The 144,179-nt window shown below is 46.4% G+C and overlaps 2 protein-coding genes and 2 long non-coding RNA genes across 9 annotated transcripts; all 4 read right to left on the bottom strand.

Moving 5' to 3' along the window:
* Nucleotides 1-26,585: 26,585 nt before the first annotated feature.
* ENTREP3 (endosomal transmembrane epsin interactor 3) lies at nt 26,586-68,956 on the bottom strand. Of its 6 annotated transcripts, none has more exons than XM_073552335.1 (12): nt 67,363-68,956; nt 34,447-34,503; nt 32,026-32,136; nt 31,817-31,942; nt 31,588-31,695; nt 31,343-31,503; nt 31,172-31,298; nt 30,261-30,345; nt 28,792-29,340; nt 27,867-27,935; nt 27,354-27,595; nt 26,586-27,102 (listed from the first exon to the last, which is right to left on the bottom strand). In XM_073552335.1, the coding sequence occupies exons 1-12, from the start codon at nt 67,579-67,581 to the stop codon at nt 26,929-26,931; spliced, it is 2,028 nt and encodes a 675-aa protein (XP_073408436.1). In that variant the 5' UTR covers nt 67,582-68,956; the 3' UTR covers nt 26,586-26,928. The 6 variants fall into 6 exon arrangements, with proteins under 6 accessions (XP_073408436.1, XP_073408437.1, XP_073408439.1 ...); XM_073552336.1 differs by having other exon boundaries at nt 31,172-31,271; nt 67,363-68,950; XM_073552338.1 differs by having other exon boundaries at nt 68,395-68,949.
* On the bottom strand, nt 48,744-67,356 carry LOC141055670 (uncharacterized). Its single transcript, XR_012221511.1, has 3 exons — nt 65,708-67,356; nt 55,379-65,278; nt 48,744-55,010 (listed from the first exon to the last, which is right to left on the bottom strand). It is a non-coding gene; the product is annotated as an uncharacterized lncRNA (long non-coding RNA).
* Nucleotides 68,957-69,724: 768 nt separating the features above from the next.
* SCAMP3 (secretory carrier membrane protein 3) lies at nt 69,725-111,262 on the bottom strand. The gene is made up of 9 exons (XM_073552348.1): nt 111,106-111,262; nt 85,116-85,193; nt 74,968-75,105; nt 74,729-74,849; nt 74,224-74,352; nt 73,983-74,142; nt 70,708-70,809; nt 70,500-70,620; nt 69,725-70,333 (listed from the first exon to the last, which is right to left on the bottom strand). Exons 1-9 carry the CDS (start codon nt 111,142-111,144, stop codon nt 70,190-70,192), a joined length of 1,032 nt encoding a protein of 343 aa, XP_073408449.1. The 5' UTR covers nt 111,145-111,262; the 3' UTR covers nt 69,725-70,189.
* Nucleotides 93,352-98,521, bottom strand: LOC141055662 (uncharacterized). Its single transcript, XR_012221510.1, has 2 exons — nt 95,389-98,521; nt 93,352-95,173 (listed from the first exon to the last, which is right to left on the bottom strand). It is a non-coding gene; the product is annotated as an uncharacterized lncRNA (long non-coding RNA).
* Nucleotides 111,263-144,179: the final 32,917 nt, after the last annotated feature.

Below are 144,179 nucleotides of genomic sequence, written 5' to 3'. Positions count from 1 at the left end.
CTTGTCTGTTACTTTAAATGTGCCATTCCAATTATTGTCATATGAATCGGAAATTGTGTTTTTCACTTTCTGTGTATGCTCTTTATGTTGTAATTTTTGCTGTTCTGCTTTCCATATGGTACAGTCTTTCTTTAAATGACCTTTTTTCTTACATCTAAAACATTCACTTGTCTCTTTATTATAGGGTTTTTTAAATTCTGTAGCTTTAAGAGCATTTCCACTGTCCTTTTCAGTAGAAGACTCATTTGCTTGTTCTTTTCTTCTCTGATATTCATCTATTAGTCTTGTTTTCACAAAATCTAATGTGATGTCTTTTCAGGTCTTGTCTCTAGGGCATTTATCAAGGCTGTATACGAATCTGGTAAACTGCACAATAATATTGCTGCTACATGACTTTCTTTAATGTCTTCACCAATAGACATTAGTTGTGAGATTACTTCCATCATTGAGAATATGTGCTTCTGCATGTCATCATTTGCACTCAATCTCATACTGTAAAGCTTTCTTAATAGAAATAACTTGAGATTTAAGCTAGATCTTTCATATAGCTTTTTCAATGCCTCCCACATTCCTTTCACTGTTTCTTCATTTCTTATGTGTATTAATTGAGCATCATCCACTAATAAGCTAATGATGGCTCTTGCTTTTCTATTTTTCTTATCCCCTGTCTGATTATCTTCATCAGGTCTATCTGTAATGATTACTTCTCATAAATTGTCCTTAGATAACAACATCTCTACTTTGAATTTCCATAAGTGATAATTTTCACTGTTCAGCTTAGCTACTGAGTTTCAGCTCAGTGCTGCACATCATTTTTGTATAATCTTACTTGCTTTATAGAGTTGTAGTGAAGATATTTTTTCTTCTTAAGAGTTTCTGTATATCCTGTGTGTGGTGATTCTCTGTAATTGTCTCCAGTGTGCGGTCCTCCAGTTCCTGGGATCATAAATTCCTTTGTCCATCTGTATCTGGATTTTTTTTTCAGCCTCCGTTCACTGGGTTTTATCTCCTTCTGTTTACAGAGATGATCTGCTTCTCCTGGTATCTGAGGTTATTGCTTGTAATTATCTTCTGGGATTCTGTGTTCTGGGCTATTGCCTGGGACTATTCTCTGGGTGTCTGAGCTATCTCCTGGGATCATCCTCTGGGTGTCTGGGCCCATAACCTGTAGCAGAGTGCATCTTCTTGAGAATCACCACCAGTACATAAGTGAACTTCACTGAGCAAGTTATCTTGAGGAAACAGTATTTACTTCACATGGGTAAACATGAGATAAAAGAATTTAGTAGCACACAGTCCATGCTTCTGGCATAATACACTCAAAAGCGAACGTAAAAGTAACAACAATAGAGAGCTTCCCTCCTCACAATGCAGCAAACATGTAACTTCACACTATTGCCATCTGCTGTCAGGCTAGTGTAAAGTCCTTTACATAAACAATAAGTCCATTTCTGTTGCATATGCGAACAACACAGTGATGGGAGGAGGGTGTTAAAAGATAGAAAAATAGGGGTGGCAGAGAGTGCAAAAGAGGGGTTGCATAGAGTGCAAAATAAGGGTGGCAGAGTGCACAAGAAGGGTGGCAGCATGTGCAAAAGAGGGGTTGCATAGAGTGCAAAAGAAGGGTTAGCAAAGTGTGCAAAAGAGGGGTGGCAGAGTGCAAAAGAGGGGTTGCATAGAGTGCAAAAGAAGGGTTGACAGAGTGTGCAAAAGAGGGGTGGTGGATTAGTCATTTTATTTCAGTGCTGTTTGCTTTTTCAAAATATGCTATTGCTGATCACCCCTCTTTTTTTTTTGCTTGAGAATCATCCCTGCATTTGGGATTCCAGGCGTGAGAGCTATCACGACCGTGACATGAAAGAGCGGGCCTGCGAGGATGTGGCTCAATCCCTCATCCCAAACCACTGGCAGCGTGTAGATTTCAAGGAGCAAGATTTTATATATAAGTACTCAGCACATGACATGATATGCTTGTTGTTTACAATTTAAAAAGTGCAAAATTGAGTCATCTTTTTCCTTCCACTACAGTGAAATCTATTAAGAACAAGTGGGGATCTGCAAAGGACCAATTAAAACGAGACTTAAAGGCCAAAGCTGATAGAGAGAGGTCTGGAGAGGCTGGTTTAAAATAAAAGAAGCCCTACAGATTCACTAAACAGCTTCAATTTCTGCTTCCTGTCCTTGGCATGGGTGAGTAAGCAGCGTCGGACTGGAGTACCTTGGGCCCACCAGAGAAAAATCATTCTTGGGGCCTACCATCATACCTCCCAACTCTTGAAGAAGGGAAAGAGGAACAAAGGTTACAGCGTTCTGCGGCCACGCTCCCGACCACACCCATTTCACAACTAGTCACACCCATGTCCACTCCCCAACCGCACCCACTTAGCACTGCTGATCACACTGACTGGTACTGAGGGAACAGTAGCTGGCATTATAGGAACAGTGCCTGGTACTGAGGAAAAGAATGAACAGAGAGAGAGAAAAAACAGAGAGAAAGAAAGAACAGAGAGAGGGAAAGAGGGGAAAGAAGAGCAGAGAGAGAAAGAAAGAACAGAGAGAGAAAGAGGGGAAAGAAAGAACTGAGAAAGAGGGGAAAGAAAAAACAGAGAGAGAAAGAAAGAAAAAAAAAGAAAGAACGGAGTGAAAGAGGAGAAATAAAGAACAGAGAGAAAGAAAGAACAGAGAAAGAAAGAACAAAAAGAAAGAAAGAACAGAGAGAGAAAGAAAGAACAGAGAGAAAGAAAGGGGAAAGAAAGAACAGAAGAAAGGGGAAAGAAAGAACAGAGAAAAAGAAAGGGGAATGAAAGAACAAAGAGAGAGGAAGAACAGAGAAAGAATGAGGGGGAATGAAAGAAACAACAGAGAAAGAACAGAGAGAAAGAAAGAGTGGAAAGAAAACAGAGAGGGAAAGAAAGAACAGAGAGAGAAAGAAATAAAGATTAGAGATGGAAAGAAAGAACAGAGAAAGAAAGAGCAGAGAGAGGAAGAAAGAAAGAACAGAGAAAGAAAGAGGGGAAAGAAAGAAAGAACAGTGAAAGAGCGAACAGAGAGCTAAAGAGAGAGGGGAAAGAAAGAACAGAGAAAGAAAGAGGGGAAAGAAAGAAAAGAGAGAGAAAGACCAGAGAGAGGGAAAGAAAGAACAAAGAAAGAACGAAGAGAGAGAAAGAAAGATTAGAGAGGGAAAGAAAGAACAGAGAGAGAGAAAGATTAGAAAGGGAAAGAAAGATTAGACAGGGAAAGAAAGAACAGAGAGAGAAAGAAAGATTAGAGAGGGAAAGAAAGAACAAAGAAAGAAAGAAAGATTCTATAAAGATACTATAGCAGCCCGGTTCCCAATGTAATGCCTACCTGAGCCTCCCGATGCAGGACATATAATGATCCACTCACATGGCCAGCATCCCCGATTCCATGGCAATCCTGCTGTTGGAGGAGGACACGGTGATGGATCTGAAGCATTCCCTGAAGTGCCTCCATGGTTGCGTCACAATCTCCTCCCGAAATTACCTCATTTCCAGTCAGCTTCCAGCACGTCACTTCCGGTGGAACGTCATGTGCGAGTTTTAACCCCTTTTCTACATTAGACGTACTATTGCGGCCATGTGACCTGGGACCCAAGTCCCAAGGACAGAATAGTACGTCATAGCGATCAGCGGTGCCCCCCCGTGGGGAGCGCCGCTGATCGCGGCCGGGTGTCAGCTGATTATCACAGCTGACACCAGGCACTGTGTGTCAGGGGCGGCCACGGACCGCCCCGACACATTAACCCCTGTTACACTGCGATCAAAACTGATTGCAGTGCACCGGAGGATCAGGGAAGCATCGGCAGGGAGGGGGCTCCCTCCGTGCTTCCCTGAGACCCCCGCAGCAGCGTGATGTGCAGCGCTGCTGCGGTGGCCTCCTTCCCTGCATGTCCCCGGATCCAATATGGCGGCGGGGACCTTCGGGGCCTGCAGGGATCTGGCTTCCTCACCGCCTGCAGAGCGCAGGCATGAGAAAGCCTCCAGCAGTGCCTGCAGATCGCCGATCTGACACACTGCTGTACAAGGTGTCAGATCAGCGATCTGACATATTACAATAATGTCCCCCCTGGGACAATGTAATAAAGTAAAAAAAAAAAGTGTAAAAATAATTTATAAAAAAAAAATCGCTAAATAAATTAAAAGAAAAATATTCCCTAATAAATTCATTTTTTGAAAATAATTTTTTAAAAAACACAATAAAAGTACACATATTTTGTATCACTGCATCCATAACGACCCACCCTATAACACTATCCCACTAGTTAACCCCTTTATTGAACCCCTTAAAAAATAAAAATAAAAAACGAAGCAAAAAATAATGCTTTGTCATCATACCGCCGAACAAAAAGTGCAATAACGCGCGATCAAAAAGGCGGATATAAATAACCATGGTACCGCTGAAAACGTCATCTTGTCCCGCAAAAAACGAGCTGCCAAACAGCATCATCAGTGAAAAAATAAAAAAGTTATAGCTCACAGAATAAAGCGATGCAAAAATAATTATTTTATATAAAATTGTTTTCATTGCATAAAAGCGCCAAAACATTAAAAAAATGACATAAATGAGGTATCCCTGTTGCCGTACTGACCCAAAGAATAAACCCGCCTTATCAATTTTACCACACGCGGAACGGTGTAAACGCACCCCCCAAAAGAAATTCATGAAATGCTGGTTATTGTTCATTCTGCGTCCCAAAAATTGGCATAAAAAACGATCAAAAAATGTCACGTGCCCGTAAATGGTACCAATAAAAATGTCAACTTGTCCCGCAAAAAATAAGACCTCATATGACTTGGTGGGTCAAAACATGGAAAAATTATAGCTCTCAAAATGTGGTGATGCAAAAACTATTTTTACAATAAAAAGCGTCTTTTAGCGTGCGATAGCTGCCAAACATAAAAACCACCATAAATAATAAATCAAACCCCCCGTTATCACCTCCTTAATTAGGGAAAAATAACAAAATTAAAAGAAAATGTATTTATTTCCATTTTCCCATTAGGGCTAGGGTTAGGGTTAGGCCTAGGGTTAGGGCTGAGATTAGGGTTAGGGGTGTGTTGTGGTTAGGGTTGGAGTTAGAATTGGGTGATTTCCACTGTTTTGGCACATCAGGGGCTTTTCAAACGCAACATGGCGTCCGATCTCAATTCCAGCCAAAAAAGTCAAATGGCGCTGCTTCCCTTCCGACCTTTGCCAGGCGCCTAAATAGTGGTTTACCCCCACATATGGGGTATCAGCGTACTCAGGACAAAGTGCACAATAACTTTCCTGTTACCCTTGGGAAAATAAAAATTGGGGGTGAAAAGATCATTTTTATGGAAAAAATATGATTTTTTAATTGTACGGCTGTATGTTATAAACTTCTGTGAAGCCCTTGGGGGTTCAAAGTGCTCACACACATATCTATATAAGTTCCTTTGGGGGTCTAGTTTCCAAAATGGGGTTACTTGTGGGGGGTTTCCACTGTTTAGGCACATCAGGAGCTCTCCAAACGTGACATGGCATCCGATCTGAATTCCAGTCAATTTTGCAGTGAAAAAGTCAAACGGCGCTCCTTCCCTTCTAAGCTCTGCCGTGCGCCGAAACGGTGGTTCCCCCCACATATCAGGTATCAGCGTACTCAGGACAAATTGCACAATAACTTTTGCAGTCAAATTTCTCCTGTTACCCTTGGTAAAATAGAAAAATTGAACCTGAAGTAATTTTTTTGGTGAAAAAAAGTTAAATGTTTTTTGTTTTTTTTTAAACATTCAAAAAATTCCTGTGAAGCATCTGAAGGGTTAATAAACTTCTCGAATCTGGTTTTTAGCACCTTGAGGGGTGCAGTTTTTAGAATGGTGTCACTTTTGGGTATTTTCTATCATATAGACCCCTCAAAGTGACTTCAAATGTGATGTGGTCCCTAAAAATAAAATGGTGTTGTAAAAATGAGAAATCGCTGGTCAACTTTTAACCCTTATAACTTCCTAACAAAAAAAAATTTTGGTTCCCAAATTGTGCTGGTGTAAAGTAAACATGTGGGAAATGTTACTTATTAAGTTTTTTGAGTGCCGTAGCTCTGTGATTTAATAGGATAAAAATTCAAAGTTGGAAAATCGCTAAATTTTCACCAAATTTCCATTTTTTCCACAAATAAACGCTTATATGAATGAAATGTTACAACTAACATGAAGTACAATATGTCACGAGAAAACAATGTCAGAATCACCGGGATCCATGGAAGCGTTCCAGAGTTATTACCTCATAAAGGGACAGTGGTCAGAATTGTAAAAATTGGCCCGGGCATTAACATGCAAACCACCCTTGGGAGTAAAGGGGTTAAAGTGCTCCTCGGGGCTCCGCCGTGTACTCCTGTGTCCACAGGAATAGTAAGCTCCCGGCCGTGACAGTGGGGCAGACTCTCAAAATCGGGACAGTCCCGCTGGAACCGGGACGGTTGGGATGCTCCCCACACATGGCTCCGCACACCTCATACACACACGGTTCCGCTTTGTATGCCTCGTACAAACATGGCTCCGCTCCATACACCTCGCACACACACATCTCCACTCAGTACACACATGGCTCCACTCCGCACACACCATACACACGTGGCTCCGCTCCATACACACACGGCTCCGCTCTGTATACTTCGTACACGGCTCCGCTCCATACACCTCGCACACACGTGGCTCCGTTCCATACACCCCATACACACGTGGCTCTGCTCCGTACACCTGGTACACACACCGCTCTGCTACATCCACCCTGTAAACCCCTCCTGACCCCACACAAACTCTCCTTCATCCAGCACCATGACAACCAGCACAGCAGAGTCCTGCTGTTATGGTCCTGCAGCACAGGACTAGGGTAGGAGGGGGGAAAACCCTGCACTGCGACTAAGCTGATAGCCTATGATGGAGTGGGCGACCCATTCCTTGTGAATAGACCCACCGACGATCCTAGGTTAATCTCAAGCAAAGATCTATCGATAGGGGGTCCCTGAAAGATCTAAGGACTGGTTACAAAAACGGGTCACCTCCTAATAGAAAACAAAGAGAAGGCTGCAGAAACAAACTGAAAACAGTAACTAAGACTAGCAGAACCAGAGGTCCCAGAACTGCACTAATTAAACACACAGAAGGCAAAGCAAGGCTCCAAGACAGACTTCAAGCGGATTAACACTGTTGTCCAGCAAGGAATGGGAGACAGGTGCAGGTTATTAAAGGGTTATAAAATCACCTGACCCAAGACAAACCCAGCACCACGGGAAAAAGACCAGCAGTCAGAAAACTACAAGAAAATGGCAGATAGTCACAAACTGAACAGATTCTAACATCTGCATACACTGAGGCCCCTGATCATGTGACTGTCACGCGGGGCTTAGTTCAACTAAGGCTGAAATACCCGGGGCACCTGTGATGTCCCTCTAACTAGGGGAAACCCTGTCTGACCCTCAACCCAGGGTTTTTGCTGATGGTGCAAATGCCTGAGCCTCCAACCTTTCCTTATCTCCTGCTCAGCCCTGCACTTAACCCTCCACCCAGTGAGGAGACACACCACCAAAGCCCCCACACAAATTATGACAGACAGGGAGAACTTAAACTGCACTGCGCCGCACGCACACAGGAATATACAGTAATGTGAACAGGGCACAACTAAACACAAATATGGGAAGGAGAAAGGATAACAACGGAACATACGCCACCAGATACGAATCTCTCTCTCTTCAACGCCTCCACTCCAGACCGGAACCACTTGGTATGAAAACACAAGCTATAATCGGTGACGCCCACAGGCCAGCATGACTATTTAAAGACCGTGGGCGTGACTAAACATCCAACCTGGTCTCCAGCAAGATTAATCCCCGAGAGCCTGAAGATCAAGCCGGCGCCACTGAGACTATAGTGGACGGAGGTGGAACTACCTCTGTCTGCCGGACGCTGTGGTGTGAACAGCGTCCGACATGACATTACCCAGTCTTCTACGAGGGACCCCCGGACCCTCAAGACTCATAGGACCCGGCTTGTCCGGATGACGATGGTGAAAGGAACTGACCAGCCGATTCGCATGTATGTCTGAGGCTGGGACCCAAGACCTCTCCTCCGGACCATACCCCCGCCAGTGCACCAAATACTGAAGAGTACGGCGTACTACTCGAGAGTCCACTACCTTGGCGACCTCAAACTCTAAGTCGCCATCCACCATGACTGGAGGCGGCATCGGCGTCGTGTCCACAGAGCCTACCACCTTTTTCAATAAAGCCCTGTGAAACACGTTGTGTATCTTGTACACCGCAGGAAGTTCCAACCGATAAGCCACTGGGTTAATGATGGCAGAAATCCTAAAAGGCCCAATAAACCTTGGACCCAGTTTTAAAGATGGAATTTTGAGTTTTATGTTCTTCGTAGATAACCACACCCATTCACCCACACACAGGTCCGGACCTGGCACACGTCTACTGTCAGCCACCCGTTTGTACCTAGCACTCATGCTCAACAAACGCTGTTTCACCCTCCTCCAGACCGATGAGAATTGGGCTCCTAGCTGATCCTCCTCCGGGACACCCCCCGAGTCACCCTGACGTAAGGTACAAAACTGAGGATGTTGACCGTACACACAAAAGAATGGAGACTCTCCCGATGACTCTTGGCGGTGATTATTTAACGCGAATTCGGCCAGAGGAAGGAAAGTAGACCACTCCTCCTGGTTGTCGGACACAAAGCATCGTAAATACTGTTCTAGATTTTGGTTCATGCGCTCAGTTTGTCCATTAGACTGTGGATGAAATGCCGATGAATGTGACAACTTGATCCCCAAACGTGAGCAAAACGCTTTCCAAAACCTCGCCACAAATTGCCTACCCCTATCAGATATTATGTCCGACGGAACTCCGTGGAGTCTGACCACCTCCTGTACAAATACCTGAGCCAACGTCTTTGCATTGGGCAATGAAGACAACGCCACAAAATGCGCCATCTTTGAAAAACGGTCAACCACCACCAGGATGACCGTGTTCCCCGCCGAGGCTGGCAAGTCAGTGATGAAATCCATGGAGATTTCTGTCCATGGCCTATTGGGTACCCCCAGAGGCTGTAGCGTGCCAGCAGGACGGGTTCGGGGTGACTTAGCCCTAGCGCACGTGATGCAAGCTGCCACGTATGAGACCACGTCCTGCCGGATTTTGGGCCACCAGAAACGACGCGATACCAGCTCTAAGGTGCCCTTCACCCCTGGATGACCAGCCAGTACCGAGTCGTGGTGTTCCTTCCGAAGATGCAGGGGTACAAATGATTTGTTGGCGGGAAGTCCTGGCGGTACCTCCTCTTGGGCCTCGGCAATCTCCGCCTCTACCTCAGTCGTGAGAGCCGAGACCACTACCCCTTCCTGGAGGATGGGTACCGGCTCTTCCCGAGGTTCTCCCCCCGGAAAACACCTAGACAAAGCATCCGCCTTGGTGTTTTTAGCCCCGGGACGGTAAGTCACAAGAAAATTGAAACAAGTAAAAAACAATGCCCAGCGGGCCTGCCTAGGAGACAGACGCTTGGCCGACTCCAGATAAAGCAGATTCTTATGGTCGGTGATGACTGTGACCTGGTGAGCCGCCCCCTCCAAGAAGTGTCGCCATTCCTCAAAAGCCAATTTGATGGCCAACAACTCCCTGTTGCCGATATCATAATTCCGTTCGGCCGGCGACAGCTTCTTGGAGAAGTAGGCGCATGGATGCATCTCGCTCAAGGACGAGCCTTGAGACAGTACTGCCCCCACTCCCACCTCCGACGCATCAACCTCCACCACAAAAGGTTTAGACACGTCTGGTTGCACCAGAATGGGGGCTGAAGCAAAACTATTCTTCAGACGCTCAAATGCACGTATAGCCACCTCAGGCCAGCTCGCCAGATCGGCACCTCTTTTTGTCATGTCCGTGAGCGGTTTGGCGATAGTCGAAAAGTGTTTAATAAATTTTCTAGAATAATTCGCAAACCCAAGGAACCGCTGGAGTGCTTTCAGACTCTCCGGCCTCTCCCATTGCAGCACCGCTTGCACCTTAGCGGTGTCCATTTTAAACCCGGCTGCGGACACAATATATCCCAAAAAGGGCAACTCCTGGACAAAAAATAAACATTTTTCCAGCTTAGCATAGAGCTGGTTCTCCCGGAGCAACTGTAACACCTGTCTGACATGCTCCAAATGAGTGTCCCGATCGCTAGAATAAATGAGGATATCATCCAGGTACACAATCACAAATCTCCCCAGGACATGAGCAAATACATCATTAATAAAATGTTGGAAAACGGCAGGCGCGGTGGTCAACCCAAACGGCATAACCAGACTCTCAAAATGACCCTCAGGAGTGTTAAACGCCGTCTTCCACTCATCCCCCTGACGGACCCTTATGAGATTATACGCCCCCCTGAGGTCCAGCTTGGAAAACCATTTCGCCCCCGCTACCTGGTTGAACAAATCCGGGATCAACAGCATTGGGTAGGGATCACGGATAGTAATCTGGTTTAACTCTCGGAAATCCAGACACGGCCGTAACCCCCCATCTTTCTTCTTAATGAAGAAAAACCCCGCGGCTACAGGCGAGGACGAAGGCCGGATGTGTCCTTTGCTCAGACTCTCCGCGATGTAGTCTTTCAGAGCTTGTCTCTCAGGAACAGAAATATTAAACATCCTGGCCTTAGGTAATTTGGCCCCTGGTTTTAACCTAATCGCACAGTCATAGGCTCTATGTGGAGGCAGTTCTGAGCAACCCTTCTCAGAGAAAACAACCGCGAAATCCTGCAAAGCCTCCGGCAGGCTGGGCGTCACGGCGGACACACATGTGGCCAAGCAATTGTCTTGGCAGAAACCACTCCATTGTACTATGTCCTGAGTTTTCCAATCAATTACCGGGTTGTGCCTGGACAACCATGGAAAACCCAGGACCATTTGTGCTGGGAGATTACGGAGAACCCTACATGTAACCGACTCAGAATGTAGGACCCCAATGTGGAGTTTCACCTCTGCCACAAACTCCGTAATCTCCCCTTGAGGGAGGGGAACAGCATTAATGGTAACCACCTGTATGGGGTGAGGAAGTCTTTCGATCTTAAACCCGGCGGTGTGTGCAAACTCCTCATCTATGAGATTGGTGGCGGAACCGCTATCCACAAACACTGATATTGGTATCTCTCTGCCCACGATAATAACCTTGGCAGGGAGCATACATTGAGATACCATCATGGAGGATATGCATACGCTCAGTTGGGTCTCCTCCATACCCTCTGAGCTTAACAGTTTTCCACCGGTGTGACCCTCTTAGGTAGTACCGGGCAAACGTTAACATAATGACCTCTTTTACCACAGTAGAAACATGCTCCGGGCTTCCGGAATCCCGGAGCGCGACGCTTAACCTGTGCCACGTCAGCAATCTGCATAGGTTCAGGGGACTCATCTACTTCAACCACACTTGCACCTCTGCTTTCCCCCAGAGGTAGCGTTTCCTGTGCCCCCTGACGAAAACGGCGATCAATACGTATCACCAAACTCATGGCAGACTCCAACGATGCCGGAGTCTCATACATCAGGAGGGCTTGTTTAACCTTCCCTGATACCCCATGAATAAACTGGCTCCGCAGTGCTGGGTCATTCCACTGTGTGTCTACGGCCCAACGGCGAAATTCCGAACAATAGTCCTCTGCCAAGCGCTCCCCCTGGCGGAGGGCGCGGATTTTAGATTCCGCTAGAGCCAGTCGGTCAGGATCATCGTAAATGAGCCCGAGGGCAGAAAAAACATTATCGACAGAATGAAATGTAGCAGAGTCAGCTGGTAAGGAAAATGCCCATGCTTGGGGGTCACCACTCAGTAATGACAACACCAGCCCTACCCGCTGAGCCTCATTACCTGAGGAGATAGGGCGCATGCGGAAGTATAACTTGCAGGTCTCCCGAAATACGACAAATTTGCTGCGATCCCCTGAAAATCGTTCTGGCAGCGGAAACTTCGGCTCTGCACCGATACCTGCAGATGCCGTTTGCACCTTCGCTACTACCAGGCCCTGCTGCTGAACTGCCCCTTTCAACTCGGAGACCTGTAAGGACAGCGCCGCCAACTGGCGGGTTATGGAATCTAATGGATCCATGGACTCCTGAAAAATGTGGGCCGATTATAATGTCACGCGGGGCTTAGTTCAACTAAGGCTGAAATACCCGGGGCCCCTGTGATGTCCCTCTAACTAGGGGAAGCCCTGTCTGACCCTCAACCCAGGGTTTTTGCTGATGGTGCAAATGCCTGAGCCTCCAACCTTTCCTTATCTCCTGCTCAGCCCTGCACTTAACCCTCCACCCTCCACCCAGTGAGGAGACACACCACCAAAGCCCCCACACAAATTATGACAGACAGGGAGAACTTAAACTGCACTGCGCCGCACGCAAACAGGAATATACAGTAATGTGAACAGGGCACAACTAAACACAAATATGGGAAGGAGAAAGGATAACAACGGAACATACGCCACCAGATACGAATCTCTCTCTCTTCAACGCCTCCACTCCAGACCGGAACCACTTGGTATGAAAACACAAGCTATAATCGGCGACGCCCATAGGCCAGCATGACTATTTAAAGACCGTGGGCGTGACTAAACATCCAACCTGGTCTCCAGCAAGATTAACCCCCGAGAGCCTGAAGATCAAGCCGGCGCCACTGAGACTATAGTGGACGAAGGTGGAACTACCTCTGCCTGCCGGACGCTGTGGTGTGAACAGCGTCCGACATGACAGTGACTCCTGACTCCTCCCCTCCTGTGACCTCATCACAGGTCCTGTGCGCACAAAGCAGCCCAGCGATGTCATTGCTGGGATTTATAGAATGATGTGGAAATGGCTGCCACAGTGCTCTCAGCTGAATGAGGGGAGTTTGCACCTAGTCTAGGAGCTGTGCCCAGCCGCCGATGCGCCTGACATCTGCACACAGTATGGCCGGTCAGTTGTAGGCACTATTGACATGCAGGGCAGGGACTAATGAAGGAGGCAGGAGCTGGGGCTGGGCGCACCGGAGGATCCTCCAGTGTCCCAGTGCCTCAGTCCGACCCTGGTGAGAAGGCAATGATGGAGGTGGTGATGAGGACAATGATGGAGGTGGAGGGGGGATGGGTTATACTTTGAGGGGCTACATTATATTCTGTGTGGCGGCTACATTATTCTCTCAGGGGGCTACGTTATATTCTGGGGGCTACATCATACTATATGAGGGGGGCTGCATTATGCCCTGAGAGGTATACAGTATATTCTATTGTGAGCTGCATTATACCTTATGAGGGGGTTGCATTATACTCTGAGGAGGATATATTATATTCTGTGGATGGGCTGCATTATACCCTATGAGGGTTCTACATTTTATTCTATGGGGGGCTGCATTATACCTTATAAGGGGGTTGCTGTATTATACCCTATAAGGGAGGCTACATTATATTCTATGAGGGGGCTACCACAAACCCTGCTACATAATTAAGATGTGTACTACCTTATATTATACCCTGATATTAGTGTGTTTTACCACACAATTGGTGTTCTTGTATTTATTTCTATGTAGCTACATACAGTAGTGGGCCCCAAGAATGATTTTCTCTGGTGGGCCCAATGTGCTCCAGTCTGACGCTGCTTCTCACCCACCACCCCTATCATTGCCTTTCCACCACTCCCATCATTGCCCATTCCACCAGCTCCTTCATTGCCTCCTCCCCCACCACCATTGTCCTTTCCACCTCTACCATCATTTTCCTTTTTCACCACCTCCATCATTGCTTTCTTCCCCACCAAACCATCGTTGCCCATTCCACCACCTCCATCATTGCCTCCTCCCCCACAACCATTGTGCTTTCCCCCACAGCCATCATTGCCTTCTTCCCCACCACTCCATCATTGCCCATTCCAACACCTCAATCTTTGCCTCCTCCCCCACCACCCCCATCATCCTTTCCACCACCACCATCAACATTGCCTTCTCCCCCACCACCCCCATCACTGCTCTCTCCATCACTCACATCATTGCCAATCTCCAATACACACATCTCCAATACATACACAGCACCACACACACAGCACCACTCACATCTCCGCACGTTCCCCTCAGCCACAGCACATCCCAGCAGCGTCTTCGTCGGCAGCTTTCTCTGCGCTGTGTCAGACAGGAAGCCCTGGGCAGGAAGCAGGACAGCATCGGATCCCTGCAGCTCCGCTCCACTGCCAAGCTGCAGGGATCGCTCCCTGTCTGCCGATTGCCCTCAGGGTTAGTCACCCTGCAGGGGCCCACCTCCAGGGCCCCAATGCCCAGCTTTACATGCAGGCAGTGTTAGCCTCAGCCTGCGGCTAACACTGCCCGCTATTAAAGTGAAATGAATACTCACTCCTCTCCACGCCCGTGGGGAAGCGTGAATATTAATTTATCTTTAGCAGCAGGGACAGGCTCCTGTCTCCAGCTGCTGCTTCGCTTGCACCGGGCGGGCCCCCCTGACTCAGGGGCCCCATAGCTGCTGGATGTGCCGCTATTAGCGACACGCCACTGGCTGGGGACACCTGGAGCAGTGGAGACCCTAGGCAGCTGCTGGCCAATATGCCAGCAGGTGTCAGTGCCTGGGCCCACCACAGAATCCTCCGGTTCTCCGGTGGGCCAGTCCGAGCCTGAACATCAGTAAAGGTTTTAATGAGTTTTAAGGGAAGCAGTATTGACAGTGCAGTCAACCAATGACTGCTTCTCGGAAAGTCACATGTTATGGGGAGGAGCTAACTGTCATGAGACGGTAAGATTCGAGCCAGCCAGAAAAGGATGGTGATGGCAGCAAGGACTAGTATGTGAGACTGACAGGAGACAGGCCTCTACAGGCATCTGAGCCCTGCCAAAGGAAGATAGAAGCGATCGAAGCGGACAGCCACCATTGGGAGAGGATTTTCACTGCATTTCTGGGAGGGCAAGTCACCTCAGTGGGAAGAAAACAGCTCAGCTACTGAGGTGTAACTGAGTGAAGGTCTCCACAGAGAGAGAATCTGAAAGCAGCCAATATCACACTGAGAAACTGCCTGTCTGAAAATGTTCATCTGTAAGGAATAGGCTGACCATTTACCTTACAAATGTACAGCTCTGGCAAAAATTAAGAGACCACTGCACAGTTTTATAAAAATCAGCTTCTCTACATATCTGACAGCCATTCCATTCCAGTGTCAGTTGAATTCCAACCAGAGTACACCTCATTCTACTTAATGCGCTTCTGATTAGGTGATCACCTGAACCAAATCTTATTTAATGAAGGAAAGTATGAAAAACTCTGCTGTGGTGTTCACAATCCTCTTGCAATAGGACAAGCTGGATGGCAAAACAAGTGCTAGTAATATCCCAAAAGTAATTGGAATGAAAAAATAACTTTTAACCATGCCAAAGAAGTTGAAAAGAAAAGTTTTGATTGAGGAAAAGAAGGGCTCAATTCTGGCTTTACTAGCAGAGGGATACAGTGAACGTCATGTTGCCTCCATCCTTAAAATTTCTAAGACGGCAGTTCATTGCAGCAAGGTCAAGCAGCAGACATTGGGGACAAAAAAGCTACAGACCGGCAATGAGACTCAGCAACCGCAGGATGACATCAAATGACCTACAAAAGGAATGGCAAATGGCAGCTGGGGTGAAGTGCACACAATAACAGTTCATAACAGGCTCCTAGAGGCAGGGCTCAAGACATATAAAGCTAGAAAAAGACTTTCATCAATGAGAAGCAAAGGAGAGCCAGGCTGAAGTTTGCCAAAGACCATAAGGATTGGACCATAAAGGACTGGAGTAAGGTAATCTTCTCTGATGAGTCTAATTTTCAGCTTTGCCCAACATCACGGAGAAGCGTTCAAGGCACAGTATCTTGCACCCACTGTGAAATTTTGTGGAAGATCGGTGATGATCTGGGGATGTTTCAGCAATGCTAGAATTGGGCAGGTTTGCGATGGATGTATGAATCAAGCTACATACAAGGTTATCCTGGAAAAACAGTTGATTCCTTCTACTCAGACAATGTTGCCCAACTATGAGGACTGGGTTTTCCAGCAGGACAATGCGCCATGCCACACACTTACTGTAGGTCAATCAATGTGTGGATGAAGGGCCAACACATCAAATCACTGTCATGGCCAGCCCAATCTCCAGTCCTGAACCCCATTGAAAACCTCTGGAATGTAATCAAGAGTAAGATGGATAGTCACAAGCCATCAAACAAAGAAGAACTGCTTAAATGTTTGTGCCCAGGAGTGGCATAAGGTCACCCAAAAGCAGTTTGAAAGACTGGTGGAAAGCATGCCAAGACACATGAAAGCTGTGATTAGAAATCATGGTTATTCCACAAAATATTGATTTCTGAACTCTTCCTGAATTAAAACATTAGTATTGTTGTTTCTAAATGATTATAAACTTGTTTTCTTAGCATTATTTGAGGTCTGGAAGCACTGCATTTTTTTGTTATTTTGACCATTTCTCATTTTCTGAAAATAAATACAAAATTTAGTGCTTGGAAATTCGAAGACATGTTGTCAGTAGTTTATAGATAAAAGGAGCAATTTACATTTTACTCAAAAATACAACTATCAAGAGAAAAATTAGACAAACTGAAAATTTTGCAGTGGTCTCTTAACTGTATACAGCTCTGGCAAAAATTATCTACCAGATTACCTCCAGTAAAATCAGTTCTAAATACAAGCTGTCTCTCATCTCTGGGGAAATCTAATATATAAAGCTGAATGTGTGTGTGTGTGTGTGTGTGTATGTATGTATGTATGTATGTATGTATGTATGTATGTCTGGGATTGGCATCTGCACCGTTGCAGCTACAGCCTCAAAATTTTGCACAGTCACACGTCTGGACCCAGAGAGCGTCATAGGCTATGTTGTGAGGTGAAATTTTAACCCCGTGCGTTCCAATTCACCAAACAATTTTGCCCCTATGTACATAGTGGGGAAAAAGTCTATGCATGTATGTATGTCCGGGATTGGCATCTGCACCGTCGCAGCTACAGCCTCAAAATATTGCACAGTCACACGTCTGGACCCCGAGAGCGTCATAGACTATGTTGTGAGGTGAAATGTTAACCCCGCATGTTCCAATTCACCAAACAATTTTGCCTATTATTCTTATTTCTATGGTGTTATCGTCCTTCTGTAAAGCTGGAAATAACACAATTTATTACCGTGACAGACCACCCTCTGACACAGACTACAGGGGGAGCCCAGTATCACACAGGATAAGATTAGATACATGGCTCAGCAGTCAGTATCACACAGGATAGGATTTGATACACAGCTCAGCAGTCAGTATCACACAGGATAGGAATAGATACACGGCTCATCAGACAGTATCACACAGGATAGGATTAGATACACAGCTCAGCACACAGTATCACACAGAATAGGATTAGATACACGGCTCAGCAGACAGTATCACAGAATAGGATTAGATACACAGCTCTGCAGTCAGTATCACACAGGATAGGATTAGATACATGGCTCAGCAGTCAGTATCACACAGGATAGGATTAGGTACACGGCTCAGCAGACGGTATCACACAGGATAGGATTACATACACGGCTCAGCAGTCAGTATCACAGGATAAAAGTCAGTCATAAGCGGTCATAGAGGAGCGCTTAGGAAGCAACCCAGGGGCAGACAAAAATGTCAGGTCTCCACCGCAGCTCCAGCCGAAAACCTCCAATGGAGGATAGGAGCAATGAGAATAACTTCCACCTGATGAAGACGGATCCTTCGTCGAAACGCGTTGTGGTTTATCCCCATCTCTTGTCTGAGTCTCTTTCCTGCGCTCCTAAGACCATTTCCATTTTCTCATAGTATCACAGGATAGGATTAGATACACGGCTGAGCAGTCAGTAAGGCCTCTTTCACACATCAGTATTTTTGATCAGTATTTCATCAGTATTTGTATGCCAAAACCAGGAATGTCTCCAAAATAAAGAACAGGAGTCAGTCTTTCAATTATATTTTTTTCTCGGTAAGTTCCATTCCTGGCTTTGGCATACAAACACTGATGCAAAATACTGATCAAATACTGACGTGTGAATGAGCCTTAACACATGATAAGATTAGATACACAGCTCAGCAGAAAGTATCACACAGGAGAGGATTAGGTACACAGCTCTGTAACAGATACACATGTTGTTTATCAAAAGGCTCTTGAGTGAGTTGAAAATAAAATACTATCAACACTTGGGTAATCATTTAATTTGTGTTGCAAATCTGTAGTGTTGAATATATGATGTGAAATGTTTTTATGTGCAATATAATCATTATAATTTGTTATAACTAACCACAGTTGGTTACTAGGCCCAGGCAACGCCGGGCTCTTCAGCTAGTATCTACATATAGTCGGTCAGCTCATCGCATTTTTTTTTTTAAATTTGTCACCACCACTAAACTGAACTTACCCTACTGTTTGATCTGATTTAAAAGGAGAAAAATGCCCCGACAGTGTATTAATCGTCCAAACAGATTCTGCTGTGTGTGGTTCTTTTACAATAAAAGGCCAAGTAAGTTCAATCAATCATGATATTAAAAAGATGTACCAGATGTACTTTAAGTGTCCACTTGGTGATCAAGACAAAAGCTGGGCCCCTCATGTAATATGCGCAAGTTGTTCAAATGGTCTTTGTGACTGGTTGAATATGAGGAAAGTGGCTATGCCATTTGCTGTTCCCATGATTTGGAGAGAACCCAAAAATCATAGTGACAACTGCTACTTTTGTTTTGTCAAACTGAAGGGATATTCTACAAAAACACAAACATAAGAATAATTACCCTGAACTTGAATCTGCAATTAGGCTAGTTCCACATCATGGTACTTTGCCAGTTCCTGTACCACCGTAGTCTGGATTGGAAGAAAATGAAGTAGAATATGAAGACTATGGAGCTGAAGACATGAAGACCTCAAGTCAAGATGAGTATGTACCTGATGGAGCAGCTGAGCAGCCAGAAAGCTTTAGGGTGCGTGCACACGCTGCGGATTCTGCCGCGGATCCGCAGCAGTTTCTGCTGCGTTGTACAATACCATGATATCCTATGGGAAATGGAAACCACAGTGTGGATTTGCTGCGGTTTCTAATCCGCAGAAATTGACATGTCAATTCTTTCTGCGGATTCCGCAGCGGTTTACCATCTCCTCCACTGTAGAGGTGATAAACCGCAGGGCAAAACCGCAGGCTAATCCGCAGATAAACTGCAGGTCTTTTGACCTGTGGATTTAACTGCGGATTTTGCAAAATCTACACGGATCAATCCACAGCAGAATCCGCAGCGTGTGCACACACCCTTACTCAACATGAATTAAATGATCTAATCAGAGACCTTTCATTGTCAAAAGATAAAGCTGAACTTCTTGCATCTAGGGTGAAACAGAAGAAACTTCTTCATGATGATGTCAAAGTGTGCTATTACCAAAACAGAAGTAACACTTTAACACAATTTTTCATAGTTGATGGACCAATGGTGTTCTGTAACAATGTGAATGGCCTCTTTGAAGAACTGAATCAAGAGTATTTTGTTGCAAATTAGCGATTATTTATTGACTCATCCCAGAGAAGTTTGAAAGCAGTGTTGCTTCACAATGGAAATATGAAATCATCAATCCCTATTGCTCACTCATGTCATCTAAAGGAAAGTTATGGAAAATCTGTCAGTTGTTTTGGATGCTATACAATATAAGCATCATTATTGGAATATCTGTGGAGACTTGAAAGTGATTGGTCTGCTAATGGGAATGCAAAGCGGTTTCACAAAATATTGTTGCTTTTTGTGTTTATGGGACAGTAGAAATACAGTAGAGCATAATGTTCGGCGTGATTGGGGACAGAGAAACATCTATGCTCAAGGTAGAGACAATGTTCAGCATAATCCTTTAGTTGCTCCAACAAAAATCTTTCTTCCTCCACATATAAAGTTGGGATTGATTAAAAACTTTGTGAAAGCCATGGCAAAGACAAATTCTCAAGGGTTCTAGTATATTTCACAGAAATTCTCCAGCATTTCACCAGCAAAACTGAAGGAAGGAGTGTTTGCTGGACCTCAGATCAGAGAGCTTATGATGTGTTTGAAGGAACTCTAAATAAGGAATTGAGTTCTTGGAAAAGCTTCAAGTGGATCTGTGAAAACTTCTTAGGAAAAAAAAATCTCCAGAATATGTTGAAGGTGTTGAGGAGCTGCTAAATGCATGCCAGTGTCTTTAGATTTCTTCCCTCAAAATCTTGGGGATTTAAGCAATGAACAAGGCGAGCAGTTTCACCAGGACATTAAAGTAATGGAACACCGCTACCAGGGTTTTAGAATGACTCAATGATGGCAGATTACTATTGGATGTTATATAGGGACAACCATTAAAAATCATATCAACGACAGTCTAATGTCAAGCACTTTTAATTTCTGCTCATCTTAGTATCTATTTTGCATGTGAAATTATTTTGTTCCAATAAGCTGGATTACTTAACGGTAATGCCCTTTTAATGAGTCCACAACAGCACCCACTGGAGGTAGAGGGATCCAACCCATAGGAACAGGAAACCTACAGAAAAATAAAAGTGGCGGTCCGCCTCTCCTCCTCAGTTGTATTTCAGAGTACCAGGAGGACTGCCAAGTGTTAGGCAAAGTTCTACCATTTTATGTTTAACTTATTTACTTCTCTATTTAAGGGATACACTTTATTAATACGTGGTGTATTTATTCTTATTATTTTCATAGGGAGGGAAGTGAGCGGGTGCTGTCGTGGACTCATTAAAAGGGCATTACCGGTAAGTAATCTGGCTTTTTACCCTTTGCCACGACAGCACCCACTGTAGAGATTCCAGAGACCATCACCTGGGTGGGACCACCGTGCCAAGGACAGTCCTGCCAAAGCTTAGGTCAGAAGTTGACGAGAGGTCAAGTCTATAGTGATTATAGAAGGTAGAAGGGGTTGACCAAATTGCCGCCTTACATATGGCTTCGATTGGAATGTCTCCCCTCTCAGCCCAGGAGGATGCCATTGCTCTAGTAGGGTGTGCTCTGATGCTCTCTGGAGGATTTTCATTTCTCGCGGAGTAAGCTAATCAGATGGCATCTCGGATCCATCGGGATAAGGTGCTCTTCGTGACTTCATACCCTTTTTTACAGCCCTGAAAAGATATGAACAGAGCCATACACTGCCTCCAGCTCCTGGATCTTTCGATGTATTTTACTACAGTTCTCCTAACGTCTAGCGTGTGAAATTTCTGTTCTTCAGGAGTGGAGGGGTCCCTGAAGAAAGTGGGGAGAAGTATCTCTTGTGACCTATGGAATTTTCCTGATACCTTAGAAAGGTATGAGGGGTCTGGTTTTAAAACCAACCTATCCTGAAATATCTGTAAAAAGGGGGGATCTATGTATAGGGCTTGAATGTTGCTAACTCTCCTAGCTGATGTTAGTGCTACTAAGAGGGCCGTTTTGAGTGAAAAGTATTTTGAAGATACAGTGTCTATTGGTTCAAAAGGGGCTCCCGTTAGGGTGCCTAGAACCAAGTTTAAGTCCCAAGAAGGGATTCTAGGTATGTGAACATGGGCCATTCATTCACAAGCTGTAATAAATCGGGACACCCATTTGTTCCCTGCTATATTATGGCCATAGAGGACTCCTAATGCAGACACATGGACCTTCAATGTATTTAATGACAGACCCAGTTCTTTTCCTTTTTGTAGAAATTCCAAGATAGGAACTATCGGAATTTCTGTGGGATAAGAGTTTGTATGTAACTGCAGGAATTTTCTCCATATTTTGGTGTAAACTTGGGTGGTAGACTGCTTCCTGCTCTATAGGAGCATACCAATTAGTGCTTCGGAAAACCCTCTTGACATTAGAAGCTGCCTCTCAAATTCCACGCTGTCAAGTGTAGGCTGTCCACCTGGGGGTGAAAAAAAAGGGCCTTGGGAGAGTAGGTTGGGGATCAAAGGGAGGACCCAAGGATCTGATATTGACATGGTTTGTAGCCATGAGAACCACGGTCTCTTGGGCCAGAACTTTGCTCTTAAAATTGTCCTCGCCTTGTCCTCTCTGATCTTCCAAATGACCTGGGGTAGTAGGATTATCGGAGGGAAGGCATATGCTAGGTCGAATTTCCATGGGGCCTGAAGGGCGTCTAGAATGTCTGGGTGATCCGTCAAGGACAGGGAGGTAAATTTTTCTACTTGTCTGTTCTTTCTAGTGGCAAAGAGGTCTACTTGAGGCTGCCCCATAGAGCTATTATGTCCTTGAAGACGCGGTGGTTTAGGCGCCACTCCCCCTGCCGAAGTGTATTTCGGCTTAAGAAGGCCGCTTCTTGGTTGTGCTTTCACCTGATGTGGAGGGCAGAAAGGGACAACAATATTTTTCGGCTAAGCTTAAGACTTTTGCTGCGGAAGACATCAGAGTCTCTGATCGAGTACCTCCCTGTCTGTTTAAATATGCCACTGTGGTAGTGTTGTCCGATAAAATCCTGACATGCTTCTGCTGGAGCTGTGGAAGAAAATGATGTAATGCATAATCTACTGCCGTCAGCTCTTTTAAGTTAGACGAATATTGTAGTTCCTCCTTACTCCACCTTCCCTGACAGAAGCTATTCTCCATATGGGCTCCCCAGCCGTAGGGGCTAGCGTCGTTGGTTAAAGTATGGGATGGTGATATTACCCATGGAACCCCCTCCGGTCAAATGGTTACTATCTAACCACCATACTAGAGAAGTCAAGACTTCCTTAGATAGGGTTATCTTGTTCTCGAGGTGACCGCCAAGCCATCTGTCCTCTTGGAGAATGTAATGGTGCCAGGGTACAAGAGGTGAGTGACCGCAATAGCGACATTGCTTCTCTCAGAGATATGCGTGGTCTGTCCATTGCTGCTCTAACCTTATCTTTAATGAGCACAAATTTTACCTGAGGAAGTAAACCTTTGGGTCGTAGAGTCTAACTGGAACCCTAAAAATGTCTGGAGGGAGAGTGGAATAAGTCTGGACTCCTGGAAGTTGATGATCCAATCTAGATCCTGCAAAGATGAGACCGTATCAGCCACACGTCTAGCACACTGGGTGGAGTTCCCAATAACTAGGAAGTCATCAAGGTAAGGCACGATCAAGGTGTCTTTTTGACAAAGATAGGCCATCACCTCCAACATCACTTTGGTGAAGATCCTCGGTGCTGTAGAGAGACCGAATGGCATGGCCGTATACTGAAAGTGACAGATTTCGCCTTCGAATGCTACTGCGACCTTTAGGTACCTTTGGTATCTGTCATGGATAGGAAGGTGATAGTAAGCAACTTTTAGGTCAATGCCCGCCATCATGCAGTTTGGAAAAAGAAGTCTAATGGTGGACCTGATCGATTCCATTTTAAATTTACAGTTTTTGATAAACGTATTTAGTATTTTTAGATTTATGATTGTTCTAAACTAACCATCGGGCTTGGGAACTAAAAATAAAGGAGAGTAGAAACCTCTACCGTCTTGCCCCTCTGGGACTTTCATTAAGACCCCCTTTGATAATAGACTCCGAATTTCCATTTCGAGGGCTTTTTGTTGTATTGGTGAGCTAAAGGATGTTATAATAAGTAAGTCGTGGGGAATACAAAGGAATTCTAATTTTATTCCTTCTTTGATTATATTTAAAATCCACGAGCTAGATGTTGTTTCCCATTTCAGAAAAAAAAGTTTCAGTCTACCCCCTACTGGGGGGACTGGTTGTTCAGTATTTATTTTCTTTCCGGAATCCTGAACCTCTAAACATGGTACCCTTTTGCTTCTCTTCTTTTGTGGGCCATCTCGTTGATCTGTCCGTTTGTCTACTCTTCCCAAACGGCCACCTTTTAAAGGCTCTCCTGTAGAAAGGAATAGAAGAGTCAGGGAAAGCCTTCTTCCTTTCTTTAGCTTTGGGGAGTATGTCGTCTAGGGCTTTTCCAAAGAGAAACTCACCCTCACACAGGATAGCGCAGAACTTAGATTTCGACTGCGTGTCCTCCTTCCAACTTTTCATCCATAATGCCCGTCTGGCACTGTTCACAAGACCCGCAGACCTTACTGCTAGACATAGAGTGTCCGCAGATGCATCGGCCATGAAGGCTGCTGCCCATCTAATTAATGGAATAGCGGCACGCAGCTTTTCCCTAGACACTTTCTGCTCAATCTGTTGGTCCAATTGGCCTAACCATACGAGCATTGATCTGGCGGTGCATGTGCTGGATACTGCTGGTTTAAAAATGCCCGTAGTTGCCTCCCATGACCTTTTTAATGATGACTCTGCTTTATGGTCTAGTGGGTCAGAAAGCAGGCCCGCATCTTCTACCGGAAGAGTGGACTGTTTAGATCTGGAGGCAACAGCAGCGTCCACCTTAGGAATCTTTGTCCATTTTAGTAGCTCTTCATCACTAAATGGGTATTTCATTTTTGAGGCCGATGGGAGGAAACTTCTCTGATCTGGTTTCTCCCATTCTCTCTTTATCAGGGCCTTAATTGCCAGTATTACCGGGAAGGCTCTCCTTTTCCTCTCCGCCAAACCCGAAAACATTTTATCTTGCGTGGTTTGAGCGCCCTTTGTCTCCTCACATAGTGTTTCTTACAGATTTAACCAAGTTATCTACACTATCCAGGGGAAAACATGATCGTCCCACAATTTATGATGATGATGATGACGTGAGTGAGGAGTCTGAGGCTCTCTCTTGCTCCTCCTCAGATTCTGAGCCGAGAGTCACTTGTTTTTTGCTCCTACCTTCTGAGGGAGTACTAGCATGGGCGATAGCCTGTAGCTCTTCTCTAATGATGGTCCGTATGTCTTTAGACGACATTGCGGCTCCCTGTCTGGTCTCCCTAATGCATTGCTTGCAGAGTTTTTTGGGGTAGGAGTCAGGGAGATACTGAGCACAAAGCACATTCTTTGTGTTTTGATTTTTCCTTTTTCTTGGCCTGAAAGGGGGGAGACATGGCGAGAAAAAAGGGGTGTCAGCCTGATAGGCAGAGTATTTTTGCGCCCTCACCCAGTGAAGTTTACGGTACCGGATCAGATGGCTGAGGTACATTTCTGGACCTTGATTCTGCTGCGTCACTTCTGCGAGCTGTATCTGTGGACCCTCTGCCGCAGCGGTCTTGGGAGGTGCCGCCACCCGCAGAATCCCCTGCCGGCGGATGCGCATCTCCTGGGGATGACATATTTCACCGCCGACTGTCCCGTGGCGGTTCGTTTAAATAGGTTACTTTTTTTTTCCCTTCAGCCGACCTGGAAGTTCCTGTTGTTCCGGGTCAGGCTTCACACCTGCGCAGTAGTGCTTGCGCCGCTGTACCTCTGCCATTATGCCCCGGAAGTTCACTCTTTACTGGCGCATCCACCCGGCCGGCGCATGCGCGGGCCCAGCTTCGTGCATCGGGCCGCGTCCCCCAGGCCCCGGAAAGCTGCCGGCAGCTGCGCTTTTCCCGCGCCACTGGCGCACTCACCGATATCACTGCGGCGGCTCCTCCAGGCTCCAAGAGCTGCCGCTGAGCTTGGTGCCGCTGTCCCAGAGCTCCATACGACCCCCCGGTGTGCTCCTGAGTGAGACCGGGTGGCCCTTCCCGGACCCGGTCATCCCTCCAGCCGTAGATCAGATGAGGGGGGGAGCCGTCTAACAGAAACTCCCCCGACGCTGCTTCTGGACCGCAGCCCCTGCCGTTCTGCAGATACTGCACAGGTTGCGTGCATTGGCCCAGGTATGTCATCTGTAGGATTCTTCCTGAGGTTCCCCTAGGAACAGGAAACCAAAACTGAGGAGGGGGGGCGGACCGCCCCCTTTTATTTTTCTGTAGGTTTCCTGTTCCTATGGGGCGGATCCCTCTACCTCCAGTGGATGCTGTCGTGGCGAAGGGTAAAAAAAACTGTTTTTGAAAGGTGAAGCATTTTTTTTTTCTGATCTGTAGATTGTTTTCTTAATGTCACCAGTATATTTCCTATGCCTTATAATAATGATGCTACTCCATGAAAACTATATGTGCTACAGAAAAACTATATACATTTTTGAAATCAGGAGAAAAAGATGATTCGGAAAAGTACAAAGTCACCTGCGATGATTACAAAAAATATTTTTTTTGTTGACCTGTGTTACCAGACCGGCCTCTCCTGTAGCAGTGCTTCTGACTTCTGAGCTCAATATGTCTAGACAGCAGCTTCATATGGTACAGCTCATCTAGGTGAACATGATATGGTCCACCCAGCTCCTGCTCCAGGTCATAACTCTGCAGATCCCTCACTGTGGCCCAGTAAAGAGGCCTGTCTGCTTACTCCACGAGGAGGACAAGGTTTGACTTTATCCTCTGACCAGGTAGGTGATGTACTGTTTTCATTAATGACTCTGCTACATTGAGGGGAAGATTTGATATCACTGGCTCAGCATCTGGAGACCTCCGATAACCTCCCATCAACCCAAAGTAACATGCAAAAATCACCTTCAAGCACAAGGGGGCGATCCTCTTCCAGAGGGTTCCACTTCCACTCACACATTGCAAGCCCTATTGTTGGAGATGGAAATCCTAGAAATCTTATTCAAATTCTTATCACAAAAAACGGACACGGGATAAAGATTTGATCATCAGAGGAATTTAGTGAAAATGAGAACTTAGCACAAAATATTCCCTTCATCGGAAGCAATCAGACCGGGCACAACAATACTGAACGGCTGGGCACCGGACTGCTGGGTGTTAGCCCTTACACTGCATGAAGCTTGTTTGCGAGAAATCAACATGCAAGAAAACCGAGGAGAACTTGCCCCAATGTCCAAGCATAAAGTATGGCTGCTTGTGCTGTAAGGTCACTTCTGCTTTTATCTGATTTGTGGTGGTCTGCGGGACATACGGTGTGCACCACCTATATGTCACCCTCTCCACCATAGATGATTGAGTCTTTAGGTGAGCAGTCTCTTTACTCAGGGCTCTCCTTATGTGCTCCATTCATGCTGTGAGGTCGCTGGTTTCCTCTCCGTCTAGTCGACAGAAGACGGCGCAGGGAAGAAGTAGAACTGAGGTCTCCACAACTCTGCATGGGAGTCCCAACCTGACGTCTATCATGATCCAAGGACAGGGGACTTTTCGGAGGCTGTGAAGTGACAAAATGATGTTACTTGTTACAGCAAGGAATGACAGGAGCACACCGAGCAACACAATAGGTCACAGAACACAAGCAGGAGAAGAAAAGTGGTAAAGACAAAAATACTAATCAGACACAGCGAATCGTTCAGAGGTAGCTGTATGTCTCTCACTTGTATTCCACTGTCTCCTCTGCTACCTGTTAACATAAGTGAACACAATCACCAGATCATGCCCCAAGCGTGGACATGATTACATTACCGGTTTGGAATGGTCTCCTCCATCTTTCAGACTACGTCGAGATCTATTCAGAAATCTGGCCACAAGTACTCGGGAATTAAGCCCTCCTTTCAGGTCACCCAAAGACAGAGCTCCACTTCTGGAAAGTCGCTGAGCAGTTTTGTGAGTGAAATGTATTCTCTTTTTACCATCTGAATTAGTGCGTAGAAGTTTTGGTGATCCAGGTGGATGGTGTCTGTGTAACATGGCTCCTTCACATAATCCTGCAGCATAAGAGGCAGTAGTCACAATGAGCCACGCCAACCACCTGCTCCCACCATCATAACAGAGTTCTCCACACATAAGATATTAGTAACTAGTGGTGAGTAGAGAAGTAACATGGAATATAGAATATAGTGGCCTTTACAGCAATAACGGCTTTCTGAACAGTGGAATGACACGAGTAGAATTCATCATGTGTCACATTCAGTGCGCTAAGCTTTCACACCAGTATTCTGGCTGTCAAATCTACCCGGGATTATAACTGCCTCTGACCTGTATACGCAGATGCAATGGAGACACTGTCCTCCTCTAGAGCCTTGGAGTAACCAGGGACCCCAAAATCTGAGAAGGAAAATATCAACAGAAATATGTTATAACGTGGCCTAGACATGACATCAGCACAGGACAACGCCATGCTGCGGCACATCTACATTATAGTGATGAATTGTTTTACGCGTCCCTTTAGCTAAAGACACGTGAAAAAGAACCTGTCAGCACCATATTGTGATGTGAAGACTTGGCTGTAATGGCGCTGTGATAATCATTACGCAGATACCACTTTGTGGTTGTTCTTTACTCCCAATTTGACATTTTCTGTTAAATAGATTTTGGTGCACAGGGACCGGAATATGCACTGGATCTTTTCCTCCTTGTCGGATTCCCAGCCCCTCCACCTGCCTCCAGTCTGCCTCCGATATGTGAGCCCGACCCTTTGGTCAGTGATTCTCCGTACAGTGATTGGTGGAGGGGCCATTGATCACAGACTAGAAGCAGGGGGAAAGACTGGGGATCGCAGACTGGAGGCAGGCAGGGGATCGCAGGCCGGAGGCAAGTGAAGGTGCTGGGGATCACAGACCAGAGGCAGGCATTGATGCCGGGGATCACAGATGGGAGGCAGGCGGTAGGGCAAGGATCACAGACTCAAGGTAGGCTGGGGATAGCAAACTGGAGGCAGGCGAAGGAGCCTGGCGATCACAAAGTTGAGAAAACCAATGCACAATCCCGCCCCTGCATACTGAATTCTAGCAGAAATTTCTTGCAGAAAACTTCAATTGTTGATTACAGGAGAACCACAGAGCAGATTTCTTCAAAGGTATCAGTGTAATCAATATCTTGGCGCTATTACAGCTGTGTCTACATCACCAGGTGGTGCTGACAGATTGTCTTGGAACTGAAGAGGACGAGGTTGGCAGCTCACCTGTACTGAGCAGCGAGGAAATCCCTGGGTCACTGAGTGAGCGGATGAGAAGTCTTGGGGTGACATCTATGGACAAGACTTTGGGCCGTGTGTTCTCGCTGTACCTGCGATGGGGACAGTCTGGGGCCTGGCAGGGAGAGCTGTGGTGTAGAGAGCATCCAGACCCTCTGTTTGCGTGTCTCTCATGTGAAGCCTTTCCTTTTACACGCAATTCTGGGAAACAAGGACCCAGCGTGCAACCGATGGTTTCCAACCTGTTACAGCTCCGCGTGGCCCCACTGGCTGCATGTGTAGGAGCCTCGGGACAGTCACTGGAGGTGGAGCATGAGAAGGAGCGCACCCCTTTAGCACGAGGAACTGCAACTTCCTCAAAAGGCCCTTGCAGACTAACTGTGGGGCTCTCCTGGTGGAGACCACATTGCCCACAGTCAGCACTCAGACAGTAGTCGGCCCGGCTGCGCTTGATGAAGCGATATTGGACATAACCCACGGATCCAGCAGGGCCCTGTATCTCCAGCAGCACAGAGTCTTCAGAGGGGCTGCTGTCCTCTGCAACAGAATGAGTGGGATTGTGATTAGAGAGCGTAGCCAGAGGCCTCATGTCCGAACAGAGTGTAGAACAGACAGTTACATATCGCAGAGCGTACAGTCATATAGTCACTACGCACCATATCACCTGCTGCTACCTCTGCCCCCTCCCCACTAGCCCCACGGCTTCTCAGCTATCTATGCCCACTCCAGATTACCCCCATGGCTTGTGTTATTTCTGCTTACTCCCCATCACACCCATGACTTCTTATTTATCTCTGCCGCTCCTCATTAGCCCCACAGCTTGTTATCTCTGCTAATTCCCTTTACCCCCACGGTATGTGTTATCTCTGCTTACTCCCCATTACCCCCACGGCTTCTCTGTTATCTCTGCCCACTACCCATTAGTAGCACGGCTTGTGTTATCATTGCTTACCCCCCCAATTAACCCCCACGGCTTGTGTTATCTCTCCTTACTCCCTCATGACTTGTAATATTACCTCTGCTTACTCCTTATTACCACCACGGTTTCGCCGTTATCTCAGCCCACTCACTATTACCACCGCGGCTTCTCCGTTATCTCTGCCCACTCACCGTTACCACGACGGCTTCTACGTTCCTTCTGCCCACTCACCATTACCACCATGGCTTCTCTGTTATCTCTGCCCACTCACCGTTACCACCACGGCTTCTACGTTAACTCTGCCCACTCCCCATTACCCCCGCAGCTTGTTATCTCTGCTTACTCCGTTATCCCAACGGCTTCTCCATTATCTCTGCCCACTCACAGTTACCCCAAGGCTTCTCCGCTATCTCTGCCCACTCACCATTACCACCACTGTTTCTGTTATCTCTGCCCACTCACCGTTACCACCACAGTTTCTGTTATCTCTGCCCACTCACCGTTACCACCACAGTTTTTGTTATCTCTGCCCACTCACCATTACCACTGTGCCCAATGGAGTCCATTCTGTCTGACAAGCTGGGACAGGACTCTTCGTTTCCTTGAGCGTCAAATAATGTTGCCTATGCAAATACAGAAAACCAGCATTAACCTAGAAACTAGCAGGAAGCTCTGTGCCACTAGTCGCCCATCACACCCCTCTCACACTCCCTCTCGAGCCCCTCTCACGTCTTGTCACACCCTTTCTCATGCCTTTCTCATCTTGTCACACCCTCTCTCACACCTTTCTCATCTTGTCACACCCCTCTCACATCTTGTTACACCCCCTCTCACATCTTGTCACACCCCCTCTCGCATCTTGTCACACCCCTCATCTTGTCACACCCCCTCACAACATACTGACATTTTGTCACACCTCCTCTCGCATCCTGTCACAACATACTCACGCCCCTCACATCTTGTCACACCCCTCCTCACAACATACACCCCTCTCACATTTTGTCACACCTCCTCTCACATCTTGTCACACCTCCTCTCGCCCCTCACATCTCGTCACACCTACTCTCATGCTCCACATCTTGTCACACCCCTTCTCGCCCCACTCACATCTTTTCACACCCCCTCTTAAATCTTGTCACACCCCCTAAACCCTTTTCACATCTTGTCACACTCCCTCTCACCCTTCTCATCTTGTCACACCTTTTTCACATTTTGTCACACCCCTTCACATCTTGTCACACCTCCTCTCGCACCCCTCACACCTCATCTTGTCACACCCCCTCTCATGCCTTGTTCACATCTTGTCACACGCCCTCTCACATCTCCCGCCCCTCTCACATCTTGTCACACCCCTCTCATATCTGGTCACACCTCTTCTTGCCCCTCATCTTGTCACACAGTTTCTCGCCCCTCACACATCCCATCACAACATACTCAGGCCCGTCGCACCTGGCTGTCCTCCCTGATCCCCATTACGCTTTCGTAGGAAGGTGGGAAGTCTGCTGGGTAGAGAGGGACGGGGCTGTCCATGGACCCATTGTAAGTGATGCTGTAGAGATCAGAGCAGTGATTATTACTAATGGCGATATTAGTCTATATCCCCGCGCCTTCTTCCCCTACCTCTGTGCGTCAGTCTCCGAGCTGCAGGTGTATTCTGGTGGGTAATATGGCGGTGGAGGAACAGGGGGCACAAACTCCTCACACTCCATCATACGCTGCAGGATCGCCTCTTGGGGAGAGAAGCACTCAAGGTTGATAGAAGTAGATCTCTGCCGGGCCAGCTTTGGATAAAAACAGAGATGTGTGAACAGGGAGAGCACCTGCAGTCAACGTCTGTGTGTCTGAAAACGCGGCACAAAACTTACGACATGGGTGACATCCAATGAGAATATCTGAATGCAGCAGATGACAGCGGACAAGGTACAGATGATGGTGGAAAAGATGGTGAGGCCACAGACACTAAACAACAGGTCCTAGGACAGAGAATGGTCAGTAGATGAAAGGACAGCCAACAAAAAAGGACCACCAGTACAGAGGGGTTTCCTGGAGGTGGAAAGTCAAGACACGGAGCGTGTACAGCCTTCTGTCACCCACCTTCAGCGCCACGCGGATACTGTCACACTGGTGGTTGGGGTACAGGGTCAACTTCTCCAGCTCTCTGCAGTCAGGCAGCGCCTCCTGCTGGGCAACTGGGTGGCAGCAAATACACCAGTTGTTTTCCTGAATAAGAGAGGGCAGGAAATGGGAGCTGTGAACTAATGAACCCAGGTATAAAGACAGCAGAAAGCAGCATGGACACTCACCTTTTTACAGGAATTAAAGGATTTCACCAGCTGACCGTTCTGGCAGGAGAGGATGGAACCAGCCAGGCTCAGCATCACACTCAGGGCACTGACCAGCGTGAACGCCGTCACCTGAAAAACGATTCAGCAGCAGCACTGTCAGCAGACTACTCATCCTGCCTACTGGTATATACTGCTGCCACAATGCCCTGTATGTCCTCACCTGAACAACACCCTACCCTCTTTCTGCCAGTGATCGAAGACTAACATCCTGTCACTATCTCCACACTCTTCTTGTCTGCTAAGTTACTTTTGTTAGAAAGGGGTTTAGGTCAAATTTTGGCATTAAATCAACAACAAAAATCCAAAGAATATACATCTAAAACCTAAAAAAAAAGCCAAAAAATATACCAAAAAACTGGACATAATTGAGGTTCAGTGCAAAACAGAAAATCAGAAAGAAAAAAAATGTACATAAAAAATTGTACATAAAAACCATAAATAAAAATACAAACTTTTATTAAAATCAAAACAACAAACAAGGTAATTAAAAAGTGGGAAACTCGAAAAAATGGCAAAGGGAACTCATCACATGTTATACAGAGGCACTACATACAAGTAAATAGACTAATATGCTATACATGGTGTTCCATCAAAGAGTACAAAAAAAATCACAATGCTTGGTTAATAAAACCATTCATGTTTACTGACGTAAAGACAAACCAAAAAATAAGTCACAGTAGTACAAAGATTACCTCTGGTGGGTGCCAGTGCCCGCCCCTACGTACGTTTCGACTATTGCCTTCTTTTGGGCAATAGCTGAAAAGTACGTAGAGGCAGGCACTGGCACCCACCAGAGGTAATCTTTGTACTACTGTGATTTATTTTTTGGTTTGTCTTTACGTCAGTAAACTTACATGAATGGTTTTATTAGCAAAGCATTGTGATTTTTGGTACTTTTTGATTTAACACCATGTGTTAGTATATTAGTTTATTTATTTGTATGCAGTGCCTCTGTATAACATGTGATGGGTTCCCGTTGACATTTTTTTTCAGTTTCCCACTTTTTAATTACCGTGTTTGTTGTTTTGATTTTGTTAATAAAATTTTGTATTTTTATTTGTGGTTTTTGTGTACATTTTTTTCTTTCTGATTTTCTATGTTACTTTTGTCTGGAGGCTGTCAGTCTGTTGTGGCTGTGCTGGTTCTGTGCTGCAATCATCTGTGTTGACTTCCCTTGATTAGTCCTCTACTGATAATGTGTGCAAACTGTAAAGCACTGCAGAATATGTTAGCGCTATATAAAAATAAAGATTATTATTATTATTATTACTTAAGCATGCTAGCTCCTCCATCTGGTGTCAGTCGCACACTTGCTGCTGCCTGTGTAAGGCTGATCCCTCTGTGCTCTGAGCCTGACTTTATTCCTTTCCCGGACTTAGACTCTGCCTGTGACCTGACTTCTCTTGTGCCCGATCCCTGTAAACTGTCTTGTCTTTCTGGTTATCCTGACCTTGGATCGTGAATTGGATTTTGTCTGACTTCCCCTTGTTGTACTGCGTCATTTCCTGGACCTGACCTCAGATTGTTTGACCTCCCTTTACTTATCCGGTAAGTAGTATATATTATTACTATCTGTTATTGTAGTCTCTCTCTCCATTTCTATGCCTAATATTTACTATAGTGACTCGCGTCACATTTCCGCTGTTATTCAAACCTCCCGCTCCCAACTGCAGGACTTCTCCTGTGCTACCACAAAATAGTAGAAAATGCCGAGCACCACCAAAAGTACATAATAGCCAATGCAGTCTGTGAAGAAGGAATACCGCAGGCATAAAACCTGTGTTCCTTCAGGTGCACACCAAAGCCAGATGAATAATCCAAATAAAATTAAAAAAGTGGAACTCACCGGAATGAAGTCCAAATTTTTTTAGTCAAAAAAATGTTAAAACATCCTAGGCAGGTGGGGGGCTGAGAAGTGTGGAGACAATGGCCGTATTGCGCGTATTGCGCTTCTACGGGTCAGCAACCTGTAGAAGCGCAATACAGCGTGAAACGGCCATCATCTCCACACTTCTCAGCCCCCCGCCTGCCTAGGATGTTTTAACATCTTCTCCTGTGCTGCACCTACTCTCTAGAACGCGCTAACCCTGACTGTCCAGTGACTATTACCGTTAATATTCATAAGCGGACTTATCTCAGAACCTAATCTGTGATTTAAACAGTACCCCCCAGTGTGTGCACATACTGACCAGGGAAAGCCTATGAATGTGTACAACCCTGTATTGTATTTTAAGTAAGATGGCAGCACAATTGTACGAAGCGAGCACTTTCTCAACCCATCATGTGACCCAGTGCTTCTCAGATGAAAAGTGTTTCTCAGCATTTCTTCATGATCAGTGTGAACTAGCCCCAACCTCTGGCCTAATGATCCATACTTACCACCAGCGTGATCGGCTTTTTCCATGAGATGCAGCCAATAAGGCCTGAAACAGCCAACTGAGCAGCAAGAGGGGGAGAAGACAGGCAAAAGAAGGATATGGGAGAAAGGATAAAGCAATGGAGCAGAGCCGAGACCACAGTCAGGTGTTGTGAGATAGTAGAGAGGTGGGGACAGGTACAAGACCACCATAAGGAGAGAACGAGTCTCAGTGATGGAGGAAATGAAGATGATGCAATAAATGGAGGAAGGATGAAACAAGGTTACAGAAAAGAAGGAAAAAGTGACAACGTTAGAATATGAGTCTGAAAAATTTTGGAAAATTGAATTAGTTCAATAAGTCAATGAATGGAAATGTCGGCAGAACATGAAAGTCTCAACAGCATTGAACAGCGGGAAAATATATCCTCCATCATTACAAAATGTGTTGACAGTCTGCATACACATACAGGTGTGAGCGACACCTGGCCTTCTCTCTACCCCAAGTACATCCCCCTACACACATACAGATGTGAGTGACACCTGGCATTCTCTCTACTACTAATACATCCACTATACACATACAGGTATGAGCAAAACCTGTAATTCTCTCTACTACTAATACATCCACTATACACATACAGGTATGAGCAAAACCTGGAATTCTCTCTACTACTAATACATCCACTATACACATACAGGTATGAGCGACACCTGACATTCTCTCTACTACTAATACATCCACTATACACATACAGGTATGAGCGACACCTGACATTCTCTCTACTACTAATATGTACCCCATACACATACAGGTGTGAGCGACACCTGGCCTCTCTAATACTAATACAAACCCCTAAACACATACAGGTATGAGTGACACCTGACCTTCTCTCTACAACTAATACATCCACTATACTCATACAGGTATGAGCGACACCTGACATTCTCTCTCCCACTAATACGTCCACTATACACATACAGGTATGAGCGACACCTGACATTCTCTCTACCACTAATACGTCCCCCATACACATACAGGTATGAGCGACATCTGGCCTTCTCTCTACTCCAAATACATCCCCCCATATACATACAGGTGTGTGCGACACCTGGCCTCTCTAATACTAATACAAACCCCTAAACACATACAGGTATGAGAGACACCTGGCCTTCTCTCTACTACTAATACATCCCCTATACACATACAGGTATGAGCGACAACTGACCTTCACACTACTACTAGTACATGCCCCTGTCAGGAAAATATGAGTTATTTCCTAATATCCCAGGTACTCATCCAGAGCTGCCTGTTACCTCTCCTTGGTTTGTGAAAGTCAAGCTCACAAGCAATCCCCCTCGCAGCTGCAGCCCCTCCCCTCTCCCTGCCTTTGTGAAATTCTATCCACTCCCCCCCTCCTTCAGCAGATGGTCACTTTTATTGCATCTGGCCAGTTAAGTGTGGTTTTTCCCTCCACGATTTCCTTTGTCCATTTCAGGTCAAATTTAATAACACACAATAATCCTGAAGACAGAAAAAATATATTTCCAGAATCAATATAATTAGGGCTACGCACAGCAGAGGTTTGCAGCCAAAGTGGCCATCAGGAGCCGGAAAACAGTTTCTGATCACCAGTAACACGCAGGGGCATGCCATATTTAGTCTCAAAAGAAAGGTCACATCGCAGGGGAAAAGGCAATGCCCTATCACCCTATGAGCCCCCCCCAGCAATCATGAGCAGTCATTCCTCTCACTAAAAACTTGCACGATTTTGCTGCGCAAAAAGTATTGAAGATCAAACTCAGTGTTTATTAGATCTGTGACAATACGGTGTGTGTAGCAATTACCCCCTCCCCTTCTCTTGGTTTTTCTGTCCTATCTTTTATTTGGCAATTATGGCTACGAGGGGAGAACTCTGGTACGCCCAGCAGAAAAAGGACACTTGCTGGATTATGTGCGTACAGAGGCATTGATCCCCATGGAAAAAAGAAAGACCAAATGGTCGCCGAACTTGTGCGACTTGAAGCAGACTAAGATCATTCCCAGAGCTCAGTGGAGGCAGGGGTCAACCAAACTATGGACGATACTGATCCTGAGGTACAACCCTACTCGCATCCAGGGCAGCGGAGACCACTATCTGCGGATGGCCTTGGAACAACTTCCTGCAGACTATCATCAAGAACGGCTGAAGTTGATCCAGCAATACCAAGAGAGCCGAGCGACAAGCCCAGCAAGAGGCCGAGCGGGAAAAGAGACAGTACCAGCTGCAGTTAGCCAGAATCCAGGGGCAGAGGTATTCCCAACCAGGCAGTGAGTCCACCAACGCTCAGTTCCTTAAACCCTGCATTTTCCTGTGATGGAAAAGGATGCAGACTTGGACATATTTTTGCAGGAGTCTGAAAAAGCCTGCAGACAGTACCAGCTGCCTGAGAATCAATGGGCCCGATATTTAACCCCAGGGTTCAAAGGAAAAGCTCTGGAGGCGTTTGCTTCTCTTGCCTGAGACCATGATGGAGATTATGAGGCCAACAAGCAGACCCTGATAAAGAAGTATCAACTGAGGTCTACCGTAAAAAGTTCCAGAATCTCCAACGTGTCCCACACAACAGCTACAGTGATGTGATGCATGGACTCAGAACCCACTTTGAGCACTGGGTCCAAGGACTATCAGTGACCACTTTTGAGCAGCTGCAGGACTTGATGGTAAAAGAACAGTGTCCACATCTTTGCCCGGCTGAAGTGCGATAGTTCGGATTGATCGGGAGCCAAAAGAAGCGGATAAAGCAGCGCAGTTCGCTGACACCTTCGAGGCCAAATCGTAAACCGGAGATGCGAAAGCCAGTCACTGCAAACTGGAAAGGGGGTAAGCCATCAACCAACCCCAGTACCCCCCAGCTGACCGACCGGAGGTACTGGCCCCTTTGCCAATGCCAGACCTACATCCGATCCCCGCAAGTGTTATTTCTGCAGTTGGACTGGACAAGCACAAGAGCCCCCCCAGCCAAGGCCTCCGGACCTAATGCAGCAGTTCTTTTTGTGGGTGGGGCGGTTGGGAGGGCCTGTCAAAATATGCAGAGAATCACCTAGGGGAACACTGTCGCTATAGGCCTCAAGGACACCGGAGCCGAACGAACCCTCATCCGACCCGAACTGGCAACACCTGAAGAAATTAACAGGGGGAAAACCCCAACTGTCACCAGGATTGGGGGCATCCGCTGTCCCTTGCCGATGGCCCGGGAATTTATAGATTGGGGTGCCGGGAGCGAGGTGAATGAAGTAGGGGTATCCAAATAGTTGCCCACACACGTTTTGTTGATTTGGGGAGGATGTTTGCGTTTTATGTCCCCGACACCCCACCTCAATCTGATATTGAGGGTAATGTTAATGATAATTATGTGAATGTACATGCTTTACCTGATAATGATGATGTATCTGAAGGTACAGGAGAACTCAGCCATGTCACGCTGCGGGGTGAGATGGCTGAGGAACCACTAACAGGAGCAAGCGTCAGTGCTAAGGGAAATGGGGAGAGGCACGGGAACCATGAAGAAGGTGATGCCTTGCAACTGACCAGTGCCACACAGGAAGGTGTCCTGGCCAGTTAACTGCCCCATATATAGCATTGCTTCTGAGGTAATGAGGGAGGATGGGGAGGTAGTACCCATAGCCGAGCAGGCTGATGGGACTGTGGTATTCCCTGGGGAGATGGCCTATGTAGCTGCTGTCACACGCAGTCAGATTGCAGGTAACGCCTTGTCTTCTGGACCCCCCCTCAGTCAAAGGGATGACTGAATTGGAGACAGACCCAGAGAAGGTCCCAGAGGGTCCCCGTGCGAACGGGACCTTAGCGTCGCTTCTGCCTGCCTCCAGCCAGGAGTTCCAGGCTGCTCTGCACTCCGATGCTAGCCTAGAGACTCTGAGAAACTACCTCCGAGACTGATAAGGAAAGGATATTCTGGGAACAAAGGAGGTTGTACCGGGAGATGGTTCCCAGTAAACCCCAACAGGAGTGGATGAGGGAGAGACAGCAGGTCGTACCCTACCAATTTAGGGGTGAGTTGTTACGGATTGCCAATGAGATTCCACTCGCTGGACACTTGGGGATCAGTAAAACTAAGGCCCGGCTGTCTCAACACTTCTATTGGCCCAAAATGGTGACAGATGGAATTAACTACTGCCGCTCCTGCATCACATCAAAGAGTGGGAAAGTCAGGGCATGCTTCCAAAGCTCTCCTGATCTCTTTGCAAGTGACAGAGGAGCCTTGCCAGAGGATTGCTGTGGACATTATGGGACCACTGGCCATATACAGCAGCTCTGGAAAGAGTTACATCCTTACCGTGGTAGACTATGCTACCCGGTGTCCGGAGGCAGTGGCTCTGTCCTCAACTAGGGCGGGATAAGGTGGCGGATGCCCTGTTGGCCATCTTTTCCTGAATAGGATTTCCCAGGGCGATGCTTACCGAGCAGGGGATTCAATTCATGTGTTGCCTAAAGTAGGCTCCCTGTAAGAAAATGCAGGTGAGGCGCTTAGTATCGACAACATATCACCCTCAAACCAATGGTTTGTGTGAGCGCTTCAAAAGAACCCTCAAAAAGATGCTAAAAATGCTGGTTGAGACCGAGGGATGTGACTGGGAGTGGTACCTCCCACACCTATTTTCTTACTGAGAGATTCCGCATGCCTCGATAGGGTTCTCCCCTTCGAGTTCCTGTAAGGCAGAAGAGTCCGGGGACCCCTTGGGTTGGTAAGAGAATCCTGGCAAGAAGAGCTGAGCCCTTCAGAAGCACTGGTACGACCAGAACGCCGGGGAGCGGTCCTACCAGGTGGGTCAGAAGGTGTGGGTGCTGTTCCCTGTACCAAAAGATAAGCTTCAGGCGGCCTGGGAAGGCCCGTACGTCACACACCAATAGCTCAACCCAATCACATACATGGTCACTCTTGACCACACGCGGGGTAGGCGAAAAGCCTTCCACATCAATATGATGAGAGCTCATCAAGAACGAGGAGCCTGCGTCCTACCGATCTGCAACCTGCCCAAGGATGGTGAGGAAGACCCCCTTCCTGGACATGCTGGCCCAAGCGAGGGCTGGCGGGTCCATAGAGGATGTGCTGGTAAGCGACCTGCTATCCACACACCAACATGCGTGCATGGCAATGCAGACGGGTTATCTCAAAGGGTGAGCCCGCAGAGGTGCAAATGGAGGAGTACCGAGAGGTTCTGCCTCCGTAGCGCAGTCCAAAAGGGGGAGGCGTCAGGAAAATGAGATATTTCCTAATATCCCAGGTACCCATCCAGAGTTACCTGTTGCCTCTCCTTGGTTTGTGAAAGACAAGCTCACAAACGATCCCTCTTGCAGCTGAAGCCCCCCCTCTCTCTGCCTCTGTGAAATTCTATCCACTCCCCCCTCCCTTCAGCAGATGGTCACTTTTATTGCATCTGGCCAGTTAAGTGTTTTTTTTTTCCCTCCATGATTTGCTTGGTCTATTCCAGGTCCAATTTAATAACACACAATAATCCTAGAGGCAGGAAAAATATGTTTCCAGAATCTGTATAATTAGGGCTACGCACAGCAGAGGTTTGCAGCTGATGCGGCCATCAGGAACCAGGAAAACAGTTTCTGCCCCCCCAGTAACACGCAGGGGCATGTCATATTTGGTCTCAAAAGAATAGTAACGTCGCAGAGGAAAAGGTAATTCCCCTGTCAACACCCTATGAGCCTCCCCCAGCCAAAGATATGAAAAGATAGGAGTTTTAATAACTTTTCAAAAGGGGCGTACGTCCTCTAACACAGCCCACCAAGTGAGGTCAGCAAGGGCGGAGTCCCTTGGTTTTGGGCCAAAACAAAGCTCATGCGCTCAATTGGGGTGGTGTCAGATACCAGGAGAGCCAGCTAAGATGCTGTGCTGATGAACCATTTTCCTTGGGAAGGCCTTTCTCCCTTTTATTAACACGCTATACTTGTGACTGAGATTGCGTAAGTTTCTTATTTTAATCCCTTTTATTTGTAACTGTCTGTACATACTGTATTTTGTCTCCTTTGTAATATCTTTTGCATTTTCGTAACACACTGCCTATATTTTCTGGAGTAAACTTATTAAATTTACTAGCTTCATTCTTCTTGCTCTATGATTGAACTGACACGTACTCTGTGCCAAATCACACTGTCAGTTGGTTACTGACCCGATATAAGCTTTACTATCAAACGAGGAACCGGTGGCAACATAGTGTCCTAGTGGTATTGGGGAACCCTAGCAGTGACAGATCAGAGATTTGTGTGTGTATTCCCTGCCTGGACTGGTGATATACCCACCAACCTCACTGCAGAGTGCCCGATAGACAGTACGCGACAAGGCAGCCTTTCCGGCGACTACTTATCCTAGGTGCAGTTCTCTGACCAGAGGATAAGGGGGTGCCAGAGAGCTACAAGTTCCTAAGGCCTGTTTCACATTTCCGTTTGTTGCCATCAGTCAAAATCTGCCGTTTTGCAAAAAAAACGGATCAGCCATTTTTTGGGGGGCGGATCCGTTTTTTTTTCCCATTGACTTGCATTAGCGGCGGATTTTGATGGATGGTCATCCGTTGGATCCGTTTTTTGACGGATCCGCCATAATTTTGGCATTCGCTGACTTGAGTTGACGGACAATGAAACGTTTTTGGCTGCGTCAAAATAGAGGATAGCAACGGATCCGCCATTCATTATAATGGTCGCCTATGGGCGGCGGATCCGTTGCCAACCGTTTTTTGACGGAATCCAGCAACGGATCCGCCTTTTGACACTGAGCATGCCCGGAAGAACAGTCTTGCCAGAAATTTAACCCCAAACTGTTCTGGCGGCGGAAACACTCTCTCTCTCGTCATGTCCCTTTAAATTTCATCACCTTGGCTCCAAAAACAGATCCGTCAAAAAACGGATCCTGTGACATCCGTTTGTCCATTTGTGGCAAAACGGAAACGGATCCGTTTTATCACACTCTGGCGGATTTTGACTGACATCAAAAAACTGAAGTGTGAAACTGGCCTAACCGGAACTGAACGTGAAAACAAAAATAGTGGGTTTATATTCCTATTTGTGACACCCCCCCCATACACCTACAGGTATGAGCGACACCTGGCCTTTTCTCTACTACTAGTACATCCCCCTATACACATACAGGCTATGAGCGACACCAGGCTTTCTCTCCATTCCTAATACATCCCCCCATGCACATACAGGTATTAGCGACACCTGGCCTTCTCTCTACCACTAGTACATCCCTCATACACATACAGGTATGAGCGACACCTGTGGCCTTCTCTCTACCACTAGTACATCCTCCCATACACATGCAGGTATGAGCGACACCTGGCCTCCTCTCTACTACCAATACACCGTGAGTGACACCAGGCCTCCTTTATACTACTAATACATCCCCCCTATACACATACCGATGTGAGCAACACCAGGCCTCCTCTCTACTACTAATACATCCCCCCTATACACATACCGATGAGAGCAACACCTGGCTTCCTCTCTACTGCTAATACATCCAGTGCCGGACTGGGATAAAAAAAAAAAAAAAAAATCAGTCCTGCCACACAAACCCCACATACTATAACACTCCCCCCACACCTGATCAGTGGCTTTTGCTATACTTCGTCGTGCCTCCCCTTAAAGGTGTAATTTGAAGAGCCATGTGTGAATAGCGCAGCAGTGCACATGATCGACCACAGCTCCATTTACATGGTGTTCTTTAGAGCATTGCCTCTCCGGATCATGGGGATCCCAGCGGTCGGACCCCAGCAACTACAAAGTCCTCTGGTATTATCCATTTAAATGGGTTTTGCTATATATTTGCCTATTTTCCCACAGTGATACTGAAAATAATAAAGCAATATTAACCCTCCCAAAGTCCAATGACGCCACTCCGACAACAAGACAGCACAGGAGGAGTGGTACTCTGCAGTGTATAAATAAATATATATATATATATATATATATATATATATATATATATCCTGTATATGTGTGGGTAGGGAGAGTATTCAGACCCCTATATATTTGTCACTTTCATTGCAGTCATTTGGTTAATTCAAAAAAGTTCATTTTTTTCTCATTACTGTACACCTCTGCGCCACATCTTGACTGAAAAAGGCCAGAAATATAGCAATTTTTGCAAATTTATTAAAAAATAAACTGAAATATTACATAGTCATAAGTATTCAGACCCTTTTCTCAGACACTCATATTTAAGTCACATGCTCTACTCTCATTGGAGTCCAGCTGTGTTTTAACTGATAGGTCTATGCTTTTAAAAATCAAGTCCTATCTATATAAGACCTCACAGCTCAAAGTGCATGTCAGGCCAAAAGAGAATCATGAGGTCAAAGGAACTGGCCAAGGAGCTCAGAGACAGAACTGTGGCAAGGCACAGATCTGGCCAAGGTTACAAAAGAATTTCTGCAGTACTGAAGGTTCCTAAGAGCACTGTGGCCTCCAAACTGAGCAATCGTGGCAGAAGAGCCTTGGTGAGAGAGGTAAAGAACCCCAAGATCACTGTGACTGAGCGCCACAGATGCAGTAGGGAGATGGGAGAAAATTCCACAAAGTCAACTATCACTGCAGCCCTCCACCAGTCAGGCCTTTATGGCAGAGTGGCCCAAAAGAAGACTCTCCTCAGTGCAAGACATATGAAAGCCCGTATAGAGTTTGCTAAACAAAATCACATGAAGGACTCCCAGACTATGAGAAATAAGATTCTCTGGTCTTATGAGACAAAGATAAAACTTTTTGGTGATAATTCTAAGAGGTATGTGTTGAGAAAACCAGGCACTGCTCATCACCTGCCCAATACAATCCCAACAGTGAAACATGGTGGTGGCAGCATCATGCTATGGGTGTGTATGTCAGCTGCAGGGACAGGACTGGTTGCAATAGAAGGAAACATGAATGCGGCCAAGTACAGAGATATCCTGGATGAAAACCTCTTCTTCCAGAGTGCTCTGGATCTCAGAGTTGGCCGAAGGTTCATCTTCCAACAAGACAATGACCCTAAGCACACAGCTAAAATAACAAAGGAGTGGCTTCAGAACAACTCTGTGACCATTCCTGACTGGCCCAGCCAGAGCCCTGACCTAAACCCAATTGAGCATCTCTGGAGAGACCTGAAAATGGCTGTCCACCAACGTTCACCATCCAACCTAATGTCACTGGAGAGGATCTGCAAGGAAGAATGGCAGAGGATCCCCAAACCTAGGCGTGAAAAACTTGCTGCATCATTCCCAAGACGACTCATGGCTGTACTAGCTGAAAAGGTGCTTCTACTCAATACTGAGCAAAGGGTCTGAATACTTATGACCAAGTAATATTTCAGTTTTTCTTTTTTAATAAATTTGCAAAAATTTCTACATTTCTGGGTTTTTTTTCAGTATACATTAATGAGAAAAAAATATGAACTTTTTTTGAATTTACCAAATGGCTACAATGAAACAAAGAGTGAAAAATTTAAAGAGGTCTGAATACTTTCCATACCGTATGTTTGTATAATATATATATTTTATATATACACATACACACACAGGAGAAGTGGTACTGTGCAGTGTATATATACAGGACCGGAGGAGTGGTACTGTATAGTGTATATATACAGGACAGGAGGAGTGGGACTGTGCAGTGTATATATACAGGACATGAGAAGTGGTACTGTGCAGTGTATATATACAGGACAGGAGGAGTGGTATTGTGCAGTGTATATATACAGGAAAGAAGAGGTGGTACAGTGCATTATATATACAGGAGAAGTGGTACTGTGCAGTGTATATATACAGGACATGAGAAGTGGTACTGTGCAGTGTATATATACAGGACATGAGAAGTGGTACTGTGCAGTGTATATATACAGGACATGAGAAGTGGTACTGTGCAGTGTATATATACAGGAAAGAAGAGGTGGTACAGTGCATTATATATACAGGAGAAGTGGTACTGTGCAGTGTATATATAAAGGGCACAAGAAGTGGTACTGTGCAGTGTATATATACAGGGCAGAAGTGGTACTGTACAGTGTACATATACACAGGACAGGAGAAGTGGTACTGTGCAGTGTATACATACAGGATAGGAGAAGTGGTACTGTGCAGTGTATATATACAGGTCAGGAGAGGTGGTACTGTGCAGTGTATACATACAGGACAGGAGGAGTGGCACTGTGCAGTGTATATATACAGGACATGAGAAGTGGTACTGTGCAGTGTATATATACAGGACAGGAGGAGTGGTATTGTGCAGTGTATATATACAGGAAAGAAGAGGTGGTACAGTGCATTATATATACAGGAGAAGTGGTACTGTGCAGTGTATATATACAGGACATGAGAAGTGGTACTGTGCAGTGTATATATACAGGACATGAGAAGTGGTACTGTGCAGTGTATATATACAGGACATGAGAAGTGGTACTGTGCAGTGTATATATACAGGAAAGAAGAGGTGGTACAGTGCATTATATATACAGGAGAAGTGGTACTGTGCAGTGTATATATAAAGGGCACAAGAAGTGGTACTGTGCAGTGTATATATACAGGACATAAGTGGTACTGTGCAGTGTATATATACAGGACAGGAGTGGTACTGTGCAGTGTATATATACAGGACAGGAGAAGTGGTACTGTGCAGTCTATATATGCAGGAGGTGGAGTACTGTGCAGTGCATATATACAGGACAGAAGTGGTACTGTGCAAAATGTATATATATATATATATATATATATATATATATATATACACATACATACATACATACACACACACACACACACACGCACACAGAACATAAGAGGTGGTACTGTGAATTGTATAAATACAGGAGAAGTGGTACTGTGCAGTGTATATATACAGGACAGAAGTGGTACTGCGCAGTGTATATATAAAACCATAAAAAAATTAGTGACAGGCATTTATATGCTAGAGGGGTTTTCAATGCAGAGATCTATATTAGGCTGTGTGCACACGGTGCGGATTCTGCTGCGTTTCCGCAGCGGTTTTGCCCCTGCGGAAACGCAGCAGTTCTGCTGACCAAGTACAGTACAATGAAACCCTATGGGGTTTCAAAAACGCTGTGCTGACGGTGCGTTTTTTTCCGCGCGGTTTACAAACCGCAGCATGTCAATTGTTTGTGCAGTTTCCGCAGCGGTTTCATACCTCTACCATAGTAGAGGTGTGAAACCGCAGGGCAAAACCGCAGACCAAACCGCAGGTCACTTTACCTGCGGTTTTACCTGCGTTTCCGAGCGGGAAAAAACGCAGCGGAATCCGCAACGTGTGCACATAGCCTTATAAGTGTCCCCCATTATAGGGAAAGGAAATCCAGAGACATGTATATACCCTTTAACATATATAACCTGTAGGTTGATATATTCGGAGTACTCCACTCTGTTCATAATGTTTACTATAGCGGGAAAAAGCTTGATACTAATATGCTCTTGGCCCTGTTATTTAACTGGTGTTTTCTGATCATTGTTTCAATGTAAACCTCTAACATATACAGTTAGGTCCATATATATTTGGACAAACAACATTTTTCTAATTTTGGTTCTAGACATTACCACAATGAATTTTAAACAAAACAATTCAGATGCAGTTGAAGTTCAGACTTTCAGCTTTCATTTGAGGGTATCCACATTAAAATTGGATGAAGGGTTTAGGAGTTTCAGCTCCTTAACATGTGCCACCCTGTTTTTAAAGGGACCAAAAGTAATTGGACAATTGACTCCAAGGCTAGTTCATGGACAGGTGTGGGCAATCCCTTCGTTATGTCATTCTCAATTAAGCAGATAAAAGGTCTGGAGTTGATTTGAGGTGTGGTGCTTCCATTTGGAAGGTTTTGCTGTGAAGGAGACATCGGTCAAAGGAGCTCTCCATGCATGTGAAACAAGCCATCCTTAAGCTGCAAAAACAGAAAAAACCCATCCGAGAAATGGCTACATTAGGAGAGGCAAAATCTACAGTCTGGTACATCCTGAGAAAGAAAGAAAGCACTGGTGAACTCAATGCAAAAAGACCTGGGCGCCCACGGAAGACAACAATGGTGAATGATCGCAGAATAGTCTCCATGGTGAAGAGAAACCCCTTCACAACTGCCAACCAAGTGTACAACACTCTCTAGGAGGTAGGCGTATCAATATCCAAATCTACCATAAAGAGAAGACTTCATGAAAGTAAATACAGAGGCTTCACTGCACGGTGCAAGCCACTCATAAGCATCAAGAATCAAAAGGCTAGACTGGACTTTGCTAAAAAACATCTAAAAAAGCCAGCACAGTTCTGGAAGAACATTCATTGGTCAGATGAAACCAAGATCAACCTCTACCAGAATGATGGAAAGAGAAAAGTATGGAGAAAGTGTGGTACAGCTCATGATCCAAAGCATACCACATCATCTGTAAAACACGGCGGAGGCAGTGTGATGGCTTGGGCATGCATGGCTGCCAGTGGCACTGGGTCACTAGTGTTTATTGATGATGTGACACAGGACAAAAGCAGCCGAATTAATTCTTAGGTATTCAGAGCCATACTGTGTGCTCAGATCCGGCCAAATGCAGCCAAACTGATTGGTCGTCATTTCATACTACAGATGGACAATGACCCAAAACATAAAGCCAAAGCAACCCAGGAGTTTATTAAAGCAAAGAAGTGTAATATTCTTGAATGGCCAAGTCAGTCACCTGATCTCAACCCAATTGAGCATGCATTTCACTTGTTAAAGACTAAACTTCAGACAGAAAGCCCCACAAACAAACAGCAACTGAAAACCACCACAGTGAAGGCCTGGCAGAGCATCAAAAAGGAGGAAACAGCGTCTGGTGATGTCCATGAGTTCAAGACTTCAGGCAGTCATTGCCAACAAAGGGTTTTCAACCAAGTACTAGATATGAACATTTTATTTACAATTATTTAATCTGTCCAATTACTTTTGGTCCCTTTAAAAACAGGGTGGCACGTTAAGAAGCTGAAACTCCTAAACCCTTCATCCAATTTTAATGTGGATACCCTCAAATGAAAGCTGAAAGTCTGAACTTCACCTGCATCTGAATTGTTTTGTTTAAAATTCATTGTGGTAATGTCTAGAACCAAAATTAGAAAAATGTTGTCCCTATCCAAATATATATGGACCTAACTGTATCGTGAGATTTTGAGTTTAATCCTCCTTTCATCAGCAAGGGCATTGAAGATGAAACGTGGATGGGTCTTTCAGCATGATGATCCCAAGCTCACCGCCAGGGCAACGAACAAGTGGTTTCGTAAGAAGAATATGAAGGTCCTGGAGCGGCCTAGCCAGTCTCCAGACCTCAACCACATAGAAAACTTTTGGAGGGATTTGATGGTCGTATTGCCCAGCATCAAGCCCAAACCGTCACTGCCCTAGAGGAGATCTGCATGGAGGAATGGGCCAACATACCACCCAACAGTGTGTGCCAACTTTGTGAAGGTTTACAGAAAACATTTGATCTCCGTCATTGCCAACAAAGGATATATAGCAAAATATTGAGATGAACTTTTGTTAATGACCAAATACTTATTTTCCACCATAATATGAAAAATAAATCTTGGCAGCATCAGACAAGGTGATTTTCTGGATTTGTTTTCTCATTTTGACTCTCATAGTTGTGGTCTACCTATGATGTCAATTACAGGCCTCTCATGTTTTTAAGTGAGAGAACTTGCACAATTGGTGGCTGACTACATTTTTTACCCCACTGTAGAAACAGGAAAGGAGAAGTGGTACTGTATATAGTGTATATATACATGACAGGAGACATGGTATTGTGCAGTGTATATATACAGGACAGGAGGAGTGGTACTGTATAGTATATATAAAATGAAGAAGAATGTCCAGCTCAACAGCGTAGTGAAAAGCAGAGTTTTTTATTCCCTACAAACACATTCCATACAGAGGATAAAACATCAGCACGACACCTTAAACATGGTCAGATCAACGCGTTTCTGGAGACCAAGCTCCCTTAATCATGAGCTGGACATTCTTCTTCATTTGGATTTCCCACGCCCTGACACAGCAGGTCCGTGCTCCAGGCATTACCAAGATGCAGAAGCGGTGAGCTGGAAACTTTGTTTTCTCTGTAGTGTACACTCACTGGCCACTTTATTAGGTACACCTGTCCAACTGTGTGTTAAGACTTAATTTCTAATCAGCCAATCACATGGCGGCAACTCAGTGCATTTAGGCATGTAGACATGGTCAAGACAATCTCCTGCAGTTCAAACCGAGCATCAGTATGGGGAAGAAAGGTGATTTGAGTGCCTTTGAACGTGGCAAGATTGTTGGTGCCAGAAGGGCTGGTCTGAGTATTTCAGAAACTGCTGATCTACTGGGATTTTCACGCACAACCATCTCTAGGGTTTACAGAGAATGGTCCGAAAAAGAAAAAAAATCCAGTGAGCGGCAGTTCTGTGGCCGGAAATGCCTTGTTGATGCCAGAGGTCAGAGGAGAATGGGCATACTGGTTCGAGCTGATAGAAAGGCAACAGTGACTCAAATTGCCACCCGTTACAACCAAGGTAGGCAGAAGAGCATCTCTGAACGCACAGTGCGTCGAACTTTGAGGCAGATGGGCTACAGCAGCAGAAGACCACACTGGGTACCACTCCTCTCAGCTAAGAACAGGCATCTGATGGCTACTTTCAGCAGGATAATGCGCCATGTCATAAAGCTCGAATCATCTCAGATTGGTTTCTTGAACATGACAATGAGTTCACTGTACTCAAATTGCCTCCTCAGTCACCAGATCTCAATCCAATAGAGCATCTTTGGGATGTGGTGGAACGGGAGATTCGCATCAGGGATGTGCAGCCGACAAATCTGCGCCAACTGTGTGATGCCATCATGTCAATATGGTCCAAAATCTCTGAGGAATGCTTCCAGCACCTTGTTGAATCTCTGCCACGAAGAATTGAGGCAGTTCTGAAGGCAAAAGGGGGTCCAACCCGTTACTAGCATGGTGTACCTAATAAAGTGGCCAGTGAGTGTATATATACAGGACAGGAGAAGTGGTACTGTGCAATGTATACACACAGGAGTGGTATTATGCAGTGTACAGTTGTGCTCAAAAGTTTACATACCCCTGCAGAATTTTTGCTTTCTTGGCCTTTTTTCAGATAATATGAATGATAACACGAAAACTTTTTCTCCACTCATGGTCAGTGGTTGGGTGAAGCCATTTATTGTCAAACTACTGTGTTTTCTATTTTTGAATCATAATGACAACCCAAAACATCCAAATGACCCTGATCAAAAGTTCACATACCCTGGTGATTTTGGCCTGATAACATGCACAGAAGTTGACACAAATGGGTTTGACTGGCTACTAAAGGTAACATCCTCACCTGTGACCTGTTTGCTTGTAATCAGTGTGAGTGCATAAAAGCTGAGTGAGTTTCTGGGATCCAAACAAACTCTTGCATCTTTCATCCAGCCACTGAAGTTTCTGGATTGTGAGTCATGGGGAAAGCAAAAGAATTGTCAAATGATCTACGGGAAAAGGTAGTTGAACTGTATAAAACAGGAAAGGGATTCAAAAAGATATCCAAGGAATTGATAATGCCAGTCAGCAGCGTTCAAACTGTGATTAACAAATGGAAAATCATCAGCTCTGTAAAAACAAAAACACGGTTAGGTAGACCAACAAAAATTTTGCCCACAACTGCCAGGAAAACTATTCGGGATGCAAAGAAAAACCCACAAATAACATCAGCTGAAATACTGGACTCTCTGAAAACTAGCAGAGTGGCTGTTTCAAGAGACAAAATATGGAGGCACCTGAAGAAAAATGGACCTCATGGTCGAGTCGCCAGAAGAAAGCCATTACTGTGCAGATGCCACAAAGTATCGCGCCTACAATACACAAACAGCACAAAGACTGTCACGGATTTAGGAATATATAACCAATTTGTCACGAAATTACATCCTGACGTCATGAGATATACAAACCAAAACTTTTGTTTCCACCTTCAGCTCCAATTAGGAACTTTCAGCTCTCTGGCGCCCCATTACCCTCAGGGAAGTAAGGGAACTACACCTATGATAAGTAGTCGCCAGAAAGGCTGCCTTGTCGCGTACTGGTTATTGGGCACTCTGCAGTGAGGACGGTATGTATATCACCAGCCCCAGGCAGGGAATATACATATAAACCCCGGATCCATCACTGCCAGGGTTCCCCAATACCACCAGGATGCTATGCTGCCACCAGTTCCTAGTTTGATACTAAAGCCTATATCGGGTCAGGAACCAACCGACAGGTACATGATTTGGCGCAGAGTATGTGTCGGTTCGATCATAGAGCAAGAAGAACGAAGATAGTAAATTTAGAAAATTTATAAGTTTACTCCAGAAAATATAGGAAGTGTTTACATAAATACAAAAGATATTACAAAGGAGACAAAATACAGTATATACAGACAGTTACAAATAAAAGGGATTCAAATAAGAAACTTACTCTCAGTCTCAGATATGACGTGTTGATAAAGGGGAGGGGAATTACCAAAGAAAAGATTCACTAAACAGCATAGATGGTAGTTGTCGTCCCGAGGTCTGAACACCTCTCAAAAAGGTTGTTCCTGTTTTATAGTTTGTCCCAAAACCAAGGGACTCCTTCCTTGCTGACCTCACTTGGTGGGCTGTGTTCAAGGACGTACGCTCCTTTTGAAAAGTTATTAAAACTCCTATTTTTCCATATCTTTGGCTGGGGGGTTCACAGAGTAATGACAGGGGCATTACCTTTTTCCCTGCGATGTGACAATTCTTTTGAGACTAAATATGAAATGCCTGCGTGTTACTGGGCCGCAGAAACTGTTTTCCCGGTCTCTGATGGCCGCATCGGCTGCAAAACGCTGCCGCACGTAGCCCAAAATCCCCTGATTCTGGAAATATATTTTTCCTGTCTCTGGGATTATTGTGTTATTAAATTCGACCTGGAATAGACAAAGGAAATGGTGGCGGAAAAAATAAACACACTTAACTGGCCAGCTGCAATAAAAGTGATCATCTGCTAAAGGGGGGGGGGGGTAGTGGATAGAATTTCACAAAGGCAGAGAGGGGAGGGCTGAGGCTGCAACGGGGAGGGGAATCGATGCTGTGTGGCTGCATGTGAAGCCCAGTGTTACAGCACACAAACCAAATGGCGGTGGGGAAGCAGGAGCTCTGTGTGGTACTTAGGATATTAGGAAATATCTCATTTTCCTGACAGAGACAAGCCTCAAAAATTCTGGAACAAGGTAATTTGGAGTGAGGAGACCATTTTTGGCCACAAACATGAACGTTACATTTGGAGAGAGGTCAACAAGGTCTATGATGAAAGAAACACTATTCCTACTGTAAAGCACGGAGGTGGATCACTGATGTTTTGGGGATGTGTGAGCTACAAAGGCACAGGAAACTTTGTCAAAGTTGAAGGAAAGATGAATGCGGCACGTTATCAGCAAATAACAGGAACTGGAGGCATTTTGCCCAGAAGAGTGGGCAGCTTTGCCATCTGAGAAAATAAAGAACCTCATCCACAACTACCACAAATGACTTCAAGCTGTCATTGATGTTAGAGGGAGCAATACACGATATTAAGAAATGGGGTATGTGGATGTTTTGGGTTGTCATTATGATTTACAAAGAGAAAACACAGTAGTGAGACAAATAAATGGCTTCCCCCAACCACTAACCATGAATGAAGAAAAAGGTTTGGCGTTATCATTCATATTCTCTGAAAAAAGGCCAAGAATGCAAAAATTCTGCCAGGCATGTAAACTTTTGAGCACAACTGTATATATACACAAGACAGAAGAGGTGCTGTAGAGTGTATACAGTATATGCAGGACAGAAGGGGTACTGTGCAATGTATGTATACATGACAAGGGTATATGGTACTTTGCAGTGTGTATATACAGGACAAGAGAAGTGGTACTGTGCAGTGTGTATATATACAGGACAAGGGAAGTGGTACTGTGCAGTATATATATACAAGACAGGGTAAATGGTACTGCTGACACCGTTCCCACAATGGCTGTGATGTGGGGTTGAGACACGTGATGCCCGGCACCAATCAGCGCTGGTGTCACTGTCTCTGCCTTAGGACAAACTGAACATGAAGAGGAAGTCCAGGATAAGCTTCTGCACAGGCCCAAGTGTGCGCATGCTCTCCTGCTTGCCGGCTCCGACAAGGGCCGCAGCCACGTGTGCTAGCATGAACGAACGAGGGCCGTGCTGACGCGGGCCGCTGAGGCCCTTTTCAGCACTTGAACAACACCCGACCTTCTTTCTACTCTTAGTACATCCCCCCATACACATACAGGTATGAGCGACACCTGGTCTTCGCTCTACTACTAATACATCCCCCATACACATACCAGGTATGAGTCACACCTGGTCTTCTCTCTATCCCTAGTACATCCCCCTATAAAGATACAGATGTGAGCAACACCTGGCCTCCTCTCTACTACTAATACATCCCCCCATACACATACAGGTATGAGAGACACGTGGCCTTCTCTCTACTACTAAAACAGGTGCTTCTTACAAAATTAGAATATCAAAAAGTTAATTGATTTCAGTTCTTCAGTACAAAAAGTGAAGCTCATTATATAGCGTCATTACAGAGTGATCTATTTAAAGTGTTTATTTCTGTTAATGTTGATGATTATGACTTACAGCCAATGAAAACCCAAAAGTCATTATCTCAGTAAATTAGAATACTTTATAACACCAGCTTGAAAAATGACTTAAAATCCAAAATGTTGGCCTACTGAAATTTATGTAAAGTAAATGCGCTCAATACTTGGTCAGGGCTCCTTTTCCATCAATTACTGCATCAATGCGGCTTGTCATGGAGGCGATCAGCCTGTGGCACTGCTGAGGTGTTATGGAAGCTCAGTCTGCTTTGATAGAAGCCTTCAGCTCGTCTGCATTGTTGGGTCTGGTGTCTCATCTTCCGCTTGACAATACCCCATAGATTCTCTATGGGGTTAAGGTCAGGCGAGTTTGCTGGCCAATCAAGCACAGTGATACTGTTCGCAAACCAGGTATTGGTACTTTTGGCAGTGTGGACAGGTGCCAAGTCCTGCTGGAGGATGAAATTTCCATCTCCAAAAAGCTTATCGGCAGAGGGAAGCATGAAGTGCTCTAAAATTTCCTGACAGATGGCTGCACTGACTTTGGCCTTGATAAAACACAGTGGACCTATACCAGCAGATGACATGGCTCCCCAACCCATCACTGATTGTGGAAACTTCACACTAGACCTCCAGCAGCTTGGATTGTGGCCTCTCCACTCTTCCTCCAGACTCTGGGACCTTGATTTCCAAATGAAATGCAAAACTTACTTTTATCTGAAAACACCACCTTGGATCACTGAGCAACAGTCCAGTTCTTTTTCTCCTTTGCCCAGGTAAGACGCTTCTGGCATTATCTATTGGTCATGAGTGGCTGACACAAGGAATGCGACACTTGTAGCCCATGTCCTGGATACGTCTGTGAGTAATGGCTCTTGAAGAAAAGACTTCAGCAGCAGTCCACTCCTTGTGAATCTCCCCCAAATGTGTGAATGGCCTTTCTTAATTCTTTCAAGGTTGCAGTTATCCCGGTTGTTTGTTCCCATTTTTCTACCACTTTTTCCTTCCACTCAACTTGCCATTAATATGCTTGGATACAGCACTCTGAGAACAGCCAGCTTCTTTAGCAAAGACTTTTTTGTAGCTTACCCTCCTTGTGGAGTGTGTCAGTGACTGCCTTCTGGACATCTGGCAAGTCAGCAGTCTTCCCCCATGATTGTGGAGCCTACTGAAACAGACCAAGGGACCTTTTTAAAGGCTTAGAAATCCTTTGCAGGAGTTTATTATTCTAATTTACTGAGATAATGACTTTTGGGTTTTCATTGGCTGTAATCCATAATCATCAACATAAACAGAAACAGAAATAAACACTTGAAATGGATGTCTCTGTTTGTAATGACTCTATACTATATAATGAGTTTCACTTCTTGTATTGAAGAACTGAAATAAATTAACTTTTTGATGATATTCAATTATTGAGAAGCACTTGTACATTCCCCACATACAGGTATGAGCAACACCTGGCCTTCTCTCTACTACTAATACATTCCCCACATACAGGTATGAGCGACACCTGGCCTTCTCTCTACTACTAATACACTCCCCACATACAGGTATGAGCGACACCTGGCCTCCTCTCTACTACTAATACACTCCCCACATACAGGTATGAGCGACACCTGGCCTTCTCTCTACTACTAATACACTCCCCACATACAGGTATGAGCGACACCTTGCCTTCTCTCTACTACTAATACACTCCCCACATACAGGTATGAGCGACACCTGGCCTTCTCTCTACTACTAATACACTCCCCACATACAGGTATGAGCGACACCTGGCCTTCTCTCTACTACTAATACACTCCCCACATACAGGTATGAGCGACACCTGGCCTTCTCTCTACTACTAATACACTCCCCACATACAGGTATGAGCGACACCTGGCCTTCTCTCTACCACTAATACACTCCCCACATACAGGTATGAGCGACACCTGGCCTTCTCTCTACTACTAATACACTCCCCACATACAGGTATGAGCGACACCTGGCCTTCTCTCTACTACTAATACACTCCCCACATACAGGTATGAGCAACACCTGGCCTTCTCTCTACTACTAATACATTCCCCACATACAGGTATGAGCGACACCTTGCCTTCTCTCTACTAAAACATTCCCCACATACAGGTATGAGCGACACCTGGCCTTCTCTCTACTACTAATACACTCCCCACATACAGGTATGAGCGACACCTGGCCTTCTCTCTACTACTAATACACTCCCCACATACAGGTATGAGCGACACCTGGCCTTCTCTCTACTACTAATACACTCCCCACATACAGGTATGAGCGACACCTGGCCTTCTCTCTACCACTAATACACTCCCCACATACAGGTATGAGCGACACCTGGCCTTCTCTCTACTACTAATACACTCCCCACATACAGGTATGAGCGACACCTGGCCTTCTCTCTACTACTAATACACTCCCCACATACAGGTATGAGCAACACCTGGCCTTCTCTCTACTACTAATACATTCCCCACATACAGGTATGAGCGACACCTTGCCTTCTCTCTACTAAAACATTCCCCACATACAGGTATGAGCGACACCTGGCCTTCTCTCTACTACTAATACACTCCCCACATACAGGTATGAGCGACACCTGGCCTTCTCTCTACTACTAATACACTCCCCACATACAGGTATGAGCGACACCTGGCCTTCTCTCTACTACTAATACACTCCCCACATACAGGTATGAGCGACACCTGGCCTTCTCTCTACCACTAATACACTCCCCACATACAGGTATGAGCGACACCTGGCCTTCTCTCTACTACTAATACACTCCCCACATACAGGTATGAGCGACACCTGGCCTTCTCTCTACTACTAATACACTCCCCACATACAGGTATGAGCAACACCTGGCCTTCTCTCTACTACTAATACATTCCCCACATACAGGTATGAGCGACACCTTGCCTTCTCTCTACTAAAACATTCCCCACATACAGGTATGAGCGACACCTGGCCTTCTCTCTACTACTAATACACTCCCCACATACAGGTATGAGCGACACCTGGCCTCCTCTATACTACTAATACACTCCCCACATACAGGTATGAGCGACACCTGGCCTCCTCTCTACTACTAATACATTCCCCACATACAGGTATGAGCGACACCTTGCCTTCTCTCTACTAAAACATTCCCCACATACAGGTATGAGCGACACCTGGCCTCCTCTATACTACTAATACACTCCCCACATACAGGTATGAGCGACACCTGGCCTTCTCTCTACTACTAATACATTCCCCACATACAGGTATGAGCGACACCTGGCCTTCTCTCTACTACTAATACACTCCCCACATACAGGTATGAGCGACACCTGGCCTCCTCTCTACTACTAATACACTCCCCACATACAGGTATGAGCGACACCTGGCCTTCTCTCTACTACTAATACACTCCCCACATACAGGTATGAGCAACACCTGGCCTTCTCTCTACTACTAATACATTCCCCACATACAGGTATGAGCGACACCTGGCCTTCTCTCTACTACTAATACACTCCCCACATACAGGTATGAGCGACACCTGGCCTCCTCTCTACTACTAATGCACTCCCCACATACAGGTATGAGCGACACCTGGCCTTCTCTCTACTACTAATACACTCCCCACATACAGGTATGAGCGACACCTTGCCTTCTCTCTACTACTAATACACTCCCCACATACAGGTATGAGCGACACCTGGCCTTCTCTCTACTACTAATACACTCCCCACATACAGGTATGAGCGACACCTGGCCTTCTCTCTACTACTAATACACTCCCCACATACAGGTATGAGCGACACCTGGCCTTCTCTCTACTACTAATACACTCCCCACATACAGGTATGAGCGACACCTGGCCTTCTCTCTACCACTAATACACTCCCCACATACAGGTATGAGCGACACCTGGCCTTCTCTCTACTACTAATACACTCCCCACATACAGGTATGAGCGACACCTGGCCTTCTCTCTACTACTAATACACTCCCCACATACAGGTATGAGCGACACCTGGCCTCCTCTATACTACTAATACACTCCCCACATACAGGTATGAGCGACACCTTGCCTTCTCTCTACTAAAACATTCCCCACATACAGGTATGAGCGACACCTGGCCTTCTCTCTACTACTAATACACTCCCCACATACAGGTATGAGCAACACCTGGCCTTCTCTCTACTACTAATACATTCCCCACATACAGGTATGAGCGACACCTTGCCTTCTCTCTACTAAAACATTCCCCACATACAGGTATGAGCGACACCTGGCCTTCTCTCTACTACTAATACACTCCCCACATACAGGTATGAGCGACACCTGGCCTCCTCTATACTACTAATACACTCCCCACATACAGGTATGAGCGACACCTGGCCTCCTCTCTACTACTAATACATTCCCCACATACAGGTATGAGCGACACCTTGCCTTCTCTCTACTAAAACATTCCCTACATACAGGTATGAGCGACACCTGGCCTCCTCTATACTACTAATACACTCCCCACATACAGGTATGAGCGACACCTGGCCTTCTCTCTACTACTAATACACTCCCCACATACAGGTATGAGCGACACCTGGCCTTCTCTCTACTAAAACATTCCCCACATACAGGTATGAGCGACACCTGGCCTTCTCTCTACTACTAATACACTCCCCACATACAGGTATGAGCAACACCTGGCCTTCTCTCTACTACTAATACATTCCCCACATACAGGTATGAGCGACACCTTGCCTTCTCTCTACTAAAACATTCCCCACATACAGGTATGAGCGACACCTGGCCTTCTCTCTACTACTAATACACTCCCCACATACAGGTATGAGCGACACCTGGCCTCCTCTATACTACTAATACACTCCGCACATACAGGTATGAGCGACACCTGGCCTCCTCTATACTACTAATACATTCCCCACATACAGGTATGAGCGACACCTGACCTTCTCTCTACTACTAATACACTCCCCACATACAGGTATGAGCGACACCTGGCCTTCTCTCTACTACTAATACACTCCCCACATACAGGTATGAGCGACACCTTGCCTTCTCTCTACTACTAATACACTCCCCACATACAGGTATGAGCGACACCTGGCCTTCTCTCTACTACTAATACACTCCCCACATACAGGTATGAGCGACACCTGGCCTTCTCTCTACTACTAATACATTCCCCACATACAGGTATGAGCGACACCTTGCCTTCTCTCTACTAAAACATTCCCAACATACAGGTATGAGCGACACCTGGCCTTCTCTCTACTACTAATACACTCCCCACATACAGGTATGAGCGACACCTGGCCTTCTCTCTACTACTAATACACTCCCCACATACAGGTATGAGCGACACCTGGCCTTCTCTCTACTACTAATACATTCCCCACATACAGGTATGAGCGACACCTTGCCTTCTCTCTACTAAAACATTCCCAACATACAGGTATGAGCGACACCTGGCCTTCTCTCTACTACTAATACACTCCCCACATACAGGTATGAGCGACACCTGGCCTTCTCTCTACTACTAATACACTGCCCACATACAGGTATGAGCGACACCTGGCCTTCTCTCTACTACTAATACACTCCCCACATACAGGTATGAGCGACACCTGGCCTTCTCTCTACTACTAATACGCTCCCCACATACAGGTATGAGCAACACCTGGCCTTCTCTCTACTACTAATACATTCCCCACATACAGGTATGAGCGACACCTGGCCTCCTCTCTACTACTAATACATTCCCCACATACAGGTATGAGCGACACCTGGCCTTCTCTCTACTACTAATACACTCCCCACATACAGGTATGAGCGACACCTGGCCTTCTCTCTACTACTAATACACTCCCCACATACAGGTATGAGCGACACCTGGCCTTCTCTCTACCACTAATACACTCCCCACATACAGGTATGAGCGACACCTTGCCTTCTCTCTACTACTAATACATTCCCCACATACAGGTATGAGCGACACCTGGCCTCCTCTCTACTACTAATACACTCCCCACATACAGGTATGAGCGACATCTGGCCTTCTCTCTACTACTAATACACTCCCCACATACAGGTATGAGCGACACCTTGCCTTCTCTCTACTAATACATTCCCCACATACAGGTATGAGCGACACCTGGCCTCCTCTCTACTACTAATACACTCCCCACATACAGATATGAGCGACACCTGGCCTTCTCTCTACTACTAATACATTCCCCACATACAGGTATGAGCGACACCTGGCCTTCTCTCTACTACTAATACACTCCCCACATACAGGTATGAGCGACACCTGACCTTATCTCTACTACTATCAGCGACAACTGGCCTTCTCTCTACTACTAATACACTCCTCACATACAGGTATCAGCGACAACTGGCCTTCTCTCTACTACTAATACACTCCCCACATACAGGTATGAGCGACACCTGGCCGTCTCTCTACTACTAATACACTCCCCACATACAGGTATGAGCGACACCTGGCCTTCTCTTTACTACTAATACACTCCCCACATACAGGTATGAGCGACACCTGGCCTTCTCTCTACTACTAATACACTCCCCACATACAGGTATGAGCGACACCTGGCCTTCTCTCTACTACTAATACACTCCCCACATACAGGTATGAGCGACACCTGGCCTTCTCTCTACTACGAATACACTCCTCACATACAGGTATGAGCGACACCTGGCCTTCTCTCTACTACTAATACACTCCCCACATACAGGTATGAGCGACACCTGGCCTTCTCTCTACTACGAATACACTCCTCACATACAGGTATGAGTGACAACTGGCCTTCTCTCTACTACTAATACACTCCCCACATACAGATATGAGCGACACCTGGCCTTCTCTCTACTACTAATACATTCTCCACATACAGGTATGAGCGACACCTGGCCTTCTCTCTACTACTAATACACTCCCCACATACAGGTATGAGCGACACCTGGCCTTCTCTCTACTACTAATACACTCCCCACACACAGGTATGAGCGACACCTGGCTTTCTCTACTACTAATACACTCCCTACATACAGGTATGAGCGACACCTGGCCTTCTCTCTACTACTAATACACTCCTCACATACAGGTATGAGCGACACCTGGCCTTCTCTCTACTACTAATACATTCCCCACATACAGGTATGAGCGACAGCTGGTCTTCTCTCTACTACTAATACACTCCCCACATACAGGTATGAGCGACACCTGGTCTTCTCTCTACTACTAATACACTCCCCACATACAGGTATGAGCGACACCTGGCCTCTCTACTAATACTAATACACTCCCCACATACAGGTATGAGCGACACCTGGCCTTCTCTCTACTACTAATACATTCCCCACATACAGGTATCAGCGACACCTGGCCTTCTCTCTACTACTAATACACTCCCCACATACAGGTATGAGCGACAGCTAGTCTTCTCTCTACTACTAATACACTCCCCACACACAGGTATGAGCGACAGCTGGCCTTCTCTCTACTACTAATACATTCCCCACACAGGTATGAGCGACACCTGGTCTCCTCTCTACTACTAATACATTCCCCACATACAGGTATGAGCGACACCTGGCCTTCTCTCTACTACTAATACACTCCCCACATACAGATATGAGCGACACCTGGCCTTCTCTCTACTACTAATACACTCCCCACATACAGGTATGAGCGACACCAGGCCTTTTTTCTACTCCTAATACATCCCCCAATACACATACAGGTGTGAGCGACACCTGGCCTTCTCTCTACTACTAATACATTCCCCACACACAGGTGTGAGCAACACCTGGCTTTCTCTCTACTACTAATACATTGCCCACATACAGGTATGAGCGACACCTGGCCTCCTCTCTACTACTAATACACTCCCCACATACAGGTATGAGCGACACCTGGCCTTCTCTCTACTAATACATTCCCCACATACAGGTATGAGCGACACCTGGCCTCCTCTCTACTACTAATACACTCCCCACATACAGATATGAGCGACACCTGGCCTTCTCTCTACTACTAATACATTCCCCACATACAGGTATGAGCGACACCTGGCCTCCTCTCTACTACTAATACACTCCCCACATACAGGTATGAGCGACACCTGGCTTTCTCTCTACTACTAATACATTCCCCACATACAGGTATGAGCGACACGTGGCCTTCTCTCTATTACTAATACATTCCCCACATACAGGTATGAGCGACACGTGGCCTTCTCTCTATTACTAATACATTCCCCACATACTGGTATGAGCGACACGTGGCCTTCTCAATACCACTAATACATTCCCCACACACAGGTATGAGCGACACCTGGCCTTCTCTCTACCACTAATACACTCCCCACATACAGGTATCAGCGACACCTGGCCTCATCTCTACTACTAATACACTCCCCACATACAGGTATGAGCGACACCTGGCCTTCTCTCTACTACGAATACACTCCTCACATACAGGTATGAGCGACACCTGGCCTTCTCTCTACTACTAATACACTCCCCACATACAGGTATGAGCGACACCTGGCCTTCTCTCTACTACTAATACACTCCCCACATACAGGTATGAGCGACACCTGGCCTTCTCTCTACTACTAATACACTCCCCACATACAGGTATGAGCGACACCTGGCCTTCTCTCTACTACTAATACACTCCCCACATACAGGTATGAGCGACACCTGGCCTTCTCTCTACTACGAATACACTCCTCACATACAGGTATGAGCGACACCTGGCCTTCTCTCTACTACTAATACACTCCCCACATACAGGTATGAGCGACACCTGGCCTTCTCTCTACTACTAATACACTCCCCACATACAGGTATGAGCGACACCTTGCCTTCTCTCTACTAATACATTCCCCACACACAGGTATGAGCGACACCTGGCCTTCTCTCTACTACTAATACACTCCCCACATACAGGTATCAGCGACAACTGGCCTTCTCTCTACTACTAATACACTCCCCACATACAGGTATGAGCGACACCTGGCCTTCTCTCTACTAATACTAATACACTCCCCACATACAGGTATGAGCGACACCTGGCCTTCTCTCTACTACTAATACATTCCCCACATACAGGTATGAGCGACAGCTGGTCTTCTCTCTACTACTAATACACTCCCCACACACAGGTATGAGCGACAGCTGGCCTCTCTACTACTAATACATTCCCCACATACAGGTATGAGCGACACCTGGCCTTCTCTCTACTACTAATACACTCCCCACATACAGGTATGAGCGACACCTGGCCTTCTCTCTACTACTAATACACTCCCCACATACAGGTATGAGCGACACCTGGCCTTCTCTCTACTACTAATACATTCCCCACATACAGGTATGAGCGACGCCTGGCCTTCTCTCTACTAATACATTCCCCACATACAGGTATGAGCGACCCCTGGCCTTCTCTCTACTACTAATACACTCCCCACATACAGGTATGAGCGACACCTGGCCTTCTCTCTACTAATACACTCCCCACATACAGGTATGAGCGACACCTGACCTTCTCTCTACTACTAATACATTCCCCACATACAGGTATGAGCGACACCTTGCCTTCTCTCTACTAATACATTCCCCACATACAGGTATGAGCGACACCTGGCCTTCTCTCTACTACTAATACATTCCCCACATACAGGTATGAGCGACACCTGGCCTTCTCTCTACTACTAATACACTCCCCACATACAGGTATGAGCGACACCTGGCCTCTCTACTAATACACTCCCCACATACAGGTATGAGCGACACCTGGCCTTCTCTTTACTACTAATACACTCCCCACATACAGGTATCAGCGACACCTGGCCTCTCTACTAATACACTCCCCACATACAGGTATGAGCGACACCTGGCCTTCTCTCTACTACTAATACATTCCCCACATACAGGTATCAGCGACACCTGGCCTTCTCTCTACTACTAATACACTCCCCACATACAGGTATGAGCGACACCTGGCCTTCTCTCTACCACTAATACACTCCCCACATACAGGTATGAGCGACAACTGGCTTTCTCTATACTACTAATACACTCCACACATAAAGGTATGAGCGACACCTGGCCTTCTCTCTACTATTAATACACTCCCCACATACAGGTATGAGCGACACCTGGCCTTCTCTCTACTACTAATACATTCCCCACACACAGGTATGAGCAACACCTGGACTTCTCTCTACTACTAATACATTGCCCACACGGTATGAGCGACACCTGGCCTCCTTTCTACTACTAATACACTCCCCACATACAGGTATGAGCGACACCTGGCCTCCTCTCTACTACTAATACACTCCCCACACACAGGTATGAGCGACACCTGGCCTCCTCTCTACCACTAATACATTCCCCACACACAGGTATGAGCGACACGTGGCCTTCTCTCTACTACTAATACACTCCCCACATACAGGTATGAGCGACACCTGGCTTTCTCTCTACCACTAACACATTCCTCACATACAGGTATGAGCGACACCTGGCCTTCTCTCTAGAATCATAGAATCGTAGAGTTGGAAGGGACCTCCTGGGCCATCTGGTCCAACCCCCTGCTCAAAGCAGGATTCGCTAAATCATCCCAGTCAGATGTCTGTCCAGCCTCTGTTTGAAGACTTCCATTGAAGGAGAACTCACCACTTCTCGTGGCAGCCTATTCCACTCATTGATCACTCTAACTGTCAAAAAGTTTTTTCTAATATCTAATCTGTGTCTCCTCCCATTCAGTTTCATCCCATTGCTTCTAGTCTTTCCTTGTGCAAATGAGAATAAAGTTGATCCTTCTACAATGTGACAGCCCTTTAGATATTTGTAGACAGCTATTAAGTCTCCTCTCAGTCTTCTCTTTTGCAAACTAAACATTCCCAAATCCTGCAACCTTTCCTCATAAGACAGGGTTTGCAGACCGGTCACCATTCTGGTCGCTCTTTTCTGAACTTGCTCCAGTTTGTTGATGTCTTTTTTAAAATTTGGTACCCAAAACTGGACACAATATTCCAGATGAGGTCTGACCAAAGAGGAGTAGAAGGAAATAATGACTTCACGTGACCTAGACTGTATGCTTCTGTTAATACATCCTAGAATTGCATTTGCCTTTTTTGCTGCTGCATCACACTGTTGACTCATATTCAGTCTGTGATCTATTAGTATACCCAAGTCTTTTTCACATGTGCTGTCACTTAGCCCTATTCCTCCCATTCTATATATGCTTTTTTCATTTTTTATTGCCCAGATGTAGTACTTTGCATTTCTCCCTGTTAAAAACCATTGTGTTAGTTGCTGCCCACTTCTCTAGTTTATTTACTCCCTACTCTACTACTAATACACTCCCCACATACAGGTATGAGCGACACGGGGCCTTCTCTCTACCACTAATACATTCCCCACACATAGGTATGAGCGACACCTGGCCTTCTCTCTACTACTAATACATTCCTCACATACAGGTATGAGCGACACCTGGCCTTCTCTCTACTACTATTACATTCCTCACATACAGGTATAAGTGACACCTGGCCTACTCTCTACTACTAATACACTCCCCACATACAGGTATGAGCGACACCTGGCCTTCTCTCTACTACTAATACACTCCCCACACACAGGTATGACCAACACCTGGCCTTCCCTCTACTACTAATACATTCCCCACACACAGGTATGAGCGACACCTGGCCTCCTCTATACTACTAATACATTCCCCACATACAGGTATGAGCGACACCTGGCCTTCTCTCTACTACTAATACACTACCCATATACAGGTATGAGCGACACCTGGCCTCTCTACTACTAATACACTCCCCACATACAGGTATGAGCAACACCTGGCCTTCTCTCTACTACTAATACACTCCCCACATACAGGTATGAGCGACACCTGGCCTCCTCTCTACTACTAATACACTCCCCACATACAGGTATGAGCGACACCTGGCCTTCTCTCTACCACTAATACACTCCCCACATACAGGTATGAGCGACACCTGGCCTTCTCTCTACCACTAATACACTCCCCACATACAGGTATGAGCGACACCTGGCCTTCTCTCTACCACTAATACACTCCCCACATACAGGTATGAGCGACACCTGGCCTTCTCTCTACTACTAATACACTGCCCACATACAGGTATGAGCGACACCTGGCCTCCTCTCTACTACTAATACATTCCCCACACACAGGTATGAGCAACACCTGGCCTTTTTTCTACTCCTAATACATCCCCCCATACACATACAGGTGTGAGCGACAACTGGCCTTCTCTCTACTACTAATACATTACCCACACACAGGTATGAGCGACACCTGGCCTTCTCTCTACTACTAATACACTCCCCACATACAGGTATGAGCAACACCTGGCCTTCTCTCTACTACTAATACACTCCCCACACACAGGTATGAGCGACACCTGGCCTCCTCTCTACTACTAATACACTCCCCACATACAGGCATGAGCGACACCTGGCCTCCTCTCTACTACTAATACACTCCCCACATACAGGTATGAGCGACACCTGGCCTTCTCTCTACCACTAATACACTCCCCACATACAGGTATGAGCGACACCTGGCCTTCTCTCTACCACTAATACACTCCCCACATACAGGTATGAGCGACACCTGGCCTTCTCTCTACCACTAATACACTCCCCACATACAGGTATGAGCGACACCTGGCCTTCTCTCTACTACTAATACACTGCCCACATACAGGTATGAGCGACACCTGGCCTCCTCTCTACTACTAATACATTCCCCACACACAGGTATGAGCAACACCTGGCCTTTTTTCTACTCCTAATACATCCCCCCATACACATACAGGTGTGAGCGACAACTGGCCTTCTCTCTACTACTAATACATTCCCCACACACAGGTATGAGCAACACCTGGCCTTCCCTCTACTACTAATACATTCCCCACACACAGGTATGAGCGACACCTGGCCTCCTCTCTACTACTAATACATTCCCCACACACAGGTATGAGCAACACCTGGCTTTCTCTCTACTACTAATACATTCCCCACATACAGGTATGAGCAACACCTGGCCTTTTTTCTACTCCTAATACATCCCCCCATACACATACAGGTGTGAGCGACACCTGGCCTTCTCTCTACTACTAATACATTCCCCACATACAGGTATGAGCAACACCTGGCCTTCTCTCTACTACTAATACATTCCCCACACACAGGTATGAGCGACACCTGGCCTCCTCTCTACTACTAATACACTCCCCACATACAGGTATGAGCGACACGTGGCCTTCTCAATACCACTAATACATTCCCCACACACAGGTATGAGCGACACGTGGCCTTCTCTCTACTACTAATACATTCCTCACATACAGGTATCAGCGACACCTGGCCTTCTCTCTACTACTAATACACTCCCCACATACAGGTATGAGCGACACCTGGCCTCCTCTCTACTACGGATACATTCCCCACATACAGGTATGAGCGACACCTGGCCTCCTCTCTACTACTAATACATTCCTCACATACAGGTATGAGCGACACCTGGCCTTCTCTCTACTACTAATACATTCCTCACATACAGGTATGAGCGACACCTGGCCTTCTCTCTACTACTAATACACTCCCCACATACAGGTATGAGCGACACCTGGCCTTCTCTCTACTACTAATACACTCCCCACACACAGGTATGAGCGACACCTGGCCTTCTCTCTACTACTAATACACTCCCCACATACAGGTATGAGCGACACCTGGCCTCCTCTCTACTACTAATACACTCCCCACACACAGGTATGAGCGACACCTGGCCTTCTCTCTACTACTAATACACTCCCCACACACAGGTATGAGCGACACCTGGCCTCCTCTCTACTACTAATACACTCCCCACATACAGGTGTGAGTGACACCAGATTCTTCATCTTTCATACGCAAGAAACATCCGTCCACTTCTATGCTCTTCTTACCCAACCGGAGCTCGGACCTGCCTTCCACACTCATCTTCCATTCCTGGTCCTAACACTTGTGTTCATGGTCCACATTGTTTGGTCAGGACTGTGCACACCCGATTATTCATAGATCCCAAAGTTGATTAATCCTAAGCAATGCTTGGAGGAAGGCAGAAAGATGATATTTGCCCACCTGAGAAACACATAAGAAATATAACCACAACTTACAGAGAATCCAGCCCAAGACGGACATGAATGTTTGATTTTGGCATTTGTAGTGATGGACGCTGTGACCAGACTGAAGGTGACTATAAGGACTCCCAGAATCACCTGCACAAAGCCCAGCGATAGCAGCACATGTGTCCAAGCCCGGTGTAGCCTCAGCTGGGAAAGGCTGCGGGATGTCCGTCCAGTAAGAGAAAAACTGGAATCTGTTGGGGAGGGCATCACTACACAGGGCTCCAAATGTCAGCGCTCATCAGGAGACCCCCCTACCATAACAGGAGCTTCACCAAAGAGGTGCCTAGTCAGTGCATCTATCTGCAGAACAAAATCCTCACCGGAGAAGATTGATTAACCTCTAATGTTCAGCATGCATTTCAGGATAGTCATTCCACAGAGTATTAAATATTTAGAGGATTTAGAAAGAATTTTAGGCTCATTCATCTGAGAACGCAGCAGCGGACAGCCATGCAAACGACTCAACAAGAACCTAGAATGGATGGGTGCTCTTCACACACACACACACACACAAACACTCCTGGCAAGGTCAAAGCAGAACCAAAGAATGCAAAGGTTATCCACATAACTAGATCAGTCTCAGCATAGCCCCCAATTCAAGGTCCCGTATGACAATCTGGAGTCATGACAGGGAAGAGCCCACAAACTTCTGACCCCGGGAAAATTCACACTTGTGGGGACAGGACATAACCAAATTTGAGACCATGGGACGGTGGGGCCGGGCGAATAGCTGTACAGATACTGCTAAAATGATGCCCCCCAAATGACGACTGACACTTCAGAAACGACTGTGGAGACATGGCTGAAAGCGGACATCAGGATGAATGGCTGAAAGCAGAGATCTGGAAAATGCCATGCACTGAATGGATGAGATTGAGAGAATGAACACAAAGTGAAGACGCTCTGGATTCTGGAGAAAACTAGAAAAGCAGGGACCAGAAGACTTAATGTAGATGAAAGCGCCCACAAAAGTGTAACATGTCCCCTGGTTCCAGTCATTCACAAAGGTAGAAGCCCAACCATTAGGGTCCTGAGATCATATGTGCTGGAGTAGGAGAGGCCATCACTCAGAGTTAAGAAGGTTTAGTAGGAGCGCCAATCCACACCGGGATGTCCGTCAGCAGAATCCAAGACCCATCCCACCGGGATGTCCATCAGCAGAATCTGGGACCAATCACACTGGAATGTCCGCCATCAGAATCCAGGACCCATCACACTGGGATGTCCGCCAGCAAAATCTGGGACCAATCACACCAGGACGTCCGTCAGCAGAATCCAGTACCCATCACATCGGGATGTTCATCAACAGAACCCAGGATTCATTAAACCGGGATGTCCATCAGCAGAATCTAGGACGTATCACACCGGGATGTTCGTCAGCAGAATCCACGACCCATCACACCGGGATGTCTGTAAGCAAACTCCTAGACTCATCACACTGGGATGTCTGTCAGCAGAATCCATGACCCATCACACTGGGATGTCCGTAAGCTGTATCCCGAGGTGGAAGAAGACGGATTATCCAACAGGGAACTCGAACCCAAGCAAAGCTGCAGAAATATTCCTCAGGCATCTGATCAGCATTCTGACAAGCTGCAGTACTGCACAGACCCCCTCCCTTCATACAGCAAGGCAGGCTGGGAAATGTAGTCTGCAAAGGGTGGGGGCCAGTGATGTCACACATTTAAAGGGACGGTAAGCATTAACCTTTAACTTGCTGTACAAATCAAACTTGTCTTCAGTTCCACTAACCAGATGAAAATGAAGAGATACACTGGAAAGGACAAGAACACAGGACTCCCTGGGAAACTGACACATGTGGCTGCGACCAGAGAAATCCCCCATTTTGGATGATGGAGATTAGATGTGTTATACAAACTGATTTAAAAGTCCTTGTCTGAATAGCTAACACTACTCAGCATACTGACTCAAGATGGCCTGATGCAAAGCTATCCAGAAATAAGAAGCAGATTATGGCTCTGCTCCCATCCCCCATCCCCCTGCGGACCAGTACTCTAATGGAACCCTTTTATCTGGATCCTGGACGTCTGCTCGGGTTTCATGCAGCACAAAGGAAATGAATGTCAAACTCATCTTTTATTAATGCCTCATATTCCTAAACAGCTCCTGCGCCAAGTGCAGCCAGCACCACCTCCTCCCCTGCAGCTGAGCAAGGAAGGAGCCTGCCGGAGGGAGGAGGCAGTCACTGCACCGTGTGGGGAAACGCCACATTGTGCAAGATGTTAGAAAACATCTGCACCAAGAGCAGCACTACCAAAGACAGGCGCAAAAATGATGGTGTGTGCTCGCCCTCCGGACCCCGATGTGAACGGAAAAAGACAAAACGCCATCAGCTTCATAAAATGGTTTAATTTGGCATCAGCTGCTGGCCAGATCTGAGCCCTTGCCAACATCATGTGGGTGGGGAACAATCCGCGACGACATGCATTACCCCTATAACAGAACATACATGTAAACATGAGGCATGCATCCCCCCTTCCCATCTTCACAGGGACAACCGGCATTTACTGAAGAGCCCTTCACGGGCAGAGAAGGGTTAATCCTGAGTGGGAAGGTGCTATGGCCTGGCAGGTGGGGAGAACATATGACAACCAGACCGGTGTCACCTGCACGCTCTCCCCACCGTACAGTGTAACACTCAGCTTGGGCAACATTGTGTTAATACAGACACACAAGCATTAATGATTGGCGGCCAGCACAGAGGGCCGGCTGCCAGTCCTAGGACGAGCTGCCGCAGCACAGTCCGGCAGTGCGGGGATGTGGCAGATAGATGGCGCTCCGCTCATGTTCCATCTTAAGGCTTGAATGCGTTCTGCGCAGCCCCCGCTGCTACGTTGGTGGCTGCTGTACGCACCGCACTATTGGAGAACACACCGGCAGCAAATTCTTCCTGCGCCTTCTGGAAACTTGCACCAGTCCGGCGGTAAATGGAGTGGATCTGAGGGGAAACTGAAGGTGTCACAAACCACCAAACTCAAGTATCTTCATGCAGTTACACAGAAGTATTAGGATTAATATCATACACATGGAAGTGGCCATAGACATGCCCTCCAGTACCTGCCATATGGAAGATTAGGCCCACCACACCCAGGCTCCCTACTCACCCTTTTCAGCATGATGATGCCCATGACGGCGGTGGCGGTGAGGAGCACAGCGACGATCATCATGAATACCGAGGTCCCAATATAACCTCGATTCAGAGCAGTGAAAGCAGACACCCAGCCACTAGGAAAGGACAGAGACCAGAGTAAATGGGTAACAATACTGCACACCCTAAGAGCAGACGGAGAGCTGATGTGTCAAACCTAGTACCTGAAGCCCCATCCGGAGATCCCCACCGCCTCCAGCACGTACACAATGTCCTGGACGAAAAAGATGAAGAAGAACAGGAAGAAGTTGAAAGAACTGTCGCTCCTGAGGAGAGAAATCCGATAAAGACAAAACATTACATGGGGCTGGTCAGAGACAAAAAAGCCTAGCAGAGTCACCAATATAAATGCTTCTCAGAACCATGATGGCACTTTAACAAAGACACTGTATATTTCGCCTGCCAGCAAGACAATGCGTGGAGCTGGTCAGCGAGACGAGCGTGGTGACAGCCAGCGGCCAACGAGACGAGAGTGGTGACACCAAGGGGCCAGCGAGACGAGATTGGTGACGCCAGGGGCCAGCGAGACGAGCGTGACGATGCCAAGCGGCTGCATTACACTGTACCACCGCCAATCCTGCGAGGGACGATTATCTTTCTACACGAGCCAATGATTTGATTAACACACAGGGAGGCATGGTTGTATATGCACCAAACACACAGAATAAGGACCCTACACATTGTGAAGCCAATGCCTACAGATCAGAAACCTAGAATCTATAGCATCAACAAATCAGATGTTCTTAGCTTCTAGCTCTCCTCTCGATGTCTAATGAGACCGAAAGAGCAAAAAGATGAGCAGGAGAGGCTGAAAGAGGCTCCTTATGTAGAGAGGATGAGCAGGAGAGACTGAAAGAGGCTACTTATCCTGACAGGATGAGCAGGAAAGGAGACAAGCTCCTTATCAAGAGAAGACAAGCAGGGGAGGCAACAAGATCCTTATCTATAAACCACAGAAGAACATGAACAAGTATACCATGCCAGTAAAGTTAATACATCTTTATTGATAATAGACTGGTATATAAAAGTAAACAGTTAATATACAAAATACAATTTCAAGGTCACTACAAACATGTAATAGGAGTAAACAACGCGAAAAGCCAGACCTACTAATTATGTAAACATAGTGCACATTGTCATTCACTGATGTAACCATAAATTAATTAGCATTCCCTTAAGGGGGTTTTACACATAGCGATATCGCTAGCATTATCACTAAAGCGTCACCGATTTGGTGACGCAGCAGCGATATTGCTAGCGATATCGCTATGTGTGATACTTACCTCCGACCGACTCCCCCGCTGGTTATCACTGATCGCGTGAGATCGGTCGGGTCCATTTCTCGTCGGGCGCCTCCTGCTGGCGCCGACGAGCGACACGTGGACACGGGCGGGAGGACTTCAGCATCGCTGCGTGTGAAAGGTAAGTAACGACAGCTGCTGCGTCGCTACATCACTGGTGAGAACTACCTGTTTGGCAGCTCACTAGCGACCAGTTAGCGATGCACCAGCGATCCTGACCGGGTCGTATCGTTGTCGGATCGCTGGTGCATCGCTAAATGTCAAGGGGCCTTTAGTATTGGCTGTCAGTACACAATAGTACACTATTATATTGCCGAAGAATGGCTACTGTGGTAACAAAGCTAAAGGGCCTGTCACACTAAGCGATATCACTAGCAATATCACTATAACGTCACTAGTTTTGTGACGTTATAGCAATATTGCTAGCAATATCGCTATGTCTGATACCTACGACCACTCCCCCGCTGGTTATCACTGGTCGCACGAGAACGTCCTGGACCGTTTCTAGTCATCAGCTTCCTGCTGGACTTCCTGCTGGCGCCGACGAGCGACGCGTGGACGCGCACGGGAGGACGTCAGGATCGCCTCGTCTGACAGGTAAGTAGCGACCCCCGACCCCTGCTATGTCACTGGTGAGATCTGCCTGTGTGGCAGCTCACTAGCGACCACTTAGCGATGCACCAGTGATCCTGACCGCGTCATATCGCTGGTCGGGATCGCTGGTGCATCACTAAGTGTGACAGTACCATAAGTCTGGGCACTTACATATGAATGGTGGTCTGCTAATGCGGTCCTCCACAGGCGCCTCAACGCTCGTTTCGCCCCTTCATCAGGAGGTGAACGCTGTGAGGAAGGGCATTAGCAGACCACCATTCATATGTAAGTGCCCAGACTTCGCTTTGTTACCACAGTAGCCATTCTTACGGCCCCATCACACTAAGTGAGATCGCTAGTGATATCACTTAAGCGTCACCGATTTTGTGACGCAGCAGTGATATCGCTATGTGTGATACTTACATCTGACCGGCTCCCCCGCTGTCTATTGCTGATCACGCGAGAACATCCTGGGCCGTTTCTCGTCGGCCGCTTCCTGCTGGCGCCGACGAGCGACGCGTGGACGCGGGCGGGAGGACGTCTTCACCGCCGCGTCTGACAGGCAAGTAGCGACTGCTGCTGCATCGCTGGTGAGATCTGCCTGTTTGGCAGCTCACTAGCGACCATTTAGCGATGCACCAGCGATCCTGACCGGGTCGTATTGTGGTCGGGATCGCTGATGCATCGCTAAATGTGATGGTACCCTTAGGCAACATAATAGTACCAATTGTGTGCTGACAGCAAATACTAAGGGAATGCTAATTAGTTTATGGTTACATCAGTGAATGACAATGTGCACTATGTTTACATAATTAGTAGGTCGTGCTTTTCGAGTTGCTTACTCCTATTACATGTTTGTAGTGACCTTGAAATTGTATTTTGTATATTAACTGTTTACTTTTATATACCAGTCTATTATCAATAAAGACTTATTAACTTTATTGGCATGGTATACTTGTGCATGTTCTTCTGTGGTTTATCACTATAGTGAGTTGTGCCATTTTTTCACCTATGGTTTTTTGTGCTATATTAAGATCCTTATCTAGAAAGGACGAGCAGGGGAGGCAACAAGATCCTTATCTAGAAAGGACAGGCAGAGGAGACAACAAGCTCCTTATCTAGAGAAGATTAGCAGGAGCGACAACAGGCTCCTTATATAGAGAGGACGAGCAGGAGAGGCTACTTATCTAGAGAGGATGAGCAGGAGAAGCTGAAAGAGGCTACATATCTAGAGTACGAGCACGGGAGGCAACAAGCTCCTTATCTAGAGAGGACATGCAGGATAGGCTACAAGCTCCTTATCAAGAGAAGATTAGCAGGAGCAGCAACAGGCTTCTTATAAAGAGAGGACAAGCAGGAGAGGCTGAAACAGGCTTCTTATCTAGAGAGGTCAAGCAGGAGAGGCAACAGGCTCCTTATCTAGAGAGGTCTAGCAGGATGGGCAACAGGCCCCTATCTAGAGAGGACAAGCAGAAGAGGCTGAAAGAGGCTTCGTGTCATCTAGAGAAGACAAGTAGGTAAAGGAGAAAGTGTTGACACTTTACCTGAAAGCCTTATACAAAGGTCTGTACCAACAAACAAACGAGCATGGTGTAAAAAGGATGACCCAGAGAATGGACATGCCAAAACTAGATCCCTCACTTGCATCTACACAGAACGACGTGAGGCAGGCAAGGAAATTCAGCAGCAGCGTTCCTGCACTAACTGGAACAGAGAGAAGAGGTAAAAAACCATAAACATCAGAAGTAGAAAACATAAGTATCCTCATACATAGATTACACTCACCAAGCCACAAATAATACATGATGGACACCGTCTTCTGGAACTCTTGTGGGATGTCCACACCGATGTCCTGGTAGAAGCAAGGCTTCACGGGGCAGAATGCTGGCAGCGGCGGCCAGTTGTTCTGTCTCACTAAATCAGCACAAGAGAGAGAAAGACTAAAGCTCAGACAACGAGAAGTGTCCACCAACAAGCCGCAAAGCCCTGTAATGGCACACACCCGGACAATAGGGTACAGAACGTAGCCGGATACGCAATATCGAAGCCTGAACAAGACGCAAACTGGCCCCAACCCATCCGTATCCAACACACTGCTATAATGCTCTGTGTCCAACAACAGTCTCACCAAGATCCTCAACCTCCAAGCTGCATCAACCCAGACCAGAAACCTACAATCTCTTCCACACAGACCACAGACGATTCGTTCCACGACCAATCACATCCCTGCCACTTTCCACGTACCCACATCATCACAAGACCCTCTGAACTATAGAGTCTATTCTCATACATGTGCCTCCAGAAAGTGCTGCACTTTGTAGATTTCGCTCCCTCCGGTCCAGCTCCTCCGCCTTGCGGTTCAGCTCCTCTTGGCGGCGCAGTAAATCTGCTGTAGCTGCAGCTGTAGATTCCTTCAAACGCACATTAAGAAAAATGATTAAAAAATAGTGGAGATGCCAACAAAACGGTCCACCAGAGAGGATACACTAGGTAATAATGCAACTCTATATCATTGGTCTGGGCCTCTACCTGAGTCCCGTATGAGCCGTAATTTTTGGGTTCAGTGGGACTTTGTTTCATCAGAGCAGGAGTGACGGGCGGCTGAAAAGTAGCAGCAGGCATTGTGGCAGCTGGTTGGCCTGATGGCTCGTGGTAAGGAGGAGGAACCTGAAATGTCAAAAACATATCTCTGTAAATGATAAGCAGAGAAGGAAAGGGGTGAAAAGGGCTCCAAACACTTGTACCTCACTGTCAAAAGACGGACACTGGATAGATCACACAGATCCCACCGCTGCCACCAATTATGAAAGAAAGATCACAGCCTTGGAGTCACGCAGATCCTTCACCCGCTGTTACCTTTTGGCCACAAACAGCCCTCTGCTGCCCCGTCACTAGGACAACTACACGGTTGGCCATAGATTAACGGATGAGGACGTGGGCTGTTACCACTAATAGGCCAGTTATTGGAGAACCAATATATATATATATATATATATATATATATATATATATATATATATATATATATATATATATATATATATATATATAATCATATATATATATATATATATATATATATATATATATATATATATATACATACAGTGCCTACAAGTAGTATTCAACCCCCTGCAGATTTAGCAGGTTTACACGTTCGGAATTAACTTGGCATTGTGACATTTGGACTATAGATCAGCCTGGAAGTGTGAAATGCACTGCAGCAAAAAATAATTTTATTTCTTTGTTTAATTTTTTTTTAAATTGTGAAAAGTTTATTCAGAGGGTCATTTATTATTCAACCCCTCAAACCACCAGAATTCTGTTTGGTTCCCCTAAAGTATTAAGAAGTATTTCAGGCACAAAGAACAATGAGCTTCACATGTTTGGATTAATTATCTCTTTTTCCAGCCTTTTCTGACTATTTAAGACCCTCCCCAAACTTGTGAACAGCACTCATACATGGTCAACATGGGAAAGACAAAGGAGCATTCCAAGGCCATCAGAGACAAGATCGTGGAGGGTCACAAGACTGGCAAGGGGTACAAAACCCTTTCCAAGGAGTTGGGCCTACCTGTCTCCACTGTTGGGAGCATCATCCGGAAGTGGAAGGCTTATGGAACTACTGTTAGCCTTCCACGGCCTGGACAGCCTTTGAAAGTTTCCTCCCGTGCCGAGGCCAGGCTTGTCCGAAGAGTCAAGGCTAACCCAAGGACAACAAGGAAGGAGCTCCGGGAAGATCTCATGGCAGTAGGGACATTGGTTTCAGTCAATACCATAAGTAACGTACTCCACCGCAATGGTCTCCGTTCCAGACGAGCCCGTAAGGTACCTTTACTTTCAAAGCGTCATGTCAAGGCTCATCTACAGTTTGCTCATGATCACTTGGAGGACTCTGAGACAGACTGGTTCAAGGTTCTCTGGTCTGATGAGACCAAGATCGAGATCTTTGGTGCCAACCACACACGTGACGTTTGGAGACTGGATGGCACTGCATACGACCCCAAGAATACCATCCCTACAGTCAAGCATGGTGGTGGCAGCATCATGCTGTGGGGCTGTTTCTCAGCCAAGGGGCCTGGCCATCTGGTCCGCATCCATGGGAAGATGGATAGCACGGCCTACCTGGAGATTTTGGCCAAGAACCTCCGCTCCTCCATCAAGGATCTTAAGATGGGTCATCATTTCATCTTTCAACAAGACAACGACCCAAAGCACACAGCCAAGAAAACCAAGGCCTGGTTCAAGAGGCAAAAAATCAAGGTGTTGGAGTGGCCTAGTCAGTCTCCTGACCTTAACCCAATTGAAAACTTGTGGAAGGAGCTCAACATTTAAGTCCACATGAGACACCCAAAGAACCTAGATAACTTGGAGAAGATCTGCATGGAGGAGTGGGCCAAGATAACTCCAGAGACCTGTGCCGGCCTGATCAGGTCTTATAAAAGTCGATTATTAGCTATAATTGCAAACAAGGGTTATTCCACAAAATATTAAACCTAGGGGTTGAATAATAATTGACCCACACTTGTATGTTTAAAATTTATTAAAATTTAACTGAGCAACATAACTTTTTGGTTTGTAAGATTTATGCATCTGTTAATAAATCCTGCTCTTGTGTGAAGTTTGAAGGCTCTAACTTATTTGCATCTTATCAAACCTGCTAAATCTGCAGGGGGTTGAATACTACTTGTAGGCACTGTATATATACATATACACACACATACATACATACACAATATGTGTATATTTACACACACAATATATATACATACTATATATATATATATATATATATACATACACACACACACGCACACATACACACTATATCAATTATATATATACACACACACTATATGTATATATATATATATATATATATATATATATATATATATATATATATATATATATATATATATATATATATATATATACACACACACATACAATTCAGTTTTGTAATATTTGAGTTTTGGCTCTTGGGATAATTGCTTGGGAGGCCTGTGCACCTGAAGATTTTGGATTGTGCTGTTCCACTTTCTCTTCAGCAGTCTGCACAGGGAAGCACAGTAACAGGGAAAGAGCAGGGTATGCACAGGGAAAGCACAGTAACAGGGACAGAGCAGGGTATGCACAGGGAAAGCACAGTAACAGGGACAGAGCAGGGTATGCACAGGGAAAGCACAGTAACAGGGACAGAGCAGGGTATGCACAGGGAAAGCACAGTAACAGGGACAGAGCAGGGTATGCACAGGGAAAGCACAGTAACAGGGACAGAGAAGGGTATGCACAGGGAAAGCACAGTAACAGGGACAGAGCAGGGTATGCACAGGGCAAGCACAGTAACAAGAACAGAGCAGGGTATGCACAGGGAGCACACAGTATCAGGGATAGGGCAGAGTAACACCTATGCGGGACCACAAGAGGGCACTGAGGTAAGCACCATAATAAAAGATGCGTCCTCTCGCAGGAAGCAGCCTGTTATACCCAGAGGCCGCTGCCCAAGCAGGGCAGTGCTTCCGGGTCAGTACAGCCCAGCAGCATTAAGAAGCCAGGAGTAGGCATGACCGCAACCTAAGCAGTGTAGCGAGCATGTGCGAAGAGCAGGATTCCCAGTGCGGCTGAGGACCCGGAAGTACAGGTGAGACACGGCGAGGGACCCGGGACGTGGAGGAAGCATGGCGAGTATCGCGGCCGGGTATACTAGTATATTATATTTACATACAGTTGTGGCCAAAAGTATTGACACCCCTGCAATTCTGTCAGATAATACTCAGTTTCTTCCTGAAAATTATTGCAAACACAAATTCTTTCATATTATTATCTTCATTTAATTGGTCTTAAATGAAAAAACACAAAAAGAATTGTCCTAAAGCCAAATTGGATATAATTCCACAACAAACATTAAAAAGAGGGTGGACAAAAGTATTGGCACTGTTCGAAAAATCACGTGATGCTTCTCTAATTTGTGTAATTAACAGCACCTGTAACTTACCTGTGGCACCTAACAGATGTTGGCAATAACTAAATCACACTTGCAGCCAGTTGACATGGATTAAAGTTGACTCAACCTCTGTCCTGTGTACTTGTGTGTACCACATTGAGCATGGAGAAAAGAAAGAAGACCAAAGAACTGTCTGAGGACTTGAGAAACCAAATTGTGAGGAAGCATGAGCAATCTCAAGGCTACAAATCCATCTCCAAAGACCTGAATGTTCCCGTGTCTACCGTGCGCAGTGTCATAAAGAAGTTTAAAGCCCATGGCACTGTGGCTAACCTCCCTAGATGTGGACGGAAAAGAAAAATTGACAAGAGATTTCAGCGCAAGATTGTGCGGATGTTGGATAAAGAACCTAGACTAACATCCAAACAAGTTCAAGCTGCCCTGCAGTCCGAGGGTACAACAGTGTCAACCCGTACTATCCGTCGGCATCTGAATGAAACGGAACTGTATGGTAGGAGACCCAGGAAGACCCCACTTCTTACCCCGAGACATAAAAAAGCCAGGCTGGAGTTTGCCAAAACTTACCTGAAAAAGCCTAAAACATTTTGGAAGAATGTTCTCTGGTCAGATGAGACAAAAGTAGAGCTTTTTGGGCAAAGGCATCAACATAGAGTTTACAGGAGAAAAAAAAGAGGCATTCAAAGAAAAAAAACACGGTCCCTACAGTCAAACATGGCAGAGGTTCCCTGATGTTTTGGGGTTGCTTTGTTGCCTCTGGCACTAGACTGCTTGACCGTGTGCATGGCATTATGAAGTCTGAAGACTACCAACAAATTTTGCAGCATAATGTAGGGCCCAGTGTGAGAAAGCTGGTCTCCCTCAGAGGTCATGGGTCTTCCAGCAGGGCAATGACCCAAAACACACTTCAAAAAGCACTAGAAAATGGTTTGAGAGAAAGCACTGGAGACTTCTAAGGTGGCCAGCAATGAGTCCAGACCTGAATCCCATAGAACACCTGTGGAGAGATCTAAAAATGGCAGTTTGGAGAAGGCACCCTTCTAATATCAGGGACCTGGAGCAGTTTGCCAAAGAAGAATGGTCTAAAATTCCAGCAGAGCATTGTAAGAAACTCATTGATGGTTACCGGAAGCGGTTGGTCGCAGTTATTTTGGTTAAAGGTGCCAATACTTTTGTCTGGTCCATTTTTGGAGTTTTGTGTGAAATGATCAATGTTTTGCTATTTGCTTCATTCTCTTTTGTGTTTTTTCATTTAGGACAAATTAAGTGAAGATAATACCAAAGAATTTGTGTTTGCAACCATTTTCAGGAAGAAACTAAGTATTATCTGACAGAATTGCTGGGGTGTCAATACTTTTGGCCACAACTGTATACAATCTAATATAACATAATATGTTAGCCTGGCGCTAGGCAAGGGGTTTTCCCGGAGTGGACCCTCTGGACCGTGGCACCGAGGGGCCCCGGACGAGCAACCTGGTGGAACCGACCCCTATACAGGGAGCGTTAGGTGCAGGCCCAGGGGTTCGAATACCACCGCAGCCGGAATCAAGAGGGGCGGCTCGGAATAGACTGGAGTGAGACAGAGGACCTGGTCCAATGAGCACAGGGAGTAGGATAGCAGGAGGCTGAGACACGGGTAAACAGGACCGGAGCAGGACTGCAGGAATCAGACACAGTTAGGCACGGGTAGTCAGGACCAGAGTAGGACTGCAGGAACAGGCACGGGTAGGCAGGACAGAGCAGGAACACACACAGGACCGGAGTAGAGCTGCAAGGAAGCACAGGAGGTGAGAACAGGAGCCGTGCACAGGCAGAGGCACGGGAGCCTAGAGCTGATAATACAACAACGATCAGGTGCCTCGACTAAGGGAGGGCGGCCTGATATAGGCGAGGATCTGCCCCCCATTGGTCCGGCGGTGCTACCGGGTCAGGGCACCGCCGGAGTATAAGATCAAGCGGGGAGAGCCGGCCGCGGCCTATGGCGCATGCGCAGGACTTGCAGTGACGTCACAGGCCACGAACCGGTCAGAGGAGGACGCCGACGCTGGAGGCAGAGAGGCTGCAGTGCTGGGAGGTAAGTGTGAGAGCGTGCGACGGGGGCCGTGACAGTACCCTTCCCCTTAAGCCGCCTCCTACTGCGATTGGCAAAAACTCTCCTGAGAATGCGGGGAGCGTTGATGTTCTCCCGAGGCTCCCAGGATCTTTCCTCAGGACCAAAACTCCTCCAGTCAATCAGGAAAAAGGTCCTCCCTCTGACCCTTTTCATGGCGAGAATATCTCTTGTCGGAGCCCGCCGGCCGAGGAGCAGGACAGGGTGAGGGATGGAACTGATTTAGTACCACGGGTTTCAGGAGAGAGACGTGGAAGGTGTTCGGGAAATGGAGCGAAGCAGGCAACCTCAACTTGTAGGCGACTTCATTGACATGTTCCAGGATCTCAAAAGGACCGATGTACCGGGGATCCAGCTTGTAAGAGGGTAATTTTAACCGGATATACCTGGACGAGAGCCAGACTTTATCCCCGATGTGAAACGGCGGAGGATCTAACCTCCTCTTGTCCGTATGATTCTTCATCCGCTCACTGGCCCTCTTGAGTGCCGTGGTGGTCTCGGACCAGATTTCAGAAAATTCTTGGGACAAGGAGTTGGCTGCAGGTACCTCGGAGGCCGGGGCTAATACGTTGCGGTAGACCGTGAAGCCTAAAAATCTGATGGATGAAGATCTTGGCTAATCCGGGCGCAGAGGGGAGGCCGCTTAGAGGAATAAAATGTGCCATTTTGGAAAAGCGGTCCACTACTACTAGAATCACCGTACAACCGGAAGAGCGGGGCAAATCGGTGATAAAGTCCATGGCAATATTCTCCCAAGGTGACGTAGGAGCTGGCAAAGGGAGCAGCAGACCAAACGGAGGCGACAAGGTATTTTATTCCTAGCGCCGGAGAGACAGGAGGCAACGAAGTCTGCCACATCTTGGCGGAGAGTTGGCCACCAATAGTGCCAAGATATGAGGGCAAGAGTCTTCTGAATTCCGGCATGGCCTGCCAATTTGGAGGAATGCCCCCAAAGCAGAACTGTTCTTTTGGCACTCTCTGGCACGAGAGTCTTGCCTGGGGGTGGAGAAAGCAAATTCAGTGGCGCCACGGTGATAATCTTCGTGGGTTCGATGATGTGAGATGGTTCCTCCCCTACCTCGGACGGTTGGAAGACTCTGGATAGGGCATCGACTTTGGTGTTACTGTCCCCAGGGCGAAAATGGAGCTCAAAATCGAAGCGAGCGAAGAACAAGGACCACCTGGCCTGCCGAGGGTTGAGTCTTTGGGCGGACTGAAGGTAGGCCAGGTTCTTGTGGTCCGAGTAAATAACAAACGGGTGGACAGCTCCCTCCAGAAGATGACGCTACTCCTCCAATGCCAACTTGATGGCCAAGAGTTCACGGTCGCCAATCGAGTAATTGCACTCGGATGAGGAGAAGGCTTTGGAGAAGAATCTACAAGGGCGTAGGCGACCAGAGGCGGTTTTCTGAGTTAATACAGCCCCGGCACCTGTCGATGGTGCGTCCACCTCCAGCACAAAGGGTTTGCTGTTCTCAGGACGGGACAACACAGGGGCTGTGGAAAATGCCCGTTTCAGTGACTGGAAGGCCTCTTCAGCCTCTGGCGCCCAAGAGTTTGAACTCGTCCCCTTACGGGTAAGGGCGGAGATCGGCTTGGTAAGTGACGAGAAGTGCGGAATAAACTGCCTGTAATAGTTAGCGAATCCGAGAAAACGTTGGCTAGCTCTTATGCCAACGGGGCAGGGCCATTTGAGAATGGCGGACAGTTTCTTGGGATCCATCTGCAGCCCGGCGTCGGAGATGATGTAACCCAGAAATGGTAGCGAGGTTTGCGCAAACAAGCATTTCTCCATCTTGGCATACAAATGATTCTCGCAAAGACGCTGAAGAACCAAGCGGACAGTCCTCCTATAAGACGGAAGGTCTGGGGAGAACACAAGGATGTCATCCAAGTACACTACCACACAGGAGTACAAAAGGTCCCGGAAGATCTCATTGACGAACTCCTGAAACACAGCCGGAGCATTGCACAGACGAAAGGGCATAACCAGGTACTCCTAGTGACCGTCACGAGTGTTAAAAGCGGTCTTCCATTCATCGCCGGCATGGATGCAGATAAGATTGTAAGCTCCCCTGAGATCCAACTTGGAGAAGATCCACACCCCTCTGAGGCGATCAAACAACTCCGGGATGAGTGGAAGGGGGTACCGGTTCTTGAGAGTGATGTTGTTAAAGCCCCTATAGTCAATGCAAGGGCGCAGCGAACCGTCTTTTTTCTTAACGAAGAAGAAACCGGCTCCTGCGGGGGAAGAGGACTTCCGTATGAATCCTTTGGCAAGGTTCTCCTGGACGTACTCAGACATGGCTGCGGTTTCTGCGGGAGACAATGGATAAATCCTACCCCTAGGAGGGGTGGAACCGGGGATTAACTCAATTGGACAGTCGAAAGACCGAAGCGGGAGAAGGATCTCTGCCTCCTTCTTGTCAAAGACGTCTGCATAGGACCAATAGACCGAGGGAAGCCCCGAGAGCTCCAGAGGTGGGTGTGCGGTAACAGCAGGACGAATAGCGTTCAGACACCGGCCTTGACACGAGTGTCCCCAGCGCAATACCTCCCCGGAAGACCAGTCGAGGACTGGCTGATGGGTCCGTAGCCACGGAAGACCAAGCAGAATGGCGTGAGACAACTCGGGCAGCACGTAGAAAGCCACTCTTTCCCGGTGGAGAGCGCCGACTTGCAACACAACCTCCTCGGTGACCATGGTGATGGGTTCTGGTAACGGTTTGCCGTCAACTGAAGCAGTTAATCGGGGGTTCTTCAGGGTAACCGCGGGAATCCGGTACTTGTCAACCTCTTCACGCCGGATGAAGATACCTGCAGTGCCCGAATCCACGTAGGCCACCTCGGACTCACGCCTCTCCCCTGAAAGCAAAAGAACAGAAATCGTGATGGCTTGAGAGGAATCATTAACACCTAGGGAGGCCTCTCTTACCTGGCCTAGGTGGAAGAGCTTGCGCCCGTCTCTCTCTGACGCGACTCAGCCAACCTGACACGGTCAACTTGCATGGGCTCGGGATGAGGCGCGTGAGCGGACCCCGCTGGTCGTGGACTAAAGAAAGGACCGATTCGCGGACGGGACTGGCCTGGTGGGTCTCCTGTCCCTAGCTGACTCACGTGCTCCTGAAACCGGAGGTCTATGCGAGTAGCCAGGGAGATGAAGTTAGGCACGGGTAGTCAGGACCAGAGTAGGACTGCAGGAACAGGCACGGGTAGGCAGGACAGAGCAGGAACACAGGACCGGAGTAGAGCTGCAAGGAAGCACAGGAGGTGAGAACAGGAGCCGTGCACAGGCAAAGGCACGGGAGCCTAGAGCTGATAATACAACAACGATCAGGCGCCTCTACTAAGGGATGGCAGCCTGATATAGGCGAGGATCTGCCCCCATCTGCGCCGGAGTATAAGATCAAGCGGGGAGAGCCGGCCGCGGCCTATGGCGCATGCACAGGACTCGCAGTGACGTCACAGGCCGCGGACCGGTCAGAGGAGGACGCCACCGCCGACGCTGGAGGGAGAGAGGCTGCGGTGCTGGGAGGTAAGTATGAGAGCGTGCGACGGGGGCCGTGGCAGGGTGCGCGACAGGGGCCGTGACATAATATATGTTAGCATACCCGGCCATGATACTCACCCTTGCTTCCCCCACGTCCCTCACCGTGTCTCACTTGCACTTCTGGGTCCTCAGCCGCGTATGTGTAAGACAAATATTACATATATGTGTATAAATATATTATATACATATATACACACACACATCACACACGCACATGGTCAAAATTGTTGGTACCCCTCGTTAATGTCAATGAGACTTCTGCACCTCTCAACAGTAATTTTGGCCCACTCCTCAAGAACAAACTGCTCCAGTTGTCTAGTGTTTGACGGTTCCCCTTTCCAGACGGCACGTTTCAGCTCTATCGAAAGATAATCAATAGGATTTAAGTCAGGGATCATACAAGGCCACTTCAGAATAGTTCAATGTTTTCCTCTAAGCCATTCTTGGGTGTTTTGGGTCACTATCCTGTTGCAAGACCCCTGACCTGTGACTGAGACCACGGTTACTGACACTGGGCAGCACATTTCTCTCTAGAATCCCTTGATAGTCTTGAGATTTCATTGTACCGTGCACAGATTCTAGACACACAGGTGCCAGATGCAGCAATGCAGCCCCATCACGGCTGTACCCTCGCTCCGACTCCAAAAATCTGTATCTCAAATATCTGGTCGATACAAACCCCAATATTCCTAACTTTCCATTGGTGGCCCAGTGTCTAGCTGGGAAAAGGGGCAAAAGTTCTCTATAATGGTGTTAGATTTCCTGCTTCTCTTCCTTTCCATTCTATAAATCTTAGTCTTCCTCACAACAGACATCCTGCATGGCCCTGCAGGGGTACTCTGCTTCAAAGAGAGTTTTAATTGGTTTCCTCACCTCTCACGCATACATAATCTCCTCACTTTCCATATTTTAAGCTATCCAATTCTACTACTAAAAGAGGTTTAGAATGTCAGATCTTTTTCCTACTGGAAATTCTTGTGCGAGAAGAGGAAGGTGAATGCCCCATCACTGGAGCTGTGTTATGGATTGTAATATTTTCTATTGACACTCACCCCTAAGTTGTTGAATGGATTATACACATCCAGGGTGGCGTAGTGGCTGCTGGGTTGGTGCTCCGTCACCGCCGGGTCCTGGGGGAGAGAGGAAGAGCCATCAAAATACAACCCCAGTGTACAGAAAGGAGCCTCAGTAATACAGGTAGGTACGGAGAGGAGCCCTCCCATCTGCTACAGAAGGGCACAGGTGAGGAGCCTCCCAACTACATTAAGGCATGGCTAGAGGCATCCAGTACTCGACGTCCTACAAGAGGACACAGCAAGAGGTCCAAAGTACTCCACGGAGGCAGAGTACTGAGGGGGCCTCTCTACATGCTCTCCTGTGGGAGACACACTACAGAGGGCCCCCTCCCCCAGGTACTTTGCCTCCTACAGGAGAGCATGGCGATATGTCCCCTCGGTAGTACGTCTCCTACAGGAGAGCATGGAGAGAGGCCCCCCTTAATACTCCGCCTCCTACAGGAGAGCACAGAGAGAGGCCCCTGGTACTCCACGCCCTACAAGAGCGCAAAGCAATAGGCCACCGGTACTCCACGTCCTACAGACGGGGCAGGGAGAGAAGGCCTCCACCCCCGCTACAGGAGAGCATGGCGAGGAGTCTCCCTGTGCATTACATCAGAAACCGAAAAAAGATTTTGACCCCCAGTGACACGCAGACGTGTCACGTTTGGTCTCAAACAAAAGATAATTTAAGAGAAAATATAGTACCCCTGTCACTCTGAGTTCCCCAGCCAGAGTTATGGCAAGTAGAAGTTTTTAATAACTGTTCAAAAGGGGCATACATTCTGTAACTCAGCACACCAAGTGAGGTCAGCAAGGGAAAACCATAAAGCTCTGATGCTCATTGAGGAAGGTGACACATGCCAGGAGAACCAACCAAGAGGCTGTGCTGCTGAACCATTTTTCCCTGGGAAGGTTCTCCTCCCCTTTATCTACACGTCATATCTTAGACTGAGATAGAGTAAGTTTCTTATTTTAATACCTTTTATTTGTAACTGTCTGTACATACTGTATTTTGTCTCCTTTTGTACTTTTGTCAACACTGCCTATATTTTCTGGAGTAAACTTATAAATTTACTAGCTTCGTTTTCCTTGTTCTATGATCGAACTGACGCGTACTCCGCGCCAATTACGTTATTTGTGGGTGGGTTCCTGACCCGATATAGGCTTAGTATCAAACGAGGAACTGGTGGCAGCAAAGTGTCCTGGTGGTACTGGAAAACCCTGGCAGTGACAGATCTGAGATTTGTATATTTCCTGCCTGGGACTGGTGATATACATACCGCCCTCACTGCAGAGTGCTCAATAACCAGGACGCGACTAGGCAGCCTTTCCGGTGACTACTTATCCTAGGTGCAGTTCCCTGACTGCCCTGAGGGTCAAGGGGGTGCCAGAGAGCTGCACGTTCCTAACCGGAACTGCAAGTGTAAACATAAGATGTGGGGATTTACAGTATAAATCATCCAACCACATACAGTGCCTACAAGTAGTATTCAACCCCCTGCAGATTTAGCAGGTTTGATAAGATGCAAATAAGTTAGAGCCTTCAAACTTCACACAAGAGCAGGATTTATTAACAGATGCATAAATCTTACAAACCAAAAAGTTATGTTGCTCAGTTAAATTTTAATAAATTTTAAACATACAAGTGTGGTCAATTATTATTCAACCCCTAGGTTTAATATTTTGTGGAATAACCCTTGTTTGCAATTACAGCTAATAATCGTCTTTTATAAGACCTGATCAGGCCGGCACAGGTCTCTGGAGTTATCTTGGCCCACTCCTCCATGCAGATCTCCAAGTTATCTAGGTTCTTTGGGTGTCTCATATGGACTTTAATCTTGAGCTCCTTCCACAAGTTTTCAATTGGGTTAAGGTCAGGAGACTGACTAGGCCACTCCAACACCTTGATTTTTTGCCTCTTGAACCAGGCCTTGGTTTTCTTGGCTGTGTGCTTTGGGTCGTTGTCTTGTTGGAAGATGAAATGACGACCCATCTTAAAATCCTTGATAGAGGAGCGGAGGTTCTTGGCCAAAATCTCCAGGTAGGCCGTGCTATCCATCTTCCCATGGATGCGGACCAGATGGCCAGGCCCCTTGGCTGAGAAACAGCCCCACAGCATGATGCTGCCACCACCATGCTTGACTGTAGGGATGGTATTCTTGGGGTCGTATGCAGTGCCATCCAGTCTCCAAACGTCACGTGTGTGGTTGGCACCAAAGATCTCGATCTTGGTCTCATCAGACCAGAGAACCTTGAACCAGTCTGTCTCAGAGTCCTCCAAGTGATCAAGAGCAAACTGTAGACGAGCCTTGACATGAAGCTTTGAAAGTAAAGGTACCTTACGGGCTCGTCTGGAACGAAGACCATTGCGGTGGAGTACGTTACTTATGGTATTGACTGAAACCAATGTCCCCACTGCCATGAGATCTTCCCGGAGCTCCTTCCTTGTTGTCCTTGGGTTAGCCTTGACTCTTCGGACAAGCCTGGCCTCGGCACGGGAGGAAACTTTCAAAGGCTGTCCAGGCCGTGGAAGGCTAACAGTAGTTCCATAAGCCTTCCACTTCCGGATGATGCTCCCAACAGTGGAGACAGGTAGGCCCAACTCCTTGGAAAGGGTTTTGTACCCCTTGCCAGCCTTGTGACCCTCCACGATCTTGTCTCTGATGGCCTTGGAATGCTCCTTTGTCTTTCCCATGTTGACCATGTATGAGTGCTGTTCACAAGTTTGGGGAGGGTCTTAAATAGTCAGAAAAGGCTGGAAAAAGAGATAATTAATCCAAACATGTGAAGCTCATTGTTCTTTGTGCCTGAAATACTTCTTAATACTTTAGGGGAACCAAACAGAATTCTGGTGGTTTGAGGGGTTGAATAATAAATGACCCTCTGAATAAACTTTTCACAATTTAAAAAAAAATTAAACAAAGAAATAACATTCTTTTTTGCTACAGTGCATTTCACACTTCCAGGCTGATCTACAGTCCAAATGTCACAATGCCAAGTTAATTCCGAATGTGTAAACCTGCTAAATCTGCAGGGGGTTGAATACTACTTGTAGGCACTGTATATAATATATAAAGTCCTCACAACTGGGGGCAAACATTCCCCCCCAATCCCTGACAGTGAGATATATAATTAGTGGCTTGCGTGTGTAGTTTACTGTACATGAATTAGCCTAATTTAAAACAAACGATGTGGGGTCCCCTGTATTTTTATTGATAACCAGCCAAGGTAAAGCAAATAGCTGCAGGCTTATATTATCAGGCTGAGAAGGTCTCTGATCAGGCTCATCCCTGTCTAAAAATACCATCTCACAGCCGATGAACTAGTGAAAAGGGGAGTGTGGGGAGTCTTTATTCAAACAAAGAGGGCTTTTTCAGTGTATGTATTTTTATTTTTTACTAGCCAGGGCATAATAACTAACTGTGGTTCGTTATAACAAATTATGATTAACCTCCATCGCATAGTCCCGTGCCCATGTATCCATCATACATATCCTCCATCCCATATTCCCATCATACATATCCTCTATCCCATAATCCCGTGCCCATATACCCATCATACATATCCTCCATCCCACAGTCCCGTGCCCATATACCCATCACACATCCTCCATCCCATAGTACCGTGCCTATGTATCCATCATACATATCCTCCATACCATATTCCCATCATACATATCCTCCATCCCATAGTCCCGTGCCCATATACCCATCACACATCTCCTCCATCCCACAGTCCCGTGCCCATATACCCATCACACATCCTCCATCCCATAGTCCCGTGCCCATGTATCCATCATACATATCCTCCATCCCATATTCCCATCATACATATCCTCTATCCCATAATCCCGTGCCCATATACCCATCATACATATCCTCCATCCCATAGTCCTGTGCCCATATACCCATCTCCTCCATCCCACAGTCCCGTGCCCATATACCCATCACACATCCTCCATCCCATAGTACCGTGCCCAAATACCCATCACACATCCTCCATGCTACAGTCCCGAGTTGGGTGGCACTGAGCAGGGAGTTCCTGGAGATGTGCCGTTATGTAACATAGCATTGCGTCTTTGTGTGGGCGGCCGCTGATGATGCGATTTTCTAAGCCGGTAACAGACCGCGGCAGTAATAGAGGAAGGGGTGATTAATTTCTGTCATGTGCTCTCTGCTCCTTTCTGGGGGACAGACAATGGCTGGGAGCTTATGTTCCCGGGGATGCTAGATTTCTTTCACTCTGCTGAGGTGTTGTGGAGTGGGAAAACTGTTGCTCAAGCAACCAATCACAACTCAGCTTTCATCTTTTAAAGCAGCTCTGGTGAAATGAAAGATGCTTAGTGATTGGTTGCTATGGGCAACACAGGCAAGTGTAACCTGTTGGGGTCAAGAAGATGTGCCTATAAAATAGATATATTAGATATTTTACGGAGCTTTACGTGTGGAGTGAGTGTGGCTATGCGTAGAGGGCATGGCTTGATGTACACACACACACACTCTCAATTTTATATACAGCTCTGGCAAAAATTAAGAAACCACTTTCAAATGTTCAGTTTGTCTGATTTTCCTCTTTATAGGTATAGAGTAAAATGTAAATTATTCTTTTAGCCTATAAACTTCTGACAACGTCTCCAAATTTCCAAGCAATAAATTTTGTTTGTTTTTTCTGAAAAGGAGAAATGGTAAACAGTGCTTTCAGACCTCAAATAATGCAAATAAAACAAGTTCACAATCATTTAGAAACAACAATACTAATGTTTTAACTCAGGAAGAGTTCAGAAATCAATATTTTGTGGAATAACCATGATTTTTAATCACAGATTTCATGTGTCTTGGCTGCTTTCCACCAGTCTTTCACACCGCTTCTAGCGCAAAAATGTAAGCAGTTCTTCCTTGTTTGATGGCTTGTGAGTATCCAACTTCCTCTTGATTACATTCCAGAGGTTTTCAATGGGGTCCAGGTCTGGAGAATGGGCTGCCCATAACAGGGTTTTGATATAGTAACATAGTTATTAAGATTGAAGGAAGACTTTAAGTCCATCTAGTTCAACCCATATCCTAACTTGCCCTAACATGTTGATCCAGAGGAAGGCAAAAAAAACCCATGTGGCAAACTTCACATTGGGGAAAAAAATTCCTTCCCGACTCCACATACGGCAATCAGACTAGCTCCCTGGATCAACGCATTATTAAGGTAACTAGTGTATATACCCTGTAATATTATACTTTTCAAGAAAGGTATCCAGTCCCTTCTTAAATTTTAGTAGGGAATCACTCATTACAACCTCATATGGCAGAAAGTTCCATAGTCTCACTGCTCTTACAGTAAAGAATCTGCATCTGTGAGTATGCTTAAACCTTCTTTCCTCCAGACGTAGAGGATGCCCCCTTGTCCCTGTCACAGGTCTAAGAGTAAAAAAAATCATGGCGGTCTCCCTGGGACAAAGTAAAAAAAAAAAAAAAAAAAAAAATTAACATGTGTAAAAATGTTTTTTAAAAAATTCCTAAATAAAGAAAAAAAAATATATTGTTTCAAAAAATACATTTATGTAAATTATCCCCTTACCTACAATGGACGTAATATTCCGTCCATGTGACCCTGGACCTAAGTCCCATGGACGGAATATTACGTCATAGCGATCAGCGGCGGCCACGGTGCTGCTGTTACCCTTGGGAAAATAAAAATTGATTTTTTAATTGTAATACTGTACGTTATAAACTTCTGTGAAGCCCTTATGGGTTCAAAGTTCTCACCACATATCTAGATAAGTTCCTTGGGGGGGTCTAGTTTCCAAAATGGGGTCACTTGTGGGGGATTTCCACTGTTTAGGTACATCAGGAGCTCTCCAAACGTGACATGGTGACCGATCTGAATTCCAGCCAATTTTGCATTGAAAAACTCAAACAGCGCTCCTTCCATTCTGAGCTCTGCCATGCGCCGAAACAGTGGTTCCCACCCACATATCAGCGTACTCAGGACAAACTGCACAATAACTTTTGCAGTCCAATTTCTCCTGTTACCCTTGGTAAAATAAAAAAAATTGAACCTGAAGTATTTTTTTTGTGAAAAAAAGTTAAATGTTCATTTTTTTTTTTTTTTTTTTTTAAATATTCAAAAAAAATCCTGTGATGCACCTGAAGGGTTAATAAACTTCTTGAATGTGGTTTTGAGCACCTTAAGGGGTTCAGTTTTTAGAATGGTGTCACTTTTGGGTATTTTCTATCATATAGACCCCTCAAAGTGGCTTCAAATGTGATGTGGTCCGTAAAAATAAAATGGTGTTGCAAAAATGAGAAAGCGCTGGTCAACCTTTAACCCTTATAACTTCCTAACAAAAAAAATTTTGGTTCCAAAATTGTGCTGATGTAAAGTAAACATGTGGGAAATGTTATTTATTAAGTTTTTTGTGTGCCGTATCTCTGTGATTTAAGGGCATAAAAATTCAAAGTTGGAAAATTGCGAAATTTTAAAAATTTTCACCAAATTTCCATTTTTTTCACAAATAAACGCAAGTTATTTGAATTAAATTTTACCACTAACATGAAGTACAATATGTCATGAGAAAACAATGTCAGAATCACAGGGATCCATGGAAGCGTTTCAGAGTTATTACCTCATAAAAGGACAGTGGTCAAAATTGTAAAAAATTGGCCCGGGAGTTAACGTGCAAACCACCCTTGGTAGTGAAGGGGTTAAAAAAAAAAAAAACAATAAAAGTACACATATTTAGTATCGCCGCGTTGGTAATGACCCGCCCTATAAAACTGTCCCACTAGTTAACCCCTTTAGTGATCCCCTTAAAAAAAGACAAAAAAATGCTTTATCATACCGCCGAACACAAAGTGGAATAACACGCAATCAAAAAGACGAATATAAATAAATGTGGTACCGCTGAAGACATCATCTTGTCCTGCAAAAAACGAGCTGCCATACAGCGACAGTGAAAAAAGAAAGTTACAGCTTGCACAATAAAGCGATGCAAAATTATTTTTTTTATATAAAATGGTTTTTATTGTATAAAAGCACCAAAACATAAAAAAAATGATATAAATGAGGTATCACTGTAATCACACTAACCCAAAGAATAAAACTGCTTTATCAATTTTACCGCACGCGGAACGTTGTAAACGCTCCCCCCAAAAGAAATTCATGAAATGCTAGTATTTGCTTATTCTGCCTCCCAAAAATCGTAATAAAAAGCGATCAAAAAATGTCACGTGCCCAAAAATGGTACCAATAAAAACGTCAACTCGTCCCGCAAAGAATAAGACCTCACATGATTCGGTGGGCCAAAATATGGAAAAATTATAGCTCTCAAAATGTGGTGATGCACAAACTATTTTTTTGCAATAAAAAGTCTTTTAGCGTTACAGCCGCCAAACATAAAACCCCGCTATAAATAGTAAATCATATCCCCCTTTATCACCCCCTTAGGCTAGTTTCACACTAGCGTTTTTTAGCGTTGCTTTTCGTGCGCAATAGAATAGCATACAAAAAACGCATCATGCGTTTTGTATGCGTTTGCTTTTTTATGCGCATGTGTTTTGACCAGTTTCTAGCCATGTTAACTCTTAAAACGCATGCAATTTTAAACGCAGGCGTGCGCATACCCATGCGCACGCCTGCGTTCCCATAGCTGTAATGTGACATTCCGTGCGCGGTTTTTTTGAGACAGGTCGGACCGACCAAAAATGCAACAGGTTGCATCCGGCGCGACTAGGCGCACACTACAAAGAAACGCATGCGCACGAGAACGCATACAAGAGCGTGCATACGCTAGACCATGCGCCCCCATGTTAAAGATAGGGGTGCAGGACGCATGTGCATGGACGGGCACGAAGCGCAGCGCTAAAAAACGCTAGTGTGAAACCAGCCTTAGTTATGGAAAAATAATAAAATATTTTTTATTTATTTCCATTTTTCCATTAGGGCTGGGGCTAAAGTTAGGCTTGAAGTTAGAATTGGAGGGTTTCTCACAGGGTGGATTTGATTTAAATCTAACTGATTTAAATCACGATTTAAATCACTAGTCAGGCTTGATTTAAATCAGTGATTTAAATCAAAGTTTCTACCTAAACTAGTTCTTGCTACTTCAACATGCAAGTAGATGAAGATTTTTAGAATCACTTTTTATATTACTTTTTTCTCCCCAGTTTAATGGGTTAATCATTCATATTTGGACACCACTGTTCTGTTGTACTTAGGAAGGAGAAAAATAATCCTGACCTTAATAACAATTTAAATAGATTTATTCAATTGAAACAATAACAACATTACAGCATAAGTTATTTGCTTAAACAAACATCCATGTTTGTTAACTAATTTGGCTAAACAAAATATATATATATTTTAAGAAACTTAGACTGTCAGCCCAGCCGACACATGAAAAACTTAAATACTACTGTCCCTGCTGTCCTCTGTAGCTCACTTGTCGTCATCTTCATCTTCTTCTTTGTTCCTATTCATAATCTGGAAAAGAAAAACAAGCTTTCCTGCTTTATTGGGTCCCAACCGATTTCTCAATTTAGAATGAATGAGTCCAAAGGAAGAGAATATTCTTTCAACGCCTGCAGAAGAAGCTACTGCTGTTAAAAGTGAAATCATTACTTGAACAGTCTCTAAATCCAAGCGCTTAAGTGACTTACACCAGTTTACTGGTGTGACCTTCCTTAAAATATCTTCAGCAAACATATATTTCTTGAATGGTTCCCCCTTAGCTCTGAAGTTTATTATAGTTGGCATTAAAGATGGATGATTGCTGGATACCCATGTCATAGCTAACTCCTCTTCCTCAGCACTTAGGTTTTGACCCTGATATTGGATATTGACAATATTTGCCAAAAAATGAGCTGGAGTCAGTGCTTGTCCCATTCGTTTGTTTACTGCTTGTAATTTAATTCTGTCCATGTGTAGTTCTGTTTTTAAGTGTTCACTCAGTTCCTTCCAAATTTCAACAGCATCCGCAATAAAACAGCTATTTTTCTGTATTTTGTTTAAAGCTTGAGAGATGGGTTTCAGGAAGCTCAGCATATGTTCAACATTTCTCTTAAGCCCAATGTTGAGGATTTTGGCCGTGACAGTGCCATCTATTTTATCTCGATTTTCTTCACAAAGTGTCATCAGAATAGGCCAGTGATATACTGCTCAAAACAGTCCACCACAGAGTTCCATCTAACATCTTGTGGGAGCTTTAGCTTGGTTCCACCCATCCTTTTCAGAGCTGCTGCAGCAAAATGATTATTACGGAAGTATTTAGCAATTTCAACAACATTAGCCTTTATTTCTGGAACACTTAAGTCTTTGGCTAAGAGGTGCAGCAAATGAGCACTGCAACCATATGTTATTAGCAGCTTTGTATTCCCTCCCTGCTCTTCTAAATCTCTTCTCATCTTGGATACGTTTGCAGCATTGTCAGTGACCAAACTGCGTACTAGACATTTGAATTTTTGTTCACATGTCGTTATAGCTTTTACTGCCACTTCTTGTAAGTATTCTGCTGTGTGTGCATTTCCTGACGTATCAGTTGTTTGTGCAAGGAAGACTTTACCTTCTTCTGTTATACAAGCACATACAACAGGATCATTGTGGACATTACTCCACCCATCAATACTTAGGTTAACAATTTTACCCTCCAGAGCTGTTGCACATTGCTCCATTTCTCTGTCATACACTTGATCCAGCAGTTTCCCTGCAACATCAGCTCTGCTGGGTGGACTGTATCCTGGTCTCAGTGACTGAACCATATTAATGAAATATGGGTTCTCAGTCAGACGGAAAGAAGAGTTTGTTGCATAAATAAACTGGGCAATTTTTTCAATCAATCAACTCTTTTTCTAATCTGCTAGTTCTTATCACAAACCTATCTATGGTGGTTCCAGGAGGTAAAGGTTTCTTCTTCCTTTTGGGTGATGGTGATATGTGGCTGTGGGTGTCTGATGATGATGCTGCTGCTGCTAATGAAGCACTATCCTGGATGGATAACTCTGAAACTGTAGAACAGGATGATAGTGATCTTGGAGGTGGATAGTTTCCAGAATCCATGAATTCCCCTAAACAAAAAAAGTCAATGCTGTTATTTTATTGTTTATACAATTTCTGCTTATTGTACACAACACATCACTGCCCCTGCCCCAAAAGGAATATTTGTTTTTCTTCATAACTGTACCAAATGACAGTAACATGCAGTAATAATAAGAAATATAATTTTTCTCACACATGATAGTTCAGTCTTTAGAAATAGGATTCAATAAAAATGTTTACCAACCTGAAGATCAGGTGAACATCACCGCACTTCTCATGATGTTGCCTCATTCGCGCCACCAGGCCTTGCATCTCTTTGTTGCATCGTTTGCATTTTGCACACATGCCTGCCTTACCGATAGGCGAAGGAGCTTCATTAAAATATTCCCAAACTGGGTCTCTTTTACGCCCTGCTGCCATTATAAGGAAAGAATGTAATAAACCTCAGATCGTACACACAAACAGATCCAGACTTGTCTGTCTGTGGCTATGCTGCAGTATTGTGCTCAAAGTTTCACTTCATTTTCTTGTCTGCTTGCCCTTCCTCCTCCTCACACTTAGATTCACATTCTTCTTGTGTTGTGCAGATCTATTCCACTCCAAACAATCAGAAACATATTGTCTAACTTCTTGGACTTGGCACTGAAGGGGTTGATTCTGTATTCATAGGTTTGTAGAACAATAGGATTAAGGTCTTTTTCTCAACTCTGTTCATGTTGTAACATTTTTGCCGTGAAGAAGAGGCTGGGACCTCTGCGGAGTCAAATTCAGTTTTGAGAACTGCGTAAGTAAAGTGAGCGTCTGTGATAATATAGGAGAGAAACTGCCCACTAATCCTACAGAAACCTCTGGAAGAGCATGGCATTGTGAATGTTACACATATACAGCCTTTATTCTACTGAGTTAAACAACTCAGCTTTATCTCATGATGGAAGAACCTTTGGATGGTAAAATATTTTCCTCAAAAAGCAGTTTATTGAAAAAAATCCGATTTTTTTGATTTTTTTAAAAAAAAAACATTGATTTTTATCCACCCTGGTTTCTCAATTCTAGCCAATTCTGCGTTGAAAAAAGTCAAACGGTGCTCCTTCCCTTCAGAGTTCTGCCATGCGCCAGAACAGTGGTTCACCCCCACATTTGGGGTATCAGCATACTCAGGACAAATTGCACAATAACTCTTGGGGTCCAATTTCTTCTGTTACCCTTAGGAAAATAAGAAATTGGGGGGTGCAAATATAATTTTTGTGTAAAAAAATATGATTTTTTATTTTTATGGCTCTACGTTATAAACTTCTGTGAAGCACATGGGGGGTTCAAAGTTCTCACCACACATCTAGATAAGTTCCTTAGGGGGTCTAGTTTCCAAAATGGTGTCATCTGTGGGGGGTTTCCACTGTTTAGGCACATCAGGGGCTCTCCAAACGCGACATGGCGTCTGATCTCAATTCCAGCCAATTTTGCATTGAAAAACTCAAATGGCGCTCCTTCCCTTCCGAGCTCTGCCATGCGTCCAAACAGTGGTTTACCCCCACATATGGGGTATCAGCGTACTCAGGACAAATTGCACAATAACTTTTAGGGTCCAATTTCTCCGGTTACCCTTGAGAAAATAGAAAAAAATTGGACCTGAAGTAATTTTTTTGTGAAGCACCTGAAGGGTTAATAAACTTCTTGAATGTGGTTTTGAGCACCTTGAGGAGCGCAGTTTTTAGAATGGTGTCACTTTAGGGTATTTTCTGTCATATAGACCCCTCAAAGTCACTTCAAATGTGATGTGGTCCCAAAGAAAAAAAGTAGGAATTAGTCCTACCGAAGTCCATCATGACAGCACCACCAGGAGGTTGTCCTCCTTATCCTTGATAGGGACCGGAACACAGAAGAGGTTAAATAGCCATCCCCACTACCACCCTTCAGTGATTTTCTAAGTACCACACCAGGAAGGATGCAACACTAATTTTATTGAACTTCCTTCTACACGTTTACATCACATATCAGACTGGAAATTTGAGGGAGGGTATATAAGGGGTACTGTCATGATGGACTCCTGGAAATACCATTACCAGTAGGACTAATTCCTACTTTACAGGACGTCCCTCCTGACAGCACCACCAGGAGAATTACCAAGTAACTTCTACTAGGGCGGGATTACAGCCTCAAGGACTTTCCTCCCAAAGACGGTTTGCTGATTTGTCATAACATCTAATTTGTAATATTTACAAAAAGTAATTTAGACCAAGTTGCAGCCCTGCAGATTTGGTCCATGGAAGCTCCTGTGCTTTCTGCCCATGAAGCAGAAACTGCTCTCAGTGAGTGAGCCCTGAGGTTTTCCGGCAGAGATTTTCCCGCCGACAAGTATGCTGCACAAATAGTTGACTTTAACCATCTGGCTATAGTAGCTTTTGACGCTTTTTTCCCCTTTGTTCTTTCCTGTCATCTGGACAAAGAGGTTAGAGTCCACTCTCCAGTCCTCCATGAGTTTCAAGTATTGAAGAATAGTTCTTTTAACGTCCAAGAGGTGAAGAGAGCGTTCTCTTTGTTGTAGTTCTAACAGAAAGTAGGTAACACTAGCTCCTGATTCCTGTGGAAGTCAGAAACCACTTTGGGAAGAAAGGCAGGATCTAACTTTAAGACAATGCAGTCCTCCTGTATTTTTAAAAATGGGTGTCTTATGGACAGGGCCTGGATCTCCCCTATGTGTCTCGCAGAAGTTATTGCTACGAGAAAAAGAGCCTTGAACGTTACTATCAGGATCCTGTAAGCGCCGGCGGACAGCCGTGGCTGAGCAGGGTAACTCACACAGACTACAGGAGGGCCCGGGGTCCGATACTGCAGGGAAAGTTCAGACAACAGGACCTGTGACACTGAAAGTAGTAAACAGTACAAGGACCTACGATCATGTGACCACAGGGGGCGTGGCTTAGCGTCCTGCTGCAGGAGGTGACTGTAGGGTTTTATTACAGGAATCCTGGAGTAAAGGCTAGGGAAACTCAGGTCAGACAAACGGGGGGGGGGTCATACACGGAGAGGGCGGCGCGGTACCCGAGGGACAAGCAGAGAATAGTCAGAACGTAAGCAATGAATCATACACAGAGATAGCAACACAGTACAAGCGTGGCAATCAGAGTAGTCAGGTCCAAGGCAAAAGAGTCATACACGGAGATAGCAATGCAGTACAAAAGGAACAGGCAGAACTCGTAACAGGGTTCCTTACACTTGCCAGTCCTACTCTAATATGAAAACCACAGAAAGAGGAAAGAATCCACCAATATTTGAGAAAAAACCAAAACAGGGAGAGATGCTTACTTGTATAAACAGCGAAAAATGAGGATGAATGAACTCATGGAGATCAACATCCAACACTGCGGAGACACCATCACATGTTTCTCAACGCAGTGATTCTAGAGCAAAGCCCCCATCCCTTATGGGAAATATGTAAAATATGCAAAACACAAGCCGCGGAGACACCATCACGTTTCTCAACGCAAGCAATGACTAGCCATGTTTTTCCCCGGGAAGGAACAACTACGGGAAGGGCAGTCTCCAATGAAGGAAACCACCTATGCCAAAACATGGTATCCATCCACAGACAGCTGTTTCGGGGTATTGCCCCTCATCAGTGTGGAGTAGGAAACTGGCCAGTAGGAGCAATGCCTAGTAGAAGACTGTGAAAAATGAGGATGAATGAACTCATGGAGATCAACATCCAACACTGCGGAGACACCATCACATGTTTCTCAACGCAGTGATTCTAGAGCAATGCCCCCATCCCTTATGGGAAATATGTAAAATACGCAAAACACAAGCCGCGGAGACTCCATCACGTTTCTCAATGCAAGCAACTGGCCAGTAGGAGCAATGCCTAGTAGAACACTGTGAATCACTGCGTTGAGAAACATGTGATGGTGTCTCCGCAGTGTTGGATGTTGATCTCCATGAGTTCATTCATCCTCATTTTTCACAGTCTTCTACTAGGCATTGCTCCGTCTGGCCAGTTACCTACTCCACACTGACGAGGGGCAATACCCCGAAACAGCTGTCTGTGGATGGATACTATGTTTTGGCATAGGTGGTTACCTTCATTGGAGACTGCCCTTCCCGTGGTTATTCCTTCCCGGGGAAAGACCTGGCTAGTCATTGCTTGCGTTGAGAAACATGTGATGGTGTCTCAGCGGCTTGTGTTTTGCATACTTGTATAAACAGGCCTCAGTACAAATGCACTAACAGCGTGCAGCGGACCCAAGTAAAATGGCAACTGCACAGGTGCAATAATACCTAATGAAACAGCCAGCCTACAATCATGGATTTGCCGTGTGGCACACAAGTGCAAAAAAATAATCCGTATGTGGCAATGTTCACAAAGTTATACAAGTAAGCATCTCTCCGTTTTGTTTTTTCTCAAATATTGGAGGATTCTTTCCTCTTTCTGTGGTTTTCATGTTAGAGTAGGACTGGCAAGTGTAAGGAACTTTGACGTTAGTTTGCCAGCTTACGTATTATGGCCATAATATTAACCAATAACTTACATATATTGATATGTTTTTGTGCACTTTTTATCTTTTCAGGGTGCAGTTGGGCCCAAATGGTTCTGTAAACTGTGGCCTCTGTTCACACGTGAGGCATTATAGTTAGCACTGGGCAGCCCCCCTATATGGTGTTACTAAGAGGCTGTGAACCATATGCTTTGCATTCCCTGTGTGAACATTGCCACATACGGATTATTTTTTTGCACTGGTGTACCACACGGCCAATCCCTGATTGTAGGCTGGCTGTTTCATTAGGTATTATTGCACCTGTGCAGTTGCCATTTTACTTGGGTCCGCTGCACCCTGTTAGTGCATTTGTATTGAGGCCTGTTTATACAAGTAAGTATCTCTCCCTGTTTTGGTTAGAACTCGTAACAGGGACAGAACCGGATCAAAACCAAACAAGCAAAGTATCACAGTCACAAAGCACACCAGGGTCACACACACTCGGCCAAGGATCTGAGTATAAGCGACAAGGAGTGAGCCCACAATGAGGCTATAAAAGCCTCCCAGAATCTCAGAGTGAGGCTGTCCAGATTAACCTCTGAACTACCTGATCCCACAAACTCAGCAGATCATGACAGTTACTGACCTTAGGAGTGCCTGATCTAATGGCTCATATGGATCCTGGCGTAGTTCATTCAGGACCAAGCTGAGATCCCAGGGGGGTAACTGAGCTACGGATTGTGGGTCTCACACGCTATGTGGCTTTTTTAAACCTCACCACCCAGGGATGATTGGGTAGTGGAAAATCAAAAAATGAATCTAGAGCTGAAACCTGTGCTTTTAGCATACTAGGCCTCAGTCCTTTGTCAAAGCCTGCCTGAAGGAAGTCAAGAACGTGAGGGATATTTGGACCCTGGGTGATAGATACTGGCACTTTACTCTGAGAACAGAACTTTTTCCAGACTTTCCAATATATTGCTGAGGTTATTGTTTTCCTACTCCTTTGCATAGTTGATAGAACTCGTTCTGACAGCCCTTTTGATTTTAGGATCTCCATCTCAGGATCCAGGCTGATAGCTGTAACATCTCTGGTTTCTGATGTACTAGAGGGCCCTGGGTTAGTAGATCCGGTCTTGCTGGTAGAATTGGATCCTCCGGCGCCATCCATCTTAGCAGGGAGAACCAGCATCTCTTGGGCCAGTAAGGGACAATCAAGATTACCGATGCTCTGCTTTCCTGTATCTTTCTTAAGACTCTTTGGGCAAGATGTGGGAAAGCGTAAGCGAGTGCCATGTTCCATTTCTGTGCCAAGGCGTCTACCCCTGTTGTGTTGTCTCCTGAATTTAGAGAAAAAAAAAAATTCTTTTGTTTTTGTACTTCTCCTTGAGGCAAATAAGACGATCTCTGGTGTCCCCCAGAACCGGGATAGCTGAACGAAGACTTCTTCGTTTAGCGACCACTCTGAAGGGTGGACTTTCTCTCTGCTTAGGAAGTTCGCCAACTGGTTCTTTGACCCTCTCAGGTGAACTGCCGTAATTGATTTTACTGTGTGCTCTTCCCAGGAAATAAAGTGCAAGATAGGTCCTGTAAGTGACGATGTCAGGACCCCCTTGATGTTGAAGCAAGCTACTGTAGTTGAATTGTCTGAGAAGATCTTGACGTTCTGACCTCATAGTTTTCCCTGGCATGTTTTCAGTGCCTCCCAGACTGCCCTGAGCTCTCTGTGGTTTGAGTACCGGTTGCGTATTGATGTGGGCCAAGTTCCTTGGAGGTAACGTCCCTTCATGTGAGCTCCCCAACCTCTGAGGCTTGCGTCGGTAGCGATATTTATGCACAGGAATGCTCTCCAAGGTCTTCCCCTTCTGATGTTTAATGTGTCTGCCCACCATGATAGAGACTGCTTTACTTCTCTGGATAACCCCATGTTTTTGTCCAGTGATGACTCCTTGCCATCTCATGCCGCCAGGAACTCTTGCTGCAAGATCCTTGAATGGAACTGGCTCCACTGGACGCTGGGAATACACGAAGTCACGAGACCCAGGATTCTCATGTCCTTCCTTATGGAGATGTATTTCTGTTTCTGAACCATTCTTGTTCTGAGTCCAGGATGACTCTGAGAACCACATATTTCCTTTCTGGATTGAAGCTTGATTACTTCCAGTTTATTAACCATCCTAATTTCTGTAGGAATGACACGGTAGTTGTAAGGTCTCCCTGTCACGTGGACCCCACCCTGTATGACACGACCCGCAGGTCGGTAACTAATACAACAAGACACGGCACGTGTAAGGGTCCTGTGTGACACGACCCGCAGGCCGGTAACTAAAACAACAAGACACGGGGGAAGGAGAAACAGTTACAACGGTGGACCCTGCGACAGGGAACGGGGACATGGAGACCTCCTGCACTCCCCTGAGTCTGTGTCCCTCACACTCCTAACATTTCCTATACAGGCTCCTCACCTGTCGCCGAGCCGGAACCTGTCACCCTAGCACACCCTACACCTATCACTTGCTAGGGAGCAGGGTGGTGCAGGCACTGGCCCCACTGCTGTACTAAAACACACCAGGGAAAAATACAAACAGGGATAACACCACTTAGCTTTGCTCTTTTGCTATTGCTCCCAGCAAGAGTCCACCACCAGAATGCAGCTTTCCTCCAGAATAGCTGCTACTCCCCCAAACTTTGTCAGAGCTGCAAGGAACACCTCTCTGTAATTCCTTCCTTCACCAGACTTTACACCAGAGCTCCCCTGAGCTGCTCTGTAGTTCCTTCCTTCACCAGTCTTGGTTGAAAATGAGCAATATCACCAACCGTGATTGCAACCACCTGACACTCTTTTATAGGTAAGAGCCAGCAATCACACCTGCTTCATAAAATCACGTGCACTAAACTAAAGTAACCAGAGTGCTTTTTTATCTGTCATGATCCAGCATGTCCCTTTATTGCGAACCTGAGGTATTTTTGATGTGAGGCATGGATAGGTACGTGATAGTATCATAGTAGGCAATATTTAAATCTAATGTGCTCATTAATGATTTCTCCTTTATCAACGGTATGACTGCTTTTAGAGATTCCATTTTGAATCGCTTGTAGGTCACCCACAGATTTAGTGGCTTCAGGTTTATTATTGTTCGATATTCTCCTTCTGCTTTTTTTTTTTGTTTTTTTTTACTGAGAATAGAGTTGCGGAATGACCCTGAAATCTTTGGGCATGAGGTACTCGGGTAATGGCCCCTACCTCCATCAGCTCTTGAATGTCTTTTAAAAGTCTCTGATGGATTACCAGAGACTGGGTTTGGGTTACACAGTATCTACTGGGAGGTCGCTGGGTGAATTTGATTTTGTACCCTTCTGCGACCGTAGTGTCCCTCCTACTTTCCTGGCGTCATAGTCTGCTGGGTCTTGCGAGGAACTTTTACCTCTTCCCCCTTTTGGGTAGCTCCACCTGCCAGACTTCCCCTTTCCCCTTAATAGTCCTGCCTGGGATGGTAGCAGGTCCTCCAAAATGACGGCATTTTCTTAGGCCTTTCCTCCGGAAAGCCTTTCTTTTTGTCAGCTTTTTCAAGCAACTCATCTAGTACAGGCCCGAATACATAAAGACCCGAAAATGGTATGGAGCACAATTTGTTCTTTGACTGGGTATCCCCTCTCTAGGATCTCAACCACAGAGCTCGCCTCGCTGCATTAGACAGAGCATTATTCCTTGCGGCAAAGCGGACTGATTCCACTGAGGCGTCTGCCATAAAGTCAATAGCCATTTTCAGAGGAGGTAGCGATTTTAGAATCTCTTCTTTGGAGATTTTGTTCCCAATGTGATTCTCTAGCTCGCCCACCCAAAAGCTCATTGATCTGGCTACCAAAGTGGCTGCTATGTTTGTTTTCATAACAGCTGACGACGATTCCCAGGTTTTTTGAGGCCTTCTGATCTCTTATCCATCAGATCTTTAAGGCCGGATGAATCCTTGAAAGGAATAGCTGTCTTTTTAGACACCCTAGCTACAGGTATGAGCTTTGGAATTTTTTTTTCCCATACCTTGGTCTCTTCTGGATTGAAGGGGAGGTGGTATTTAAAGTCTCTTGGGACCACCAGTTTTTTCCCAGCTTCTTCCCATTCTTCCAATATCATAATCGTTGTGTGTGTTAACCGGGAATACTCTATTTCCACAAGCTCTTAGCCCGCCGAACATCTCATCCTGGGTTGTTAGTGGCTCCATAGAATCCTCTACATTCATTGTGTTCCTGACTGCTTGTAGGAGTGTGTCAGTGTTGTCAGATGAAAAAAGGGTAACATTCGCCCGAATCTGGATCGAAGTAGTCTGACACCTCTCCTTCTTCCGAGCTCTGTTCCAGATCCCATCTGGGCCTCTTAGGTTGTGGGGATTGTAGTGGTACAAGTGCTGTGACCGTAGTCTGTACCTCCTCTCGGATCATGGATTTTATATTATCTAGTAGTGAGGACTGCTCCTCTTTGAGCAGTCCGGATATGGAGCCTTCACATAGTTTTTTTTGTATATCCCTGTGGGAATCTGGCCGAGCATAGGGGGCATCTATTGGGCTTCTGGTTGGTAGTTGTGGTGGATCGCCTAGGTGTTTCCTTAGCCTGAAAGACATGTATAGGAAAAAGGCTCCTGTATGTCTGCGTGTGCAGACCTGTACGGGACCCTTACTACCCCTTTACTCACATGGTACAGGGCCGGTTCTAAGGATTGCATGTTTGGACGTCCAACACTTTACATCTTTACTGAGTCAAGTGTGCTGTCAGTCTGTGTGTCTTTTAAGTAGTCAGTCTCACCCGGCTTCAAGACATCTGATTCGTCCTCCTTCCGAGCCCAGCTGCTGTTGATCACAACGTCACTGGCTCCTTACTGCGCACGTTCCCTCTGGAACACACACCGGCTGGTCCGGTGACGCCCTGGCTCGGTCCCCATTTGAAGGCACGCTTACACCCGTCACATGGAGCGCCGGGATCCAACTGACACCAGGCCTCAGCGAACCTCCCCCACCCCGGCCGGAGGCCACATCTTCCCAGGCGCTGCCAGGTCCGGTGCTTCTGGCCCCGCCCTGGAAGTCGTCACTTCCTGCGGAGTGAGCGACAGCCCAGGACTCTGCCGCTCAGAGCCCTCTGGAAAGGGATAAAGCCATTCCCGGGAGTCCCCTGCTCTACTGGGTCCCGACGCCCCAAGGGCCACCGGCGGTCTCTCTGTTCTCCTCTGCGCCTGTCCCTGATAGGAACAGGAAAAACACTGAAGGGTGGTAGTGTGTGTGTTGGGGGGGGGGGGGGGCTATTTAACCTCTTCTGTGTTCCTGTCCCTATCAAGGATAAGAAGGACAACCTCCTGGTGGTGCTGTCAGGAGGGAAGTCCTGGAAAATGATGTTGTGAAAATGAGAAGTTGCTAGTCAACTTTTAACCCTTATAACTTACTAACAAAAAAAATTTGGGTTCCAAAATTGTGCTGATGTAAAGCAGACATACTGCGGCTTGGAACCCACACCGCAGGCAAGTTCAAGCAGTGAAAAAAAAGCACAGTGGACATGAGATTTCAATTAGTCCCACCCACTGTGCTTGTACTGTACAACACAGCATCTAGAACACTATCATTACTGATAGTGGGAATGCAGACTAAAGGGGCCTTTACACATAGCGATATCGCTAAAGCGTCACCGACTTGGTGACGCAGCAGCGATATCGCTATGTGTGATACTTACCTCCGATCGGCTCCTCCACTGTCTGTCGCTGATCGCGCAAGATCGTGCAGCTCCATTTCTCGTCGGGCGCTTCCTGCTGGCGCCGACGAGCGACGTATGGACGCGGGCGGGAGGACATCAGGATCGCCACGTCTGAAAGGTAAGTAACGACCGCTGCTGCGTCGCTACATCGCTGTGATATCTGCCTGTGTGGCAGCTCACTAGCGACCATTTAGCGATGCACCAGCGATCCTGACCGGGTCGTATCTTTGTCGGGATCGCTGGTGCATCGCTAAATGTAAAGGGGCCTTTAGGAATGGAGAGAGCCCCCTGGTAATCACATCCTTCAGGACAGCACAGAGAGGAGCCCACAGCCACTACAGGAAAGGATGGCGAGGAGCCCCACAACTATAGTAAGGCATGGAGGGAGGCTCCATGGAGTCCATGCCAAACTGGAGGGCACCGCGAGAGGCCCCCGCTCAACCACGCCCTAAGGGAGACCCACACACATACCCCACACAGATTCACACTTCCGCAGTTCCTCATCAACCACGAACAAAGCCACACACATGGGCCCCCGGCCCCCTGTACAGCTCAGCACCACACACAGCTCAGCACCACAGTGTCACGATCCCACCCGCTGACACCGATGTAACGGACGGAGGGATGCGACGCACGGCTACCACAGGCACAGGGGGGCTTATTTTAGTTATCCCACCGCTGGCACCATGTGACAAAAAAAACAGCAATCTAGTCTCGCCCTAACAATTTATCGCAGGGGGGTTATTTTGGATGTCCCACCACTGCTAACAATATTCCACAAACTGCGGGGATTTATGTATATCCCACTTTTCAGCTCCACTTTGGAACTCGCAGCTCTCCGGCACTCCCCCCCCCCCATCCTCAGGTCAGTCAGGGAACTACACCTGGAATAATTGGTTACCGGCCAGCTGCTTCAATGAGGTAAGCCACCCAGCACGCTACAGTGAGAGAATTAAAATGCTCTGGCCACAGCCACCCAATTAGCTTATAAAATCACTTTCTGTCACAGTCAGCAGTACCCGGGACCCAGACCACACTTCGCCGCCACCAGCTCCGGATTTTCTTTGATTAAGATTTAAACTTAATAGAGCGGTTCGAAGCCAACCCAATTCAGTAGCGTAATTATCTTAAAGGCATGTAAATTCGTTTTTAAAGCGTGGAGACAGAGCTAATAAGTTTTATAGGTTATTCCAAAAGACGGGCAGTGTTACAAAGATAAAAAAAGTTTTACTAAGTTGAGACATTAGATAGGTACAATGCAAATATAAAATAAATGGGATTAAAAAAAACAGAGATTAACACTTACATTTGCTTAGATGGACTTAGGCTAACCATGTGGGGAGGCGGGGACAGACATCTCCCTGCATCTGGGATCCGAACAGCACGAAATCTCCAGCATTCAAGAATGCCCTCTCAACTCAGTGAGTGTTCTCTATAGTTTTGGGTCATGACATCATAAAGGGGCCGTCTGGTCATCACCAGATGACCTCCCCCTGCTCTTGGAGTTACAATTCTGACTACAAAACTTATAATAACTATATCTCGCAGAGGGTACCTCATATACACACAGATAGGCTAATGAAAATGATACTGTCTAAGGCAATAATTCAAAACCAAGCATGCAGTAATTATGTCACACTGTTTATTAGAAATCCATTTCTCTGATTCTGTCGGGGCTTGAACTTAGCAAGAACCACCGCAGTGAAGCCGGATCGGAGCCCGTCGCAGAAATGTCCGTTCCATTTTAATGTCACGAACAGGGTCCGAGCTATGGCTTCGCTAATATCTCCCATATATACCTATGATGCCACATGTGTCTCTGACAAAGGAAATTCTTTCCACTTAGCTAATTAACATTCCTTAGCTGAGGAGGGGTAAGGTTGGCACAGGAAGCATCTGGTGTCGTTACAGATGCAGGCACAGAGCTGCAATGTGTGTGAGCTGTGGGTGAGGAAGCGGGGTTGCAGGGGCTGACAGGCAAAAGTCTCATCTGTAGTGCAGAGAATGGAAGATTATGGGATGTTCCGTGGAAATCATATTTTACATTATCCTTACACACACAGCAGCCATTGCACAGCTCAGCACCACACACACACACACACACACAGCAGCCACTGCACAGCTCAGCATCACACACGCAGCAGCCACTGCACAGCTCAGCATCACACACGCAGCAGCCACTGCACAGCTCAGCATCACACACGCAGCAGCCACTGCACAGCTCAGCATCACACACGCAGCAGCCACTGCACAGCTCAGCATCACACACGCAGCAGCCACTGCACAGCTCAGCATCACACACGCAGCAGCCACTGCACAGCTCAGCATCACACACACAGCAGCCACTGCACAGCTCAGAACCACACACACACACAGCAGCCACTGCACAGCTCAGAACCACACACACAGCAGCCATTGCACAGCTCAGAACCACATACACAGCAGCCATTGCACAGCTCAGAACCACACGCACACACACACACACACCAGTCACTGCACAGCTCAGCACCACACACACACCAGTCACTGCACAGCTCAGCACCACACACACAGCAGCCACTGCACAGCTCAGCACCACACACACAGCAGCCACTGCACAGCTGAGCACCACACACAGCAGCCACTGCACAGCTCAGAACCACACACACAGCAGCCATTGCACAGCTCAGAACCACACACACAGCAGCCATTGCACAGCTCAGAACCACACGCGCGCGCGCGCACACACACACACACACACACACACACACACACACACACACACACACACACACACACACAGCAGTCACTGCACAGCTCAGCACCACACACACAGCAGCCACTGCACAGCTCAGCACCACACACACAGCAGCCACTGCACAGCTCAGCACCCCACACAGCAGCCACTGCACAGCTCAGCACCACACACACACACACAGCAGCCACTGCACAGCTCAGCACCACACACACAGCAGCCACTGCACAGCTCAGCACCACACACACACGGCAGCCACTGCACAGCTCAGCACCACACACACACGGCAGCCACTGCACAGCTCAGCACCACACACGGCAGCCACTGCACAGCTCAGCACCACACACACGGCAGCCACTGCACAGCTCAGCACCACACACACGGCAGCCACTGCACAGCTCAGCACCACACACACGGCAGCCACTGCACAGCTCAGCACCACACACACGGCAGCCACTGCACAGCTCAGCACCACACACACGGCAGCCACTGCACAGCTCAGCACCACACACACGGCAGCCACTGCACAGCTCAGCACCACACACACGGCAGCCACTGCACAGCTCAGCATCACACACAGCAGCCACTGCACAGCTCAGCACCACACACAGCAGCCACTGCACAGCTCAGCACCCCACACACACACACACACACACAGCAGCCACTGCACAGCTCAGCATCACACACAGCAGCCACTGCACAGCTCAGCACCACACACACAGCAGCCACTGCACAGCTCAGCACCACACACACAGCAGCCACAGCACAGCTCAGCATCACACACACAGCAGCCACAGCACAGCTCAGCACCACACACAGCAGCCACTGCACAGCTCAGCACCACACACACAGCAGCCACTGCACAGCTCAGCACCACACACACAGCAGCCACTGCACAGCTCAGCACCACACACAGCAGCCACTGCACAGCTCAGCACCACACACACACACAGCAGCCACTGCACAGCTCAGCACCACACACACAGCAGCCACAGCACAGCTCAGCATCACACACACAGCAGCCATTGCACAGCTCAGCACCACACACACAGCAGCCACTGCACAGCTCAGCACCACACACACAGCAGCCACTGCACAGCTCAGCACCACACAGTAGCCACTGCACAGCTCAGCACCACACAGCAGCCACTGCACAGCTCAGCACCCCACACACACAGCAGCCACTGCACAGCTCAGCACCCCACACACACACACAGCAGCCACTGCACAGCTCAGCACCCCACACACACACACAGCAGCCACTGCACAGCTCAGCACCCCACACACACACAGCAGCCACTGCACAGCTCAGCACCCCACACACACACACAGCAGCCACTGCACAGCTCAGCACCCCACACACACAGCAGCCACTGCACAGCTCAGCACCACATACAGCAGCCACTGCACAGCTCAGCACCACACACACAGCAGTGTTGTGAGTTCATTTTCTGGTCTACCAGTTGTGAGTTCTCCTTCCAGGCTCCCTCTAGTGGTAACAGGAGGTAGTGAGGCTGATTTAATCAGTGGAGATCTGCCACCTGCTAAGGAGGATGACGACTGGACCTCAGGAATCTCAGACTGGATTTAAGACAGCCGACACCCTATTCTGGTGCTGGTGATTCCTTCTGGCTTGTCAGGTCTTGGTTCTCAGCTCTGTTCCAGTCAGCTCAAGCTAAGTTTTTCTGCTAATGTTCACACTTGATTTTGTTGGTCTATTCGTTTGTGTGGTCAGCCAGCCCCGGCTGGGGCTGTGCTGAATTTCCACTCTTATTTATCTGTATTTGCCAATTTGCTTTTTGTCCCTTATTAGATTGGCCTCTTTTTGCTCTGTCTCAGAATATATCAGAGTGCTGATATAGTGGGAGAAGTCTAGTGACTTCAGGGTTCATTTTGTTATCAGAAGTGTTGGACATTTTTGTAGGGATTCTGGCAGATTGCAGACAGTGTCTTTCCTATCCTTTCTAGTTAGTTTGGGCCCCATCGTTTGCTCAGCCTATTTTCCTGCCTGTGTTTGTGTTTTCATCTTGTTTCACCGTCAATACATGTGTGGGGGCTGTCTTTCCTTTGGGGTCTGCTCTGGGGCAGTTTTCCCCTTTTTTTGCTTTAGGCTTATTTAGTCCTCCGGCTGTGACGAAGCGTCTAGGTTCATCGTAGGAACGCTCCACGGCTGGTGCTAGTTGTGTAGTTAGGATCAGGGATCTGCAACCTGCATAGTTACCAACCTCTCTGGTTTTCTGTGATTTAGCTTGTTTTGTTTTTTCCTCCTTGGTGACCCATTCATAACACAGCAGCCACTGCACAGCTCAGCACCACACACAGCAGCCACTGCACAGCTCAGCACCACACACACAGCAGCCACTACACAGCTCAGCACCACACACACAGCAGCCACTGCACAGCTCAGCACCACACACACAGCAGCCACTGCACAGCTCAGCACCACACACACAGCAGCCACTGCACAGCTCAGCACCACACACACAGCAGCCACTGCACAGCTCAGCACCACACACACAGCAGCCACTGCTCAGCACCACACACACAGCAGCCACTGCACTGCACAGCTCAGCACCACACACACAGCAGCCACTGCTCAGCTCAGCACCACACACAGCAGCCACTGCTCAGCACCACACACACAGCAGCCACTGCTCAGCACCACACACACAGCAGCCACTGCACAGCTCAGCACCACACACACAGCAGCCACTGCACAGCTCAGCACCACACACACAGCAGCCACTGCTCAGCACCACACACACAGCAGCCACTGCTCAGCACCACACACACAGCAGCCACTGCACTGCACAGCTCAGCACCACACACACACAGCAGCCACTGCTCAGCACCACACACACAGCAGCCACTGCTCAGCACCACACACACAGCAGCCACTGCTCAGCACCACACACACAGCAGCCACTGCACAGCTCAGCACCACACACACAGCAGCCACTGCTCAGCTCAGCACCACACACACAGCAGCCACTGCACAGCTCAGCACCACACACACCTCATCGATACCTTGAAAGGGTTGTCCATCTCGTTGTACGGCGCCGCCATCTCTCCGGTGTCTGCTGATTGGTTTTCCTGTATGCGGAAACAGCAAAGTCACATGAGTGTCCCGTGACCCTGACGTCACTAATACTCCGACCGCGCAAATTACGTCAACAATAAAGGCGGAGCGTCAAATGACGTAGGAGAGAAACCAGGAGGGGCGCTCGGGAGCCAGCGCGTATCTGGCAGAATAGGACGATTCATTAGCTCGCTGTGTGGCGCCAGTTTTTGGGGGGGGACGCTGGGGCTAAAATGTATTGTCTTATTGAGCTAACTCCGTGTAGGCTCGCAGGCACTATACCCCTCATTAATGGAAAGGAGCCGGCACACTGCATAAAGGAGCTGCACATAACAGCAGCAGGTTAGGGGCAAAACTAGTTCTGCCCTTTGTTTATACTATATTACAAGTAAAGCTTTATGGCCTTTAGTGATGCTTTGTTTGGGGTTCTCTCCAAATTGTTAATTATATATCCATCCCTATTTTGGTAACTTCCAATTTTTTGCTATGTGTTGCACGGATCAGTACTAGAGAAGTCACAGTCACCAGTGAGGTATCACAGGGGTCAGTACTGGAGAGGTCACAGTCACCAATGAGGTATCGCAGGGGTCAGTACTGGAGAGGTCACAGTCACCAGTGAGGTATCACAGGGGTCAGTACTGGAGAGGTCACAGTCACCAGTGAGGTATCACAGGGGTCAGTACTGGAGAGGTCACCGTTACCAATGAGGTATAGCAGGGGTCAGTACTGGAGAGGTCACAGTCACCAGTGAGGTATCACAGGGGTCAGTGTCGGAGAGGTCACAGTCACCAATGAGGTATCACAGGGGTCAGTACTGGAGAGGTCACAGTCACCAATGAGGTATCACAGGGGTCAGTACTGGAGAGGTCACAGTCACCAATGAGGTATCACAGGGGTCAGTACTGGAGAGGTCACAGTCACCAGTGAGGTATCACAGGGGTCAGTACTGGAGAGGTCACCGTTACCAATGAGGTATAGCAGGGGTCAGTACTGGAGAGGTCACAGTCACCAGTGAGGTATCACAGGGGTCAGTGTCGGAGAGGTCACAGTCACCAATGAGGTATCACAGGGGTCAGTACTGGAGAGTTCACAGTCACCAGTGAGGTATCACAGGGGTCAGTACTGGAGAGGTCACCGTTACCAATGAGGTATAGCAGGGGTCAGTACTGGAGAGGTCACAGTCACCAATGAGGTATCACAGGGGTCAGTACTGGAGAGGTCACAGTCACCAGTGAGGTATCACAGGGGTCAGTACTGGAGAGGTCACAGTCACCAATGAGGTATCACAGGGGTCAGTACTGGAGAGGTCACAGTCACCAGTGAGGTATCACAGGGGTCAGTACTGGAGAGGTCACAGTCACCAGTGAGGTATCACAGGGGTCAGTACTGGAGAGGTCACAGTCACCAATGAGGTATCACAGGGGTCAGTACTGGAGAGGTCACAGTCACCAATGAGGTATCACAGGGGTCAGTACTGGAGAGGTCACAGTCACCAGTGAGGTATCACAGGGGTCAGTACTGGAGAGGTCACCGTTACCAATGAGGTATAGCAGGGGTCAGTACTGGAGAGGTCACAGTCACCAGTGAGGTATCACAGGGGTCAGTGTCGGAGAGGTCACAGTCACCAATGAGGTATCACAGGGGTCAGTACTGGAGAGGTCACAGTCACCAGTGAGGTATCACAGGGGTCAGTACTGGAGAGGTCACCGTTACCAATGAGGTATAGCAGGGGTCAGTACTGGAGAGGTCACAGTCACCAATGAGGTATCACAGGGGTCAGTACTGGAGAGGTCACAGTTACCAGTGAGGTATCACAGGGGTCAGTACTGGAGAGGTCACAGTCACCAATGAGGTATCACAGGGGTCAGTACTGGAGAGGTCACAGTCACCAGTGAGGTATCACAGGGGTCAGTACTGGAGAGGTCACAGTCACCAGTGAGGTATCACAGGGGTCAGTACTGGAGAGGTCACAGTCACCAATGAGGTATCACAGGGGTCAGTACTGGAGAGGTCACAGTCACCAATGAGGTATCACAGGGGTCAGTACTGGAGAGGTCACAGTCACCAGTGAGGTATCACAGGGGTCAGTACTGGAGAGGTCACCGTTACCAATGAGGTATAGCAGGGGTCAGTACTGGAGAGGTCACAGTCACCAGTGAGGTATCACAGGGGTCAGTGTCGGAGAGGTCACAGTCACCAATGAGGTATCACAGGGGTCAGTACTGGAGAGGTCACAGTCACCAGTGAGGTATCACAGGGGTCAGTACTGGAGAGGTCACCGTTACCAATGAGGTATAGCAGGGGTCAGTACTGGAGAGGTCACAGTCACCAATGAGGTATCACAGGGGTCAGTACTGGAGAGGTCACAGTCACCAGTGAGGTATCACAGGGGTCAGTACTGGAGAGGTCACAGTCACCAATGAGGTATCACAGGGGTCAGTACTGGAGAGGTCACAGTCACCAGTGAGGTATCACAGGGGTCAGTACTGGAGAGGTCACAGTCACCAGTGAGGTATCACAGGGGTCAGTACTGGAGAGGTCACAGTCACCAATGAGGTATCACAGGGGTCAGTACTGGAGAGGTCACAGTCACCAATGAGGTATCACAGGGGTCAGTACTGGAGAGGTCACAGTCACCAGTGAGGTATCACAGGGGTCAGTACTGGAGAGGTCACAGTCACCAGTGAGGTATAGCAGGGGTCAGTACTGGAGAGGTCACAGTCACCAGTGAGGTATCATAGGTGTCGGTACTGGAGAGGTCACAGTCATTAGTGAGGTATCACAGGGGTCAGTACTGGAGAGGTCACAGTCACCAGTGAGGTATCACAGGGGTCAGTTCTGGAGAGGTCACAGTCACCAGTGAGGTATCACAGGGGTCAGTACTGGAGAGGTCACAGTCACCAGTGAGGTATCATAGGTGTCAGTACTGGAGAGGTCACAGTCATCAGTGAGGTATCACAGGGGTCAGTACTGGAGAGGTCACAGTCATCAGTGAGGTATCACAGGGGTCAGTACTGGAGAGGTCACAGTCATCAGTGAGGTATCACAGGGGTCAGTACTGGAGAGGTCACAGTCATCAGTGAGGCATCACAGGGGTCAGTACTGGAGAGGTCAAAGTCACCAGTGAGGTATCACAGGGGTCAGTACTGGAGAGGTCACATTCACCAGTGAGGTATTATAGGTGTCAGTACTGGAGAGGTCACAGTCATCGATGAGGTATCACAGGGGTCAGTACTGGAGAGGTCTCAGTCACCAGTGAGGTATCACAGGGTTCAGTACTGGAGAGGTCACAGTCACCAGTGAGGTATAACAGGGGTCAGTACTGGAGAGGTCACAGTCACCAGTGAGGTATCACAGGGGTCAGTACTGGAGAGGTCACAGTCATCAGTGAGGTATCACAGGGGTCAGTACTGGAGAGGTCACAGTCACCAGTGAGGTATCACAGGGGTCAGTGCTGGAGAGGTCACAGTCACCAGTGAGGTATCACACGGGTCAGTACTGGAGAGGTCACAGTCACCAGTGAGGTATCATAGGTGTCAATACTGGAGAGGTCACAGTCATCAGTGAGGTATCACAGGGGTCAGTACTGGATAGGTTACAGTCACCAGTGAGGTATCACAGGGGTCAGTGTCGGAGAGGTCACAGTCACCAGTGAGGTATCACAGGGGTCCGTACTGGAGAGGTCACAGTCAGTAAGGTATAGCAGGGGTCAGTACTGGACAGGTCACAGTCACCAGTGAGGAATCACAGGGATCAGTTCTGAAGAGGTCACAGTCACCAGTGAGGTATCACAGGGGTCAGTACTGGAGAGATTACAGTCGCCATTTAGGTATCACAGGGGTCAGTATTGGAGAGATTACACTCACCAGTGAGGTACAGTGCCTTGCGAAAGTATTCGGCCCCCTGGAACTTTTCAACCTCTTCCCACATATCATGCTTCAAACATAAAGATACCAAATGTAATTTTTTGGTGAAGAATCAACAACAAGTGGGACACAATTGTGAAGTTGAACGAAATTTATTGATTATTTAAAATTTTTGTGGAAATTAAAAAACTGAAAAGTGGGGCGTGCAATATTATTCGCCCTCTTTACTTTCAGTGAAGCAAACTCACTCCAGAAGTTCATTGTGGATCTCTGAATGATCCAATGTTGTCCTAAATGACTGTTGGAGGTGGTTTCCCATCCTGAATATTTCCTATATAATCAATAACTCAAGTTTGGCAGAATGACAAAGATATTTAATGACAACTAAAATAAGATAGTAATAAGACAACTCAAACAATAATATAACAATAAAACCTTTCTTCAATGTCCTAGAATTAGATAAATACCAATACAAATATCTATGTAATACAAGTATACTTAGCAGTGGTTCTTCATGGCAATAATGAGAAAGAGAGAGATTGCCTTGATTCTTCCTGCATTTATACCCAGATTTCACATTCACACCCACATACAATCCATGACTCCACCCTTCTTCCGGTATCTTCTGTGGCAAATATCCAATCATCTTCCTGTAATAGGAACACTGTCATTGGCTGCAGTATTCATCATTTTCCTGTAGATGGCGTCCTTGTATTTAGGATAAAGTCCTGGTGTCAAAAGGCCTGAGGGTATTCAGTTTAAGCCAAGACTAGATGTCCATCTGAAGAACAATAGTTTATCATCCAAACACCACAGACATTGTGTATCAATATACATATCCATAGGCCGGAGACAGGATGTCTATCTCAGGAACACTGGTTCGTAATGGAAACCCACAGGAGCTGTGTACTTAAGTAGATAACCATAGGTCACAAACAGGATAGAGGCTATTCATTCAAGACCTCCACAGTGTGCACCTATATCTTCTATTATGTTGGAGGGCCAGTATTCATTTCGTATGCAGATGCACTTTTATCTTATGTCTAAAACAAAAGGACAACACACAAGAACATAGGCCTTCTCAGGTACACAGTCTTGTATCTGGTTTCAGCTCTCTAAAACTCAATATAGAGTTCAGTGATTCCTATGATACATAGATTGTCCATGTTATCTTCCAACAATGACTAATGATGATAAATATACTCCACCTGTGTGTAATCAAGTCTCCGTATAAATGCACCAGCTCTGTGATAGTCTCAGGGTTCTATTTGAAGCACAGACAGCATTATGAAGACCAAGGAACGCAACAGGCACCGTGATACTGTTGTGGAGAAGTTTAAAGCTGGATTTGGATACAATATGATTTCCAAACCTTTAAACATCCCAAGGAGCACTGTGCAAGCGATCATTTTGAAATGGAAGGAGAATCATACCACTGCAAATCTACCAAGACCCGGCCGTCCCTCTAAACTTTCATCTCAAACAAGGAGAAGACTGATCAAAGATGCAGCCAAGAGGCCCATGATCACTCTGGATGAACTGCAGAGATCTACAGCTGAGGTAGGACAGTCTGTCCATAGGACAGCAATCAGTCATACACTGCACAAATCTGGCTTTTATGGAAGAGTGGCAAGAAGAAAGCCATTTCTCAAAGATATCCATAAAAAGTGTCGCTTAAAGTTTGCAACAAGCCACCTAGGAGACACACCAAACAAATGGAAGAAGGTGCTCTGGTCAGATGAAACGAAAATCGACCTTTTTGGCAACAATGCCAAATGATATGTTTGGCGTAAAGGCAACATAGCTCATCACCCTGAACACACCATCCCCACTGTCAAACGTGGTGGCAGCATCATGGTTTGGGCCTGCTTTTCTTCAGGGACGGGGAAGATGGTTAAAATTGACGGGAAGATGGATGGAGCCAAATACAGGACCATTCCTGAAGAAAACCTGTTGGAGTCTGCAAAAGACCTGAGACTGGGACGGAAATTTGCCTTCCAACAAGACAATGATCCCAAACATAAAGCAAAATCCACAATGAAATGGTTCACAAATAAACATATCCAGGTGTTAGAATGGCCAAGTCAAAGTCCAGACCTGAATCCAATCGAGAATCTGTGGAAAGAGCTGAAGACTACTGTTCACAAACGATCTCCATCAAACCTCACTGAGCTCGAGCTGTTTGCCAAGGAAAAAAGAAATGGCTGGGGTGAGCCTCCCGACCCCCTGGAGGAGGCGTGGGCGGAGGTCATCATGACGGGGGGTTGGAGGTATTAGTGAGGGAAGGGTTAAAAGGGAGGGGGAGCTAGGGGGTATTTAAGATAGTGACTGGGGGGTTCCCGCCCTCTGTTCCTGTTTTCCCGGCTCCAGAACAGTCCCATACACTTACCGGGATGGCTGGAGTTGATCAGGTCCTGGACAGGCTGCGGGCGGCAGCGGCGGTGCAAGCTCCAGGATGGCTGGAGGCTCAGGTGGCTGGCCTGCTTCAGGGGGCACCAACGCAGGCCGAGGTGAGAGCGGAGGCCCAGGCGGGCGAGGCCTCCAGAACGGCTATCGCCCGACACCGCTCCCCGGGCCTCGCGTCGCCGTCTGAGCCCCTCCCGGGACCCTCCAGGCCATGTGACGCTGACTTCCCCATCCAGGGCGTCACGGCCTGGGAGGAATCCTCATGCGCGGCGAGGCCCTGCGGCGGCGTCCGGACCTTCGCCCCAGGGCAGGAAGGGGGCGGAGCCGGGGCGCGCCCGAATTCCAGCTGTACCAGCTCCTTCGGGGGGCCGCGGCGGTTATGGACGTGCCGCGTGGCCTGCCCTGCAGCATCCAGTATTTCGGCCGCCGGCACAGTGGCGGCCTGCCGGGCGGCAGGGCCGGGTCCTTCTTCGTCCCCCAGCGGTGCGGGGGAACCGGCCGTGGCGGGGGGGCGCTGCTGCGCTGGCCCCGCAGCGGCGCCTGCTTCTGATCCCCTGACTGCGTTTTACAGCCCTGGGGCTGCAGCGGGACCGGAGAGCAGCCTGGCTGGGTCAGGGCCGGCTGCAGGAAGATTCGTGCGGAGGACAGTGTCGGGCTCCCAGTTGTCGTGGGGGGCCCCAGGCGCCCAGGTGCCTCGTGATGGCACGTCAGCAATGACTCTCGGCGGGGGGGGCCAGGAGTCTTCGGATGCAGATGTACCACTGCCTGGTTCCATCCAGGGGTTCAGCCCTCCCACCCCGGCCCAGGCTGCAGGGGTGTTCGGGCCACAACAACACGGCGGTGAGTCCGCCACCGGGAGCCGCGAGGTCCACAAGGCGTCGGGGGATCCAGGATTTCCGGCTGGAGGGCACACAGCCCCCTCGCAGCCCGGTGAGTATGTGTGTATGTCCCCTGTTTGTCACCCGCTTTTATCTTCGTCAGTGGTGGTAGGGGGCCCCTTAGCAGAATCCAGGGGCGGTGGGTTCGAGGCTCGGTTGAGCAGTTCTGGGTCGGCCGGGGGCGTATGTGATATGCTGGCGGATGTGCGTAGCTTGCTCTTACGTTTGGAGGGGGGTTTTGTTGGGTCGTCACCGGTAGCAGCGTGGGTTGGGCCACAGGGTGGCGGGTTGTCAGGTCAGGGCGCGGCAGTGTCGGGCCCTTGTGCTGGCGAGCCAGTGTCAGTGTCGGTGCAAACCGACAGAGAAAAGGAGTGTCGTGTGCATCTGGATGATCGGGCGCATGGCAAGGTGTATGTGTGTTTTGAAGGTTCGTTGGAGGCTCATTTAAAAAAGGAGGTGAAAGAGCGGATTTGGAAGGATGAATACGTGGAAATATTTTCGCTAATGCCTCTTGAGAAGTTTAATTTGGATAAAAGTAAGAAAGAGGATAGCAAAAAAGAAGAGGAAGAAAAGCGGAGGTGGCGCTTAATTCCTCAGACATTTGTAAATTGGCAGCAAGCTTTTGCCATTTTGGCGAGTGTTATTGGGGAACAGGCACCCGATAATTGCTCAGCGTTGTTTCGTTATTTGGACGATATTGGGGAGGCTTACAGAGTATATGGCGGTCAGGCATGGCTGAGGTATGACGAGCAATTTCGTCAGAGGAAAGCTGTGTGTCCGGCTATCCGCTGGGACCAAAAAGACATTGGTTTGTGGATGCGTGTGATAGCGCAAAATAAGTCTGGGAGTTCCTTTCATGGGGGGGCTGGAAGCACCAACCAGAGTAGCGGCACCTCCAGCTCTACAGGTGGCGGGGGTCAAGGGCAGTCAGGAACGCACAAGGCGGGGGTATGCTGGCAGTTTAATGACGGCCAGTGTAAGTTCGGGGCCAACTGTAAATTTAAACACCTCTGCTCAAATTGCAATGGTGCCTCACACGGGGGCATCAAAGTGTTTCAAGAAAGGGAAGTCCAGATCTGTGGTGGTAATTCGCAAGGAGGAGACTCCAGTGAATCTGGAAAGGATGGTCCCCTATCTAAATAGGTACCCTGATAGGGAAAGAGCGGGGCTGTTGTATTCAGGTTTTAAGGAGGGTTTTCGTATGAGTCCTCCGTTTGAAATCCCGTTTGTTTTGAAAAATTTGCGCTCAGCCTTGGAGCATTCTTCAGTTGTTTCGGAGAAACTCAGGAAAGAAGTTTCGTTGAGTCGCATGGCGGGCCCTTTCGTGTCCCCTCCTTTTCCGAATTTGGTGGTTTCCCCGTTGGGGGTGGTTCCGAAGAAGGAGCCCAATAAGTTTCGGCTCATTCAGCATTTGTCTTACCCACGTGGGAGGTCGGTTAACGACGGTATTGATCCAGAGATTTGTTCGGTGGTATACTCTTCGTTTGACGAGGCGGCAAGTTGGGTCCGGAAATGTGGTCGCGGTGCCCTTATGACTAAGACTGATGTTGAATCCGCTTTCCGTCTACTTCCGGTCCACCCAGAAAGCGTGAGGTTGTTGAGCTGTTTTTAGGAAGGCAGGTTTTTTGTAGATAGGTGTTTACCTATGGGTTGTTCGTTGTCCTGTGCATATTTCGAGGCATTTAGTTCCTTTCTTGAGTGGGTCGTGTGCGACGTTTCTGGTTTTGATTCGGTGGTTCATTATTTGGACGATTTCTTGTGCATTGGCCCGGCGGATTCTTCACGTTGTCTCAGGATTTTGAAAGCGATTGAGTGGGTGGCGGATCGGTTCGGGGTCCCGTTGGCGCCCGAAAAAACTGAGGGCCCCAGTACGTGTTTGCGTTTTTTTGGGGATCGTCATCGATACCGTCGAATGGGAATTTCGGTTGCCTGAGGACAAGCTAGAAGATTTGAGGTCTGAAGTGGTTCGTGCACGTCGGTTGCGAAAAATATCGTTGCGGGATCTTCAGTCGCTGTTGGGAAAGCTTAACTTCGCTTGTCGGGTGATGCCGATAGGTCGAGTTTTTTCACGTAGGCTGGCTAGTGCTACTTCGGGGATTCGGGCTCCCCATCATTTTGTGAGGTTGTCGGCGGAGCTCAGGGCTGATTTGGTGGTCTGGGAGTCCTTTTTGGAGGAGTACAACGGTCGTTCGTTGGTAATGGCTGATGTGGTTTGTAATGATGCTTTGGATTTGTTTACGGATGCAGCTGGTGGATTCGGTTTTGGTGCCTATTCCTATTTTAGAGGGCAATGGTGCGCAGCTCAGTGGCCCGCTGCATGGGTTTCAGCTGGGTTGGTGCGTAACATCATGTTGTCAGAGATTTTTCCGATTCTGGTGGCGGTACATTTGTGGGGTCTGGATTTTCGGAATCGGCGCGTTCGTTTTAATTGCGACAACATGGGTGTGGTGAGCACGATTAATGGTCTTACTGCATCGCCCCCTCCAATTGTCAGGGTTTTGCAGAAGTTGGTGTTATCATGTTTGTCTTTGAATGCACATGCACATGTGACTGCGACGCATGTGCCTGGAGTGAAGAACGAGATAGCTGACTCTCTCTCTCGTTCGCAGTGGGATCGTTTTCGTTCCTTGGCTCCGGAAGCAGAGTTCGAGGGTCTAATTGGTCCGGAGGAGCTTTGGAGGGTGGCTTACGAGCCGCAGAGTCACTGATTGAATCGTCATTGGCACCAAAAACTTGGGAGGCCTACCGGAATGTGTGGCGCATGTGGGAAGAGGTCCTTACGGCTGGCCCCACCAGTGGGGTTGGGCTTGAGCAAGAGGGTCTGTTGTTGTCTTGGTTGGGGCGGGGCACGAGTGAAGGTTGGTATCGTGCGAAGGTGACACGCTTGTTGGCTGGTTTGTCTTTCGGTTGCGTGGGTACAGGGATTTGACGAAAACGTTTCTGGTGAGACAGGCGGCAAAAGGTTTTCACCCCTTTCGGGGGGGGGTGATTTAAGACGGCCCGTGTCGTTTAATATGCTGGAGCAATTGGGACTGGTTCTGGGATTGGTATGCGCAGATGGTTATGAGGTTGTGTTGTTTCGTTTGGCCATTTCCTTTGCATTTTTTGGGGCGCTGTGGATTGGGGAACTCGTGTCTCCTAATAAAGAGTCGATGGGTGGGTTGCTAGCCAGGGATGTGGTATTGACCCCCCAGGGGGTTGAGTTCAGGCTGCGTCGGTCAAAAACGGACCAGTCTGGAAAAGGCCGTCGAGTTGTGTTGGGTGTCGTGTCTGGTTCTGGAATGTGCCCGGTTCAGTGTTTGCGTAATTTTTGGGACCTTCGTCCCAGTTTGGGCGGATCTTTGTTGTGTCACGCAGACGGTGGTAGTTTGTCTCGGTATCAGTTTGCCGCGGTGTTTAAAAAGTCCATTCGGTGTTTAGGGATAGATGATTCTCGATTTGCCTCTCATTCTTTTAGGATAGGAGCGGCGACTGAGGCAGCTGAGCGTGGTTTGGGTCCCTCTTTCATACAGCCCATCGGCGGGTGGAGGTCTAATCGGTATCGCAGTTATGTTCGGCCTTTAGGTGTGAGGGAGGTGGGTTTGGTTGGTGGTGTACATGGGGTCGATTAAGTGTTGATGGGGTTGGAGTTTTATCTTTGCTGCAAGTATTTTTCCTGTGAGTGTCGTTTTGTGTTTCAGGTGCAGAACCGCTGCTGGTTTGGATATTTGGTCACTCCTTCGTTTATTGGGGAGCGGTGCGAGCTGATGCCAGGAACGAAGGCAGACAGCTGGGGATTTCCAGAACGGTGGCGGTGGTGCGGTGGCTCGGTTTTAGGGGCCTGGTGTGGCGTCGGGTGTTGCCGGAGATTCACGAGTGTGTCCAGTTGGACCGGGCACCAGATATTCTCGTTATTCATGCTGGGGGTAACGATCTGGCTGTCCGTCCCTTTCGGGAATTGATCAAGGACATTAAGCAAGATTGCTTGCGGTTGTGGGTAACGTATCGGGAGATCTCGATTGTGTGGTCTGAGATTGTGCCACGTAGGCGATGGCGGTCCATGAGATCGTTGGAAAAGGTCAATCGGGCCAGGATTAAGGTCAACAGAGCGGTGTCTGCTTTTATAGTTAAAAATGAGGGAGTTGCCGTGCGACACTTCGATTTGGAAAAGGGATAGGGCGATTACTGGTTGGCGGACGGGATTCACTTGAATGCAGTGGGTTCTGATATTTGGGCCCTCGCCCTTCAGGAGGGTATAGAGAAGGCCGTCGCTTGGCGGGTTGTGGAGGTCTCGGGTCATTGAGGCGTTCAAAGGCCCCTCGTTGTGGCGGTTTTGGGGGAGGGGGGAGTCCTTGAAGTCGGTGGAAATTGGTTTTGGAGACTCGGTGGGTAGGGTCTCCTTCGTTTAAAGGTATGCTGGTCGTGATCTGGTGAAAGGTGGATGCGAAGTTTTCCGTCGGAAGAGGGCGGATCTCCAAGGAGTTTGTGGACAATATCTATTGGTGTGCTGGTGCTCCCGAGCCTGTGGGGTAACGGCTGGGAGCAAATGGTCGGGGGTTGTTCACAATATTTTGGACTATTTCACCATGATCTTGTGGCTTCAAGGACTTCTCCTTCCAGGGGTTAAATTCATTGTACTCATGTTATTTATGATACAGTGTTTATTGTTTGTTTGTTGTTATAATAAAAGGCTGCTGTGGCCATAAAAATTCCAAAAGAAATACTGGTGTCTGTGTATTAGTTGGCGCCGAGGTGGTGGTGGTGGTTTTATGGTCACGTTGGGGTTTCGGGGGTAAGTCAAGATGCTTGATCTCCCCACGAGGTAAATACTTGACAATACCAACGTCATGGGCAAGAATTTCAGTCTCTCGATGTACAAAACTGATAGAGACATACCCCAAGTGACTTGCAGCTGTAATCGCAGCAAAAGGTGGCGCCACAAAGTATTAAATTAAAGGGGCCGAATAATATTTCACGCCCCACTTTTCAGTTTTTGAATTTCCACAAAAATTTAAAATAACCAATAAATTTTGTTCAACTTCACAATTGTGTTCCACTTGTTGATTCTTCACCAAAAATTTACATTTGGTATCTTTATGTTTGAAGCATGATATGTGGGAAACGGTTGAAAAGTTCCAGAGGGCCGAATACTTTCGCAAGGCACTGTATAACAGGGGTCAGTACTGTAGAAGTCACAGTTACCAGTGAGGTATCATAGGGGTCAGAGCAGGGGAGGACACAGTCACCAGTGAGATATCACAGAGGTCAATACTGGAGAGGTCACAGTCACCAGTGAGGTATCACAGTGGTCAGTACTGGAGAGGTCACAGTCACCGATGAGGTGTCACAGGTGTCAGTAATGGAGAAGTCACAGTCAATAGTGAGGTATAACAGGGGTCAGTACTAAGGAGGTCACAGTCACAAGTGAGGTATGACAGGGGTCAGTGCTGCAGAGTTCGCAGTCACTAGTGAGGTATCATAGGGGTCAGGGCTGGAGAGGTCACAGTGACCAGTGAGGTAACACAGGGATCAGTACTGGGGAGATTACAGTCAACAGTGTTGTGAACTATCTCGATTTGACTTCTGAGTCAGGGCTTCCTTTGGTGGTTACTGTGGGTAGTGGAGCTGGCCGAAGTCTGCCACCTGACGATGATGATTGGAGATCAGGGGTTACTGACTGGAGTATTTAAGTGAGCAGGCTTCGTTCAGTGGCTGCTGGTGATTAGTTTTCTTCTTTTGCTTTCTGAGGTCTGCTGTCTTCTGCCTGATCCTGCATTTTTCAGTTAAGTTGTTCATTTGCTAATCCTTTGCATCTGATCTGGTTTTGCCTCTTTCTGCTTTGCTGTGAGGATTAAGCGTTCTCCCTGCTGGGGGCAGTGCTGGACCCTGCTCCATGTGTTACAGCTTGTGTCAGTTTGTTCAGTCCCCTGTTATATTAGTCTCTTTTGCTTTGCTGCCAGTTCATACCAGAATGCTAATATAGTGGGGGAGAGGTCGTGAGTAGTGTTGAGCGATATCTTCCGATATCGGGAAATATCGGATCGGATTGGATCGAACCAATACCCCAAAAATATCGGTTATCGCCAATTCCGATACCGGAAACCCATGCAAGTCAATGGGGCACAAATATAGGAATGAAAATAAACCCTTTCTTTGCTTGCACATCCAGTTTGGGAGGGGGGAAGAGTGTGGGCGGTGCGTGGGCGGAGACTGTGCGTGTGTGTGTGCCGGCGGAGTCTGTACGGGCCTCTCGGGGGTCTGTGCGGGCTGCCGGGGGTCTGTGTGGGCCTGCCGGGGGTCTGTGCGGGCTGCCGGGGGTCTGTGTGGGCCTGCCGGGGGTCTGTGCCGACCTCTCAGGGGTCTGTGCGGGCTGCTGATGGTCTGTGCGGGCCTGCCGGGGGTCTGTACGGGCCTGCCGGGGGTCTGTGCGGGCCTGCCGGGGGTCTGTGCGGGCTGCTGGGGGTCAGTACGGGCCTGCCGGGGGTCTGTGCGGGCCTGCCGGGGGTTGTGTGTGTGTGTGTGTTCAGGCATCGTCCAATGGGACTACAAGTCCCATCGGACTATGCCTGCTACAATGACAGTGATTGACACATTAGCCAATGATGGGAAAGTAGTAGTCCCATCATCCGGCTAATGTGTTGAATGTAAAAAAAAACCATACATACTACATACATACTACATATACACAACATTCATACAACATACATACATACTACATACTACATACATACTTCATATATACTACATTCATAGAACATACATACATACTACATATATACTACATTCATACAACATACATACTACATACATACTACATTCATACAACATACATACTACATACATACTACATATATACTACATTTATACAACATCCATACATACATACTACATACATATTACATATATACTACATTCATACAACATACATAAATACATAGTACATACTACATACATACAACATACATAAAACATGCTACAGACATACAACATACATACTACATACATACTACATACTACATACAATACATTCATACAATACATACATATAGACATACAGTACATATAACATAGAGTGCATACTCACCATCACTTGTCACTTTGATCCCCGAAGCCAGTGTCATCTGTAAAAAATATTAAAATAACAAACAACCAATATACTGCCTGATCCGCAGAAATCCACGAGTGTCCCATGACGATCTCCCGTGGAGAACAGCAGCATGAGCTGATGCGACCACTCTCTAGGGGCACCAGGAATACAATGACGGGAGGTAGGTATCCTTCCACACTGTATTCCTCCGCCACTGTAAAAAAATAGTCCCTAGTCTCACTTTTGGCATTGCTGTGTGAGAAAGTTCCCACGCAGCTTTTGCCATAAAGTGAGACCAGTGAGCTATAGTAACCTCTCAGTGATGCACTGCAGGAGATCGTCGTAGGACACTCGTGGATTTCTGCGGATCAGGGAGTATATTGGTTGTTTGTTATTTTAATATTTTTTACAGTGAGATGACACTGGCTTCGGGGATCAAAGTGACAAGTGATGGTGAGTATGTACTCTATGTTATATGTACTGTATGTCTATATGTATGTATTGTATGAATGTATTGTATGTAGTATGTATGTAGTATGTATGTAGCATGTTGTATGTATGTAGTAAGTATGTAGTATGTATGTATGTTGTATGAATGTAGTATATATGTAGTATGTATGTAGTATGTATTATGTACTGTATGTATGTTGTATGAATGTAGTATATATGTAGTATGTAGCATGTATGTATGTTGTATGAATGTAGTATATATGTAGTATGTATTTAGTATGTAGTATGTATGTATGTTGTATGAATGTAGTATATATGTAGTATGTATGTATGCTGTATGAATGTAGTATATATGTAGTATGTATGTATGTTGTATGAATGTAGTATATATGAAGTATGTATGTAGTATGTATGTATGTTGTATGAATGTTGTATATATGTAGTATGTATGTAGTATGTATGTTTTTTGTTTTGTTTTTTTACATTCAACACATTAGCCAGATGATGGGACTACTACTGTCCCATCATTGGCTAATGTGTCAATCACTGTCATTGTAGCAGGCATAGCCCGATGGGACTTGTAGTCCCATCGGACGATGCCTGCACACACACAACCCCCTGGCAGGCCCGTACAGACCCCCGGCAGGCCCGCACAGACCCCCGGCAGCCCGCACAGACCCCCGGCAGGCCCGTACAGACCACCGGCAGGCCCGCACAGACCCCCGGCAGGCCCGCACAGACCGCGCATCATGATGACATCATTTCAGCAGCCAATCACAGCCATGCCATTAGTTAACATTGCTAACACAACTGGCTCATTGCATTATGGGAACTTCCTATTCCGGTATTCGATATTGTAAAAATATCGGAACTCGGTATCGGAACTCCGATACAGCGAATATCGGCCGATACCCGATATTTGCAGTATCGGAATGCTCAACACTAGTCGTGAGACCTCAGTGTTTTTTAGTATATCAGACGTGTTGGATTTTTAGGGTTTTTGCGTGATTGCAGACAGAGTCTTTCCTTTCCTATCCTATCTAGTCAATGTGGGCCCCATCATTTGCTCAGTCTATTTTCTGCTTGCGTTTGTGTCTCATCTTGTCTCACCGACAATATATGTTTGGGGGCTATCTATTCCTCTACGGTTCTACTCCGGGGCAGTTTAGATTTCACCCTTCTTGCTTTAGGCTTAGTTAGCTCTCCGGCTGTGCCGAGGCGTCTAGGGCATCGTAGGAATGCCCCACGGCTACTGTTAGTTGTGTTGTTAGGATTAGGGGTCTGCCATCTGCTAAGTTACCAACCTTTCTGGTTTCGTGGTGGCCTAGCCTATTCCTGCCATCCTCTTCGGTGACCAGTTCATAACAGAATCACCAGCCTAAACTCTAGACTCTAGGGTACTCAAAAGAAGGAAAGAATTGTAAAGAAAAAAAAAGTGTCAGAATTTTTTATATATTTTTTCTTCTGGGGCCGTAGGAGGATTTTTTCTTTAATGGAGTCTAAGCAATTGTCCAATCGTGTTGAGAAGCTCGCTGCTTAAGTGCGGGGAATTTCTGCCTATCTTGCTCAATCATCTTCTGTAGAACCAAAGATCCCTACTCCTGATGTGTTTTCTGGGGATCGGTCAAAATTTTTGAATTTTAAGAATAATTGTAAATTATTTCTTGCTTTGAAGCCTAACTCATTGGGGAGCTCTGTGCAGCAGGTTAAAATTGTCATCTCCTTGCTGCACGGCTATCCCCAGGATTGGGCTTTTGCTCTTACACCTGGAGATCCTATTCTTGCTAATGTGGATGCGTTTTTTCAAGCCCTGGGCTTGTTGTATGATGAACCTAATGCCATTGATCAAGCTGAGAAAACCTTATTGGCATTGAACCAGGGTCAGGATTCTGCAGAGTTATATTGTCAAAAATTCCAAAAGTGGCTGGTCCTTACTAAATGGAATGATGATGCCGATACCCGATATTTGCAGTATCGGAATGCTCAACACTAGTTGTGAGACCTCAGTGTTTTTTAGTATATCAGACGTGTTGGATTTTTAGGGTTTTTGCGTGATTGCAGACAGAGTCTTTCCTTTCCTATCCTATCTAGTCAATGTGGGCCCCATCATTTGCTCAGTCTATTTTCTGCTTGCGTTTGTGTCTCATCTTGTCTCACCGACAATATATGTTTGGGGGCTATCTATTCCGCTACGGTTCTACTCCGGGGCAGTTTAGATTTCACCCTTCTTGCTTTAGGCTTAGTTAGCTCTCCGGCTGTGCCGAGGCGTCTAGGGCATCGTAGGAATGCCCCACGGCTACTGTTAGTTGTGTTGTTAGGATTAGGGGTCTGCCATCTGCTAAGTTACCAACCTTTCTGGTTTCCTGGTGGCCTAGCCTATTCCTGCCATCCTCTTCGGTGACCAGTTCATAACAGAATCACCAGCCTAAACTCTAGACTCTAGGGTACTCTAAAGAAGGAAAGAATTGTAAAGAAAAAAAAAGTGTCAGAATTTTTTATATATTTTTTCTTCTGGGGCCGTAGGTGGATTTTTTCTTTAATGGAGTCTAAGCAATTGTCCAATCGTGTTGAGCAGCTCGCTGCTTAAGTGCGGGGAATTTTTGCCTATCTTGCTCAATCATCTTCTGTAGAACCAAAGATCCCTACTCCTGATGTGTTTTCTGGGGATCGGTCAAAATTTTTGAATTTTAAGAATAATTGTAAATTATTTCTTGCTTTGAAGCCTAACTCATCGGGGAGCTCTGTGCAGCAGGTTAAAATTGTCATCTCCTTGCTGCACGGCTATCCCCAGGATTGGGCTTTTGCTCTTACACCTGGAGATCCTATTCTTGCTAATGTGGATGCGTTTTTTCAAGCTCTGGGCTTGTTGTATGATGAACCTAATGCCATTGATCAAGCTGAGAAAACCTTATTGGCATTGAACCAGGGTCAGGATTCTGCAGAGTTATATTGTCAAAAATTCCAAAAGTGGCTGGTCCTTACTAAATGGAATGATGATGCCGATACCCGATATTTGCAGTATCGGAATGCTCAACACTAGTGGTGAGACCTCAGTGTTTTTTAGTATATCAGACGTGTTGGATTTTTAGGGTTTTTGCGTGATTGCAGACAGAGTCTTTCCTTTCCTATCCTATCTAGTCAATGTGGGCCCCATCATTTGCTCAGTCTATTTTCTGCTTGCGTTTGTGTCTCATCTTGTCTCACCGACAATATATGTTTGGGGGCTATCTATTCCTCTATGGTTCTACTCCAGGGCAGTTTAGATTTCACCCTTCTTGCTTTAAGCTTAGTTAGCTCTCCGGCTGTGCCGAGGCGTCTAGGGCATCGTAGGAATGCCCCACGGCTACTGATAGTTGTGTTGTTAGGATTAGGGGTCTGCCATCTGCTAAGTTACCAATCTTTCTGGTTTTGTGGTGGCCTAGCCTATTCCTGCCATCCTCTTCGGTGACCGGTTCATAACAGAATCACCAGCCTAAACTCTAGACTCTAGGGTACTCTAAAGAAGGAAAGAATTGTAAAGAAAAAAAAAGTGTCAGAATTTTTTATATATTTTTTCTTCTGGGGCCGTAGGAGGATTTTTTCTTTAATGGAGTCTAAGCAATTGTCCAATCGTGTTGAGCAGCTCACTGCTTAAGTGCGGGGAATTTCTGCCTATCTTGCTCAATCATCTTCTGTAGAACCAAAGATCCCTATTCCAGATGTGTTTTCTGGGGATCAGTCAAAATTTTTGAATTTTAAGAATAATTGTAAATTATTTCTTGCTTTGAAGCCTAACTCATCGGGGAGCTCTGTGCAGCAGGTTACAATTGTCATCTCCTTGCTGCACGGCTATCCCCAGGATTGGGCTTTTTCTCTTACACCTGGAGATCCTATTCTTGCTAATGTGGATGCGTTTTTTCAAGCCCTGGGCTTGTTGTATGATGAACCTAATGCCATTGATCAAGCTGAGAAAACCTTATTGGCATTGAACCAGAGTCAGGATTCAGCAGAGTTATATTGTCAAAAATTCCAAAAGTGGCTGGTCCTTACTAAATGGAATGATGATGCCCTAGCAGCTCTCTTTCGGAAAAATCTGGCAGAAACCGTAAAAGATGTTATTGTGGGATTTCCTGTTCCCTCTAGACTAGACGACTCTATGTCATTGGCCATTCAAATTGATCGGCGTTTACGTGAACGTAAAACTAGGCGAGAGGCGATACTGCCTTTCAAACAAACTTCTGAACCCATGCAATGTGATAGGGTTTGTCTAGGGCGCAACATCAAGAGTTCAGAAGGCGTAATAAGTTGTGCTTCATTTGTGGGGACACCTCTCATACTATTTCTGTCTGGCCTAAATGAGAAAAACATTTTGCTCACTCATTTGCGGTGGACAATGTACAGCCTAAGTTCCTTTTGGTGGTTATCTTGATCTCCTCGTCTACATTTTCTGCTAAGGCTTTTGTTGATTCAGGAGCAGCTTTGAATCTGATGGATTTTGACTTTGCCAAACGTTGTGGTTTTCCCATGGTGCCCCTGCGGACCCCTATTCCTTTGAGGGTTATTGATGCTACCCCTTTGGCGGAGAATAAACCCCAGTTTTGGACCCAGGTGATAATGTGGGTCGCCCCGGACCACCAAGAGAATTGTACATTTTTGGTGTTGCACAATTTACATGATATTATTGTACTGGGTTTTCCTTGGTTGCAAACCCATAATCCTGTTTTGGATTGGAAATCTGGGTCTGTGGTGAGTTGGGGTTGTCAATGTGTTCTTAAGGACGTGTCACACTAAGCCAGGGTTTCCCAACTCCAGTCCTCAAGGCACACCAACAGATCATGTTTTCAGGATTTCCTTTGTATTGCACAGGTTAAGCAATTATCACCTGAGCAATACTAAGGAAATCCTGAAAACATGATCTGTTGGTGTGCCTTGAGGACTGGAGTTGGGAAACCCTGCACTAAGCGATATCGCTAGCAATATCGCTATAATGTCACTGGTTTTTGTGACGTTATAGCGATATTGCTATTGATATCGCTATGTTGGATACTTACCTCCGACCGCTCCCCCGCTGGTTATCGCTGATCGCGCGAGCACGTCCTGGACCGTTTCTCGTCGTCAGCTTCCTGCTGGGGCTTCCTGCTGTGGAGACGAGTGACGCGTGGACGCGGGCGGGAGGATGTCAGGATCGCCTCGTCTGACAGGTAAGTAGCATCCCCCGACCCCTGCTATGTCGCTGGTGAGATCTGCCTGTGTGGCAGCTCACTAGCGACCACTTAGCGATGCACCAGCGATCCTGACCGCGTCATATCGCTGGTCAGGATCGCTGATGCATCGCTAAGTGTGACAGTACCTTTAGTGACACTCCTGTTTTCTCCACCTCTCCCCAGTCTCAAGATGTTCCTGACTATTTGGCTGATTTTTGTGATGTATTTAGTGAGAGTAAGTCTGCGTCTTTGCCTCCTCATAGGAGTTTTGACTGCGCAATTGAGTTAATGCCCAGGTGTAAATTTCCCAAGGGTCGGCTTTTCAACTTATCAGTACCTGAACATGATGCTATGCAATCTTATATCAAGGAGTCGTTGGAGAAGGGTCATATTAGACCATCCTCGTCACCTTTAGGTGCTGTTTTTTTTTGTGGCCAAGAAAGATGGCTCATAAAGGCCATGTATTGATCGTTCCCTTAACAAACTCACTGTTAAATATCAGTACCCGTTACCCCTGATTTCTGATTTATTTTTCAGAGTTAAAAGTGCTTGTAGGTTTACCAAACTTGACCTCAGGGGGGCGTATAATCTTATTCGCATCAAGCATGGGTTTGAATGGAAGATGGTGTTTAATACTCCGGAGGGACATTTTGAGTACCTGGTGATGCCTTTTGGGCTCTCTAATGCCCTTTCTGTCTTCCAATCTTTTATGAACGATATTTTCCGGGACTTTGTGGATAAGTTTTTGATCATCTATCTGGATGATGTTTAAGTGCAGTCCTGCTTCCACTCTACTGCCATCTAGTGGAGCCTGCACCTACCTGCATTGCAGCAGCATGATACTTCAAAAATGAGACAACTGGAGCAGTTTGCTCTTGAGAAGTGGGCCAAAATACCTGTTGAGAACTGCAGAAGTCTCATTGACAGTTACAGGAATCGTTTGATTGCAGTGATTGCCTCAAGAGGTTGTACAACAAAATATTAAGTCAAGGGTACCACCATTTCTGTCCAGGCCTATTTCATGAGTTTTATTTTTTTTTTATATTCTGTGGAAGCATGGTTGAAAAGCAATGTCTGACATTCATTTGTTCATTTTCATAGATTTTTTTATTTATTATTACTTTTGTCAGATTCAAGTTATTTCTGTGACCATTGTGTTTTTTTCTGTCATTAAACAAGGGGTACCAACAATTTTGACCACGTGTGTACATGTCAGGCAGGTCTTACGTATACTCCGAGACAATAAATTATATGTCAAACCCGAGAAGTGTATGTTCTCAGTTGAGGAGATCCCTTTCGTAGGACATGTGTTGTCTTCCACCGGTTTTCTCATGGTTTCGGCGAAAGTCCGGGCGGTAGTGGATTGGAATCATCATGAGGATTTGAAGGCATTACAAAGGTTTTTGGGTTTCGCCAACTACTACCATAAGTTCAAAAATAACTTTTCCATAGTAGCCAAACCTCTTACACATATGACCAGGAAGGGGACGAACTTCTTTAGGTAGACCAGTCCTGCCGTGGAGGTATTTGATACGTTGAAGAGGTGTTTTTCTTCTGCACCGATCCTTATACAGCTTGACGTCTCTCAGTCTTTTATCGTCAATGCATCTGAGGTGGGAGTGGGGGATGTATTGTCGCATGGTGTGTCTCCTGGTAAATGGCAACCACGTGCTTATTTTTCTAAGAAACTGTCACTGGCTGAGAAAAATTATGACATTGGTAACAGGGAACTCTTAGCAATCAAATGGGCTTTTGAAGAGTGGCGTCATTTTTTGGAGGGAGCGGTTCACCCAATAATGGTAATCATGGATCATAAGAATCTGGTATACTTGGAATTGGCGAAACGTCTAACACCTCGACAGGCAAGATGGACATTGTTCTTTACCAGGTTTAACTTTTTTGTTACATATAGGCCAGGAAAAAAAACATTAAGATAGATGCCTTATCCCATTTTTTCCTGGGGGAGGAGATAAGTGTGCACTGGTACCTATTCTTCAAAAAGGGGTGGTTATGGCGTCTATATGCTCTGATCTGGAAAGAAAGGTTGTTGATGCTAAGGGGGACGCCGCTGCTGTCTGTCCACTTGGTAAATAGTAACATAGTAACATAGTTATTAAGGTTGAAGGGAGACTTTTTAAGTCCATCTAGTTCAACCCATATCCTATCCTAACTTGCCCTAACATGTTGATCCAGAAGAAGGCAAAAAAAAACCCATGTGGCAAACAGTAAGCTTCACATTGGGGAAAAAAATTCCTTCCCGACTCCACATACGGCAATCAGACTAGCTCCCTGGATCAACGCAATATTAAGGAAACTAGTGTATATACCCTGTAATATTATACTTTTCAAGAAAGGCATCCAGTCCCTTCTTAAATTTTAGTAGGGAATCACTCATTACAACATCATATGGCAGAGACTTCCATAGTCTCACTGCTCTTACAGTAAAGAATCTGCATCTGTGAGTATGCTTAAACCTTCTTTCCTCCAGACATAGAGGATGCCCCTTTGTCCCCGTCACAGGTCTAAGGGTAAAAAGATCATTAGAAAGGTCTTTGTATTGTCCCCGCATATATTTATACATTGTAATAAGATCACCCCTAAGCCTTCGATTTTCCAAACTAAATAACCCCAAGTGTAATAACCTGTCTTGGTATTGCAGACCCCCCAGTTCCCTAATAACCTTGGTCGCTCTTCTCTGCACACACTCTAGTTCAGCTATGTCTTTCTTATACACCGGAGACCAGACCTGTACGCAGTATTCTAAATGTGGTCGCACTAGTGACTTATATAGAGGTGAAATTATGTTCTCATGAGCATCTATACCTCTGACACTGGCCACTAAATGTGAGTTTGTCGTCCACCCATACACCCAGGTCTTTTTCAGTGACAGTTTTGCCCAGTGTTTTACAATTAAGCACATAATTATACATCTTGTTCATTCTACCCAAGTGCATGACCTTACATTTATCCCCATTAAATCTCATTTGCCATTTATCAGCCCAAGCTTCTAGTTTACATAAATCCTCCTGTAATATAAAATTGTCCTCCTCTGTATTGATTACCCTGCAGAGTTTTGTGTCATCTGCAAATATTGAAATTCTACTCTCTATGCCCCCTACAAGGTCATTAATAAATATGTTAAAAAGAAGCGGGCCCAAAACTGACCCCTGTGGTACCCCACTGCTAACCGTGACCCAGTCCGAGTGTGCTCCATTAATAACCACCTTTGTTTCCTATCCCTGAGCCAGCTGTCACCCACTTACACATATTTTCCCCTATCCCCATTATTCTCAATTTATGTATCAACCTGTTGTGAGTTCATTTTCCCCTTCGTCACTGAGGTCTGGTGAACTCCCTATTCTGGTAAAGGAAGGTAATGAGCCTGATTATCAGGCACCTGAGCCTAATGAGGATGACTGGCTGAGTGGAGTCACGGACTGGATATAAGGCTGCCGACGCCCTTCTGCCCTGCGGGTGATTTCTCTGTGGACTTCTAGGACACCAGTCTGATTCCTGCTCCTCTAAAGCTAAGTTTTCTGCTTTGCCTGTTAGCATTTATGTTTTGTTTTTGTTTTCCTTGCTTTTCTGTATTCTGCCATTCCCTGCTGGGGTGAGCTGAATCTCCGTTTGCCTGTAGCTCTGTCTTCAGAATATTCCTGAGTACTGACATAGCTTTTTTGAAGCCTAGCGTCTTCAGGGCCTTTTTTCACTGTCAGTCTGTTGGCTCTTATTTTCATAGGGTTTTTCACGGATTGCAGACAGCAGCCTTCCTGTCCTTTTCTATCTAGTTAGCTTGGGCCCCGTCTTTGCTCAGTCTATCTTTCTGTCTGTGTTAGTGTTTTCATCTTGCTTCACCGTCATTATATGTTGGGGGCTGCCTTTTGCTTTGGGGTCTGCTCTGGGGCAGTTTAGATTTCCCCTTTCTTTCTTTAGGCCTATTTAATTCTCCGGCTGTGATCGAGGGGTCTAGGGCATCGTAGGAACCCCCCACGGCTACTGCTAGTTGTGTTGATAGGTTCAGGGGTCTGCAATCCGATAGCTGCCAACTTCTCTGGTTTTCTGGACTTAGCTAGCATTTCTGTTTTTGCCTCCTACGGTGACTCAATCATAACATCAACCTTTTGTGTGGCACTGTATCAAAAGCTTTTGAAAAGTCCATGTACACCACGTCTACTGCATTCTCTTGGTCCAGTCCGGAACTTACCTCTTCATAAAAGCTTATCAGATTAGTCTGACAGGAACGGTCCCTTGTAAACCCATGTTGATATTGGGTCATGAGGTTATTCTTCTCCAGATACTCCAGTATAGTATCTCTTAGAAAACCCTCCAGGATTTTACCCACAGTTGAGGTTAAGCTTATTGGCCTATAATTTCCAAGTTCAGTTTTTCTCCCCTTTTTGAATATTGGCACCACTTTTGCTATACGCCAGTCCTGTGGTACAGACCCTGTTATTATGGAATCTTTAAAGATTAAAAATAATGGTCTATCTATGACTGTGCTTAATTCCTGCAGTACTCGGGGGTGTATCCCATCCAGGCCCGGGAATCTGTCAATTTTAGTGAATTTGAGATGCCGCCGTACTTCCTGCTGGGTTAAGCAGGTGACATTTAATGGAGAATTTTATCCCTGATCATGTTATCCGTCATGGGATTTTCTTGTGTAAATACTGTTGAAAAAAAGTCATTTAGCATATTGGCTTTTTCCTCATCCTCATCCACCATTTCACCTAGACTATTTTTAAGGGGACCAACACTATCATTTTTTAGCTTCTTACTATTTATGTAGTTAAAGAATATTTTGGGATTATTTTTACTTTCTCTGGCAATGAGTCTCTCTGTCTCAGTCTTTGCTATTTTGATTTGCTTTTACAGAATTTATATAATTGTCTGTATTTATTTAATGCCTCACTACTACCTACTTGCTTTAATTCTCTAAATGCTTTATTTTTGTCACTTATTGCTCCCCTTACAGCTATATTTAGCCATAGTGGTTTCCTCCTATTTCTCGCATGTTTATTCCCATACGGTATATATTGTGCACAGGTCCTATTCAGGATGCTAATAAACGTCTCCCATTTTCTTTGTGTATTTTTATGTCTCATGATATCGTCCCAGTTAATTGCACCAAGATCATCTCTCATCCGTTGGAAATTTGCTTTCCTGAAGTTTAGTGTACTTGTAACCCCTCTACTACACATCTTATTAAAGGATACATGAAAACTTATTATTTTGTGATCACTATTACCCAAGTGACCCTCAACCCTTACATTTGATATGCTGTCTGGCCTGTTGGTTAATATTAGGTCTAGCAGTGCACCCCCCTCTTGTTGGGTCCTGAACCAGTTGTGAAAGGTAATTGTCTCTCATAGTTGTCAAAAACCTATTACCTCTGCTGGAACTGCAGGTTTCGGTTCCCCAATGTATTTCAGGGTAGTTGAAGTCCCCCATAATAATGACTTGTCCTTGAGTCGCAGCTTCATCTATTTGCTTTATGAGGATATTCTCTGTTGCTTTCATTATTTTTGGAGACTTATAACAAACCCCTATCAGTAATTTATTATTTTTCCCCCCTCCCCTTATCTCCACCCACAGGGACTCTACATTTTCATTAGATTCACATATATTATCACGCAGGATGGGTTTTAAGGATGATTTTACATATAAACACACGCCTCCCCCTCGCTTATTTGTTCGGTCATTTCTGAACAGACTATAGCCCTGTAAATTAACCGCCCAGTCATGGCTCTCATCCAGCCATGTCTCAGATATCCCCACCATGTCATAATTATGTTCCAACAACATTAACTCCAATTCCTCCATTTTGTTGGTTATTCCTGTTAAGGTCCGTCTTAGAGTTGTTAGCGAACATCACAATTTAGTGTTTGCTGGACTCCCTGATAATAAAGCCACCGCTGATCTGCTTACTTGGCGTTTTTGGTGGTCAGGTGCTCAACAGGATGTCCGGGAGTATGTAACCGCCTGCAGTGTCTGTTCACGTTCTAAGACCTCTCATACCTGTCCATCGGGAGCTCTCCAACCTGTGATATAGCGATCACTAGTAGGTTGAGGTACACTCACTTGGCAGTGATATTTGAATGCACAACATCCATTTCTTCATTTAACACACATCCAGTTCTGGTTTGTTATATAATCATAAACCACTATAGGGCAGTTGAACAACACAGTACCGACATACAGTCCATTTCAGGTGCAGTTATGTTTGCACAACTCAATATCTGATGCCCGTCAGGTCACAGTTCTCCAGGCTCTGGGTTACCTGCTTAACAGAATCTTAGGTTTCCCAGCCTGGCTTCATATGGCTCCTGTCAGTAGTCCTTATCATTTAGCAGCCTCCTGGACCTTCAGGAGCTCCAGCCAGCTCCAGTCTCACACATGGCCATCTCCTCCATGTGGTGCCAACAGGAAACACTTATAGAACCTTCTTGACATCACAGGAACACACCTCTTGGGAGACGTGTGGCTAACCAGTCCCACCCATCACTTCTGGTTAACCCTAAATTCAGCCCTTTACTAAAAATACAGGTTTGTTTGACGACAAGACCCAGCAACCTGTCCTGGACTTAGATCGCAGTAGACTTCTGTCTATGCGATACACACCTATTTCTCAGTACACCATTTGTTGTTACATCACATACCCTCCCCCTTGGTTCAAACCAGTGGGGATGAACACATGACAATAGTCGCGGGCCCTGAAAAAGACGTCCCCATTATGTCTAGCTACCAGTTGAGGGGACCCTCTCCACTTACTATAAGCATTGGGCTCTGAAACCTGATACCTCAACATCACCTGGTCCTTAAGAGAGTTACCATCGGTCCCTGTCACCAACTTCCTTTTTGTGGTACCAGAAGTTTTCACCTCCCAATCCCGAGTCGTGGCTTTGTTAGTACTTCTCCACACCCAGCAGTGACTACAACCGTGTGACTCACTTCGTATCAACAGTCAGGATTGACTCATTATCATCACATACCCTATTAGGTCTATTGTCTAAGACCCTCAACCTAGCATGCCCTCTATCTTCAGGACGCGTCCGGACAGCTCTCTGATGGCTACTTCCTCCATCACCTAGAGACCTGCTGCACCATTTGTCTCCAGCTTCTGCGGTGGCCTATTTATTACCAGGAGAACCTCTACTTCCTTCGGTACCATGCTTAACAGAGGGCTTCCAACTTTAGAAGCGACACTGTCTTTCAATCCTCGCTCTTTCCAGCTTTAACTGCTGTAGTTATTTAAGATGATCCAGCCTATACTTTAGAAGAATCCGCATATTGCCAATACTCTCCCCTGTCCCCACCACGAGGAATGGAACCATACCCACTTCCCTGGGTAACTTGCCTTCGTTATTATTGGGAAATCTCACTCTCGTCACTCCCGATTTCTCTACCATCTCCTGCATGAGTCGCCCGATGACTTCTCTCAGCAGAGTAGTAGGCACCTGGACAACATCTTCCAGTAGATTCCGAGCTTTCCTCATAAGCTGCAGCCGCCTAGCGGCTTCTTCGTTCTTCCACTGGATCAACCGCTTCATGCGCACACATCTCAAGTGTATGTCCCTCAGGATAGTCACTTGATACGCCATGACTTCAGATGTGGACAGAACCACCAGCTGTTTAGCTTCTGGGGACCAGTACACCCTACAGGCTTCCACGGCCTTCTTAAAGTCATCATGAGCTGACTCTCTAGCACACTTTTCTCTCAGGTCTTCCGGGACCTCTACAAGGTACTTGAACAAGGGAGTCTCTTTCTGCTCCACTGCACCAAGATGATCGCCTGGCTCAGTTTCCGGCATCGGCTCTCTTCAGACTTCCACCTCTTTGAGTCGGTTGGCTAGAGCAGACACCTGCCACTCCATTTTCTTCAAGGCTGTCGTATTCATCGCCTTGCTTTCTGCCAGGTAGCCTTTGTGCTCGGACACCTATCATTCCAACGCACTCACTCGGCCCTCAGCAACCTGTCTCCAAAGCCTCTCTTGCGTGAAATGGGCTTGTATATGTGGCGCCCCTGAGGGTTCAGTCGCCACAGAGGTACTGCACCTCCTCCTGAGGTGTGGTGCCCCACCATCCAGGTAAGGTGGAGACACCTGACCACACTCTAACACCTGCATCCCACACAACATAGTAGTGTAGCAAAGCACCCTTTGGTGGCTCCCTGCTTGGAACACGAAGAGTGCTGGGAGGTGGGTGGAGCTTAGTTGCACAAGAGAGCGGGAGATTATTGGGACTAGGTCAGTCAGTCTGACGAGGAGTCAGAGAGAGGATCCCCTGAGTGGGATAGATGAAAGAAGTGCTGCAGCAGACCTCAGTGACCTGGGTCTGCTGGCACAGGAAAGATATATTCAGAAAGCCTAATTCTCCATAAGAAAGATTGATTTGTACGGAACGTAAGGAGAAGAAGTGAACTAAGGATTAGGGTTAGAGCAGAACCCTTCCTCAAGTTCTAAGTGCATGGCCGGGGTCCGGTCCCCGAGGTTGTATGGATACTAATGGTCCTGCGACAGACACCGGAGGAATAGAAGTTGTCACCACTTTATTCCCACACAAGACTTGGGGGCACAACAGCAACAAGAGTGAGCCGGGACTTAGTAGCAAGGAGTCCCCGAAGCAGGCTACAGCTGTCTGCCATACAAGTAGAGTTCTAAGAACATCTGAAAGGAGAAACTCCAGTGTAACTCAGTACTGTGCGTACTTCACTATGAGCGCTAAGGAGGGAGACGTTCAGAAAAGGCACATATGTTGGCGGAGTGGTGGAACGGAGTGCTTCATCTTGCTTGGAGGTTGGCTGAGCCCCTGACCTGGAGGACACGGCACAGATGCGGGCATCTGTATGCACAACAGACTGTGAGTAAAGCTTTGGAACTACATGCCCTGGTGTCCTCCACTTATTCCTGTGCCAACACACTCAGCACTGCTACATCGCTGTGCCTGACACCGCACCATCTACGTCTCCTCCCTATCTCTTCACCTACACTGCCCTGGGACTACAGCCCTGCCTGTGGAGGGCTACACCATCATTGCTGCACCACACCATCTGTCCCAGAGGATCTGTCTGCAGCGTCGGCTTAACATCTTCATTGCCGAACACCACAGGTGGCGTCATGAATCATTCACTAATAAACTTTAATCATCATCCACACATTCAACATTTCCCTTTTACAATGGACACCCAGGGCCACGGACCGGGTCACCGCTGCCGTGACATCTCCCATTGAAATCAACGGGCCCGGCTCCGAGTACTCCGCTGCCCTGGGAGGGCGACCCATTTTCTCTCCTTGATCCTCCTTAGCTCGCTTCTTCCATCTTCTGGATTGGTTGAGCTTCCATAACTCGAGGAGGTATCTGCTTCAAGCCTCACTTCTTCTGTGGCTTCTTCCACTTCTGCAACCTCGGCCTTCACCTGGGTCTCAGCAGTGGCAGCTTCAGCTTTCTCATGGGTCTCAGCTGTGTCACCTTCAGCCCTCTCTTGGGTATCAGAAGTATCACCTTCCAAGGTTTTTGCTCTCTTCAGCTCTTCACTCTCAGGGTCTTTGGAGTATTCAACCTTCTCCACTTCTTCACTCATGGTGCTGTTTTTGCTTCCAGCCTCCCTAGAGGTGGATCTATTATTGGTCTGCTCTCCCTGAGCATTGTGAACTCCTGCTCCACCAGTGCTTTCCAGGATTTCTTCTCTTATAGCACCATCCACTGACCGACCATTAGCTGCTTGCTCAGAACCCCTTAGAGGACACCCACACCATCTTCTTGGCTGGCTCCATCTCCCTGACCTCCTCTTGTGGAGCATTGGGGTTACAATGTGTCAGTTCCTCTGACAGCACCATATCTGTCTCAGCCCCAGCGGTTGATACTGGCAATGACACGTCACCTTTTTTGTGGCACTTGCTCCTTCGGTGACGGGAGGATTTGCCTTTCTTGTTGGGCACTTCATTACTGTCCTTCCTTTGTTTTGTAGAGTCACAGAGCCCCGGAGTCCATGTCACACCCCACAGTATGTTAAACCCTCAAGTTGCTCTCTAGCTGGAATCATAGAATCATAGAATCATAGAGTTGGAAGGGACCTCCTGGGCCATCTGGTCCAACCCCCTGCTCAAAGCAGGATTCACTAAATCATCCCAGTCAGATGTCTGTCCAGCCTCTGTTTGAAGACTTCCATTGAAGGAGAACTCACCACTTCTCGTGGCAGCCTGTTCCACTCATTGATCACTCTAACTGTCAAAAAGTTTTTTCTAATATCTAATCTGTGTCTCCTTCCATTCAGTTTCATCCCATTGCTTCTAGTCTTTCCTTGTGCAAATGAGAATAAAGTTGATCCTTCTACAATGTGACAGCCCTTTAGATATTTGTAGACAGCTATTAAGTCTCCTCTCAGTCTTCTCTTTTGCAAACTAAACATTCCCAAATCCTGCAACCTTTCCTCATAAGACAGGGTTTGCAGACCGGTCACCATTCTGGTCGCTCTTTTCTGAACTTGCTCCAGTTTGTTGATGTCTTTTTTAAAATGTGGTGCCCAAAACTGGACACAATATTCCAGATGAGGTCTGACCAAAGAGGAGTAGAGGGAAATAATGACTTCACGTGATCTAGACTGTATGCTTCTGTTAATACATCCTAGAATTGCATTTGCCTTTTTTGCTGCTGCATCACACTGTTGACTCATATTCAGTCTGTGATCTATTAGTATACCCAAGTCTTTTTCACATGTGCTGTCACTTAGCCCTATTCCTCCCATTCTATATATGCTTTTTTCATTTTTATTGCCCAGATGTAGTACTTTGCATTTCTCCCTGTTAAAAACCATTCTGTTAGTTGCTGCCCACTTCTCCAGTTTATTTAAATCTTTTTGAATCCTCTCTCTCTCTTCTCTAGTATTAGCTATCCCTCCTAGCTTTGTGTCATCAGCAAATTTAATCAGTTTACCCTCAATTCCTTCATCTAAATCGTTGATAAAGATGTTGAACAATACAGGGCCCAGGACAGAGCCCTGTGGTACCCCACTTGAGACATTCTTCCAACTGGATGTGCAGCCATTTACGACCACTCTTTGGGTCCGATCACTAAGCCAGTTATGAATCCACCTAACAGTTGCCTTGTCCATTCCATACTTAGTCATTTTTTCAATAAGGATTGCATGAGAGACTTTGTCAAATGCTTTGCTGAAGTCAAGATATACTATATCTACAGCATTTCCTTGATCCACCCAATCAGTGATACCGTCATAGAAGGAAATTAAGTTAGTCTGACATGACTTATTAGTTACAAACCCATGCTGACTCTGTTTAATCACCTCATTCTTATCCAGGTATTGACATACATGTTGTTTAATAATTTGTTCAAAGATCTTTTCTGGTATAGAAGTCAGACTCACCGGCCTATAGTTGCCTGGGTCCACCTTCTTCCCCTTTTTGAAGATAGGAACAACATTTGCTCTTCTCCAGTCTTCTGGCACTTCTCCTGTTCTCCAAGAATTTTCAAAGATTATGGAGAGGGGTTCAAAAATTTCTTCTGCTATCTCCTTCAGTACTCTGGGGTGTAATTCATCTGGACCTGGAGACTTGAATTCATTTAGGTTAGCTAAGTGTTTCCTCACTATCTTTCTGTTTATAGATATCCTGGATTTTTCTATTCCCTTAATAGGACAGTGAATAACAGTTGATGTTACATTTCCTTTCTGAGAGAAAACAGATGCAAAATAGGAATTTAAAAGTTCAGCCTTCTCAACATCCTGTCTTACCATTTCATCATTTTCATCCTGTAAAAATCCTATAGCATCTTTGACTTTTCTTTTACTTTTGACATATCCCCAAAATCCTTTATTATTGCTTTTGACATCTCTTGCAAGCCTCAATTCATTTTCAGCTTTAGATAATCTGATTTGTGCCCTGCTGGTTCTGCAGACAGCATTATATTCTTCTTTAGATATGCCTCCCTCTTTCCATTTTATAAACATTTTTTTCTTCCTTTTTAGCATGTGCTTAAGTTCTCTGTTCATCCATCCTGGTTTCCTTAAATGCTTCCTATTCTTCCCTCTTTTCGGAATTGTTAACAACTGTGCTTTGAGAATTTCATTTTTCAAGATTTCCCATCCTTCCTGGACATTTTTGTCTTTAAGGATATCCAGCCATTGGATCCCTCCAATTCTCGTTCTGAATCCCTTAAAATCTGCCTTTCTGAAATCTAACCTTGACGTCTGAGTCTTCACAGGTCTTCCTCCTCTAGTTATCCAAAATTCTAAAATAGCATGGTCGCTACCTCCTAGGGTCCCAGCCACTTTTACCTCCTCAACCATTTCCTCCCTGTTTATAAGGATTAGATCCAAAGTAGCAGTTCCCCTTGTTTTCTCCCCTACCTTTTGGAAGATAAAGTTGTCAGCAAGAGAGGATAAGAATTTCCTTGACCTGTTAGTTTTGCCTGAGAGAGATTCCCAACAAATGTCTGGATAGTTGAAATCTCCCATGACAACTATGTCATATTTTTTGGAGAACTTGGCCATTTGATGCATAAAGAGTTCATCCATATCTTCAGCTTGCACAGGCGGCCTGTAGTAAATGCCCACAATGGTGTCCTTTCCATTGTTCTGTCCTTGTATTCTTACCCAAACAGTTTCCACAGAACTCCCAGTCTCTGAAGCTTCAATCTCTGTGCAGATATACGCGTTTCTAACATACAATGCGACACCCCCTCCTCGTTTATCAAGTCTGTTTCTTGCAAATAAGTTGTATCCTTCTAGTCTTGTATTCCAATCATGTGTATTGTCCCACCAAGTTTCAGTGATTCCAATGACATCATATTTCTTTTCCTGTGTTAGTAGTTCCAATTCTCCTTGTTTGTTGCCCATGCTTTGTGCATTAGTATAGAAACATTTTAGTTTGTGATTGGTTTCTCTTTCTCCAATATTTTTATTAATTAGATTCTTTCGTCTTTGTTCTTCCTTTCCACTTCTAATAGCAGAGTTCTCAATAGCATTTGTCAGGTGTATGGCTTTTTCTGGTCTTTTGCTTCCCTTCCCATGTTGTTCTAGTTTAAAGCTCTCCTTACAAGTGTAGCAAGACGACTTCCAAATACATGCTTTCCAGTCTTCGTAAGGTGCACCCCATCTCTAGCAAGTAGTCCATCGTATAAGTAGTTCACTCCGTGATCCAGAAATCCAAATCGTTGCTGACG

This window comes from Dendrobates tinctorius, unplaced genomic scaffold, assembly GCF_039654945.1.
Source record: "Dendrobates tinctorius isolate UK_male_01 unplaced genomic scaffold, ASM3965494v1 ptg000189l, whole genome shotgun sequence".
Taxonomy (NCBI): domain Eukaryota; kingdom Metazoa; phylum Chordata; class Amphibia; order Anura; family Dendrobatidae; genus Dendrobates; species Dendrobates tinctorius.
Note: the sequence above shows the minus strand (reverse complement) of the source record. Positions and strands in the feature narration are given on the sequence as shown.

What these genes read in the sequence shown, in the direction of transcription:
- ENTREP3 (XM_073552335.1), bottom strand. Translation starts at nt 67,581, where the DNA reads ATGCCCTCCCCAACAGATTCCAGTTTTTCTCTTACTGGACGGACATCC. An exon ending in GTATCCGCGTGGCGCTGAAG is followed by an intron (nt 31,696 to 31,816) that starts GTGGGTGACAGA and finishes TCTCTGTCCTAG; the next exon opens with GACCTGTTGTTTAGTGTCTG. An exon ending in CATTGGGCACAGTGGTAATG is followed by an intron (nt 29,341 to 30,260) that starts GTGAGTGGGCAG and finishes ATTCTGTTGCAG; the next exon opens with AGGACAGCAGCCCCTCTGAA.
- SCAMP3 (XM_073552348.1), bottom strand. Translation starts at nt 111,144, where the DNA reads ATGGCGGCGCCGTACAACGAGATGGACAACCCTTTCAAG. An exon ending in ATCCATTCAACAACTTAGGG is followed by an intron (nt 75,106 to 85,115) that starts GTGAGTGTCAAT and finishes TTGACATTTCAG; the next exon opens with GTTCCTCCTCCTTACCACGA. An exon ending in ATCTCCGGATGGGGCTTCAG is followed by an intron (nt 70,621 to 70,707) that starts GTACTAGGTTTG and finishes GTCCTTTCCTAG; the next exon opens with TGGCTGGGTGTCTGCTTTCA.